The sequence below is a fragment of the Haliotis rubra genome, unplaced genomic scaffold (genome assembly GCF_003918875.1).
Source record: "Haliotis rubra isolate DU_JTF1 unplaced genomic scaffold, ASM391887v1 Scf31, whole genome shotgun sequence".
Taxonomy (NCBI): Eukaryota; Metazoa; Mollusca; class Gastropoda; order Lepetellida; family Haliotidae; genus Haliotis; species Haliotis rubra.
In genome coordinates, this window is record NW_025766980.1 from 1,118,585 (window position 1) to 1,240,480 (window position 121,896).

Genomic DNA, 121,896 nt, shown 5'->3' on the forward strand with positions numbered 1-121,896 from the left:
GAAATTGTCCCATGATAATGGGGGTCTGTCAATTTGTGCACCAAGATGTGTGTCTGTGAAGAAAACAATGTAGTTATCTGAACGAAAAGATAGCCGAGCCTATGTCGCACGCTCGGGTTGTGGCGGAAAGTGCTCATCGATGGGATTACATTATATATAGGTCCAGGCTGAAGTTTAACACCATCACAAAGTATATGTAACAACAGAAATACTAACTGGACATTTGCATTACCTAATGAAGTGGATAAGAGATACAAAGTGATGAACACAAGGCATGTTTTGCACTCTGAGATCAAAATAACCACTGATTCTTCATAAGCGTCAAACTTTACCTTAGATACGTTTTGGCATTTGCTGCTTTCAAGTCAAGTATGTCACGACGTCAGTTTAAGACTACATCATTTCCAAAATGGTTAGAAAAACAGGTACCTGTATGTTTAAGTGAAAAACTGTGTTGAAAGTATGGAAAGGCGCTAATGGATACACACATATTTGTTCAATGAATTCGTTTTGTAGCATACCGTGAAGGACGTACGAAATGTGCCAGCGGATTCAATGTTTCTTCGAAGGAGATGCTACTATTTGCAATGAATCCTTAAAGTCTACGTGAATTTATTAACAGAAAATCTAAATATACCAGATGAGATCAAAGACCATGAATTAATGCATGCATTGTCTGGCCTGATATGTTATGTCACAAGGACTCCATTATACCCTAAGCCACAGCTGTAGCACTGATTGAAAAACACAAAACAGATGTTCCAAACCATAGGAAAGGTTAAATCAAAGAGTTAATCTCACAGACAAAATAACCACCCGGCAAAACAGCGAGTTTTGACAGATTCACGACGTCAACGCCATTGAATAATGAGGCTGGATTATCTTTCGAAAACAGATTCTAGAGTGTAAGCGCGATAACGTAGTGCTAAGGATTATATGAAACATTCAGTGTATTTCTATTCTGGTGTGTTTGCTACTATTGTAATATAGTTGGTATAGGTCTGGTGTCGCTAAACTTTTACCGCTTTCAGTTTCTAACAGCCAATCCGTTGTTTTCAAAGCACACAAAAGGCTATATTTTGCAATACAGAAGTGGTTTGTCATTCAACCGTATGTAACTTCCTCCAATGTTTAGCGAGGCCACATCCTAACACATTACTGCTTTGAAAAGTCCTCTGCTTGACATTACATTCAGACTGCGCAAAGCAATGCGCCATATTTAACCAGAGGAACTCCCAACAAGAATAGGCACTATTTGAAGCGTTGATTTCAAAGGAGAAAGGCACAATATGGTGATTAGAGTGCTATTGAAAAATGTTCGTTCAACAGACCGTTTAGAATCCATAGACACGACAGCGTCAAACAAGCACCAGAACGTTAATTTCTAATGCTTTTCGATCATTCACAGCTTCAAAATGGCGATTCTAAGAGGAATGCAGGGTAAATTAGAACAAAGAGATAGTTAGGGACACGGCTTGTAGTTTTCCAAATCCCTCCGAGATTTCAAATCGTTTTTTTAAGTGTAGATTCAAAGTTGCAATGTGTTTGAAATACTCTTCACACATCAGTATTTCATTGCCTTGTTAATTTCATTAAGTAAACCCAGTGTTCGGCATTTTCTGGCGAAAAACGTTGTGAAAAGCAATTACATACATCTGAGGCACAAATTTGTTATGTGGAGCTGTTTTCAAATTCCCTTTTTAGATGTTAAAGTGAAACAGCTCATATAATTTGAGAACAGTAAATGTTTTAGCTAATAACAAAAAGTGGCTTTGGAAAAGTTAAAAGTAATGTCTTCGAGACAATTGCATATCTATTCGTCTTCTCTTTGTGCATTTCACTGGTTATTGTTTAACAGAAAAGCCGTGCTTTGTTTGCACGTTTTGTATTTCATGCCAACACTTATTTACCAACACCGTTTCATATCTATACCCGGAAACTAACGTCCATTTCTTGTACAAGCATTCCCCCATTCAGATGTTGCTGAAATGTTGCTGAAAAGTCAAGTAAAAACCTTACTCACTTGCTCCTCATTCCTAGTGTAGTGCCGCTAATTACAAATCATGATTGATGTTATATGGACTGGTGGATATATACTCAGCTTCTACATTGTCAAACATCGCCCCACACTATATATAGGACTACTGTGTCCAGGATGCTTTATCGATATGCAGGTGAATATCTAGAATACATGTGACAAAAAGTCCGCAATTCCAGGTCACGCTAATGCCCTGGAAAACACACAACATGTATGTGAGGTAACATAAATGGCAGAATTCGCAACTGAATATAATGATAATCCCCAGAGAACACCTGATCATCAGTCACTTCCATAATATTCGATCGACAAATGTCAACAGCGAGTCAGCCAATTCGTCTCCTAGCGTGACACCTTGAAAAAGCGAAAAAGAACCTTTGACAAACAGACTCTAATAGTCGTCTCAAGAAAAAAAACAGTGATGGTACATCATCGAGGGAAATTAAGGAAAGATATAGTGTGTCGCCGAGAAAGATGCGTCTTTGCTTGGCTTTCTTCCTTTTCGCGTGTGCATGACGCAGAGACAATCATAAATATAAAATTGAGGTCAATAAAATAACGTGTTAAACAAAACAACTGAACGTGAAATATATTCGGTCATATCATGAATATAGGAAAATATTTCATGAATATGTATGTCAATAATGAACTTAAGAGTGTTCAAATAACTTTAAGGTACTGAATCTCTTCAGTTAGAGGTTCTTTGTTCGATAGCCTGTGTCGGTATAATACACGACGCGAATTAGTGTCGTAAAAAGTCATTACGTAATTCCTTATGATGAAACCGAATGCATGGCTTCTAACGTGCAATTTGAAATAAAATTTGAACTGTGGACAAGATGCATCTCACAAGTGTGTGACATTGGATGAAACTGTAAGGAATACAACTCAGGATACATAGCCCACTCAAGATAAGGCATGGTTTATGACGTAAAGGTTCCATGTTATCCACATTCATGTGTAAATGGTCATATGTGTCACGATACTTCCGACATCGATTTTCGAAGTTATGACGGCATAAATGTAAACAATATATTGATGTCAGTTTTTTAAACGAATGCATACATCAACAGTAATAACGCTCACAATATGCGTAAACAAGAATACAGCATTAGTAAGTGCCGTTCTGTTATCAAGCCAAGACACATTTGTCTGGCATTATAGAAACACAAAAGCCAATTCAGTCATGTCAAATACACCTGCAAAGCAATTTAGACCACTTGTTCAATAATACCAAAAAGTGAATAGTTCTGCCATTGTGTAACCCTCTGTTCTCTCAACAAGGAAGACCTCATTTTCATTTTGGTACAGCCTGTTCACCCAAACACAAGAAAGTGTACAGCAACTTTTGTCATTGTGGTCCAAACAGTTCTACCGAATTGACAACATAAAGCGCATGAATAGCGATCATAGTTGTAAATGCAATATATCTGTTTGTCCCGTTATTGGTGCAGCATGTTCGATGTTCTGAGTGTAAATATATGATAGATGGAAGGATGGATACATAAACGCATTTCACAGAATGCATACTATTGCCTGCTGGAGGAAATTGCAACGTTATTGCATAAACATACGTATTTTGGTACGTTTTTACAACACATACATACTGATTATCATGTGTCTGCTTAAGTCATCCGTCATCACGGCATGTGCGAGGTAATGAATGGGGAAACTTCCCTTCTAAAGAAGGGTCATTTACTAAACAAACTAACATTGATTAAACCACACAGATAAGAAAAAAACGTAAGCAGACAATCTGATTGCGAACTCTTGAGCATATTAACATATAAGATATATGCTTTCATACAATGCTGGCAAAGCAAATTACAGTTTCTAGGTCATACTTTAACAATACCGACGCAACCCCGACGCTTGTCCAACTCATAGTGGGGGAAAAACATGTCTCCTCATAATTTTAACGTCTTATTAGCGGTTTACAATGACAGTGGTACCATTGACAACAAATGCAAACATACGTCAACTAATACTATACGAGTTTACGTGTATAGATCTTAAGAAACTGAATCCTAATCATTTAATCTGTTCTACTTTTTTCATCTTACTGCGTTGTCATTCACTGTTTATCATAGTTGCATTAACCATTATTCAATTAATTTCAAAAACAACATTTAAAATGGAACCTGATTCCTGATTCAGCCTGCTGTTTAACGCCAAACAATATTCCAGTTATGTCAGAAATAATCATGTCTGGACCAAACAATTCAGTGGTTAATATAATGAGCATCTATGCAGTTTGGCGTTACTTATGTTCTGAGTTTGTATTTTCACGAGTCTCACTGGCTGGCGCCTTCTTTATACCATCTTCAAGTAGAATCTGTTTACTTAGGATTGCAGATATACGTATAGTTCTGCAAGTGTGTGCTATTTTCAGGTTTATTTGATGCAATCGCATCATATTATACAGAATGATGCTTTATGTAAGACTCGTGTGACAAGATGAAAAAGGATACATATTGTTTATCTGCATCATATGTTTGATAGGCATTTAGAAGTTGGTAGGGTAATGCAAGACACTTGATCCGGATGTGCAATTTCTTTATTATTTACACACGACGTTTCTGGGCTAATACTTGCCGTTTCATCTGCATGTTTGTAGTAATCATCTGCATTTAGATGATTTCCACATAATATTTATAAAAGTCCCCGAAAAATGGAGTTACGGAGATCTAAGGTAAATTCCAAACTTTTGCAGAAAGTGCTATTCGTTGGAGGATCTTGTAAAATATTATTCTGGATATTCGTGTTTTTCACGTGATACAGCTTCAATCACTAGATCCAGAGGAATTCTAGAATATATAGTTATGTCTAAAAACAAATAACGAGTTTTGTTTTGTTTTGAGTTTGTTTCGGAAATCCATCGATGTCTACCACAACTGTGATCTGCAATTATCGGTCTCACTGTCAAGTTTGGGAGGTTTGTTTCAATATGACTCTCAGTGGGATTTTACATGTATCTTCAATAACAGTCCTGGTGATTTTATATAATTACCAAAGCTAGGATCTTCCTACGTAAGTAGAAACCCTCAGAATAATGGTCCAGCTAACGATTTAAACATATTAAAACCGACATTCTTAGCAGCAATTTAAGCCGGTTTGCATTAACTGTCTTCTTTCAATTGTGTATCAATACTTGATCTCTTGACAGATCAGCGTCAATTTTCCAAACATAAATTTCTGGTGTCCATTTATTGACATGTTTTATATATATATATATATGTGATTAAACAGTATTATGCCTTAGTTTTGTTTCAACACACAATGGGCGTGTCTTCATGCCTATTGTTTCAAAGTGCAAAATATTTCTGAAAAGTGAAAATAGAGAATATATTGTTAAAAGTCAATAATTCAAAATTCAGAAGCAACTATACCATGTCCGCCCGTCGCCGATACACACATTCCAGTGATAGTACGGTGTGTCAGCACCAAATGAGTGGCAAGCCCGACGTGATGAAGGTTTGTGACTTCTACCACTTTGGTGAAACCAACTAACTCGAGTATGATTCTGACATACATAGAAATACCCGGGATTCGAACTCACGGTCATTGATATCTGGCTTGACAACACAACGCAACTAGTTGCGGTGCCTTGGACGAATATGCCACCTTTGCCCCTTTAATTCGAGGAAACCTACGACTGGGCTTTCAGAATTAGAATTACAATCTTCAAAGAAGTTTTGTTGGAATGTATAGCGTCAGTATTGTTGATCTATGTCGCATTAGCTTCGGTTATGTCTGAAGAAACATTTTCACAGGAAAAGTAACCGTTTGCAATGTGTCTCCAGTGAATTCTAAATCACATTATTAAGAAAACTAAATAGATCAAATGACATCAAAGACTGTGAGTGTATGTGTAGTTAGAGTAGGATGATATGGGTGTGTTTATCTCTGGTTGATAGCACACATGCCAAGACAAGTGTATCATGCCAATAAACCGGAAAGAAAAGACAGAGGCTCAAGTTATTTAGAATGGTTAATGGACAACAAATTGAGTTAATAGACTGAATCCAACTGGACAGGCCTTACATTAAATCTATCGAGTTACTTCCCTCAGTATTGCTGCTTCTATTGATCAAATAGTCACTATCAGTTAAACTTCCTTTTCCCGTCAGTCAACGTTGTTAATCAATCATAACGTTTAAGATACCAGATGAGATCAAGAGGTGTAGCTCAGATACGTTTGTATATTTTGTGTTGTCGTAGCATGTCCACATTTCTAGTTAAAATCCATGAACTGATGAATCGGAAGTAGTGGTCAGTGACCTAAGACATCTTAAAAGATTGTTTGACAAAGACGTGAACTAACGAGAGTGGAATCATAAAAGCCAAACCTGTATTCATTCTGTACAAGCAGGCAGTACGTATATTTGTACTTTGTCGTGTTGCGCATCAAGCATTTCACATCCATCTATTAATGTTTACATTTACTGAACTTCTATTTTCTATCAACCCTTTTCAATTTTACATAAACCGACACTCAAGTGTCAGCATCAGAGGTTAGCCCTAGAACCAGATCTAACCTGGCTCTGTATAAAGACTCATCAAATGCTAAAACCTCATTGCTACAAAGAGGTATCTGGAGGGACCGTACATTCGGATTGCAAATCGCTTTGTGCCATGTTTAGCTCCAGGAAACCAAACAAGAATAGGCAATATTTGAAGCCTTTTATATGAAAGCACAACGGACCACCAAGTGATTAGAGTGCTATTGAAAAATGTTCGCTCAACAGAGCGTTAACCGTTGTCTAGTACGTTACTTTCTAATGCTGTTTACTCATTCAAACCTCTAAATGTCGATTCTGAGAGGAATGCAGAGTAAATTACAGTAACGAGATAGTTATGATCAACTTGTTGTTTGACCAAATCCATCCTCGATTGCCCATCACGTCTTAAGTAGGATGGAGAGCTGCAGTGAGTTGGACTATAGTTCCTCCATTAGTGTTATATTGTCTTGTTAAGCTGGTTACGTTTTGTCAACAACAACGTTAAATGAAAAACATTTACACATGTAATGTCGTACTCTTTCCATTTGTGAGTTTTCAATGCTTCCCTAGGTTTACTCTGCTACTAATCGCTTACATAGATTACATTTTGTCTAACGTGTATATTTACACGTAATTATGTTATTGTTCTGTTGGGGTTCGGATATTTTGGAAATATATTTAAGATGCCTAAGATGCCGAACTGAATCAAGTTTGTTTCTGGGAATGAAATAGCATACTTTTAAATATATAGTGAGAGCATACTTGACGCTGATACAGACTATGTTATGCAAGGTGCTAGATGCACACTCAGAGAATGGTTTGGCAAGTTGTTCCTCAGACTTATCTAAACTGATTTAAACTGAACTTTATTACACTCCGGTCGCGTTCTGCATTATGTACAACTTATACATTATAAAATAGTATGTGTGATATACAAAATTATAATATATACATATCTGTTTCTTGTTGTAATAAACTATGTGTGTACATGCATTTAACCATTTTTCTTTTGAGGTGTTGCTGAAAATGAGTCATTATCATTTTACATGTGTGGCTATTCGGGGTTTTAAAGTTGTTGATACATTTGTTCCTTTCTAGGACCAAGGTAGGGTAAATATATCTGCAATATCGTTTGCATTACAAAGAGAGCATAATCGATCATGTGGGGGTGTTTACTCCATCGTGCTGTTTCAACTGCAAGGAAATGTTTTGAGGCTCTAAAAAATTGAGTAAAGCCCTCAAATTTATAGTGTAAAAAAGAGTATATTAATTCAGATTTTTTTTAATGTTATAATAACTCCTATTAAGATGTTTCATTGTTTGATATCCAAAGCTGAAGATCAATATTATCATCGTTGTCTTTATTGCTACTTTCAGTGGTTGTGAATTATACTGTCATTGCATTTGTACTACCACTGAATGGCTTGAGTCCCATTCCGATACATTTCCAGAGTGAAGCCCTTTACTAAGAATGTGTTATTCCAAATATAAAATGTGTTGCAGTTGGCCACTTTCTATAAGGCGTATTCATCCATCCTTATTTGCAAAGTGAGAACATTAAACATAGATGTAATCATTCAAATTGTGAAAGTCGTTCATCGATATTTAATGAAAGATAATAACGCGATTGCAAACAAAAATGTCAGCGTGTGTTTTAAATGTTATGTTTGAACTGAAAAAAGGATTTCTATACGAGTACGTCGATAGAGCCAATAAATATTCAACGTATCTGAATCATCGAATAAAGTCAGAAACCGGCATCATGGTAGACTAAGAGAGTTTAAAACGGGGCTGATGAGTGATGTTAAACGTGTGCATTTCGAGTGTTAGTTATATACAAGAAATATCAACCGAATTTTATTAAATTGGTATTTGCGAACCTTTGACAAGAAAAATACTGATTTACAGAATGAAACTGAGGTTTCTCATGTTAAAAAGATACGAGTGTTGACTTCTGGTTTTCATATCCCCTTTAAAGATTTCCAAATTTAGTTTGAAAATACACCGACATTTTTCGAACTTGTGGTTAATTATGTGCTGAGAAATCAGTATTCCTGAGCCATGTGGATCATAAGAAATAGCCCTATAACTGCTGTTGGGATAATCCATTGGCCGAGAAATACGTTCTCGAAACTGTTCAATAAAAATGATTGAACGATCAAGATCTGTTGTAGTTTATTTGACCCTATACGGCGGTTATTTGTCAACAACGATTGCTGTTTGATCATTCGAACCCAGCCGCACTCGCACTTATGCAACGTCAAATTGAGAAGCATGTCACACAAGTACAATTAAGTCGGTGTCAGTGTCATTTTCGAATACAATTAGATGTCGTTTGACAGGGACCAATATAATAAGAGTAATCATTAAGTTTTCGACAGTTACATAACCAGCAAGCGAAGCAGCGATGCCAACGGAACATTAATGATTTGTGATTGCTGGATGTTTTCTGCAGGTGATTTGTCATTACTCATTGCAACACGACAAGAGAACCTCTGGAACAGATCAAGATGGAATGTTACAATATGGAGATAATAACTTCTGGAATTATTGTCAGTGCTGATCATAAAATAATGTTATTATTCAGGGAAGGGTTGTTCTTGTTACCAGCTTGTTGCATCTTTAAATTTGGGGAGCATTGTTGTCATTCAACTTTTGGGCAAGGACGTACACGTTCAGAAACGTTTGTTGGTCGCTGTAACACGAAATCTGGCTTGTGTACACAGTTTCAATGAGTTCCGCTGGTTGGACATTCGCAGTAAAATTCTGATTAATGATTGATTGTAATATTGAAGAATTCAATGTTGGAACGTTGATCAAACAACTTCAGACCAAGAAGCGCATGACTCTCTTCGACATCGTTGTGGAATAAGCATGCTAGTTTATAAATCAGAAGTTGTGATTGTGGACAGGAATACTGCTCGGCGTAAAGAAAAGTTGACTTATAGACTTGTTGACTTGTCGTGCAGTCGTGTGAAAGTTCCTAGAAGAGTTGTTCTCTGAAGATTTTTGCACATGTTGAAATATGAAACAGCTGTCTCGGTTTCATTCGTCTCTCTAGTTCAGGTGGGTAACAGGATGTAAGCTATTTGATTGTTACTGAGCGATATTAGATCATCCATATAAATCAATCTTATATTAATGTTTTTCGCACACTATTAATTTAACAGTAAAGTTTTTTTTGTAAAGCCATCAGTTCATGGACTCGAGAGGTTTACAAGTACGTCAACGTCTTACTATGCACAGCACTATCAAGGACTTCTTTTTCCAATAATTACAGTATACACCAATTTGAGTAAGTATGTGTGGGTGGCTGTGTCTTTGGGCCTGACAAATCATGGAGCATGTATCCAATGAGCTGAGACATGGGTGACAAGGCCAATCCGTAACCACGACCAAGGAATCCCGTTATTTAAAGTGTTACGGTTAATAAATTGCCGTGACAAAAGGTTTAAGAGTCCCCTTTGAACCAGCAAAATAGAACACAGACAAGTTAAAATATTCAATAATATATTGAACAAACAATGAGCAAGCTACAATGGATGACAATACAGATATCTAGTACAAAGCAATTGAGTCACAAATCTAAAATATTGGGTCACAAATATAAAATATTAACTCATCAGAGTCTTGACATTTACAGTGAGAGCAGATATACTGACTGAAGGTTGTTTACAATGACAACAGTTGAATAGGCAAACACGGTCAGTCTTGAAATGTAGGTCAGCTTGACAATGGCAGACAGATGTGTATAACTCCAGTGATGTGATAAGTCCCGTCGCACAACTCAACAACCAGCCTTTATATAGCTCTTACACAGTTCTCGAGTATTCTAGCAAAGCTAGGCTTTCTCATTATTCTCTCAGAACATTAGGCGATTTTCTCGAACATACGACCGGAAGTCAAAACAAAATAAAGCCAGCCAAGGAAGGCAACTCTGAAGTGCTATCCAAAAGGACTACCGCTAAAAATATTATTGCCATTGAACATACATGATGCGAGATGCGAGCCAAAACCCACACTGAAAACTTTAAACCTTGTGACCCATGACAACCATCACTTAATCAATGTGACATTACAAATTACAAATTACAAAAAACACACACTCATAACAGAAGGCACATGATTTCACACTAGCAGTCGCGTACCCCCTCATGTAAGATCAAACAATCAACCTATGAGCCTGCGATGCACTTTAAATTCCCGATTATTTTTATCGATATGAGGTGATGTGTATTTACAAAGGTTCAGTCTAATCCCATTGGCCACATATTATGCTAAGATAAATAGGTTGATGGCAATCAATGTCACACTGTTTTTGTCTCCGAGACGTACTTCTAACAAACCATGTTATTTAACCAAGGTTAACATGTATGATAGCTGCAAACAAAGTTGGCAGGTGTAACCTCCGCGTATCTACACTGATTCCTTGTCAGTGCTTACTACAAGAGGTCTGATTTCATTATTTCACAGGCAGTAGTTAGAGTCATTGTATGTGGATACAATCCAGCGATAAAAGCCATGTGTTTGTGGAAGGTAACAGCAAACCATCCATTGCTCAATAAAGGAAAAATAGAATTGGAAGTTGTTTTACTAGACATCCCTTGTCTCAGTAGTTATCACGTTTATCACTACTTAACAGAATATCCGTTTTATCAACCTGCAGAAAACATAATCATTAATACCAGACCTTGTAAAATCAAGTTAGTCCTTGAGAGATAAACATTGCTAAATGGGAGTTCTTGTCTCAAGTACAGCAAAGATGCACAGCTGTTTGGCATGGTTCATGACTATATCAACAAGACTAAACGACTCTGTATATTCCCTGTGTGTACGTACTCTGGTTTTACACATTTCAATGCAATATTAACGCCAACCGTCTATTATTATGGGACAGAGCGCCGTAAGGTTTGAAAACCTGTTCCCAATACATTCCCTTGTGAATAACATATGAATAACATATGTATATATCAAAATATCTTTTTCCCGTCAACATGTATAATTGCAACCAAATGCGTCTGATATTAAACGAGGTTTGCCAAGGAACCGGATTATGCGGCCAGATCTCTATGCAAGGAATGTTCCTATCTGTAATGTATCGCCAGTTTTGTTGTTGTAATTATTTCATTAACGAAAGCGTTAAAGATAGCAGGTGTACCCAAGAGTTATGAATATATTAATGCTGTACTATTTGTATGTTTGTATTTGCTCGGAATATCAACATGCCCAATTAAAGATATTGAGTTATAGAATCAGAAGTAGTCAATGATTAAAGTCATCGGATAAGTTTGCTCGAAAAAGACCCGATTTGTTATCATGAACAACGTAACTACTATGGCATTACATAAGCAGTACTTGTGTTGAACAGTGACGCAGACAGTCAGTATATTTCTAATCTGTTGATTTGTGTAACGTACAACTAACTTGAATCTACTAATGTTTACTTTCTCTGTATTTCTAATTCCTGCCATCGTAAATAAGGAAATTATCAATCGGGGTTTTAGAAACGATGCACCCAAACATTCCAATGCATGAGAGATTAGTAAAACAACCGCATGCTTCGTGCAGTATTCAGTTTCATCACATGCTACATTAACATTACAAACTCATTGTGCCATGTATAGCTTGGAGCATGCCCAACAGGACTAAGCAATATCTGAAGCCTTTATATGAAAGGGCAGATGGCTATCAAGTGATTAGAGAACTATTGAAAAAAGTGTTCACTCAGCAGACCGTTTAGAATCCACAGACACGACAGCGTCGAGTTTGGATCAGTAAGTTACCTCCTAATGCTGTTCATTCATTCACATTTTCCCAATGGCGATTTAAGGAGGCCTGCTGGGCGGAATACAACAAAGAGTTAGTTAGGGACACAGAGGTAGTTAGGAACACAGCTTGTAGACTTTCCAAGTAACTCATAGCTGGCCATCATTTCGTTTAAGTGTGGATTAGAACTATAGTGTATTTGGGTTTGGCCTACTTCTCATGCATTTCAACTAGAATAATTAACTTTAATAATTATGAAAAGCAATTACGTGCATCTGAAATGGTGCTCTCTTTCCATGTATTGCGGTAACATTTCCGCATGTTTACTTTGTAACAGTTCTTATCATGCCAGTCCGTTTTACGTTTTAGCAAATGCAAAGCTTTAGCTAAGTGATAAATCATGTTTCTTATCACATGTCTGTGAGAACATATATCATTGCCCCCTTTGCGTAAGAATATTTTTGGAATACAGTTAAGATAGTTACACGCATCTCTTTCAATGTAAATTACATGTTAAAACGACAATGTATGCCATCTTCAGAAAAGTTAAAAGGACAATTTTCGCTTTTGAAATCTCTTCCTTGGATGATTCCCATCGATTTTCAACAGTAAAGTTAAAACTTTTTAACAGCAACTCTCACAACGCACATCATGGCAACCATGCACATTGTATTCCTTGTCAGTCTGTATTATATCGTTGACCTCATAAACAGCTAAAAGTCATATTTCCATAAACGTTACACGTGCTAACCATCACAACAATCCAGGTATATTGATGGGATTAGGTAACCATAATCGATCATCACAGATAATATACCCTTTATGTCAACAACATTCGCAATATCGGAAGTCACATGATCTAGTATATGCCCGTTTCATCAGAGTACTCCAAGAGATAAATGTCTAGCTCACTCCCTCTAGCTGCTGTGTCATTGTCTCCAGGTATAGTAATATCCCAATGCCCTAAAATTATTCTCACATAAACACTGAGGTTGTTTCCTATCTCATGATTTCTAATCTGCGGTTACAGAACACATTACTTGAGTGTACATGGCCCTGTGTGAAATACATTATCACTGCACGAAGAACATACAGTGAATATAATAACAGCCACTCAACCTGATAGGTAATCTATTGCTTTCTAAACACCCAGTATTAGCATTTTGTCACCATATTTGTCAACATGCAAGCCTCGCTGAAACAGGTTACAAAGCATCCTGAAACGTAGCAGTGAACCCTATTTACAAATGGAAACCCGGTTCATCAATGCTGACTGAGATAGCCGTACAAAGAACAACAGTCCAGGTTAACCGTTAAGTTATCATTACAATTATTATTGATTATAAAATACCACAAAATAGTTGAAACAGTAGAGTACATTATGCGTAGGGATACATGTATTCTTTTGCAATGTGAAGGACAACAATTATATCTGTATCTGTGTTTTGAAAAATTCCATTTGCCGAATTTAAGTTCCTGGAACTATTCGATTGACTAGGCACGTTGCCGTAGTATAGTCAAATCTATTTGATGGTTCAATGACTGCTGTTGTATTTGATTTCATACATACATGGTTTAACTGCGCAAATTTTGTAATTAGAAACTTGGCCACACTCGTACCTGCGGAACGTCAGCTTGAGTGACTTTTCTTTTGATGAAAGTCATGCTCTGTACCGGATTTGGAAGTATAGCAAATGTTATAGGTATATTTTAAGACAGTTACTTAACCCCAAGAAAACTGAATAACTTGATATTACTGTCTGGTGTCCATAGATGATATGACACAATGACGAAAGTCGACACTTGGCACAAATCAAGCTGAGATGCTATGTCTTCACTGTTTGGTAGAGCGCCGTCTGAACTAATCTTGGATATATCTTTGTTCCGATCAGGATTAATGTGAAAGAACCTATTTATAGAAATGTCATTGCATACAGTTATCGGATGTCTTTTGGATGAATTCAACTGTTGGACAAGGGCTATTTTAAGCGTGTTGACAACTAGATCCAGGCTGCACATATATATTTTAATGAGAGTAGATGTTTGTACACATATAATGAATATGCAAACCCATTGAAAGCTGCAGACAGTGCCGGAATTTCAATCAAATTGTTACTTGGGCATTTCTCACAAGGAGACAAGAATTTTAGAAACAGTGCAAAATTGTGAAAGGCCAAGTTGTAGCTCCTGACCTCATGTTTCATAAAGGTGTTGTTTTTACATTCAGAGACGGGAAAGCTTCCTGCGAAACTATGAGTTGTGCTAAAATACTCGGTTTATGTAATGAAGAGCACTGGGTGCAATGAAGAGTATAACTGACGGACGGGTGACACCTGAAGATGAAGAGTCATCTCTTTCCAATGAATCTCACTAAGTCCACACATTTATATATGTGCCAATAATACAGAACTACATTTTGTCATGTTCCCAGTTTAACCGACATTGAACACGATTGTATGATTGTGTATTTGCCTTGTGTTGTAAGGTCACAATATGCTTGATTGTACTTTGGCGTCAAAATAGCCTTCGCACAAATTATACAATTATGCAAAGTCATAATGGTAAACTGTTCAGAAAAGGATAGAGATAAATATCAACTTGCGACTTTTCTTATCAGTATATGAATGTCGTTATTTTCAAAAATCCAACAAATCCACATGCAGGGGAACAATTTGTACTGGTTTATTTTGTATGAATTATGTTATATTTTCTGTACATTATAATATCTATCTAACATGGTGACGAACATGATTGCGTCGAAAATCCAAGGGATTGGACAACAGTTAATTGTCTTGAAAGGTACATACACATGAACAAATCATCACCATTCCATCAATGTCTGTATTCTACACGCCACTGTAAAAAGTCTTTCTTTTCAATCGTCCAAGTACACATCGCTTCCAGGCTGTCTGTGTGACAGGATATAGGCCGCGGTGTTGTTGTAATAAACGCAAACGGTAAAAATTGGTGGTTTTTCATCACAAGAAAAAACCTGCTGCATGCTTGCAGTGAGATTTGAAATCGGTAACGGTGTCAATTCAATTCTCCGTCATCGTATGGAAAAGCTGAAACACTGATCAGAGATTGGTAATCGATACAAGATCGTGTATGCTTGTTATGGAAATTGGAGTGATATATTGTGTCATATGCAATCGCGATATTTTGAGCCCATAGCTTCAACACTTTTGACCAAAACTGATGATACAAACACAAGAAAGAGGAACGCGCTGACTGAAAACTGATAGTGATTAGTCGTGCCTTGGTAAGTTTGGTTCAAAGGAGATTTTGAAAGGTATATGTTTCATTTTAGACATCGGTGTCAACTGGATGTGAGATAAAAGCGAAAGCGGTGCACGCTGCTGATGACGGTACGTTGGGGTTGACAGATTACTGTCAAGGCAATTCTTTAACCTGAACACATGACCAAAGACATGTCATAGGGTAAACACACGAATGTACACATCCAGTCCATCAAACTATTAACGTGCAAATTCTAGGATGCAGTTGAAAGTCCGGCTAACATATTAACCTTTATCGCGCTTATTCCAAAAGCTTCAAATCAATCCCAATGACCACATTTCATGGGATGATGAAACCGGTTTGTCTAAGCAATGACGTACATGTAACGAAGCATGTTAGTTGGCATGTAAACCCAGGTTAATGGGCATTTCCTCCATTAATGCATAGACTTCTGCAAACAGAACTGGCAGATGCAATCTCTGCATGTTTACACTGGTTCGTGATAAGGGCTTGATACATGAAAGTTTGATTTCATTATTTCACAGACAGTAGTTAGAGTCAATGTATATGTATCAGATCCAGAGATAAAAGCTTTGTGTTTGGAAAGGATGACAGGACCCCAAAGCACACAATCCACAACACAATGAACGAGTCTAATGAACTAGAAATTGTATTCAAGGAACCGGAAAAGACAAATAAGAAATATTAGATCTTATCTCACAAGGAATAAACTAGAAAGACATTTTCAAACTCAATTGAATAATGTAATAGATTCAATGAATTGGTACAATGTTGATTCTGGTTGACAGACATCCCAATGGAATACATCAACACATAACGTCTATGCCATTAAAGCTTTTTCTATTTTACTCAGATATTCAGAAGGGAATAGCTATTAACTGTTTAAGTTCAGTGTAGGCAATTTCATATTTCAAGTTGAATATATTCAGAGAAGAGTACAGTTATAGAGCGCCAGGAATGAGAACTGAAACTGATAGGGAAGATTATTCATGAATTCAAGTGGTAAAAGGAACAACTAAAAAGTGACATTTTGATGATAATAGTGTAAATGGTACGACATTTCGAAAAGAACATTTAGTGTACACAGACAAATAAAGCTAATGCATATTAAGCTATATATTATTAAATATATTCTGACAGCAGTGTACAATTTACGATTCCGGCTATATCGTATAGACTTGTTTATGAATCACTATAAAATAGTGAGTGAGTGAGTTTAGTTTTACGCCGCACTCAGCAATAGTCCAGCTATATGGCGGCAGTCTGTAAATAATCGAGTCTGGACCAGACAAGCCAGTGATCAACAGCATGAACATCGATCCGTGCAATTGGGAACCGATGACAGGTGTCAACCAAGTCAGCGAGCCTGATCATCCGATCCCGTTAGTCGCCTTTTATAACAAGCATGGGTTACTGAAGATTAATATTCTAACCCGGACCTTCACGGGTCACTATCAAATAGTGATGATGTTGGCGAACATGTGAGTGTTTGCGTTCCTACGACTGGGGTAAATTACAATGTTAAGCAATAACTTTGTGAAAATAGCCCCATTGCGGCAAAATTGGTCACGAAAATATGTCACCTCACATGTAACCCCTCATATGTAAATATCAGGATTCAAATTGGTCTTCAGGAACTCATGTTGGGTGTAAGAGGCGTTTACCTTAATGACGTGATCTGGCCCTTTCATATGCTTGATGTCATTCTATCAAAATTGTAAAGATCGATGCTCATGATGTCAATCACTGGATGTCTCGTGCACACTCGATTATTTACAGAACGCTGCCATATAGCTGAAATATTGTTGAGTGCAGCGTAAAACTAAACTCACTCACTCATTCCTTGGGTATCTTGCACGTGCTGCTCTACGATCTTGGCATGAATGGAAATATCCTAAAGTACATCACTACAGAAAGATCTCCTGTCCTTGCCAGGTGTCTTGTCTCATCTCGATTAGATTACTGCAATGAACTGGTTGTAGATCTAAACAAAGCTCAGCTTCACAAACAGCAAAAAGTTCCAAATACAGCTGCTCGCATTGTTTTTTTTAATCCAAGTCTGATCACACGACTCCTATTCTCAATAGGACCCTACATTGGCTTCCTGTTGCATCTAGTATTGACTTTAAGCTCCTCTGGCATTCTCTACAAGTGTTTACACTATCTTGCTCCAGCTTATCTCAATGATTTGATCAATGAATACACCCATGGTGTATATTACCCTCTGATATTTATTGTACCGCCATCAGCATGCGCAAGTGCGTGGATACAGGCGCATCATCAATGTCCATTATTCTTATTTTTTACAGATTAAAACTAGTAAGCAGCAGAGAGGGTTCAGGTGATCCTGGCACAGTCAGGCTGGTAAGGCTCATCATCAGCTCAGGGCCCTTGCCCCATCGAATTTGAATTTGTATTTGTATATATGTTTACAATATATGCTCTTGTACCACCAAGGTGGTTTATGAGAATAAAGAATTGAATTGAATTACACACAGCCCAGACAGCGATTGGGACTTCTCCCAGGAAACGCTGCCTAATATAGTCGAACCCACCAAGGGCTTTCCGGAGAATGTGTAGACTCCCCAACACTGCAGCCTTCAGTATTACCCAGGGTATCAGAAGGGTTGTGCTCCCGGTGGAGAACCCGTGCACTCGCCTGATCTGCGCCAAGAGATCAGGAGGTTCAAAACAACGGCACCAAGAACAATGAGTAGCCTGACGAAAGTGTCCTTGGATGCAAGCGAGACATTTCAAAGGCGATGTCCGCATATTTAGCATGCTTTTCCTGAATCTTGACAATCACGAAGCAGTCAAAAGGGACAGAAAATTCAATGATATAAATAAACTCATTGGCTTTATCAAAAAGGACAAGACCAGGTTTGTTTGCAGGAATTCTTCTGAGGCTGTGTATAGGCCTTTTCCAACGAAGTTTAAAAGCATGATTTTCCATGACGCCCTGGACATGTTCAAGGTCGTACAATGGATGGACCTCAGAGTCAAAGCCACAGGCATGGCGAAGACGGTAGTAGAAGCAACGATTCATGCCATCTTGCCTTTTCAGATATGATGTTTGTGCCAAGGAAGGGCATCCATTGAAAAGGTCTTAGAGAGTCTCTGTAAATTCATTGCAAAGTCGACATTTCATATTGATATTTTCTTTAAGAATCACATTTTGGCGATTGCGAGTGGGAAGTGACTGGTCGTGGGCACCAAAAAGAAAGCCCTCAGTTTCACATTTAAGACCAGCCGACTTTATCCAGGCGAAGGAGTCGGTTGGATTACTGTTCTCTTCCAGACACTGCATGTACACCTTGCAATGGTTTCTCATAAAGTTTCTCCACAAATGGCCGACTCTGGGCAGACCTGATGAATAACTTAACCTGGTTTACTCCAATCGCTGTACCGTCAAGCAGTACATTGCAATAAAAAAAACACTCAAATTTCAGATTCTGTTCAACAACGTTGGCACGCGTACAATAGCTGTGAAATCTATATAGCCTGTATGTACTAAATATAACATCTGCTGTTGTAGGCATCTTAAATGCACTGCTTCAAGATCTATGTAGCTTGTGCGTACTAAAATAACATCAAATCAATATTTTCATCAACATGTGGCAATGTATTTCCTGATACCAGGTGGCATAATGTTTTATCGTAACCACGGAGAAAAACAATGTAAATGGACTATTGTATCAAACGTGACATATGAAGAAGAGAGTCTATTGATGATGAAACCTTGTTTTTCTAATTTTGTGAATGTTAGAGGGAGATAGGACGTTAATGACAAAAACGTGTTCAGCGGTAAAATAATATAACTCTTAATATAGAAATCACAGTGACAATAAAGGACATTAATATGTATATAGAATGAAACGTCCATTCGCAAGGAAAATACAAGCATATTCTCAGTCTTTGACTCAGACTTAAATGGCTTTACCTTACCACAACCAACAAAGATTTGTAATGTATCATTGGTTGTTCAAAATGCCTCATTGGTTGTTCAGGATATTTCACTAGTAGTTCAGAAACAAAAACAACACTATTTATTAAAAAACAGTTTCGTGCATCACAGATACTCGTCCCATCTTGTTTTTAGTCACACGGGCGATACTGGTGATGAGCTCGCAGACTGATAAAAATAAACACGCTGTCAACTCTTCAACAGCCTGACTGAAGAACTGTTGTTAAGGAATGAAAACCAATGTAGTATTAAAGACAGGGAGGATCCTGAACATAATGTCCGTTATCTTCCTATAAAATGCTCATTTTCTTCTACTCATTAACGGCGGCTCCAATGGGGCAGGATACGCTGACTTTATTGCGAACAAAAGGTATATCACTTTTTTAGTTCAACAGAAACATATGCTGGTGATGTAGTCGGAATCTCACAGTCGATGTGTTCTTTCTTTTATTAATATGAGTATGGGGAAAAGTGAGTGAGTGAGTTTAGTTTTACGCCACACTCAGCAATATTCAAGCTATATGGCGGCGGTCTGTAACTATTCGATGCTGGACCAGACAATCCAGTGATCAACAGCATGAGCATCAATCTGCGCAATTGGGAACCGATGACATTTGTCAACCAAGTCAGCGAGCCTGACCATACGTTCCCGTTAGTCGCCGCTTACGACAAGCATGGGTTACTGAAGATCAATATTCTAACCCGGACCTTCACGGGTATATGGGGAAAAGGGTATTCTATTAAATTAAAACTGTGGGAATTTATTTTATGTTTCATCCTGTACATGCACGTGATACGTGTTTTGACTACAATGATATGCACAATACATTTCTGAAAGGATAACACATACATGCATCATTTCAAACATGTTTCTTCAGGAACGCACTGATCCAAGTGGAGAAATGGCTCCGGGTATTCGAACTGATGACACTTTATGTAGTGTACTCAAGTGTCATGTAGTTTCCACACAAACCTATGATTTTTAAGAAGTACATATTGTTAGAATTTACAGATACATAAAACAACTTGGAGATAGACGACTTTTTTGTAATATCGATCATCGCAACAAATCCAAAGCTACGAATTCGGTGCCAGATCTTGTTTTTACTGACATCTGAACGAAACCCAGATGTTTTCATTCCATCGTTTATGTAAATTATCGGTAATTCGACTGTCTTGGGAATATCTGAACGCGAACCATGGAGCTGCATATATGTAATGAAATTGAAGTCTTCCACATATCGATATTCATCCATTATGCATTGAAAACATTATCTTTCTCACTTGATGTTCTGTAAAAACATAGAAATAGGAACTTGAATATATCTTCCCAACCTTTCAAAAACATTATGAGGTGACCATTGTTATACATGTATTATGAAATGTGATATGGCACAGTTTCTTTTCGTTATTTGGTCTATCTTTACGATACTGGCAAACTTTTCCCATTTCCAGAAGTTTTAAACGAACCGTCCTTCAAAGCAGTGCCACACCACGTTTTCAATAATTAACTAAATACGATGATTTAATTCATATACACACATAACTAGTTATACACCAGCACATGCAGCTGATTAATAAGCAAATATAAGAGACAACCCATTTCCATAATCATAACAAAGATCTGCTAAAAGATAAGTCCAGAGAACATCACCCGCTATGTCATATTATGTAAATCTAGACCAACAGCTCCAAGTGAAAGCGTTGTAATAAAATAATTTCCTGCAGCTGTTCTGTTTTGAGACGATTCTGTTCGTCATCAGGTGACTATCTTTCTTAGCGTGTCTTGTAACAGAGGGGCGTGGCAAGCCTTTATTGTGAACTGGAGAAATTTCTTATGTGAGTGCCCAGTGTCCAGCATGTTGAAAACGTGTTTTTGCTACCCTACCTCAATTCGGGCAACTGCTATGCCAAAATCAGTTACTGTATGCCTGTCATTCTACTTTTGAGTTTACATTACATATGAAGATAGGGGACATTAATTCAATACGATTTTCGTTTCACAATCTTTCCCATATTAGTTATACTGCTAGCTCTGTCTGACAAGTATGTTCATAAAAAAAAGCTATCATTCATAAGCCATTCGGAATATTCTTCTAAACTGACCTACAAATGAAAGTACACACTTGGTGCTTTGTGGTCATTTTCCGAATTATAACAACCCATCATAAATATTTGGAAAATGTTTGAATTGTGATTATTGAGGTTGTGGCAACTTGGCAGCTGGTAACGATATTTGTGGTGTTTTGGCAACACGTACACAATGTTTGTGACATGTAAGTCTTAATCAAAATACTTTTCATAAAAATTACTCTTTTTTTAAAAAGAACATGTGTACTTTTTACGACTCCAATTCCTATTCAAACGTCACTTGAGTTTCTGACATACACTCATTTCAGATTTTACTTTCATTTCTATTTAGATGACGTTTCACACTAATCATGGAATAATACGAATAGGTCTTCTGTCGCGACCAAAAAGGCCCTCTATGCCAAAAGATACAACAGTCTATTAAATACATTTCTGTTAATAAGGATTCAAATGCAGATTAAACAATTTTACATGACAAAGTGGCTCAAACTATATGTTCATAATTGTTCATGATTATGTAACAGAAATACATGCAGAGTGTATTTTCACTTCCCCAAAGCAGCCTCCAAAACGCATCCACCAGGACCTTGTTTAACAAACAACGTGATTGATTGTCAATCCACTTAAAACATTTAACAGGCGTGCATCACGTTAAAGTATTCACAACAAATGAGTTGAGAAAACTTACGAAGGTGAAATCGTTGTGAAGCTTTGAGGTGAAAAGCACTTACTTTGATAAGTATTCAGACACTTCTTTGAAACAGGGAGTGTGTGGTAGGGTAAAAACATTGACAAATTGTCGTAAAATGCGACTAACTGGATCGGTTGGTCAGGTTGGCTGACTTGGTTGACACATGTCTTCGTATCCTAAATGCGTAGTTCCATCCTCATGATGTCATGCACTGGATTGTCTGGCCCTAATACGAATATATAAGATTTTCCTTTAGTCAGTGTACATTATTGTGAGGTGTATACGGTAGTCGAGATCTTGGTCGAGATCGTTTTAGACAAAACATGTATTGAAAGAGCTCTGATAAGGGTTATAGCACAAATCTAGTTTGCCCTCACTTTAAGGTCAGACAAACGCACAAGACACTGGTAGTCGATACCAAAAGGATTTTACAGTCTTGTCACAGTGTTGTTAATTGGCATGTTGTAGTGCAGGATACATGCTGAATAGAACGATTATTGTATGTAAGGAAAATACATCATATTAAACCATTGCTAACCTTCATGCCAGTGGACCCAAACGAACCATAATATATGGATGCAAGGTATAACAAGGCGATACATAAAGAATGCATTTCTTCACATTCCTGGCAATAAATATCATTTCGGAAATACCGACCACATCAGAATTTGTGGATATCTTAGGGGTTTATCTTAGTTCTATCCCGCTATGTTCCATGATCGTCGAGTCAGGGCAAACACAAGCAACGCATCATCATAAACTGACTCATCACTGATCTATGTCCTCTATTGAATCTTTGCAACTGTTCCTTTCACCCTGCCCAATCTCCAAGCCGTAGTAATTGTTCAATTGTAGACGATATATGTAGTCACAAAAAGAAAGGTACGTCCGTTTTACAAGTGTACACTTTACTTGGCGTCTATGTCAGCCTAACCCCTTACATTTATGGTGTTTCAGGATGCTGAAATCAATTTGGGAATGTTGCAAATGCCGTCGCGTTATCTTTAGTTAATGGACGGGTAAGCACATGACATCAAGAGCTCTACAAAGGTAATTTCAGAATGTATCCTGTTTCATAAGATAGTCATTGTATGCCCAAGGTTCGACGAACATCATATAATGACGTATCCAGTGGTTGTGTACCTCCAACATACTCAACGTTGAAAATGGTCTAGAAAGCAACACGCAATAAACCAGAGATACTGTCCCGCAGTTGATCATTGAGGATCTCCTTTGTAAGATGCACAAGCTGAGAATGTATGTACATGCATATTCATTTGAAATACAATATCTATGATGAGTACATGAAATCAGAGGATATGACATCGTCTTGTCAGATACAAGAGGAAGACAATTTTACCAATATGGTGAATCTCACAAGCATAGGGAGTGGGTTCACAGACCTTGGCTATGGCGATTCTAGAAGGTACCGTGAAGGTATTTAAAGGCCAGGATATAACTAAGGTTCTAGAATACACTATTTTATCATCTCATTGATATGATCACACAGAGAAATTCCATCAAGATACTCTGTCAACATATTTTAATGGAAATGTAACGGCATGTCCAATGATGTGGAGTTTTCATTGTCAGGCTAATAGACTATCCCCGCATATATATCTAAAGGATACCCGCAGATAATTACTTTGCTTGAGTCATACGTCAGTAATTTAAAAGATACATGTTTCTTGTTCAGACTTTAAAAGCCCAATGTTTGGGATTGGCTAACAGAACCTTTCACACACAAACACATTCCAGACAATGATCAGCTGAATGAATCAGGAATAGGAGACAATGGTCTCAGCCAACTAAAAGTCAAACACATAAAGGCTCCTTATTTTATCGCAAACGTATAGACAGTAAACTCCTTTGAATAACGTAACTCGGTCAATATAAACGTTATTGTCTGTTGGTGTAGTGTGTAAAATATCCTCATGTAATATACATTAGCCTGCAGAGTTATTTTTCAGCTTTTTACTAATATTCAGCCATGCACACCAAATATACATTTACTGTTGGACATGTTTGCCAACGAATCCGATTGAACACAGTTCAATGTGATGCTTTAGCATATCCAAATACTTCAGGAACTAAGAAGTGTTCACAGCAAGGGGCATACAAACACGAGACACCGCCGAAGGTAATAGACAGTAGATGAAGTCTTGTTTGAAAATATAACCGGCACACTTTGGTGATTGACTCTTTTTGACTTGCCAATATCAATTCACGCTTTAGAATACTCAAGAGAACAAGTTAAAATGTCCACATATTTAATATAATCTATCTTCCAATTCATGTACGTTCATCACATATGACTGCATGTTTGTTGTTTATCATCGTATTCAGCAAAATACAAACTATTTGAAGGACGTCGGGAACTCTAGACAAGACGTTAAAGTAATTGACACCATGAGCACCGATCCACGAACAAACATGTACTGAGTCTGACAACCGAATGCATTCAATCTCCTCTCACGACAAACATACGATGCAGGGGAGCCAATATTATTTTCGAAATCCCCGTCATGCTTTAAACGCATGGTATCGCAACTTACATTCTGTGTGAGTGAGTGAGTGAGTGAGTGAGCAGTGAGTGAGTGAGTGAGTGAGTGAGTGAGTGAGTGTTCAACTTACCAGCATGATCACGGCAGCTGACCGCTTTCCATCGGGGAATCAAACTTGGGCTATAAGCGTGACGAGCTAACATGTTAATCACTTGGCGACCCCAACGCCCCTTGTTCCTCCACAGAACATAGAATAGCGACCATAACTTTATAAAGAATGCAATTTGTATAAATACTACTGAGCATGTTTGGCGTTTGAAATGTTGACTTCGTCCGCGAAGCGAAACGTTGTAGTTGTGAATATACATGTGAAGCCCCTGATATATAATGCAATGCGAATATCAGGAGAACGTACTGTAGGTACAAGGCGTTCTAACCAGAATTAAAGAAAACGCCCATTGCAAACTCTCTGTGATGTTTTTTAACGTCGATCACTTTGAAATGAAATAGATTGGGGTATTTTTCTGTTACCGTTTCAGTGGAATGGGGCAGTGTGTAATTGCGATGCCGCTGTTAAAGGATACACCACCTGTGATCCCAGCATTGGTGTAAAAACAAGAATTGATTTACTTACTTTCGAACATCGTTAGTTAAGATAGCTTGGACGTTGGGTATAAGGACGAAGTATTGTTTGATAAATGCTCTCCGTTGGCACATTAGATGCATGATATAAGTATTTATATCCTAAACACATCTCTGGTTCTTAATCACAGCCAATCAAACAATAAAACTCCAGATGGCCAAGCAAATATCAGTCTGTCATGCAAATCAGTTGGCAGAAGCATCATTTTCCGCAAAACACTCGATGCTATGGGTACGAATGTTGATTGATATCAGCTATATACAAGTTTGCTTTCATTTATGTATGTTCTCATTTTTCCAGAGGGAGTCAACGATCATTCTTACGGAGTCACCTATGAAACTATTGATAGCGGGTTCCCTCTAATGCCTCCTGTACAGAGCTCTCTGGGGGCAGATATTACCTCGACTCTGAGGTGGTGAGGTGAGGTATAATGGGTTTAACGTCACGTTCAGGATTATTGCACTTATCGAACCATCGACCTTGCTCTCTCCGGGCAGACGCTGCTTCCACTAGATACCGGAGGCGGTCAACTTAGACCTGAAGTGTTGTACATTGTAAGTAAAAACTGGTCTCTTTACATTCCGTGAAGAGATGTCGATGTCTAGGTTCCACCTGATGTCATATCCTACCGGGTTAGGAAGAACTGAGTTGATTAAAAGTGTACGTGTGCGTGTGCAAATATTACAGTGCGCACCAGATTAATGTTTACGTCATTAGGGCTGTATCTTTTATTCATTCGAATCATATTGTTACATAAGTTCGGAATGGCATCCTACTGTAGAGGACGCTAAAGCTGAAGACGTCTCTCGGCAATTGTGGTTTTGTGAAACGGTGGTCGTGATGTCAGTACTAAGGAAAGCTCAAACAGAATTGAGAATATCACGCTCGTATCTGTGTCATACTGATTTTTCAGAAATCATGTTATAACGAGTAGGCCTCGCTCGGGATATATCATAACTCGTTTCAAACACGTATGGAACACATGCTCTTGTAATAAGCTCAGTTATTGTTTATCTGAGGGTAGCTGCAGATATTCAGTTATCAATTGTAATAGCAACCCGTTTGTTATGCTACTTGACATCATCTGTTTTGATGACAATTAATTTCAATGTTTGAATGCAAAGTCAGTCACAAATGTTTGCATGCATTGTGACAATGTTTTTGCCTGGGACTAGTAGGTTTTTTCAACATTGTTTATGCGGAACCTGTCAATTACGCCTCACGACTCACTAGACTCGCTACTCAAATGTCACCAGTTCTCTTTCTTTCCGGACGTCTGGGCATTACAGCTGCCTATGTCTTGCTGTTGTTAAGGACAGGGTGTATGGTAGACGGCGCACCTGCACATTCAGTTTCCTTTATCGCTGCTATGTTGAAAATACTGTTTGTAATCCTCAAAATACTTGAAACAGAACTATTTCGTGGACAATATCGAATCGGCGTGACAATATGATTGGTCCTACAGATTAATACTATTAAGGCAAGACGTGATCAGCAATTTCATAACTTTAAACGGGTTTTCCTTTGTGTGTTACTTATGGGGACGTGAAACTCCCAAATGGCCATAATGTGATACCGCCTTATTAAAGAACATGAGTGGGTTCATTAATGATCGGTTCGTTAATGAATGACGTAATACCACAATCAGAATCACCGTGACAAGATGAAAGTTGTAAAGTGAGCCGTCAAATAGGTGCAAGTGGCTGATATCGTGAACCACCAGTCACAACACAAAATATGATGATATTTATTACGACCTCTGTATCGTGTTTTGTGTGGCAACAAAGTCTAAGGACAAAAATGGAACACAGAGTATCAGATCTGGGTGTGAGGTACTGGGGAAATAGGATGCTAAGATGAGTTTAGATGCTGTTGTTTATGTGGAAGTTGCTTCTTCCTTCTTCCTTATTTGACAGTAATAGATTGAACACACTTGAACTATTGCGAAATCAAATCAATCTATAGACTGATTTTATTTTATATCGTCTTCTACAGTTAAACTGTTTTAGATTTAATTACTAGTTTTAAATTATAGCTGTGATAGTCTAGTTGTTTTACTGTCCATCGTTGACAGGTGTTAATAATTTAGTTTTAATTGTTAAAAATCTATAAATGATTTAGTCACGATATGGCTGAAATATTGCAGATGTGACTTAAAATCGTAACTCACTCACTCACTCACTCCACAGAATGTCGAAGCCTTAGACATTCCTCTTATATATAAAAGCTTTCAAATATTCTTATAATTATGAAGTAGTAGGAGAATACTATTTAGCGGTCATTTGACTTTCTGTCTAAACCGGCTCTATTTGGAGTGAAAGGCAAAATAATAACATGGAATCAATGGATCATTGTAAACAAGCGTAAGTATGATCGTCGATTCAATTAGTCTTTAAAAGGTGTGTGGTACGAGGGAGTCAAGTCAATGAAAATAGGAGGGTCATTATACCATGATACCGGAGTCTACCTTGTCACTGGTCTATCGCCAATGTGTGTGACAGTGCACTTAGAAGACAGCTGGTTAGTTTGACTAATACATAATATCTTGTGTAATATGCATATAACCAACAATGTACAAACACAGAACTGGAACATATCCCAAAGAAAGGTTTGGTACGAGCAGTATTAATATGAAATGGTTTACCGATCCGATTTCTAGAACAGCGTCAGCATTATGCCAGTCTCTGTACATCGCACCTCCCCGTTTCATTCCCTACACTACATTGCAACTTTACACCACATTGGCGTCACATAATAGACGAGATCTGTCTAGACATAACATAGAACATGCTTGGAATGAGCTTAAGCTGGTATAATGAAACTCCAGTTCTCTCGTACATGTAAGCTCAAATAACGGCTAAAAGCACGGAAGAGAGATGTGGTAATTGATACCTCAAGCTTTATTGCGAGCATGGAACTAGATTCTTTATGCAGCAAACTGCGGTGGATTGAAGCTATTTTACCAATCGGCCATTTGTTAAATATATCCTTTGTAACTCTTGATTCAATGTACGAGGGTCGGTCAAAAAGTACTTGGCCTAAATACATTTTCGATGGCCAATGTTTGAAGGAATCATTCGCAAGGCCATATCCAAATTTCACATATGTGGGTAATATGGTTAACGAGATATTAGTCATCAGAACACATTGGGGTATAATAGTTCTAAAAATATAGCAAAACATGATAAAACAACGATCTGTCATTTGGTACCTCTGGATAATGGTATGCCCTCAGATAATACCATATAAAATATGTTCTGTATAGTATTGGATGACTTCCCGTCATAATCAACAGTCAAATATTTGGACGGCTTGATTTATGTTTAGACAGGGGCTGTTTTTGTAAGGACGCTCCCATTTTACTGTTTCAAAAACATTGTGTCCAGATATTGAAGCTGGCCCTGTTTACAATATATTGACACTCGTATGACCATTCAGTATTTAGTTTGAACTAATGGCATTATGTATGAATAAGTGAAACCATTAGAATAGGCTATGTACTTATAGTTACGTCATCTGAAAGTGGATGTGTAGTGTCTCCAAAACCAGCTCTTACAGTAAACATGAAGGAGGAGTCATTTTCACAAGCGATTGTAGTTTCAAATTGCTTTTTTACTCACTTTAATATCTAAGTTTGATTCTAAAGGACTTCTACCTATCCCACACACACAAAATGTGTGTTGCATATTTTGCTTCCTGAAGTTTGTGATGTAGATTTTGCTTTTTTAGGAATTCAAAAACAAAATGGGGATCGTGAGGCTGGAACACAGCAAAGCCAATTTGCTTGAGATTGACAGACAGCGTGTAGCAAAATAAAAGTGCAAAACAAAAAGAGCTGCATTTGTACCATTTTCTAGGTGAGGCCGAGTACTTTTTGACTGACCCTCGTAATGAATGTGGGACAAAGTCGAGCAGGTCGAATGACGAAGAGCATATTGGTAAAACCTACTAACATGAGCGAGGAGCTGGCAAACTTGAATCTTTACATGGTATTAAAACATCATGAATCTTTACATGGGTGTCGAATCCAGGCTAGAAACATTCTGAACTAGAACAGTTGTGTCATTTCCTTATGAAAGGTCAGCATGTGAAATAAGGTACAGTTCAAGTACTGTACCTAATTACCATCATGAATATAAATTTGTTCGCAAATGTTACATGTAAACCAAGGTTACTGAACTTTTCAGAAATCATTGCATAGGTATAGATGATATAAGTGTCAGCTTCAGTTGCTTGCTAGTCACGGTGTGTGTGTCTCGTAGTTTATTGTGTTTGCAGTGAATGCCGTTAATGCTTCACACGATGATGTCTTATTTCACAGACAGTAGTTAGCTAGAGCAAATGTAAAAATCAATCCGGTCAAGAGATAAAAAGTCCTGTCATAAATAGCCAATTTCCTTCCACCGATTTTTTTAGTAGAACTAGAAAAGTAAGAACCACAGCGTCAACCTTTTTAATAATTATACCTATGTATAAAGATTTAGCGTGACAAGAAGCTATCCAGAAGACTGTATGACAATAGGGATGAACTTTCCTTCTGTGTCGATCAATATTCCAGCAGCTCCTGGCCTTGGTGTCCACATTTCCCAACTTGTGAGGTACAATCAAGCCTGCTCTTTCTACTTCTATTTCAAAACCACTCACGGCATCAGATAAGCGTTCAAAGCATTGTAAGTCAGTTTCCCAAGTTGACACATCAATGACCAAAATGATGTCTTGTTCGAATCCCTTGTTTTGTCTGGTAGCATTTGGGTTTCAGTATATCTTTTATTCATGATAGTGATGAAATCGAAGGCCTTTACCACATAGTCTGGGATGTGTCGCATATTTACATACTTTCTTAGTTTCATAGTTTGGTAAATAAACATGAATATATTATAATTGCATGCTATTAACTTACCAAATCTGTTGACATCTGGTCTGTGGTAGAAAATGCTGAGATGTTTTGCTGTTCAATCCTTACACTCTATGCATATACATAAAGCATTATACCCTAGCACCCGTCTTCATTGTTTCAACAAAGTTCCATGTTCTGATTGTTTCAGTTTGTACTAGTAAATACATCATGAGCAACAGCGAGTTTACTCTTGATTTTGTACATGTAAAAGATCAGGTTCTGCTAGTATCGTAGTCTTAATTAAATAGGGTGTCAGTAGTCATTTGTTTTCATATTTACTGGACTAGGAACTATGTTGTTTATGAAGGCACATATGCTTTAAGACCTATGCAAGGATACATTGTTGTAGCCAAATAGTCCAAATTGCTTTAACCTTTGTTGCACAATATATCTTCCGGTGGCTTTCGTAGAGAATAATTATCTTTTCACATTTCCCATGGTATATTTAGCAGATTTATATGCAAAATTCTCATATAAATGGAAATGTTCCCACGTTCGTCATACGCCTTTCGTTGAGTGTATCAGATTAAAAACCTAAGAACATTTCACAGGTAAGTACCTGTACATGTTTATAAGATAATAAATACTCTGGGCCCAAAGTATCGGACTCACATAACAGAATCTGGTTAATTTTTCTATTCAATATTTCAAAGCAAACATCAAATGCAATATCGTCCAAAACTTATTAATATGCTCACACCGCATTTTCGTGGCTGATATGATGCCTGCACGCACAGACCAAGTTCTTGTTTGTTTGCAGGTCATAGTGCTTCGTTCACACATGCTTCTGAATGTACGCATGAGCATTACTTAAGTATCACCTGAGTCTACGGTAAGTTTAAAAGTTTTGGTCCAAAAAGGCGATTATGCTCTTAGCATAGTCCTATCGAACATGTTTGGGACTGTCATGGACGCGAACTTTGAGCTGGAGATCCTTCTATTCAAAATCAGGCACCGCATGAGGAATGGAAGAATATCCCAATACTGAACATTCAACGGTATTTTGTCAATATGGGATGGAGACTGGCAGATCCTAGGAATGGGTGGCTACACGAAATATGGATGTGGTCACCAGTGGTCGTTTATACAACCACAACAATCGTTATTTGAGGACTCTGTCACACTCAAAGTAACTTGTCATTAAATTGCAGTGTAACAGTTACCATTTTAATACGCGGAATGTGACATCATCGTACAACATAATCATTTTCGTAATCACAAACAAGCGGGTGTTGCTTGATTATTGCTCATGCGTATATGTAGCCGGAAATTGGTTATGGAGAAGGGTTAAGCGTTCTTTTGTGATAGAGACAAAAGCGAAAAGCCGAGAAATCAAAAGTCCCAGAAAGGGTAGACAACAGTATATGTCAACGGAAAATAAAGATTAAAAAAACTAATTGCACATGGAAATACACTAGATTGGCATGTTGTTAACTCCATTGAATCATGGTACTCGGTTAGTCAATACCTTTTACTCTGTTCAGTATCTATGACAGATAGCCTCATGTAACATACATCGACCCAGAACTCCTGGGTGCTCCTAAGCCTCTATTTCCATTTGACATTTTCAATTACATTTAGACATACAAAGCGAATAAATATTAACTGTTGGAAATGTTTGCCAAAGAACCCGATTTAACTTCGTTCGATGTTAAGCTTCGATAAATCCAAACACTTCATTAATTGGGACGTGTTCAGAGAACAGTGCATTTAAACAGCGCCAAGAGAAAGCCGCGAAACTAATGGGAAATACATGAAGTCTTGCTGTAAATGGAAAGGGTACACTTTGATGAAAAAAACACTTATGACACGTTCCCTTCCACAGGATTTTCTGTTCCTATAAGGACGGGGAACAACAATGGCCCAGTCTCCAACAGTCTCGGTACCCAACATCCATGTGCTGCTGTCATCGTTTGTGTTTGTGTTTGATCAAATCTGTGAATATAAATATTGTATGATCCATAATTGTATAACACATGTATGTATATGCTGTCATCGATCGCATGTTTACTGTGATGTCTGCGTGCTTCTTTGTTGCCTATACGTATTCCAGCTGTCCTGACGTGATATTGCGGAAATATTGCTAAAAGCGGCGTAAAACTAAACTCACTCACTCCAGCACTGTGTTACGGCGAGCAGTCAATCAGGAAGTCTCAAACACACCGTCATGTGATTGATATCATTGTTGTTTAACGCCGCTCTCAACAATATGGCAGCTATATGGCGGCGGTCTGTTAATAATCGAGTCTGGACCAGACAATCCAGTGATGAACATGAGTATCGATCTACGCAATTGGGATATGACAACCCAGATCTTCACGGGTGATACCATGAGCATACATAGATCTACGCAACTTGGTTACGATAACATATATCTGACAAATAAACAAGTCTGGCCAACTGGGGTCGCTTTCGTTAAGTACGGATTTTTACGGGGTGCTTACAAAAAGCTTGGTGAAACTAACACTTGACTGCCTTGATTTTAAATATCCTTCCTAATTCTGACTCCGATCAACTTGATTTACTCTCTCCGGGTTTTTTCTTTCAAAGGCGTACATCAGCCGAGTCGCCAAGCCATACCATCCAGTCCCGTGTGTCGCCTCGTGAGACAACCAAGGTGAGCAAAGTTACATCCCAGCCGGACCTTCACGAATATCATAGTAGAGAGTGCACCTGGAAATTAAGGGCACACACTTTTGTAAGAGCAGAATACGCGCGTGAAGGAAACGATTATACTAGGTTCGTTCATTCTGTATATTGTTTGAATGCGCATGTCCAGGCCAACAATACATTCCCTTCTCTACATGATGTTATGCTTTGAGTCAGTCCGGACCGCATGTAACTGCAGTTCCGCTGGAGTGTCTAAGGTCCTAAGCATCTAGAAATATGGTCAGTTTATTCCAGTTTTCAAGCGAAATCTGATTCAAAGTGTTTGTCCAGTGTTGGTCAGTGTCTGGAATTTTGTCTATGTTGCAACAGCAGGACACGGGTATTGAAGTACGGGGTTAATGGAGGTGACCATTTGTGTAAATATAGAACGTCAACGCCAGAGAATCATCCACCTATCTCGGTTCTCAGCCGAGACAAGTATACCGCAGAATCTTGATAGCGGTCAAAATGAATGATAAAATGATCAATGAATTACCGAACAAGTGTTCGGGTAAAGAGCAAGCATGTCCTGCAAATGCCTGTAGCAAACGGGTATTGCACTCACGCCCAAATTACCAAGGTGAACGGTTGCGTCCCAGAAACAGCTGTATCCAGGTTAACTCTATGGTTCTATGTTTACCAGCACTACATTCGTGATCGCAACGGTTAAATTCCCATTTCCCTACCATTACGTTCACAATATATATTATAACCACAAAACTACCTTGAAGCGAAATTACTCCCTCACACATGCAATTATCATCGAAGGCCGTTACACAAATGACTGTCACCTGTCATCTAAATGTGCAAGAAATGAGAGGTGAGGTGAAATGGGGTTTAACGTCGTATTTAAGAATATTTCGCTCATATGACGACGTGCATGCGTGTGTATGTGTGGCTGCTCGTACCAGCCCAGACTTAAGCTGGTTTATAGTGCCAGCCCACTGAGATACCATGCCGCAGTTTAGCATGAATACCCCACTCAGACACATTATACTGTCTCCGAGCCGACCAGTCCTTGTTGTACCCATTAATGCCGAGCACCAGGCAGGACCAACAAGTACCATATTTCAACGTCCTTTGGTATGACGCGGTCGGGGATCGAACCCGCGACCTTCCTCTCTCGGGGCGGACTCTCTAACCACTACACCACGGAGGCGGTGCAAGACTTTAGAGAATAACAAAACCTCTTATAACAGTAGACCAGGCACCTTAACAAGCAAGAATATATACCAAACGTGCAATGAACTGATAAAAACTACGACGACAGTACATGTGGAAAATGATGAAAAGTTCCCATCAGATTCCATAATGTTTACGACTTTCTATTTTTCACATGGGAAAGAATTAATAAGGTGTTGCATGAGGAAAGATAGAAACAGCAACAAGTTCAAAATCTATACTCAAAATATCAAATGGTAAATTAAATCGAAAGTAGTTGCTCCCACACGAACCGATGTATTGGATTACCAGACACACCGACATGCCAATTTTGCAATCAATATTGCTCGGTTTTCTTGATCCATCAGGTGAAATTACATCCAGTCCGTACTATTTTCGAAAGCCAAATCAGGAAATCAGTGCGGTCGACAAAATGTTCGTGTTAACTGTACTGAAGAAGTGAAAATCAACAAAATCGAGCTTGCTTTGATATGTTGTCTGGTACGACTTCAAACGAAGGACAATGTCGCTATCAGAATGAGAAGAGACAAGCTTGGTATACACACAGCGTTTCACCCAAGAGATCAATGCAGATCTCGTTGTACAAATCTAAGATGGGCAACCGAATCAGGCTCACGTCCATTTTCACATGATTTGTAACAGTTTAATTTCAGAGATCTGAGTGTTAAATTCATAAAGAAACACGTTCGAAAACATTGTCACAAAATATCCAACTAGGGGAACACTGAGAAACAGCCGCTAAATTGAGAGTGGAAAGTTTGACATCTGTCCAACTACTTTCAAGTGTCTTCATGTAGCCAATCTGTACATGAATGTAAAATGTCCTTGCAAATACCCAATCTTGACGATCACCAGTGCATGTGGTGTAAAGGGAAACATTGTTCCAACAGCTATATGAATGTACACTAAAATTCAGCAATGAGACCAGATATTTGCAAAAAGGGTAACCCTGTCCAACCGGTAGCTCACCATTCATACAATTTCATGAAGAATCTGGAATTATTCAAAACGTCTGATTGGTAGTTTCGCAAGAGATGTACCTGGTCTGCATGGCCATGGTACTACGTGGTGTAACCGAAGTCAAAGCGACTTTAAACAACATTCATTCTATCATGGTATACCACAGTATACCATGGAGATTCATAGTTGGTGCATCATGAAAAACATGCATCGCTGTATCATACACATTTCCCCTCTCGCTGGGAAGAACACAAAGGCGGTGATAATATATTTTGAGTTTTCAGGCGAGAGGTTTTATAAACATTCAGCCCAAAACTGCATGGCTACCAATGACACCAAAACAAACACCTTCAAGATGCAACACAAATGAACAATCCTTCAAGTACAGGTAACTATGCACAAATGATTCCAAACTTATCAAAATATCATTGTAAGACTATGTCATAGGAATGTGTATGTGAATGATGTGAATGATGTGTAATGATACATAGACCTAGTGCTTGCAACAGAGTGGGCGTAAGCTTTACTATTCCATGAATATTGTCACAGTGATCAAACTAGTCTTGAATATGAGTCGCCCGACACTCTGTGAAATCTGCTTGCTTGATTGTACATCGAACGTTGTGAAAGGCTGGAGTTCCTGAAAGATTGCTCAAAATAAAGGGAATGTCGACTACAAGTAAAACTAGTAGATTGGGTCTAGGGGATAATTATTAAATGACTAGACGAAAGAATAGATATGTCAGCGATGTTTAGCAGATAGTTTCCAATGAATGCTGGCAAACATTAAATTATGTGTTTTCTGAATTCTGCCACAAGAGAGTTAAATTGTCATGAAACTACGAGGGTCAAGCTTTAGAGGTAACTGAGGCTCAGATGAAATGGGTAAATCGACAGATGCTTCAGCCTGTCTAAAACTGCAATCAGAAGTCGACGGTTTCAATTTTGGGATATAATTGATGTCATACTTCTTCTGTTCCGCGCGTCTGCTTTGAAGAACCAGTCATAGACATTACATCATCTGCAGATTTAGTTTAAGATTAACCTCAGCATAATCAACACTTCAGTGATATTTGTATTCTGCAAGTTTCGAAGCTGTGTATCTTTTCGTCCCAACAGTTCAGATTCAATCCTGGTATTCTCTGTACTTGTGTATGTAACCAAAGACGTCAAAGTGCAACCAGGCCAAGGTTGGGCATTAATATAATCACTTCACTGGTAAACATAAATTTATTGACAACTGCAGTCAATGTGACATATCCATCAGTTTGTTGTTGGTACACATTGTGCTGATAATGCTTCACACTGTTATTTCTCAACGATAACGAAGCCGCACACATACAAACCACTAGACAGCGACACATTAATGAACTATAAAGGCTACTCAATAATCTAAGCAACAGGAATAAATGAAAACCGGCGCGATACAATTTCTTAAGCCAATATACTAATATGCCATTTTGTTAGCGCTATTCAATGATTATACAATTAGTGTATAACCTATATATGTTACAGATTAGATGTGTCTGCAAGTCCAGCAATTACGTTAACGTTATACAGACGTTTCATATAACCTTTGCGAATTTTACGATCACTACGAATAATGTACTACTCTTTCATGTACGTGCATAGGCCAATATCACTCTTATGTTAAAGGTAAAATTAAACCTGGAAGGTAAGAATGTATACTGAATGCTGCACTATATCAAAGTAAAAACAGTTAATAAAATGGTCCATTCCAAAGTTTTCGTGTCTGGGGGAACAGCTACTTTCCAAATGCATAATATGTTGATTTCATCTAACTGAGATGGCGTCTGATTGTGATAGTGTTGTATAAAGCGGAAGCTGTTAGTATGTATGTACTAATAAATAAATACCATTTTGGAAACATAGTCTTTTTAATCCATCTTCGCATGCCCAATGCTCACTTGGTATGCACATGTATGATTTCACTATCATGATTCTTATCACATATCATCTTCTGAAAGCTTGGACCCTGTTCACCACAGAGATCTCAGCGCTACGGTGAGCTTAATCCCCATAATTTAAACATACGCTTACGATCGTCGTAGCGGGAACAACCAACATGGCCCTGACCAGCAAGATCCACGTGGATTGCAACAGAAACATATCAATCAAACATACTCGAGGAGTCATGAATTTCCACAGGGAAATTTCTGTCCGAAACATGCGATGTTTTCAAAATGGAGCTTTAATAACTTCATATGTATATGCTTTTACTGATATCAGATATTTCCCAAATGACCCAAAACGCATGGACGTGATTCCGAACTTGCATCGTTGTGTGGTATTGCATGTAAGGCATCGTAAATATGCTACATCTTTTCCTTGAAGTCTTGCTTATGTAAAGGCATGACCTTGTACTGGACAGGATTGATGGTCTGCTGAAGCTCCATTTGGGACTCGATATTTGTTTTGTTCTTTACGAAATGTTACACGGTCATAAAGTGTCAGTAAACAGTTTAAACTATTTTCCAGAAACTTGCAATTTGATCATGCTACATCAGCGTTCGAAATACCCGCCTGCCCGACCGCCCGGGATGGGTTATTTTCAACACGGACTGCCAGATTTTCAAATTCACCTGCCCGACGGTCGGGTTAAAGTTTAGACATGTACTGGTATCTGAAGATATTTTGTGGGCAGGTAAGTTTTGGTCAGGGCTGGCAAGTTTTATATCTAACCAGCCCTGTGGTCTGGCTGAAATTTTTGGAGTTTCATACCCTGGCTACAGGCGCCTTTCATGTGATTTCGTTTACCGGTAAGTGTCGGGCTACGGCTGTGTTCCGCCGATTCTGTAATACAATACACATTAACTGAGCTGTGTTATGCAGTGTTGCCCTGCATGCAACTATTCAAGCTATTACATTGGGACACATACGTTTTCCCGTGGTTGATGACATGAGCAACGCGTAACGACATGGAATCAGTCAGATGAAATAAGTATGACATTTATCCCAATATCATTTTGACGGCAAGCACAAAAATGGTCACTATGGTACCACAAATAGCATAAGAGTGGTAATGACAAACCAGGCGATCGTGACTTCTTCCTTTCTCGGTCTTCACCAAGGAAGGCGATGGTAGGATGTGTAAGGTGTGTTTTCGGCTGTAGGTGTGTGAGGGTAAGGGTTTATGCATTCAGTCAGGGGCTGTGGGTGTGAGTGTCAGCGTGGACTGGGATGCAGTCTACATGTTTGTTGTCAGTTTGGTGTGTGAGTATGAGCGTTTTCCCTTTCCCGTTTCCGTCAGTTATATTTTGTTTCCATTTCATTAAAACAATTATGTAATACTGCGTTGTGTATAATCAAACATACTGCCTTGGATGCAATACAAACAATTGTTACCCTTTGAAATGCTAAATAAATACACATTATCTGATAAGGCGACTCCACTGGGCACAGAGACGCCCCCTCTCAGTGGAGTCTTTCAATCAGCGTTTCTAATGTATATTCCATCGCACTTTTATAGTCTCCATAGTAGATTGATAATATCTTCATTTCCAGAATAATGCCGTCGTATGTGCAATCTAGTGAGTGGAAAAGCAATTTGTGACACTTTTCATTTGTAAAAGTGGAACGAAAACATCTTCATTATCTACGTGCCAAGTATAAATCAATAGTTTCAGTAAAATTGGTAATGGGTAGTTATTGTATATTCCCAGACCACAAGAAACAGGTACCAGAGACCATACCAGATTCTGTAACAGCAAATGTTATGAGCACAGAAGTCTCAAAGTGGGACTAAAACATCACATATTCAAAAGTATTTGAATAGTTCAGTGTTTTTGCTTTTTGTGTATGATGGATGAGGCTGCATATTGTAATAATTTCAGCGAATGAACACACTGCCCCATTGTAGGCTGTGATCCTGGATTCATATTTATTGTCCTGAAACTATCACCTTCGGACGTTTGCCTCTCATTAGCACCTGCATTGTTTCAGATCACGACTGGATAACCTTGAAAACCGTTATTCCCACATGCTGATCTCGCACAAGGACAATTATGTCTGAAGAAAAAAACTTTTCCAAGTCTACAAGAAGCCTTTGCCAAGAGCAGAGTCATTTGTGCGATTTCGAATACATCATGAGCATATGTGCATGCAGTTTTGCATCAAAGTAGAAAAATATCAAGTCTACTTACAATCATCACTACTATCATCTGTTCTGAAATATAACTTTGTTTACTCACCATAAACGAATCACTGTAACGGAAATAGCACAAACAGTCATGAACCCGTTCATCCATATGTAACGATGTTGTAAAGGAATCATCAATATAGATGCAGTGAAACCTCACAAAGAGTCATCGACAAAAACTACCATGGCATTGTTTGCTCCAAATGATGCTCAACAAATACATGTGCAAATACTTCAACTATAGATATTGTTCGAAACCATGGAAGCGAACTCTCTGCCATCATATATTTTGTTTAAGCTCCATGGGAAAGGCCAAGATGTGCATGTCAACTGGGAGATATATTGCTCACTCCGGTTACTCAATAAATGCATAGAAGCTGCCAACGACCTCTCATGCAAATTGATACAAACAACTGTCAACAGTAAAACTGCTCGGGAACCGACATACGGAATGCAAATGAGTAAATTAGTTTCACAGACTGAATTAAATACCTGATGCATTTTCTGTGGAATATTAACTACAAGTGTTGTTTTAATCAGATGTGTACAAGAAAAATAATATACTCACAAGCCTTGAAAACGCACCAGTCTAAAATTGTCCATATGTTCATCAACATGGATTTCACCATGACAATTATCAATGAATAAGGCTAACATGAAGTCGCAGGGCATGTCTAGTTGAAAAAATGTTTTAGAAAAAAGTTCCTGTTCACAGTATGAATCTTAAATCCAAAACACAACAACATGCATCTGAGCCATGGAAAAAACCGAATATCATTCTGAAATCATGCTCACTGTGACCTCACAAGCAGGTGTATTAGAAACGATTTTCATTGCTTCACTGACGATTGTGAAACGAGGACAGAGCTGTCCAGGTTAACACCTCAGGAAAGAGAACGCGCACTAGGCACGATTCAGGTTGGCACCAGCAGTAGGGATCTTGCTCGACGACTTGGATATAGCCACTCAACCATCGTTAGGCTTCACAGACGACATCAGCACCCGTGACTTTCCACAACCTGGCAACAACGTTTCACGACGCCACGTCAGGATCGCCACATTGTCCGTGACCATATCCGTGATCGAACTCTGCCGACTGCCAGGACTGCTACACTAGTTCAAGGTCGACGTGGGGTTAACAGCGCCGACACAGTGCGACGCCGTCTACATGCTGCAGGGCTCCATGCTCGACGTCCTTACATTGACCAATTCGGACTGACAGACACCGTATTGGGCGTACACAATGGGCTAACAGGCATGTTCAATGGAGGGTACAACTGGCATGGTGTGATATTAACTAACGAGTCATGTTTTCCCCGAAGTAATGCTGACGACCTATTACGTGTTTGACGTAGACGTGGTGAACGTTATGCTGATGAGTGTGTAGTTCAGACAGACCGTTGGGGTGGCTGGAGATTCATGGTCTGGGGTGGAATATGTTACAGTCACGGGACTGCCCCTCATGTCTGTCAAGGGAGAGTTAATACCCTTTACTACCGTGACCAGATTCTTCAGAATCACGTCGAACCATTCTTCAATAAGCACCAAGATGTTCATACGTTTCAACAGGACAACCCACGGGCACACACAGCTAGACTTTCCATGCAGTATCTTGCCCAGTAATTCATTGGCCAGCACTGTCGCCAGAGTTATATCCTATTGAACACTTGTGGGACGAAATTGGTCAACCTCTTTCTTGGCGACAACAGATGCGACACATCCGGGAACTTGAGGCTCCACTACTGCAGAAATGGAATGCTATCCCGCAGAACACTATTCGGGCGTTTATTGACTCAATGAGGAGACGTTGCACTGCATGTGTTAATACACATGGTGTCACACGAGATATTGACATGTGTTTAATCCTTTCTGACTGTGAAGAAATTAACTGAATGAGCGTCTTTTCTTTGTTGTTTTTGTCTGTCGTCCATCTGTTATTATCCACACAAAAATAGCAATTGTTTCTATGTGCTTTTAGTAATCTCAACATTTGTAAGTGGTGCGTTTTCAATGCTGGTGAGTATATCTTTGCAATAGGAACGCTAAGTCTACACAAGTACTATCGAGTGAAAACATATTGCGTAACGCCGCAATTTTACTGCTGCTCACAATAACTTACGTACTAAAATAGACTTTAAACGTGTACATACATATACATACATATATAAACCATTGTTTTACTTCAGTTCAAATGACAACTGTTAATTCTTCAAAGATATATGAGTGGTTGATGGGCGTCACGTAATGCCACTTCAGTGATTATTTGAACCGTATCACTGATGGAGAAACCACGCTATGGCTGCAAACATTCAAACTATGTTAATAATCGAATCCAGAGCTTTACAAGCCATAACGTTCACCACCAGACTACCACACCATAAGAGGTACATTTAGTTAATGAATGCGTCAATATAACACACTTTAGTATTCAAGGATTCTTCATGACATGTATACACTATATTTCATAAGTGACTTCACCCAGTTTTCCTCGCGGAAGTTCTTCAACAGTTTCAGGTACATCCTATTGATAATTACTGGATTTTCTGAGCAGATTCGATTATATATATACATCCGTCATATAGTTGAGATATTGCAAACAAACAAACACCTGATGTCTTTCTCGTCAATCTGGTATGAAACTAACATAGTGTTCAAAAGGACATTCCCGTGGTATAGCCGGAATCGTACAATCGATTCTGCTTTCAGCAGAAATGGCTTATGAATATGGAAGGGGTAGGTCGCTTTATTTCCACTAATAACTGCAATCACGGTATGATCGTGTTGCTGTTGAGGCATAAACGAGAGATTAATACGCCATTTTCGAGACACTTTCACGACGACAGAATTTTAGACGAATGCAACACTTTGGAACCACATGCACCACATGCTGAGATACTTCGAGTCATCTCTGCGGCACTTGTTCACTCCTCCAAGGAACTTCCGCAATGTTAACATAACGACACCGTATCGAGAGACACCTGCAGCACAGACGGGGGTATGGAGGACAGGTGTGTGCAAAGTACATCTGAGCTGCAAAACATACCCTGCGCCGATTTACCTCCTATCGTGCATAACGCACTGCAGTTAACCTCGGATCAAGTATATGGAAGGCTTTTAGGTACCCATCATTGTATATTTGTGGATTTTGTTTTGTTTTGGTGGTTGTTTCTCTCGCGTGTTTTTCTATTTTTAATTCTTTAAAAGCAGGATTTTTGTCACTGCTTCCAAACTGTTCCATATTGTTTTGTGTTGTGTTCTTCACATCACATTTTGTTCTAAATAGATTAAGTATGGTCAAAGATCACCTTATTTGGGGAACACAATTGTGTGGTAAGACTAATCTATTCCAGTATTTTCGAGAACAACATATATTTACTTCTTTTTCTAAATATCAGTCACACTTGCACAAATGGCCGGCCACTTAAATCTTATCTGTTAAGATCTGGCATTGATGAATCCGTATTTTTATACTGTCTTATTGTATCCAGGGGTTTGCATCATTTGGGACAATTGAGAAAACACAATGCATATCAGAATTATCTTCATATGAAGTTTCAAAAAGTACCTAAATTGATTTGACGTCTGATTTCAACAGGCAGCATATTGTTCATGCAAAATATTGTTTTTTACCTGATTGCTATTGCAAAATGGAACAGCAATACTTATTGTCAACGACAATACATTTATATGATGAAATTGAAGTGTTTGCTCTTCCAGTACCAAAGAAACCCATCCTGATTCCTCTTGAAGCAGGTCTAGAAATAGACATCGCTCACTCTTGTTACATTGTTCGTGTTAGAAACATGTAAACTAATCTGAGTGAGTGGAATTGTCTCTATAGGTGTTTTTGCAAAATGGCACATCCTAGAGCGATAGGGACACATACGCTAACAGACCTCTCAGGAATGATTGTGTGACAACTATGTGTATTATCAACGTCTGAGACAAACATCGCTTTTACTCTCATTTAGCTTTCGTTGTGTGGTCTTTTCCGATATTGGTATTATTACGAGGAGGGATATGTCCACACATTATACATAGTGTGTTGGTAGTCAAAGGCGTCATTAGTCGAGACAGAGCTACATTGTGTATTATTTGTTGTACAAAGATTCAGATGCCACGTGGTTAGGATTCCGTCAGAACCACCTCGGTGTTGTTTCGTTTTACAAACGCAACATTTTAACCATCTTTAGCCATTGAATTGACACACAATCTGTCATACCTTCAATACAACGAAAAGCAGCTGGGACGTTTTGGGGAAATGTTAATAAATTTTCTACTTAGATCTAGTTTCTAATTAGTAATTAAAAATCAAATATGAATGCGTTATTGATAAGCCAGGTTCCACAGTCAGTCAATAATCATATACTGTGTAAGCAGCTTGTAAAATAAGCACTGATGCAACAATAAGTCTAACTAAGTTCTCTAAGTTCGTATCCAAATCCATATTTAGATTTTGACACGCTCACACATTTTCAATTGTTTTTGCAGTGTGTAGTCACAGAAAACCTTCCCAAATTCACAATATGAGTTATAACTAAGATCAAGGGCTGACACAGAGATCCGCACAACAGGTTCAATTCAGATGTGTGAAATAATAGCTTACTAACTGTCTGCTTTATATCAAATATTAATGTTGGCAACTTTGACGTATTCTGTTGTCACTTAAAAGAAAGACCTAAAAGCACCAAGCCTATTAGAGCAGCGAGAGTCGCATGTAATGTAAGTGTCAGTTATCTTTAGGGTACATATTTAGGTATTATTCAGTACCTGTGAAAATAAACAACTTACTTTGCCTCTGCATGTGTTTATGAACATTGCCAACGTGGGGCAAACATCTGATATCTGGCATCATCACAATTTGATAGTGATTCACAGACACATCCTGATGCTATTGCCAGAATCGTTAAATCGAGTGCTTTAGCAGAGATATCTTATGAATATGGAAAGGGGTTTGTTGCTTTTATGTATTTTGTCGCACTGGCTGTACGATATCTAAAGACGTTAAATATGTACTTGGTACACCCGGAATGAGGAAGACAAAACAAAGACTGGTTGGCTTGAAACATAACGTGCCTGTGTAGGATATCCATTTTAAACTGTGACATGATTTCAATATGAAAAAGGCTTTGTCGTTTTCATTTAATATTGTGCCCAAATAGTTGAACAAGTTTAACACATCGGAGGTTGCAGCTGTTGCGTAAATGAGTATAGTTTGTACAACGATTCATGTGCCAGGGAGTTATTGAAAAAGATCATCGGCAACATACACATGCATATATCTGACACTATCAATAATACAAAAAGGTGAATGAATATAAATAAATGTTAGACATACTTTGAGCTAGAATCCTTGAAACCTACGTAGAGCATGTACACCTACACATGAGGACAGCAGCTCTGGTCGACATAGATCAAACGATGACCATTCGGAAGTTGAAGTTATCCCTTTGTTCTTATGCAGAAAATGCCACAGATGGTAAATGGGCACTCTTCTAAATATTAGCCGGGATCATGTTCTTTAGTCTTTGGTGTTACACCATTTGGAACTGTTGAAGTAACAGTTATATTGCGTGTCACTTTGATGTGTGAGAACTTCACTACGTCATGCAAGTCGTTGTTGAAATCCAAGAGCACGGGAATGCAGCTGACAACCCAAGAAACATATTCGGTGCGAACGGGATGCATAGGATCCTGGCACTACAAAGGGACGGAACTCGTTTGAGTCGACTCTGCTGCCCATGTGTCTTTCGTACCGTACAACTCAACTCTCCTCATTTTCTATTACAGTTAAGCTTTGAATGGTCCATAGAAAGACCGGTAGTTTAATCATTTTTATTGTTCTTATATTCCATATGTCTAATTTGAACTTAACCTTGCAATTGTCATGTTCTTCGCATGTCCCTATGTAGCATAATTATACACAAGTTAGACGCATTCGGAGAGTCGTCCCAAGAGGGCATTAATGTTTAACACGACATCGATCTACCTTGGTCTGCTTTGACAAGCCTTTTATTGTGTAAACACACACTGTAGATTGATCATTGTGAGAGGAAGCGGTTACAATCATGCATCATTTGGAGTGTGTTGTGAAAGCAGCTTTGAACAGTATTGAACAGTTATGTCACAGCGTGTCAGGTTCATATAAGACAAAAACCCGACCTTACTATCTTATTACCTTTTAATGAATATCACCAAAGCTTATTTTAGTTTTTTTGGAGGGATCATATAATATGCATGTTCGCAGAAAGTATATTTTTCCATACAGATAAGATACAATTTCTATGAACATGGACCCTGATGTCCTTCGTGATTTCTTGGACAAGTATTAATGGTGTACTAAGGTAAATGCATTCTACAGTGTGTAGCTATGCCAACAGTTTCGTGGCGGATCTCCACTAATCATGTTTGGGGAAAACGGAATTTAAATACTTCAATGTTTTTCAACATCTTAAAAACTCGCTCTAAACTGCGCCAAATGAAACAACGGACTTCGCTTTCTTCTCATGTGTGATGATATGCAATATTCATACGGGCTGATATTGACGAACGCTGAGGTGTGGTATTGACTGAACTCACAGGCGTGATACTTGACTCTGTGTTATAGCCATAGGTGAAGGAAACCACGCGTGTTCCAGCGACATGTTCATAGCTTGCAGTTTTTTTGTTTATCAGATGTGACAACTTTACAGCAGCAGAATCACAGCTTGTAATAGAACATTTTAGCTTCGTGAGCAGACAGAATGGCTACGGGAGCTGAATGCGAAATGCTGACACATTTTCCAGAAGCCCGGCGACATCTGGAAACCCTGGCGCTATGTAGCTTCTCCGTGAATAGTGTTGACAATTATGATAGTTTGTCAGAGACAGCAGTTGCTTCCCGGTCACTTAGATGTAATATATTGTGTCAGGAGCATCTGTAACATGTCGGAAACACGTGAATTATTCAAGTGTTTATTACCTTGTCCTGAACATATGGCAGCAGCCATTATTCCAACAGCAAACCAATGACTGAAATATACTGACACTGTTCCAAGTAGCTTCAGTTTCATGTTCATCATGGAAACTAATGTACAAGACACACGTATGCAAGAACAATGGTTGGGAATGTCCGACAGTGTCCCCGAAGGCTGCATGTATTGCCAGGTTTTTAGTACGTCGAAATTGGCTTAGTTTCGCCCTACAAGCCTTTTTTTTAAACATGTCCTGTTCGTCCTGGTGTTGTTAGGATCCTATTTGAGCTTGTTTGTTTCACCACAGTAATCCAGTTAAAGTCCTGTGTCACATAGGACACATAGTCCTGTGTCACATAGGACGTTGCTCCCATCTCGAGCTGACTAGCCGTGATGCAACGACATGCCTCATGCAAGTATCATCGACCACGAGGGCATTGGAGCAACGCAGCTGCCAGCATCAGAATACCAAATCTCCATGAAAGTGTGTCATGTGTACGCAGAACAATGTTTATTGTGAATGGGTTAGAAACAACTGAGTTCATAAAATAGTATGTGTAATTGTGAAGATACCGAACATTGCTGACCTCTTTTGAAATATTGAAGTCAGAATGACATCACAGCTGAAGATGGTTGACGTTATTCGACAATTATGGTATTTCGAAGACGGCTGTCGTGATCAGTGCATTTCTCTGAACGGGTGCCCTAGGCTAAATAAAACTTGGTATATCGACATATTAGCCCTCGCCTTTGACTTACACTGATTTAATGTCGTTTAAGAATTCATATATTTCCCTGGCTCTTAATACAAAATACACAACTTCCAAAATTCGCTTTGTAAAATCGGTTTGACACATATGCTGATATGATGAGTCCAAAAATGTTCAAGATTGACGCGTTGTGCGAGGATCTCACAACGTACAGGACTGACCGGGTGTGTATAATTGACACGTTGTGGTCGGAATCTAGACCTTTGACTATTTGAAGTGAAGACAGATGCATATTTGCAGTTACAAAAACGGCATCATGTATTATCCCAACAATGGCGTTGTAATTATAAGAGTTTTACTGATTGAGATACCTGTAAAGGTTCGGGTTAGAATTGATCTTCAGTAACCCACGCTTGTCGTAAGAGGCAACTAACGGGATCTGGTGGTCCAGCTCGCTGACTTGGTTCATACATGTCATCAGTTCCTAATTGCGCAGATCGATGATCATGCTGTTGATCACTGGATTGTCTGGTCCAGACTCGATTATTTACAAACCACCGCCATATAGCTGAAATATTGCTGAGTGAATGAGAAACGACAAAACTCTTTCGACATCCGTAAGAAATCTCTGCTAAACGCAGAGTCGATTATACCGTTCTAACTTTATCACGAGTGTATTCAGCAGTATTACAGCTGCACGGCGCGGTCTGTAAACAAGTCGGAAGCAATTTAACAGAGTAACTTTGATAGGAAATAGCAATAAAACAGATTGCGTCTGAAACATGTAATTTTTAATTACACATGGGTGTCTCCATCAGGTGCGTAGGGTGGTTCTTTGATACTATTTTTGTCAATATATTTTATATTCAATTTTCAATTGATTCACTTTCTAAATGTCAGTATCATTATTTCGAAATATCACGAATCTGCTACGTGCAAGCTCGCATTCTGCAATCACATGATCTTCACAAATATTTGAAGGTCAGTAGAAATACATCTGTATGGGAATCGGCGTCAAGTAAACAAGAATTAGAACCAGAGCGGTATTTTATTTTAGGCTGTTGGTTTCGTTTTTATCCACCTTAGTGTCGTAAAATGTTTCAATTATACCTTTAGACTTTCCCAGTGACGCACAAAGGTGCAGCCACTCAATAACCCGAAAGAGCACCAACAACTCACGGTGCCATTAATGCTTCTTTCAAATCAATATCCAAGGGATTTCAGTAATCCGTGCTTAAAATGGTGATAAAATCATCTGAGCAGCAGACAGGTCTTGCCATCATAATACAGTGTTGCCCTTTACATGAAGAGATGTCAACCTGTTTTGCTGTATTCTCTCCGGTATCGTAAGTCCTCTAAACATTTAAACGTTGCTGAAATCTACAGTAAATGTACATCATTTGTATTGACACAGGGCAATCTGCGACTACCCGAGGAGAGTGTTAATTTCACTGAGCGCGGTCAGCCTATATCACATAACTCCATCAAAGACCTAGCTGTCTGGCACCTCCATTGAGACCAAATCCCCATCCGGAAACTCACAGACAGATACTCCATTTCCGGGTTGAGTGTCTATTTCCGGAAACCTTCCACCATCCCCACGCACACTTCTCCCCATATCGGCGACATGTACCAGATATCCTGCTATGTCCGGCGAGCACTGACATTTTGCAGTACCAGAACATTTGTCCTACGGTGACAAGTCAGATAGGCACAATCATAGTAGACATCATCTGGTGAGCAAAGTTGTTTGTCAGTGACACCACTGTCGAGCCTAATGGCAATGCAAGAACCAAAGTTAACCATTATTATTTAATAATAAACTGTTTATTGATGTTGCAATATTTGGATGTTTTTATGGAATCTGGGTTGCATTACACTAGATGGCGCGATGAACAAAAAGTGAGTTCATGAAAAGTATTCGCAGCGAAATTAAAAGAACGGTTATTGTACATGTAAAAAATGGTAAAATCGCTTGGTAAAATATGATAACTTGTTTTTCTTGTTTGTTTTTTATTTCACAATACTTTACGCGTGTTTTGCCAGGATCCTACGATTGTTATTGCAAACCCCTGAGCACCATGAGTTCCAGTGACAAATGCCAAAGGTTTTCATTACTTTAGACATTCTCCCATAACCGGTTCAAACGTCCTTGTGTAACCCAATAACAGCTGAACCTAACGTTGAACTAACTCACATATCATATGTGAATACAAATCAGCCAAATACGCACAGTGCCCTGTGTCTGGACCGTGTTGTTGTAGAGAATCTTGTAACAGACGGATGTAGATGAAGGAAACAAGCTAGCTTCATGTTTTTCTTTTTAATTATGCTGAGATTACGATGGATGGGTGCAATGGTATCACGTTGCTTTTCTCTATTGACATATGTATGCTTCGGAAAGAATGTCATTAAATCATGTTGATGGATTTGTTGAAAAAAAATGAGTTTGATTTGGTAGACGTGTTCTATCTAGTTGTAATACATTTTCAGTATATTAATAGACGTACACCCTTTTTTCCGAATTGTCACTGGTGTTAAGCTGACCGGGATTCGCAACTGATGATGATTGGGGCCAGGCATAAACAAACTGATGAAAAACATCACGGTGTCGTTGACATCAAACAAAAAGGTCATTTGGTCGTTGAGTCATAGAACAAATTCAACACACATTGAAATTGAATTTTTTGTCTGTAAGGCAATACATTAAACGTCGGATTGCCACGAAATCTACAAGAATATCTCCTATAAATTTCGAGCTCCTAATTACCTCGAGCCAGTGATCAGTTTACACTGTTACCATGTGTCGAAGCACGAGCGACTGGGCGGTGTCAACTTCTTCCAAATCTGACTTCAATCAAGGGATTTCGTTTTGATAATTGCTATTGATTTTTAGGTCATTTGAGAATGGCTGAAACCCGAAAGCATCTTTCACCGCGGTTTTTTTGCAAAACAGATGACTCTAATCACAAACAGTCTGGACCAAATCTATAATCAAACAAACACCAAAGGTTTTGGAGATCCAGTTGTGAAAATATTGGTTATCTGATTTCATGTTTAATGGAGACAATGGTGCCTTGTTCAATATGGAACAACAAAACATGGATCACAAAGTAAACATGTCTCCCTTTAATCTTCAGCATTACGCAAACCTGAGATGAATAGACTAATAGAACTAAACCTTACATAAATCCCTTACACGACACCGATAGGACCAGATGTTCTCGACATGTGTACACATAATTGATTCGACGATGTGTTGTCCTGTGTGTGACTTCGTGTCAGCGGAAATACAAAACAAGTACTTTGAGTTTGTGGCAGTCCAGTTGACTTGTGAAAAGAGTACTAAAGCAAAGTGAGAGACAGTCAATGCGTGTGTCACAAAGTAGGTACAACCATACAGAAAAGTAGGTGAAACTCAATTCTAAAATACTGTTTATCCTAGTACAATTATAATAATGCACATTTAATGGGGGTGGCTGGGTAGCCTTGTGGTTAAAGTTTTCGTGCGTCACGCTGAAGACCCGGTTTCAATTTCCCACATGGGTACAATGTGTGAAGACCATTGCTGGTGTCCCCCGCCTTGATATTGATGGAATATTGCTAAAAGCGGCGTAAAACCAAACTTACTCACTCACGTGTTATACATTTCTTCCAAACGAAAGTTAGATAAAGGAAAGTTCACTTGAAACTTTCCAGTTCTATATAGTGTAGTTGATTATGGGAGCAGTTGACTCGTGTTATAATTAAGTATGTATTCAGATATAAGAAATACTACCTCAACTAGAATCAGGTAAAATTTACAACATTCAAACCAACACGACGTCCGTATGGTCGATTGAAGAGGGAGAAGTCCATCACTGGTCTCACGTGTAACAATTAGCAGCTGCAGAATGTGTTCCGCCATCTTGAGAGGGAACTGATGTGTCATCCTTATCAAGATCGCCCGATCCCAGGACAGTAGTGTTAGTGGGGCAAAGGCCTCGAGTTGAACTTCATGTTATAGTAGTAGTGGTAGTAGTAGCAGTAGCAGTCGTAGTCTTAGTCTTAGTAGTCGTCGTAGTTTTAGTGGTGGTTGTAGTAGTCGTAGTGGTATTCGTTGTAGTAGCAGTAGTAATAGCAGTAACAGTAGCAGAAGTAGGCGTAGGCGTAGGAGTCGTAGCCGTAATCGTAGCCGTCGTTGTCGTCGTAGTAGTGGTCGTAGTAGTGGTAGTCGCAGTAGTAGTAGTAGTAGTAGTAGTAGTAGTAGTAGTAGTAGTAGTAGTAGTAGTAGTAGTAGTAGCAGCAGCAACAGCAGCAGCAGTTTTGCTATTGCAAGTTGTGTTTTTGTTTTGGGGTTTTTTTGGTTTTGTATCATTAAGTTTGTATAATCAAGCGGGGCGGTGGGGTAGCCTAGTGGTTAAAGCATTGGCTCGTCACGCCGAAGACCCGGGTTCGAATCCCTACATGGGTATATTGTGTGAAGCCCATTGCTGGTGTCCCCCGCCGTGATGTTGCTGGAATATTGCTAAAAGCGGCGTAAAACCATACTCAGTCAGTCAGTCAGTCAGTAATATCAAGCGTTTGATTCGTGACATATCCCACGTCAGCTTCCAATTTTATTAGAAGGAAAAACACATCAGCTAATATCATTTGTTCATTGATTTTTAGATCTTTACATATTACAATGGGCGTGAAAACCTTTTAACGCAGGTTATAGTGGTTTCATTACATATTCAGCAGATGACAGGGAAATGGCTGTTTGATTCAATTAACTTTGGATTTTGTTCTCACAATGCCATTCCTAATGACGACAAGGAGCCAGGCAAATGTCACCACTCGAAAATACACGTGCTGAATCATTGCTGCCACACTCTACATCTCTTGCTTAGAAGGGATGGTTATCTCCGCCTGGAACTTATTCAATTATTCCCTTTACTTCGAAATCTATTCCAAATTATTCCCGTTATTCAACTGAGCTGAAAACATAACAGGTTGGCAATACTAAACATAAATATCTTAAAGGCGTTAAAAGCCTAGCTGGAGTAATGATGTTTTCATAAAATGGACCCACAATTGCCAATCAATCATCCACTTCTTCAATACAGTCATAGACAAATATTGCACAATCCACTGTAACAACATCATATGCCTGGTCATGCCTGGACTCTATAGTTTCCGTTTAACATTGCGTGATCGATGTATTTTGTAACGGTAGACTTAAATGCAGTTGCTCGATGATCAGGTTGTTCCAATTCAAGAGCTTTATAAACCGAATGGGCGTTGATTTTAGTTCTGAAGAACATCAATATATTCGTCGGTGCGTCATTGTAAATCACAAACGTTCTCATAGAACATGTTTAAACTAATACATAACGAAACCAGTGACGCATAAGTATACGCGTAAATGTAGCTTTATGAATTTCGTGTTTGTGTAAAGGAGTGAGCGAGTATGGTTTTACGCCGCTTTTAGCAACATCACGGCGATGGACACCAGAAATGGGTTTCACAAACTGTACCCACGTGTGGAATCGAACCCGGGCCTTCGGCGTGACGAGCGAACGCTTTAACCACTAGGCTACTCCACCGCCTCTTAAAGGAGTATAGCGGGCCTAATGACTTGGCATTTAACATGATATATCCCAAACTGATTGTACCAAAACACCTTAAAAACAAGTGTAATCCGATATATGTACTCTGTGGCTTGTGGAACTGAGCACGTATGTTGCTGCTGGAATGTATACACAGAAATATATATTTGATTTCCCTGCTCCTGAAATACATAACAGATAATACATATATATGTCAGCTTTTGTCATGAAATGATTTGATTGTTTTGTGACGCCACACTCAGCAATATTCAAGTTATATGAGAAAAGACAAGCCAGTGATTAACAGCACGACCATCGATCTCTGCAATTGTGATACAATGACACGTATAAGCCGTATAAAGGAGCCTGGACAACCGACCCAACAAGCCGCCTCCCACGACAAGCACGTTGTGCTTAACTCCAATCCGGATTCTCACGACGGTTTTCAAAAGATGTGAAGCGACCATCTCTGTGAAATCACCCTGGTCAAGTCAATGTCACAGCAAAGCATTCATCAGATCTAAAGCCCACACTTTATAACTGTCTTGATTTTCAAAGTCCTACCCAACTCTCACAGCGCCCAGCCTGATTTGCTTTCTCCCCGGTCTGAAGGAAACTATGACGTCTTTAAAATGAAATCTGATCAAGCCTTAACTTTTGACAGTAATGCCCTTTCTTATGTGGCAGCAGCTTTATTTTGGGAATGTTATGGGACAAATAGAGTACTGTCTATCCCTGGGAGACAACCGGTAAAATGAGACTGTGATCGATCGGGAAAAGAAGAAACATGGTAGAGAAACTTTTGAAGCGACTGTCATAAGTCAGAAATTGGATTTGCTCCCTTGCTAATCCAGCTCCCGTGATAGAGACCTTGACGGATAGATGGTGAAACCACAAATAGATTATTAAGAAATCCCGGCAACGTGTTGAATACCTTTATATTTCAGACGAGGAAGCTGGCTAACAAGACGCGCGAGGCTTTGCGGTTGCCAATCATCTGAAACATTGTAGGATACCTAATCATCTAAGACAACGCCAAGCCTAATCATCCAAGATATGATTGTGAACAAGGTTTCTTCATTGGACTCACGACATGTCAAGGCTTCAGTGATCAGTCGTATTCATGGATAGAATGTCATTCGATATGCTTGGGCCAGGCTGATATTGTTGAGAGTTGGATTTAACGCCGCCATAACTTTATGAAAGCAATATCACCGTGACGTCTTTTCTGCTGAATATGAGGTGGTCGGTCCGAATGTTGTAGACGTTTATGATCGAACCAACCCACAAACGGGGCTGATCTTGGATGTGACCCCATGACCGGATACTAGTTGATACCTGGTGTATAGAGCTAACCACCTTCGTGTTGTTACAAAGACGTCAAAGAACCACAATCCGCATTTTCGCAATACTCCTACCTGCGACTCCACAGTACCCTAATCCATGCTGTGAAAATGCTCATATTTAAGACGTCACTTAAATCATAATACTCTCATTTATGACGCGTCAGTACTTTATTCCATGTTGAGACATGGAACCTAAGTACGACATCACGGTACCGAAGTCCGGGCTGTCACATTACTGGATTCTTCTCTGTGACGTCACAATCTCCTAATCCATGTTATGGCGATTGTCATGCTATGACGTCATCTCACCGTACACGTATCAATGTTGGAACAGTAACTAATCTATTACGCGTTAAAAATCGACACATGTTGTCTCAGTCCCCGTAAGAAACTGTAATCAACACTATACATTAATCTATGCAGATAGATCGGTATATGATGAAACCGCGTGACCGCAATAATGAAAAAGACTGAGACAAGATGTCTGTTTTGTTTACAAAACTAATATTAACTTTTCCCACTCATCAAATACAAAGAGAGATTAAATACCAATATTAAACTCTAGCACGCATGAAATGAATTCCCTATATTTCACTCACCTCTACAAGATGGGAAACACTGTGAAAATGGAGAGGTAATATCTTAGATTAGGCCATTAAAATAGCAGGGTTAAAACAAGCATTATAACTTCGAGCAAAACTGACGGCAAATGTGAGCATTAATTTCCACTCGAACAGGTACTCCCGCGATTGCCTAAGCAACGGAGCGTTCGGTAAATAACTCTATTCGATTAAAGGCATACATCTCCTTCTGCAGGGATATAAATTGTTGAATTATTGTTTAGTTAGGGTTATGATGAAGAGACCTTTTCCTTGTTCTGACAAGACATCCATCAAGATGAAAATAGGATCATACCTACAGATCTCCAGTCCAGGCACTGATATGGGTTTTGAATGTTCCAGAATGCACAAAAGCATGCAATTTAGCTACGAGGTGATGCGCACATTTAGAATACACGTTTAAGGGTGTCAAAAAGTTTGATTTCTCATTATGCCTAGCAATTTAGTTATTAAGCATTAATGTGAAGAAAAAAACAATTTAAAGGAGCAGCAAGTGAGACGTTTTATGCTGCTTTTAGCTATAATGCTGTCGTATCACTCTAAGGGACGCGAAGTATTGGCTCCATTCAGCCGAACAAATATGGACTGAAGGAAATTAAGTAGAATACAGGCATTCACTTTAAAACACAGTGTTTGTTCGGAAACGTGTATAAGGTGTTCACATTTGTTAACATGTTTCTACTAACTTGGTATGGTGTGATATGAGTGATACGTCGCCAGTGATAAACACTTTGTTCACACGAGCCTGGAACCAGTGCAGATCCCAACCCCGACCCCAACCCCAACCCCAAACCCAAGCCCGCAACCCGCAACCCGCAACCCCCAACCCCAACCCCACCTTTCCTACCCCAACAGTAGGAGTACCATTATGAAATGCATAAGTATGATCATTAGGGCAGGTTCTGTGTCTCTGTCTGGTTTCTTTGACTGCGCGTTATTAATAAATATGCATTTTATCCTATTCAACACAGTACTCATTACTATTACTGTTATTCCACTATTTCCTTTTCCTTTAACCAGCACCTGCTGATCCCTATTCGTGATTTACGATTCCTAGTTAACGACTAGTGGTGGTCCGATTAATTGAAATAATCGAAGATTGGTCGAAGTGACTAAACGACCAAGCAATCGATCATTTTTTCTCATAATCGAAACAAACAATTCTGGAACACCTTTTGCATTAACAATTTTTGTCACAAGGTTGGTTTTGTCTGTTACATTTTATGAGCACTACAAGCTTGGTACAAGTCATGATTGAATTTATCTTAAAGACCCCAAGAAATTTATGTTCGTAATATACTAGTCATCCTTTAAAGATGTGAAATTTGCGGAAAAAACAACCAAAGAACTACAAGTTTTTTCTTTATGTTTTTGTGCAAACAGGAAAATTTCATAAATGACGCTAACCAATTATTTTAGATGATTGAACGGTTGTAATGAACCAATCATCAATTATGAGATTTTAACCAATTCCCAACACTATTAACGACCCACTTTCCGTAGGTCACTATCCATCGAGTACCGGCTATTCACTACCCGTTATCCGCTGTCCAAAATCCATTGCATATAATCCAGTATCTACCATAAACTATGCACTAACATTATCCAGTTCATCATCCACTATCATCTATCCATATTTAAAGTTTGACTATAGATAGATGCTACCTTCTACCATTGATTACCCATCTATTACCCATAATCCACCACCCAGTCCATAATTTACTATCTATCATCCACTATCCATTTCACTAACTTGTATCTACCAACCATCATCAACTATCGGCTATCCACTCCACCACATCTGCAGCCCTGTCTAACATCAGCTATCCAGTCTACCATCTATCCACAATCTACAATCAACGTTGGACAAGATTCTTAGAATTTCGCTCCCTAATTTAGCGTCTTTTGACCCATCAGGATCGAGATGGGATCGATCCTTGAGTCCCCACGGGAAGGATGGTACATGGTATGTGTAACATGCTTGTGCCACAGTCTGTGGTCTTGAATACACATGGTTAGTCAGTAAGTACTTCAGAGATCTCATGACGTGTTTACAGCGTTGGGATCACGGCAAAACCGGTCACCCAGGAAAACTTTCAGTAATTGCCTGGAGTTATTATTAACATATCATCAACCTTAAAGAAGTCGTCTATCCATAAAAGTGTTCTACTTCATGTCATCAGAGCCATAGAGAATAAAGTGATAACAAACACTGACGTGTTGATGTGTGTGGTGGGTAGGTTGGGTAGCCACGTGGTTAAAGTGTTCACTCACATTACACTGGCGACCGATGTTTGATTGCCCGCATGGATGCATTGTGTGTACAAGCCTTCTTGGGTGTACTGACAGGCTTTCCATGAATGATTTCGTGTAGGGGTGAATCAGGATACATACAAAAATATGCAGATGTTTTCTTAGGAATGTGTAACATTTGTACCATAAATAGTAGTAAAATACAATTCAACATTATTCATCTTGTTTAAGGGTCATCTGGACGGTTTCAATCATTTGTTAAGAAAAAACGGGAGCAATAAAAGTATCCTCAGTGGTGAAATAAACAACGATCTGTAACCTGCGCCGTGATATATTCGTTCGGAACTAGGCCAATTGCAACCCACATTTAGTTGCTCTTGTACGCGACGGCAATAAAGTCAAAATTTTAATCACAAATCGATTTCTCTGCTCATATTACTTTCCAAGTATGGAAACACCTTTGCTCATTTCCATCTCACTTGAACCCATTATCTGAAATCTGCCACATACATTCCGTCTATTAACATACATAAACACGATCTTAGATTTTGTGAAATATACAATGTTGTATTGATTATTATTCTTGACCCAATTCTGTACTCGGTTTCAAGATTACAAGCTGTTTGATTGAAATGTGAGACCACCACGGGCTGTAAAACGGATGATTTTCCACCAGCAACAGTCATTTGTTTTAATACCACGATGTGTTGACGAGGCCGCATGGCGTCACTTACACGTGTTGCTATTGTAAAGAGTTTGCCTTTTCTGCCTTCGTGGTCGTCGATGATCAAAATTTTCATAAATCAAATCTCCTTCGGCGACTCTTCAACAGTTGAATTAAAAAGCTGCCATCAGAGTGATGCATTGGACCTGGCATGTCACGAAAGAAAACGGAAGAAATAGAGAGTCATCATTGCAGAAATGTCAACCAATCTTGAAATTCTAAGCCTCCAATTTGTTAACTGTGTCGAAGCAGTTGTCATTTTTTTTTTAAAAACTAAAACCAACTTTATATGCCACCACTGGATTGATTTTCCATTTTTCACGAAGAAACCGCTGAAAACGAAACAGCTAGAATTAGTCTTTTCTCAAACAGCACCTTCGAACAACGCATTGGTATTGACTGGAGTTGATCATCTTCTCAATTCAACGGTTGTGTTCGGAAGGCATCAGATTCGGTTTTAGATCACTACTTTCAGTGACATTTGGATTCCAGAGTCAGCGGGGTGAGAGAATCTATTGGCGAACAATCATCAGATGAGAGATTAAGCGAGAAAACGGCTCCAAAAACATCAACAACTCGGCGTGAAATTAACATGACATAGGATCTCAAATACCGTCATACAATATTTATGTCTAAAAGCAAGGATCCGCCAGGCTGTGAAATTCCCAAGCATTCACACGTTCTCGCCTCCCAGCTTGACGCGAAATTACCTTGCATGGAACCAAACATCAGATTAATTGTGTTATTTTCCTCTTAATCGTACCGGCCGCACAAAAAGAGCCACTGCGAATCGAGATACAATCCCAGCGCTTTATATAAGTTGGCTGAGAGTCTTCGACCACTCATCGTGTTCTCGACTGCGTCCTGAGTGACTGAATATCGCTGCTCAAAACCTGCCCAGACTCACTACACCACTCGCCGATCATGACGCTAGAGGATAGAGGATATTACTGGGAGCCCGAGAGGAAACGAGAGCAAACACTGTTATCGTAGACTCTCTTAATTCCATTACTTGCCTCTACCCGTGGATTTCGACCAGGAATCGCATGACATAACAGGCAGGGAACACGCATGCGCGTGGAGGACTTCCAGATTTCACACGAGCACGTTGGTTTGTTTTCTGTGACACGAATTTGACCACTGAGTCGCCATTAGAGCGTCACGATCCCTTGAACGATGAAGTTCCGGACATTTGGATTTACCTGGTGTGTGATATTTCTTCTTCGAGCATGTATTGCGACAGAAAATATGGAAATACATATCGGTAAGTAAATAACTTTACTATCTATTTGAGTTAACCCTTTTGGTCCTAAAAGGAAGGGAATGATATTGATGATCATTTAATGCCCGTGTCTATATTTCTGTGATATTTTGTCATTCATTTAGCTGGTCACACTGACGCAAACCCTCCAATCAGCTATAATAATGTTTTAACAGTACGTCCCGGACGCTGGATTTGAAACAGCCTGTCGATTAAGATTTAATACCACATCAATAGTATTATAATACTTAGGTGAAATTACCCAAACACATACATTGATCGACATCGGTTACGAATGTTGTCCAAATGGGTTTCTTGTTTCCTTCCACAATCAACAATGTTTGATAAATCACTTGTGGAATATTAGAGCATAATCAATACTGCTATACGTTTACCAATGATGATGCTATTAATTGCCCATTTGTTTGCTAGACACCAAAGCCTAAGCATATGGTAAACACAGATTGTGATGGGGAGAGAGAACATCAGACTCGATCATGGGTCGACTGACTCCCTGGTGGACGCAGTTGCTCCATCATCAGCACACCCTGCTGGAATTATTGACCTTTGACATTGGCTTCCTGTCCTATCATTCTTAATTACACATGCTGTGTGCATCCCCCCTGTTTTCACACTGACGTTCTTTCGTTACAGGTCTCTTGCTTGACGAGAAAACCATCGATTTAGCGACTATAGTTGAGAAGGCTATACAGAGATATAACAATAGAAGTGATTCTCGTATACTTCTAAAAAGCCATACCCTGGCTGTGAACGTTAAAGACAGTTTCAACTTCACCAAAGCCGGTAAGTATCCTCACCCCTCTCTGGACACACATTCCAACATGACGTGAGGCCCACACTAGTACAGGTACCTCCTCGTGTGTCTATAGATACCATAGAAATCTAGTCCGTTACAAACGCTTTGTAATTAAGTTACTATCGACAGTGGTTCAGCCTCCACCAATAATGTTTTATCACCGTTGAGATTAATATAAATTTTTGATGATATCGGAACCTCCCTGAAGGCATTTAAGATGTGTGAAAATGACTAGCTGCGGAATTACTGCAGCGGCCCTTACACTGGGAGATCAGAATTTCAATCCTCTTTCGCCAATGACGCTAATGAAAAGCATTAAAATCATCTGGGTTTCACGTTTCAGAGGGGACCGAATTCTATTGTCCTGTACTGGGAAGGCAACTATCATCCCAGACAAGGCATTAAAGAGCTGTTACTCTGATTGTAACCGTAACAATGACAAGGAATCGTGTTACCTTTAAACCTTCAAATAAATGTTGCTATTGAAAAACGTACCGATAAGACGAAACTAAGTGTACTTTGGGCCCAAAGCCCATAATTGGACAAAAATCGTATTCACTGCCTTTTGGTCTTTCTGATAGGTTTGGTTTACGCTTCCTTTATGCGGCGCATTCATTTAGTTTCGATTTTCTCAGTAGTCTGACACAGCCTGAAGTGCCTTGTTCACAATTGATCTACTAACTGTTCTGGGTTTTTGTGTTGATGCCAACTGCCTTTTAATTTTACTCGACGTGGGCTACATTGGTTTCTCCAGCCCTGGTGGTTTAAGTAAGAAGACACCTGACACGGCCGTGTTAGAAATAGATCAATTACTATCATTATAACATCTCGGCCAAATCTCTGAAATTCATCATTATGTTAGGTTTACGTCCCCCTTTGACCTGACAAGGTGTTTTGATTCCTACTAAACCATATTTCGCTGTTTAATGTGGAAAGCAGGTTCCGTGCTTTCTGTGTTAGAATTTATTGAATGGTGCATTTGATAATTTTGTTGCAATAGTTTATCAGTACTCCACAAAGTGATTAACTTCACCGTGTGTGTTGTTTTCCATCATTATATTGTTTTTGAGAATTTTTGTAATTATCAAAGGCTTTCTTAAATCACATTACTTTATCACAAATTCAACCCGGGTACGGTCATTTCACCAAACGTAATGGCACTTCAACTCGAATGTAACATTAATTCACTTTAGCTTGATTTTATTAAAGTGATTCATAAACCAAACTAATTCATTTAAAGCTGTTTTGCAATGATCAAGGACTTTGGAATCTTTATCGCACATTTCCATTCACAACGTTTACATTGATTAATCAATTCTACATTCAAAAAATGCGGTCTTATTGCCCATGCCTCAACCAAACACTATTTGAGTCTGACCCAATCACCAAATTCCTCTATATCAGCAACTCACATTATATAATTCACATGGCAATTATCCCACCCAGATCAATATCGACTTTTAACAGCCAATAGGTAGTCAAGTACGCATTTATCAATTAGAGGCCGATCCTAGAGCTGAAAAGTCTCATATTTGGAGCGTTTCTGGTTCATTTCTTTGAGTTCAAAATTAAATATTGACAACAAAACATCAAACACGAAATATTTTACAGTCAATTTATCACATATTCTCTGCTCCATCGAATAATATTGTATCGAAGTAAAGACTGACTGACTGAGTTTGGTTTTACGCCGCTTTTAGCAATATTCCAGCAACATCACGGCGGGGGACACCAGAAATGGGCTTCACACATTGTGCCCATGTGGGGATTTGAGCCCGGGGCTTCGGCGTGACGAGCCAACGCTTTAACCATTAGGCTACCCCACCGCCCCTTCGAAGTAAAGAAAGAATAGACATACATGCTAGACCTTGTGAATTGCCTTCCGCTGTGGGGTTAACTCCTCCGTTGTTTAGTAGTTTCTTTTATGGTTAATTATTTTCTTAGGTTTTATATCTAAATTGACATAAACATTGTCTGATAAAAAAATGGAATAATATGTATTAAGGTACATTACGGTTTCATGTCAGCTTAGTTTGAGCTGTTTGGATGTTTGTACATTCACTGGAAGGGATGAGCACGGGTGCGGTGCTGATCAGCTCGGCTAGACAGTCTGGGATTCGAACCCAGGATAATAGGTTTTGGACGCACCTCAGCGCTGAATACAGCTGTGTCTCAGATGACTTGGCCATAGTCAAAGAGTGGAATCGATTGAGATTGCATTGTTTATTGGCGTTTGTGGTCATGGAATTCGTCGATAAGTATACTTAAACTTGAAATATTTTACCATTGATAAAATACAATATATCTATATCAACTGACAATGAGTGTATTTAAGGTATTTTCGTATTGAGTTAACAAATCAAAAGAAACCACAATAAATGCAACTTGTACCGTAGTATTGACATTCCGGTACACATCAAGTGATTCTGTTTTAGGTATTTGGTTGAAAGTAATGCGTGTAATGATTCAAATTCACTCCACTCTAACAGTGTGGTTGAACGTACATGTTATCTGTTTGACTATACATAAAGGATAGAGTAGAGTAAGCTTGTTACTGCAGATCTGATTTTTGTCCATATATAAGATTGTAATGGATGTCACTACGTGGGCATTGCAATGGTATTGACTTTCTGCTTGTTCCTTCACTGGTACGTATAGGATTGTTCTCAAACAAATGAACATCTCCTCTTATTTATGTGAACTGGCGTTACCACATAGCGATTGTTGTTGATACTTTACACAGAACCTGCTCCTGATGTATAGCACCATAGCATTGTATCTCACTTAGAGGTATTGACGTCACCGCTATTGACCGTTACAACTGAAATGATACCACGTTTATCAGGACGGTGTCAGTCCGGATTAGAGAGTTCCTTGATTAATGGTTCATTGAGTATCGAGTCAAATGTTTTTCACAATCGGTAAATCGTTCGAAGGAGGGAATAAGATTCCTTTTAATAGCATCAGATAATGCGCGAAGCATCTGTTATACGGAGGATAGAGACACTGTAGAATCTGAGCAATATATTGAGCACCTCTTTCGAACTGGTATCGCTATGTCGACAGTTTAGTTTAAGATCATGTAGTAATTTAGGATTAAGCTTATAATGTTATTTTTTATAACTTTCTTGTGTATGGGTTAAGTAGCACTTTAAGTTGTTGGATATAATGTTTGCAATTTATCGCTGCGATTTGGGAGTTGCCTCCCTTGGGTATGTGCGGATCTAATGGTCGTTGGTCCAAATATCAGTCGCACTCTTTGGGATCCTTAGTGTATAGTTTTCAAAGTGTTTATCGTTCGAGACCTGCACCTTTTTACGTTTTCCTCGTCGGCTGTGAAAAACATGAGGTACTTTTACAAAAAGCATTAGGAGGTAAAATCATCGTTAAACCCAACTAACTCACTCACTCCAACAGCGATGAACCCAAGCATGCCTCAAAGAAAGCACACATTGAGATACCGCAAAGCATTCACTGAACGTATTTCAACGTGTCTGTTTCACTTGGAAAAAGCTTCAAATGTCAATATGTGCTTGAGAACTTCCAACAACGTCATAAGGTTCAAATTCAGTGAATAAAGACGTTCGAAGTGACGTCAAGTCGGGCAATAAAACTAATGTAATGGAGAAACGGGTTATAAACTCCATAAATTCCCTTTCGTTTTAAAAAAAATCATATTAACCTAGAATTTAATGAATATCTGAATGTTTAAACAGTTGCACAGTTACTAGGGGTGGTTTGTGTGTTCAACTGCTTTTAGGTCATTTAAAAGGGATTAGAGAACGCGTTTGCTCAAGACGTTAACAGAGCCTCTCCCCGGTGTATATTTATTTGAGACCCTATGAACTCGTTTTATTCTTTTGTCAAATAAAGCTGAAATGATTTTATGATTGTCAGTGGGTCAGTAGATGCACTTAGCTTTCGACTGACATATCATTACTTCTAGATCCGTAATCCAAACACAGTCCTTCTGAATTATTTCTCTGTGAAATGTTATGTAAATGTATTGCTCCCAATAGTTCGGAATCTGTCGCCATGATCTGTGTTAATGTGGGCATGGATGCGCACGTACGAGGCAGCAAATCTCATCGGTAGAGTCCAAAGAGGTTTTTCTGTTACAAGATCCGTGTAACAGCAAATCAATTTGGTTTGAAGTGTTGCTTTGCCTCGATGTCACAAAACACACTCTCTTCAGTAGCATTAACATTCTGGTTATAAGAGGAAATAATGAACTTTGAAGATTTCACGGATGATCAAGACATGCAGAACCAATGTTTTGTATCAATATAATGTTTACACTGATTGTTGAAATCTGTTAGATGTACGGACGTTGGAAATGGATACTTTCATATCGCATATGGAACTTCAGAATAACTGTGTTATAAACTTTGATGGATCTGAAACATGCATACATAATCGTAATGATTCTGTGAAACTAGCCCCTAACAATGCTGCCAGGTTAAATGTCACAGAACACAGTAGCAACCCAAGGGCAAGCGACAAATATAGTTAATATTCTGTTGAGCTGTATAAAACATTTCAGACATACGGTTGTCTGAAGTTACACTCTGTATTTGTTGAGGTTTTCCCATTTTGTATGATGATGTTTATCGAATATATTTGACAGAAAGTAATTGTACATTTTCTGGGAACCATGTGAAGCTTAACACACGCAATGGTGTGTGTTCGTTCCTCTCATGCATGGTCCTTTCTTGACTGTGACCATCACTATTTCTTGATACATTAGTGTGTTCAGAATCGTAATCAAAGGCCCGGTTCTCATAACGAAAACAAAATGCATTGTAGATACGCTGGCGTTTGTTCACACCCCTAATGCATGGATCTGTGAACCATCATGTCTCGCCTAGATACACTGGTGTGTTCACATCCGTAATGCATGGATGTGTTCTCTCACTGTGAACGATGTCTTGGCTAGATACACTAATGTGTGTTCACATCCCTAATGCATGGATCTGTTCTCTCACTGTGAACCATGTCCCGGCTAGATACACTAATGTGTGTTCACATCCCTAATGCATGATCTGTTCTCTCACTGTGAACCATGTCCCGGCTAGATACACTCATGTGTGTTCACATCCCTAATGCATGGATCTGTTCTCTCACTGTGAACCATGTCCCGGCTAGATACACTAATGTGTGTTCATCCCTAATGCATCTGTTCTCTCATTGTGAACGTGTTCTCACTGATACCATGTCCCGGCTAGATACACTAATGTGTGTTCACATCCCTAATGCATGGATCTGTTCTCTCACTGTGAACCATGTCCCGGCTAGATACACTAATGTGTGTTCACATCCCTAATGCATGGTTCTCTATCTGTCTGTTTGTTCACATCCCTAATGTGAACCATGTCCCGGCTAGATACACTAATGTGTGTTCACATCCCTAATGCATGGATCTGTTCTCTCACTGTGAACCATGTCCCGGCTAGATACACTAATGTGTGTTCACATCCCTAATGCATGGATCTGTTCTCTCTGTTCTCTCATTGTGAACCATGTCCCGGCTAGATACACTGTGTGTTCACCCCTAATGCATGGATCTGTTCTCATTGTGAACCATGTCCCGGCTAGATACACTAATGTGTGTTCACATCCCTAATGCATGGATCTAATGTCCCGGCTAGATACACTAATGTGTGTGTTCTCTCATCCCTAATGCATGTTTCACATCCCTAATGCATGGACTGTTCTCTCATTGTGTTCTCTCATGGATCTGTTCTCTCACTGTGAACCATGTCCCGGCTAGATACACTGGTGTGTGTTCACATCCCTAATGCATGGATCTGTTCTCTCACTGTGAACCATGTCCCGGCTAGATACACTAATGTGTGTTCACATCCCTAATGTGTGTGAACCATGTCCCGGCTAGATACACTAATGTGTGTTCACATGTCCCGGCTAGATACACTAATGTGTGTTCATATCCCTAATGCATGGATCTGTTCTCTCACTGTGAACCATGTCCCGGCTAGATACACTAATGTGTGTTCACATCCCTAATGCATGGATCTGTTCTCTCACTGTGAACCATGTCCCGGCTAGATACACTAATGTGTGTTCACATCCCTAATGCATGGATCTGTTCTCTCACTGTCAACCATGTCCCGACTAGATACACTAATGTGTGTTCACATCCCTAATGCATGGATCTGTTCTCTCACTGCGATAGACACACTGCTGCCCACATTCTTGATTCTCAAGCTAAGGCCTTACTGCACCATCATAACAGACCTACAGACCTTATTAATTCACTCCTGATAATGGTCAATTCTCGTTTTGCCTCTTCTATTCATACCGTTGAAACGACGTGGAACACCTCCCACTCTTGCGGTCATTCAGTATGAATGGGAACATTCTGTTCCTTGGTTCGTTTGAGGAGACTCCAGAGTGCCTTTCCAGGACAGATCTAATCAAGTGTTAAAGATCTGTGTCTGAGCTAGAACGCGAGCGTTCCCGAGTAATTATTAACAACTATCAGTTACCTCCTACTGCCTAACCTAGTAATATCACTTTATAGCTGCAACCTGGCTTTGTCCAAGACAATCTAAGACATGATGTTATTGATATGAGAACAAATGATCATATGGATCACGTGCTTTCAGCTCATACCTCATCTACATGTATAAGCAGTGTATATGCTTCAGTCAAACGATAGATAGTTAGTGTAGCTCCAAAGTGAGGATCAGAGCGTCTTGCCATACGATCTTTCATCGTGGAAGGCTAACTCGATAAATTTTCTGTTTTCAAAGCTGTGGCATCCTCCGCCCCCGCCATAGTCGCTGACAGACATTTGTCTTCGGGCGAAATTTAAAAAGCGGCCAACTGACAATAAGCAGGCAGGAATCGAACAATTAGGTTTCTATTCGAAGTATCCATACGTCGTTGAGAGTGGCATCACCACATCGTTCCCTCTACGCCTCCGGATTGTACCTAGGGTTTTTTTCGAACATGTATCACTTTTGATAACTAAAGTATTTTGAAGAAGAAACAACAATTTGTTGTTTTACGTAATCCTTCAAAATAATTAGCAGGGATTGACACATTCGTAGAATGGCGTTAACCCTTTCATCACATTTCAAATGGATCCGTTGTTTGGTGTTGGTTGCAAGTATTCCTGTTCCCACTGGCGCCTGCTTCTACAATATCGGGGCGCATGAATGCACGAATGCAAGATGAGTGTCTCTAAATTAGCGTCGGAATTTATGCGTAAACGATCAATTCCACATGGCATTTGCCAGTGTCAGTTCATGTCGCCCCTCTCCTAGTCAAATTTAACACGTGCATGTGGAACAAATTCTCAGTGATTCCAGGAAATCATCTTCCATATCAAAAGTCCGGATAATTGCGTTTATTCAGCAGGGTGTTTGAGGGTTAGGGTTAAGAAACATTTTCAGAAGGAAACTTATACTGGACGAAAAGCACATGGAGAAATATGGGGGAACAAAATCCCCAATTCCACCTAAACCCTGGTCAATGGGAAGTATTCCCTAAAGAAATTAGTGCAAAGCAACATTTTCACTGCACGATAACATACAGTTTGCCATGGATCTGTCTCTAACAACATCGGGTTGCTTGTGTGGGTGTATACCTGTCGCTAAAATATCGTTTTACGTGAAGGCGAGTACAACCGTCTCTACACTACCAAATTATAACCTCGACCACAGCCGGTATCGATATGTATTGTCGCATCTCGTTGTTTAGAAGCCGGATGACAAGAAACGTAACGGACAAGCAGATTCTTGAGCCTGCATTCTTATTCATTCATGATCTTATGAAGCCAACGATAACGAGAATCGTAGAGCACTGCGTGTACAGGAATTATAGGCAGAGTTGGACTTAAATGATTTTATCCCAAATACTCTCTGGTTTATGTCTGCTTACAGAAACTGATCATTTCATGCATACATTCGAGACACCGTATAATATATTTCGCTGACAATGGCATTTCCCGTTCGCACGCAATATTTCTTATCAAGTAAAAACAACGCAATCATCAGATAGGATCTAGGTGAGGTTTACCAGAAACAAGTGATAAACAGATGGACACTCCCTTGTGGTGGCGTCAAAGTAGATATGTGTGACTGAGGTCTTTGATTTGCAACTGAACGAGAGCTGTGGGATCAGGGCCACAAATAAATGCGACTTGCTATGAAATAGCAGATTGGACGTGAAGTAACATCTACTAACATCCCTAACGCTTCAAAGATATTGACAATATATGTTTTGACTGCAACATAATAATAAGTCCCCAGTTGTGGTATTGCTTGAAATTTTGCTAAACAAGCCGTCCATCAATACTCACTACTATGTACATATTCCTAGTTCTAAGTATTAATTTATTGTTTGACCAACATTATTTTCAACATAACATAGTACTAAGTCGTTCTTATTAGGATAAAACGATGTTAATAAGACGATGCTTTGCCATGCAAAGATTAATAAAAACAATATATGGCACGGTCCTTTTACATGTTGCAGTAAGTGCTAAGTAGAAGGCTTAAGCTGAGTAAGTAGAAGGTTTAAATCTGAAATTAGTCCCGATTTTGAACTTGATCTATCAGTACCACAGACCTGCTGGAGAGATTCATGATAGTGACTTAAGGGTTACCAAGGGCACTAGAAGAGTATTTCGTCCTGATTTTGAGAACGCTATTTCACATCAGAAACCTATGATCATGGGTTTGGATACTGGTTTGACTCGATTGTGTGTCTACGTTTGACAGCACCATGCCCTTGCTTGACGGTTTCATCAAAATGGTAAAATTCACAGACCCGTAGCGATTCAGGCTTTCCTCCCACATTGAAGGAACACACTGATATAAGTGTCCCTTACAGACCAACTCACTCTCACTCTGTATCTGCTGGTCTGAAACAACGACTCAGTACTTGTCCCCGATTCCTTTTTATGTCAGGAAATACCCTCTCGCAAGTCTTTCATCGGACGTACATCACTCCTGTACGTCCTGTATCACTGTACGCTTTCCGTCCACGTTAACACTGACAGTGTTCAATGCAGCGTCAACGCTTCAGCCTCACACTCACTCACAACGGATGGAGATACGAAGTCTGGGTTAATAACCGATCGACACTCCGCGTAAAGGTCCAAGTTCGAGTCCACCGCGGAATTGCTGCTAATTAAAATGTTAAAATCACTCAGCTTCCACCCACGTCTGGTCGAAAGCATTGATCATTGCATGTACGGCTCCTTGAGCTTAAAGTAAAAACACGTCGATGCTAACATAACTCCTTCTGCTTACAATGTCAATAATTGTCATTGCTTATATCACTTGATTGTCTGGTTTGGAATTGGTTTCAGGGGATAATTGAAACTGGTTATCCTTGCATTTTATATTATGGGGTTCTCTGTGTTTGCAAGATAAAATGACATTGATTTAGAGAATTCAGAGACTGATCGGTAACATAAATATTATATTCATCGGTTGCGCAGCCACGAATGAAAATATTTTACTTTCCTGATTAAACGATATTAACATGGAACAGAGCAAGTACTGACAGCCATGTCACTCATTTCCGATAACATCTTTCACCATATTCGAGTCAGTAAATGTTGCTTTAAGTGTCCCTTTCTTTCATAATGACGTCCACATGGGGACAGTGTGTGAAGCCCATGCCTGGTGTCCCTCGCCGTGATATTGCTGGAATATTGCTAAACGCGGCGTAAAAAAACTCAATCACCAATCAGAATGACGTCAGTGTATCGCGTTATGACGACATGGCCTCCACGAATTGATGTAATCTCAATAACAAGATGCGGGCCAGTGTATCAAATTGAGATTAATACAAATGCTTTGTGATTTGTTTCCCTTAACTCATGGCCTAGCGTGAAGGATCTACACTCATAACATTTCCACAGTACAGTGTCGTGGCTGTAGATCATGACTCACACGCGATGGAATTCATAACAACAGAAATATATTGCAATATTATATTTAGCAAGACATTAACCACAAATACCAAAACCCAGTGGTATGTTCACCAAATGATGGCAGAGACAGTATGCTGATTATACATATTGAGTTGTAGCTGCATCTCTACTACGGTATTAGATGTCACTACAGTGATTCGTCATGTCCGTTAACGACAACGCAGACTTGCGGACTGTCACTTTGTAATTTGATATAACCAAAGATTATCTTCGAAAGCGTTTCGTTAACTAAGCATCATGTTGACAGCATGCGATTTCTTTTCTTGGCATCACGTTCCTATTACTCGGTTTCAAATATTGTACTTACGCTCATTATTTAAGCCTTAAGCCTTCTGTGAATGTCAAAGTATCGCTGATTGTTATCGACCATGAGTATCTTTCGGAAACATATTTACCAATGTGTTTAATGTATGTTGAAAGTACGATGTTCTGTCCTAAAACCTTATGTTCATTTCCTTTTTGCCACTTGAAACATGACCTGGTTCAGTGGTAATAAAACAACCGTCATGATTCACATAATAATAACTAAATAAATTTCTATGTATTTCTGTAGGGCTAGTATCCAGTGTTAGTAACTGCTCAGAAGCGGATTTTGGAGCCTGCACAAAACTGCAAATAACTAACAATATACATGCACGTGTGGATGTCACCACGATTCCAGATTTTGCACCTGTTGTACAGGACCTAAGGGCATAAAGTGATCTCAGCTCAAGAGCTATTGCAATACAATGATAAAACTGAAGACAGCTAGTATTGGTGGTATTTCACTACCGTGATTGATAGCGGTGTTAGAATGTTAGGCGAAACGTTGCTACACGTTCATTATAAAAATCGATCATTGATATTATATTGTCATCCATTTGTTTACGATAACCCACTGGTAATATCATTTTCATTACGTACATACCCAAATGACACTCGAACATATTCCAGATAATAACCTACCAGCCTCAAGGAATTACTGAGATTTCTGACACACCATGTTATTTTTCGGATTACGCTTTCTGAAGAAATACAAATTCTAATACATTTTAGGGTAGATTCCCATGAGGGACTGTGGTTATGACCCGCACTCTCAGGGTAAGGCGCCTTACCGTTACCACAGTCATCGACCAACCCACACACTCACCGAGACTTCCACAGAAATGGCAGCCAGACAACAGGTAGTCACGTAACCTGTGTATGCCATCGATAAGTGTAAATTTGCTCGGCTTCAATGGCTGAAAGCTATGAACAGGCAGCGTCATTAAAAATATGTAATCAGAACCAACGAAGTACGACTAGCCACGGTTTTCCTCTTGTCCATGTACTCCTCTGTGTACGCGGTTCTGCTTCAACCATATGGATTAATAGTAGGTACACTGTTTATGTACAGACAAACGTATCTACAAACTCAAATAAACGTAAAAGGACATACAGTGACACAATCATTTGAATATATTAGTGATGACGAGGGGTGTTCTCTAACTCCCACCTCTACCACAGTTTGTCAGTGAAAAGACATGTTAACTCCCCTGAATGTCATGCCATCAAATAGGATGGTGCATCAAGCTGACAAGGTACGAATCAAGTTTAGTAAATTCTTTCGAATGTCAACGAAACATTTTCTGGAATGGCTTAACCTTTGATGGAGGAACCTTTACTGAAAAGCTTAGTTGCAAGTATAATGTGACCTTTAAATAAGATGGACATGTTCCAAAGTACTTAAGCCACTGGGAAACCTAGACGCCATAAGCTGGAGCTGATAGTGTATTACTTGAGATGAAAGGGGACATTTGGATAATCGAAATCTTCCATGTTGTACAGTTAGGCGGCCATCAGTACGGTTTTAGATAAGATTCAGGATGTGATTACTAGCAAAGACTTATCAAATCCAACCTTTGTTGGAGTTTTACTATGTTGACAAAGTCTTGTGTTGACTTCAGATGTCGAGTATCGGTTAGATCTATTGAGCTAGTGGTGTCACAATGTGGCTGGTGTAATGGGAATAAATGTGATACAGTCGCGACGTGTGGATTAAAGATCATATCGTAAAACATAGGTGAAATATGTTCAATGGACTGCCTTTTATGACCAGCTGAATGGTTCACTCCCATTATTTCACTGGGTTCACTCCCATTAGTAAGATGTCCCATTAGTGAGACATCCCAATTGTCAGAAACTGGACTAGGGATTAATAAGGGCAACCCCCATATATAAATGGGAATGTCCCAGTTGGATATTTCAAAATGTTAGTTGAACCTCAGGAAAACTGTTATTATGTATAAATATCTTGGATTTATTTTTGATAGTAAGTGTTCTTTCAAGTGATCTTAATCAAATCTCTGTCAATAAGCTACTAAAGCCATGTATTTTGTTTTACACAGAAGTCGAATGTTAAATTTATCAATACAATGTCAACTATATCTTTTTGATTCAATGGTGAAACCAATCTTGCTGTACGGTCGTGAAATGTGGGGATAAGTTAACTTAAAACAAATTGAAAATGTACATATAATATGTTTTATGAGAAAAATATTACCTGTAAAGAAATGTACCCCACTGTATATGCTTTATGGTGAATTAGGTAGAGTCCGACTTTCTGCTGACGTTAAAACTCGTATGTTAACTTTTTGGTCTAAATTGTTTCCAAACAGTTCATCTAAGTTGTCTTCAACCTTTTTTCCATTGTATCTGATCTTCATACTCAGAGGCTCAGAGGTGGAAAATTCCATTCTCTTTTGAAATCTCAATTTGAATTTGAAAATTATCTAACGTCCCGGCCGTTTAACAAAGTCTCCGCCTTACTCCATTTTCGTACTTCATCCCACCATTTAACAGTTGAAGGTGGAAGATGGAATACCATACCAATAAATGAAAGAAAATGTAAATTATGTTGTATGAATGATGTGAGTGATAAGTATCATTATATTCTTAAATTCAAATATTTTAGAAAAGAAAGATCAATGCATACACCAGCTTCCTTTATAATCATACCAAATATGTTGAAATGTAAATCACTCTTTACATGTAAGAATATATCTCTTATAAAAACTCATCTCATCATATCATGCAAATTGTAAAGTCTTCCGGCTAACTACTATTCCGAAACAATATTTATTGTCATTTGTACCTCGTATCCGATGATATCGGCCTGAGAGTAATAATGTTCTGTTCTATTATTTATTTTATGGGCCATTCATATTTTATTACGAGGTAACAGGCAGGGGATTAGCTATGCACTCAACCAGATGGTTTGTTGTTTTAACCTGTCTGACTATTGGGATGTCTGACAAGTGGGAGGATACCAGCCCAATGTGGCCCACATTGGGAAGTTTACCATATGCCACGCATCGGTGTACACAAGTCTGTCTCTCTCTTTCTTATCACTATATTTCCCATATTACAACAGACGTTTTACTTCCTGTGTAACTTGATCATTTATTTCAAAAGTCATTTATTTATTTATGCGTACGCTTCGTGTCACAACATATCCAATATATTGACACCGCGTGCCTAAAGTTGGAAACGATTCTGTGAGTTAGGACGAAAGTGTTTTCGGTCACAGATACACTCGTATGTTTTGCAAATGTGCTGAAATGTGTTCAAACGCTGCATTTATTAATGTTCACTTTCATGGCGAAATATATACACGCATGTGTGTGGATGATGTCGCTCGTCCGGAGCAAGTATCAGTGGGTACCAAGTGTACGTGCAATAGCGAGCGCTTCCTGTCCCGCCCGAGCTTTCCTCAATATCTCGGAGGCTGTCGAAGTACAAAATGGCATCGTAATTTCGATAGTCGAGGGAGATCGGACATCAGTTATATGGTGGTAAATTCACTTCGCACGTTAGTGGGGCAGCGGGGTAGCCTGGCACGTAGTTAAAGCGTTGGCTCGTCACGCTGAAGACCCGGGTTCGATTCCGCACATGGGTACAATGTGTGAAGTCCATTTCCTGAGCTGTATTATTGCTGGAATATTGCTAAAGATGGCGTACAACCATACTCAGCTCACTCGCACGTTAGTGTGTGAATGCGATATAAATTTGAATGGCAGTTTACGTGTAGTTACACCATAGTGTGTCATCTTAATGTGGAAGCAAAGTGACACTAATTGTCGTAAATATCCGCCATTCCACCTTAATGAAACCCAGGGTGTTGCGTTGACAAACCTATAAACACAATCAGGGGAATCGTTCCTTGGACCTTATGTCAAAGGTATCGGCACACTAAAAGGTGGCAATTCGCACAGCAAATGATAGCACCTTGGGCCACCCACAGTGAAACGTCTGTTGTCTGGTTATGCGTTTATGTTGACAAAGCGATCATACGGTCTGATATATAGCCAAACCTAGACTCACTGGAGGTTGTAAATGGAATTTGAGCCACGCTGTTGTCTCTTTGACGTAACGTCAACGGTCAATAGTGTCTGGTTTTCCCACGTACGTCTGTGTATAACTTGCCCCTCTTGTGTCCAACCACACTATACTAATAACATAGAAGTATAAAATATTAACGTTGTAAACCATCACACTGTTGATCGTCAATATCAGCTGAGTCGTAATACCCTCGTTGCATTTTTGTTTCATCACATTTTTACACTGATGTTTACCGTTAGGTTCGCCATTATTGTATTGCACACATCAGGCGAATTTAAGCAACACTGATCGCGGAGAGTAGGCAGATAATTGTGAGTAAGTTGAGACTCAGTCGACAAGATATCAGATCAGTTTTTCAGCTCAATAGAACAAAAGCAATGAATATGTTTGTCCAAACGCAATTTTTAGGTGATTGGTATTTGCAATTCTGACCTTTTTATCAAAGGGCCATGTTATTGACTTACTAACATAACATGATTGCATTCATACCAAGAATTATTTGGCAGAAACTATAAACTCCCGAGAATAAGTATTTGCAACGTCATTAAATCCCCTTTGAAACTCATCTTCAATAAGAACTTTTCAATAAATGTTGGCACCGCCATACACTGTTCACAGTCACCCATTTGAAACGAACATGAATCCAGTGAGTGCATTGCTTTCATGTCCCTTGTAGTCTGAACCGGGACGTGTGGAGACATATACATAAGTATTTAACAAAAAGGCATTAGCCAGCCAGTGGATTGCAAAGTGGCAATATAAAGATTGATGTACACTTTCTCAATGGTTGTGCATATACAGATCCGCTCTGACGATGCCAGCATCCGTTGTGTGATGTCTGCATAGTAAACTACTCGTTATGACATGTTACAGTATGTTACGTATATATGAACAAGTAATGACACAAATGTTAACATGTTAGAAGGAAAGTAATATGAAATAAATATAACATGTTACAGTGCAAGTGTTTTGACAGTCAAATTAAGATGTAACGGCTCCGGGATCCGGTGTTTTGACAGTCACATTAAGATGTAACGGCTCATGTGTTATGACAGGCACATTTAGATGTAACAGCTCAGGTGATATGACAGTTACGTTACGATTTCTCAGCTCAGGTGATATGAACGTCACATTAAGATGTTTCATCTCAGGTGATATGACCGTCACATTAAGATGTTTCAGCTCAGGTGATATGACAGTCACATTAAGATGTTTCAGCTCAGGTGATATGACAGTCACATTAAGAAGTTTCAGCTCAGGTGATATGACAGTCACATTAAGATGTTTCAGCTCAGGTGATATGACAGTCACATTAAGAAGTTTCAGCTCAGGTGATATGACAGTCAGATTAAGATGTTTCAGCTCAGGTGATACGGCAGCTACTCTAACATGTTTCAGTGCATGTGTTCTGACAGTTACATTAAGATGTTTCAGTGCATGTGTTATGACAGTTATTTTAAAATGTTTCAGTGCATGTGTTATGACAGTTAACTCGACATATTACAATGCAAGTACTATGACATATTTGTTGATATGTGACGATACACTTGAAATCAGCTACTGCAATTACTTCTAACAAGTAAGGGACGGTGGGGTAGCCTAGTGGTTAAGACGTTCGATTCCCCACATGGGCACATTGTGTGAAGCCCATTTTTGGTGTCCCCCGCCGTGATATTGCTGGAATATTGCTAAAAGCGGCGTCAAACTAAACTCACTCACTAACAAATAATGCAATTATATAGCTGTAACACGAAACTAATATGACCTGAAGCCAGTCTTCTACTATTCCAGTATTCACTTCTGATATATCTTTGCCGTGTGACTGCTACTTCTTTCTTTCTCCAGAGACCAAGCAGTCTTGATGAACCACCAAAACAGGTAACATTGAGCCTATTTAGGTGGCTAATGTTACCTGTTTCTTTGGCAGTGGTTTCTAATGAATCTTAAAAGAATTTATCCCTTGTGGCAATCTCATACTTCAGACAAAATTATTCTTTGTTCAAATTGGATCATGATGTGTTCCTATTAAGGAATAGGATGAGTTGCGCATGCATTATACTCCGAAAATAACCCTCTTCCAGCCACAAACATATATTCCTTGAGCGGACGCGAACCTTGGTCCTCATGTTTCCCATGTGCCGTATATTACACTACCGCCTTGTTAATTACACGTCACTGCAGGATTTCTCGACAGCATTGATGTGACACTTTGGGGGCTTTTTTTTACACGAACATTTAACCACTGACATATCAAAGAAACTCAGTTGATTTAGGGAATTAGGTACCAATCGGTATGTAAGAATTGTAAGATATGTAAGAAGAACCAAATATCATGGATAGTTAGTTTCTAATCATCATCACATTAAATATGAAAGGAACAAAAATGACTAGGTCTTTCGCAAGCAGCCCGTGATGCTAACAATTATCACATTAATCATATCATTTACACAATGAAGCAAAACTGTGTATTGACTAAAAAACGAAAACTTAATTCTCCACAAATTTCAATGTCTACTAACAAATATTTAATTTGTCTCGAAACGAAGTGATTCACGCAGCTGTCACTTAACACTCGCTGGTTTGGTCTCCCATGCTCGGTCCAGGCTTCCCTAGACACATCACGTACAGATGGCCCGAGGATTCAGTGTCTGTTGACTGATCAACGTCTGGTAGATACAAGGTGTGATACTTCACACATAGAGAATGTTGTCCAATGTTCTTAAAGTATTAGTATTTATACATTCAGAACATGTTCTTACTTAATATTTGGATTTTAAATAGAATTTTCGTAAAATAGCTTTTTTATTTCTCACTACTCATTTGTTATTATTCACAAAAGACATAGGACTACTGAAATACAGACGTTGAAATCGATTATGAAATGACAGCATTTTGCAACAATTCCATGGCAACGTACAATTTGATCCCAAGCAACCTATGCTGTTATTAAGCAATGAAGGGATTGAGTGGAGAGACATTAGAGGTATTTACTTACTGCGTATCTTTACGTCAATGCCTAGGTTTTGTTTGTTTGATATTTAACGACGTACTCGGCAATACTCCAGTTGTACGGCGGTAATCTGAAATCGAGTATGAACCGGAGAGAGCATAAGCAGGTATATAAAAGAATACACAGTTTTCATATTCCAACTTTTCATTACGTATCAGATGACTAGAATATTTGACATTTGGTGCTGGTTTTTTGGTAAGGTGCAAATACACTAGGTGTAATATTACAAATAAACCATTTGATACATTGCTGAAATCGTTTTTGAATATGACCATGAAAAAGATGCTAGACCTTTTCACAAAACCAAAAAGTTCTTGTAAAACTATGCTAGTTGCATTTATTTCGACTCTGTTGTTTTTTATCTTTGGATGTCATAAGAAAAACTTGTTCAAAGTTTCAACCCGCCAACCGTGTAATCTCAAACACTCATTACTCTCTCCCTTGACAAAACAGCAATGCAATATTAACTGATGTTGAAGGAATATTGCATAATCTGGCTGAGCCACGCATTTCCTATACGTGAGTCTGAGACAACAACTGTGTCATATCTGTCACAGACAAAGTGGCCTCTCACTGTTTACTCTGCATATGCGATTCTTCATCTTGCAGACCTCATCTTGTCTAAATCACATCCCATACTGTTGAGTACACAATGATTTGGTAGCAGGTCACGCTTCGGGTCATTATTCTGCTCAAAACACTATTAAAGAAACATCATGGTTAGCATCCCAACTCCAATCATCTTAGTTTATGTGATAGAAGCTATCGCTGTGGCGTGTAATTAGGACATACGTTTCTCTCTCGGTGTTTCTATATGAACTGTGCGGCCAATTGGATTCCGCTTATATTGTTCCCCTGCTATTTTCAGCAGATATTCCTGAATTTGGAATTTAATACAACCTGTTCTACATATAATTCAAACATTTTTCATTTTAGGTGTTGCAACAGATGATCAGTGGGAGTTTCCTTGCGTATTCAATTAACTTGTTAATGCACAAAGTGGTCACTCACTTATACGTGATTGATTGATACATACATTCCTTTTATTAGTATATCATTTGGATTTCTTATCAAATCTGGCACAGCAAATTTTGCATTCGGTGTCTTTTACATGCCGCTACTGATTTGTCAGGTGTAACAGTGTTATTCGTGAAGCAAGGTTGATGTGACATGTCCCGTGTTCATGAGGTCACAATAGGCTTATGTATACCAGTCACACAAAAAACCTGTCCACTGTTAAAATTCTCTCTAAATTTGAAAATATGACAATGGGAAGTTTCCATGTAAACTACGAATACAGCAGGACAACATGTTTCATGTCCATGACATTAACGTTACGAGTCCAATTGCGGAACAGGGTCGCGGAACAATGTCACCAATTCAATAACAGGTTTGCCGACCTTGGGTAGCGAAAATAGCATTGTGTCGCCGACGCATTGAGTTTATCAAATGATTTTTTTGGAATGGCTTGCCATATTATCTACAGCCAAATCACGAACGCTATTTAGCAGATTTGGTATATTGTGCAGACGTATTTCATTCCACATTTTAGTCGCTCCATGTCTTCCCACACAGGCTCTGTTGGTGTGAGATTCGAAGAATTGACAAGGACAATGCAGTACTTGAACATTGTGTGGATGGAAAAAACATTAGCCTGGAGGTACTATCCTGTCACAATGGGTCATGACTCGGGCCTTAGCAAAACGTTCCCCAAGTCTGTAGACGTCCGTCACTGTGTCAAATCTAGACTCGACTAAAAGAACAACATTCCTCCGCCACAGGCGATGACAAGCGGAACTTTGACTTTTTTCCTTGACGTTGTGTCAGGATAGATCGTGGTCATAATGTTCTGACTGTATTGGTGGATTCTGACTGTATTGGGATGGATATGGTCTGGGCAGTAGTCACTCCGGTCAGGATCCTGTGCTGGAGATGGAGAATCCACAAGTCGTGTCCTGTCGTTGTTACGCAAAGATGTCCTGCATGTGGACGATAGGCAACTTTATTATTGTTTTGATAATGTCTCAATATTGCTGAAATGGTGTTTCACTGGCAATGGAAATGTGCAGCCACCTGAGGTTGAGACGTTCCACCAAGGACCGTCCCAATAGCCTCGTGACTTTGAGCCGTCGTGAATCCTGGCATGATGCGCGGTTCATAAGCCAGTAACTTTTATGAACGACCAATCAACAAACTATTTAGTTCGAAAATCCACAGTAGTTTTTGACAATTATGTTCCATGCAGTTTAACAAGTAGTTTTGTACATGGAAACGTGTAGCACCCCACTGACGTGACGAACCGTAGCACATGCATACCCCTTCAATTCAAGTGTTGCTCTCTAAATTTGAGTACATGTGCATGTACTTCCAACATGTATTTTATTCCCTGTGCACGCAGTTTCTTTGTGGTTAGTATACATAGATTACGTCATGTCAGGGAATAACACGTTGACGTGCATAGTCTATATTTTTCAAAATGATTTTCCCAAGGTTCCATTCCATCTCTGTTAAAACTAACACAAGACACTTGTGTGAATGCCCAGCTTCTTTATTATTTACACAGTTGTGTTAATTAATAAAGAAGTTGCACATCCCTATCAAGTGTCTTGTATTACCTTACCAACTTCTAAATATATATTTGCGGTATCAAAGCGTTACAGTCAGATTTTGTCAACTTCTGATAAAATATAGAATAAGCTTTTGTTTCAAGAATGCGTAGGATAAATTGTAAAGTGCATGATTACCAACAGAAAACAACCGGTTATATTTTAATAATTGCGTCAGCTCAGTAAAGAATCCCAAATTACTGGCATCAACTACAAGTTAGGAAGATGTATTTAGTTTCGCTATCAGACAAAACAAAGATTGTCGGAAAATACTTATGTTCAAAGAAACTAAAACAGTAATATCAGTTTCTAAACATATACCAGCCGTGTAGATAAAGAGTAAGAATCTCACTGACGACCAAGTGAGGCTCCGAGATTAGGCTTGGTGTCATGTCAACGTATACAGATGAATGGATGTCAATCTCAAGATTTCCCGGCCCGAACCTAGTTAGTGATAGGCTGTGTGGATACAATAAGAATCAGGAGTTCTCCTTTAATCAAATAACAAGAGACACGATCGACATTGCCGTACACAGTATAACCCAAGAATAACCTGTAATATTCGGCCCTGTAATTTTCGTTGGTGTGGATATCGCCAAATGTTTCTTCTTCAATGATGCTATTCTTAAAGGACCACGGCAAACCGCGTGAGCAACATTTGGACGGGAGTTTGATTATCCAGTTATCCTAGCCGTCATGGTAACACGTATATGATGGGTTTCAAACGACAAGCTCTGTGTGGAGACGTTAATGAATGCTGTATACGGTACAGGCTGGTTTCAGATTGGAAACCTTCATACTGTTTCGTTACTTGTGATTCTAACATCAGCGATCACCATGACCTTCAGACTGAAATATTAGTTTGTAAACCTGCATCCGATTCTTCAAGGTTAAAATTAAAACTAAACCCAATGAGGAGCCAACAGTTTTAACAAAATGCTGTAAAAATATCTACTGTAATATAACAGCAAGGAAAAAGTCGTGTCTTACAGATATCTTCGACCTTTGATGAAGGCATTAAATGGAAGTAGTACAAATGGTAATACATACATATATGTTGTGACTTTCACTTTAATGCATTCCATGACGTTTTCATCGTCTTGTAAAAGAACTATTAATATTTTCCAACACGTATGAGTTGTTATACCAAATTGTTTTACTGGTTTTAACGAGAATTTGACTTCAAGATATCACGTAACTTAGACCCAGCTTCAGAAAGTGATGAAATTGTAGCTCGACCATTCGCCGTTGCCGTAATACAAATCTGCAATTCTTTTCTGCAATGCCGAATTTAAAAGTGTTAGAATTCAAAAGGGTATTTGTACTTAAAATACTCCTCATCATACTGACAATCGAAAAAGAACACACGCTGCTAACTCATTTAGCTGTTATTCCAAGGCTCGCGGCTGTCAAACCAACTCAGCCATAGCAAAGCCAGATCCGAAACATAAATGGCTAATGCCAGATAGTTCACCTAGCAGGGTATAGTTCACTTTGATCCTGTTTTCATAAAGGTCATCCATGGACGTAAAATATGTCTATTGGCAAAGGCTTTCTGCAGTTGATAGCATTTATACAGGTAATGCCTGTCATCGATTTCTTTTGACTTAAGGATTTCTTACCGTTTGAATTCAAGACAGAATTAAAAAAACAGAACCCTGTTTGTGAATACGGCACCAGCCGTTTACTTTTGGACGACGATAATCATTACAATATCATTTAACGTTCCGTCACCATAAAGATTCTTTTTGCGAGTTACTCAACACTCCAAGGAAATGGCGAAAAAGGGCAGTCGGTTTAAATTAGAGCCGTGTGGGGTATGGTAAGTCACGATTCGGAATTGAAGAAGAGCAGTCTCAAATTAAAGACGACAGTGAAACTACAGTCGTTCTATGGACATTCCGTTAGACTGAGAAGTTGCGAGCCATTCCCTCGACACTTAATTAGACTTTTAAATGAGCTTCATTTCTATTGCTGCTTGAAAAAGAGGTCACCTTTCTGCTCCCAAGCAAAGGGATGCCATTTTGGGAATATCTGAAGAAATGTATTTGATGGACATGCGAGATGTATTTGATAAGATGCTTACAGGTTATTGATACATCTTCTTACTTAGTGTTATATACTAAATTAATATACTTAGTATATTATACACATTCTGGGCAACCTTTCCGACTTCACTGTGAAATCAAACACCTGTTATCTGTTGTTTATTGTTCACAGCAGTAGCTATATTCATCCTATATTACAGACACCTGACAATCCTGAACCAGACAATCCAGTGATTGAGATTGTCCATGCCGATAGGGTACGACAACTTGGCACACAGTCTCACCACTCGATTCATATCGTTGCTTTTAAGTACAAGCAAAGCTTACTTGGACGCAACCAAAATCATCGGATGACTATCTGTGCGAGGGCATTTCAGTCGCATGGTAGATTGTTAATTAGTTTGTAAAATGTACTACATATTTCTTAAATATATTCAGTTAGTTTGGAATAATGTGCCATGTGGAATACCCAAGTTTAAATTTCGGGACAGAATAGTCATACTGTCCCCAAAACCCGGCATCTGTGCTATGTGGCTGATAATGTCGGTGTAATGACTCGTGCTATCATTCATTAGACAGCCCAGTTAAAAGTCCCTTTAGTTGTAGGAGGCTTGTATATAGTTCAATGGAATACGGTTTCATCATTATAAATAACATTACAAACTGGATTTAACCCAAACATTACACTCGAAACACTGCCAACTTACATGTAGTCTGCCTTACAGTCCTTGAACCACGTTATGTTCCCTTCTGCCTGGCCCTCCCTGCAATGCTAAAGCCCTAAATGAAGCAAGTCTAGATTTCCCCAGCTTCTGAATCTCCCAACCCACGGGGGCTCCTTTTCAATTTTAAATGGGTTTATTTTTTACTAACAAAAGTATATGTATTCAGGGACTCAGCAGCGTCCAGACGACACCTATGACACCTTAACCAGATCACCAACAGATAACCATTTCGTTATTTTCTAGCCAACATCAAACACGAGAGTGGACTTCATTTTGCCTGTTAGAGTATTATCAAATCAAGTGTAGATATCATATGTTTGATGTATTATGAAACATGATATGATAATTGAATAAAAACTGAAAACATTTGATAAAATAAATAAAGTCGTGCAATATATTGTTGTTACCCACCCGCCACTAGATAGTAACTAAATAAAAAAGAGAACCCGTCGGCTCCGAGTCACAACAATCATTGTGCTAGACACTGTATAACACTGCTACATAGTATGTATTAGAGGGTAAATATATGTGTATCCATGTGGAGAATCGAACTTCCAGTGCACAGTTTAACCACGAGGCTACCATATAGCCCTCCCTAGTATGAATCTGAACCTCGGTGTTAAATACCATATATCACCAGTGAACAAAATCTATTTTAAAGATACACGTATTTGACTAGATCAGTTGAGGTTATGTATCGAAACAGGAAACCCTGTTCAATGAATGAAACCTTGAATACACTTCACAGGCCAAAGGAATTTCTGTATATATGCCTACCTACATATTACAGAAACATTCATCTTGTACAGGGATTTATTGATATACAGGACGACACTGCATACGTCATATTGTCGCGTTACATATGCTACTCAATGCCTCTCAGACAAGGTGGCTCAGCATAACCGAATTCTACTAAGACAGAAAACATATTACCGTTTTAAGCTAGAAGCCTACTTGTCTACCTTATCAATTCATAAATCAGTCTGTGGTTTGACACTTGCTTGTCCAGCTGCATCCAAAACAGACAAGCAGAATGATAGGGAGGTTGTTGGCGAGTGAGCGAGTTAGTAAGCTGCTCTGTTGTACCTCTATATCTGATAGGTCTTTTTATAACTGCAATATTTTCCAAACTGACGTTAACTCATTCACTTACCACTAGTTTATGCAACCGCAATATCTACATGACCATGTACGGAAACGTAAACTATCCAGATTCAACATTGGTGTGCAAGGTTCCGTCCCTTATTCTGGACACAGATCTTTGATCTTGGGTTTGAACTCGTCGGAGATAACAGTAGCTATCGTAGCTAAGATGATCGTAACTCACAGACTTTAACATACATGTAGAATTACCACTGTCGTAGCTAAGATGATCGTAACTCACAGACTTTAACATACATGTAGAATTACCACTGTCGTAGCGCTACGATCGCTTTGTGGAACGGGGCCCAGATCTGCACAACTTTCCTCCCGATACCCGCCAAAAATATTTGTTCAAAGCAGCGTTTAACCAAACTCACGTACACAAAACAGATTATATTTTGATTATTGATGTTGATTGTCATATGTAAGTTTAAGCGAAATATGTTGCATATGCACAGTACTCCTGTCATGATAATATCTTGCTTGGTGTTAAATACCAGCCTCAGGAATATTGAGGACGTAATAACGACGATATAACAAATCTAGGCCAGACAAACCAGTGGTTAACAAAATGAGCATCCAAGGGCGTTATCTGGATACGATGACACGTAATCAACCTTCTTGTGTCCACTTAAGCCACGCACAGGTTGCTGGGGACATAACATGTATGTTTGCCGGAAACATCTTACAGGTACATCTGTGCACACGTCACGGAAATCTGCTACGAGGAATCGAAGGCAATCATAATAACTAATAACTTCAGAATCCGCGATTTATTAACGAAACCATACCAGTGACATCTTTGAAAAATACTGAAACAGAACAAGTATCCAACTAGTGGTCATGGACTAAGCTGTTTGTGTTTATAGAAACACTCACATAAATAAATAGATCTCTTAGCCAATCACATGCAAATAAAATGACTTGCCACGTATTTATATCAATACATCCTGATATTAGAGTGAGGTAACACGGTCGTTTCGACATCCCTATTGTATTTGTGCCTTCTGTTTCAGTGTGTAGTGTGCTAGGCGACGGAGCTGTGGCGCTGTTGGGAGTTTCAAGTCGAGCAGTTCATCACACTATACAAGATTACGCTGCCAATCTCCGTGCACCGTTCATCGTGCTCAATAACCCAGCAGATGTCAAATCCAAGCATCACTCCAAATATCAAATATATATACAACCAACTGCCATACGTGCCATGGTCGACGTCATCAAAACCTACGACTGGGAAGAAGTCATCTATATTTATGAAGTTGACGAAGGTGATGCTGAGGATGTTTTGGCTATATAGCGACATTGAAGTGCTTCTTAAAATAGTTCAAATCATTTCTGTAAATGTACAAATAGTGAAGAACACATCTCCATGTCAACCATATCAATTACATTAATGGCAAGTTGACACACGGGATATAATTTGTATGAATGAATTTTACGTGTTAGGAATATATAGTTCTGAAACGACACACTCAGTCATATTCCAGCAATATGTAAATAATCAAGTCTGGCCCCGACAATCTAGTGATCAACATCATGAGCATCTATCTACGCAATTTCTATACGATGACGTGTGTTAAGCATGTCAGCGAGCCTGACCACCCGATGTTACGTTGCTTTTTTACCATGTCATAATCGATGGTGAATGGAAACTACATGTTACCATAGCATAGACTCTGATTTCCATATTTCACTGTGAAGGGAGTATGTTTTTACAATGACGGAGTTAAACAAAATACATTACCTTCACGCACACAAGATCTCGATTAACTTACAAGACAAGTGGGCTCAGTCGTAAAATATTAGCAACACACGTATGTCGAGTCCACTCTTCAGTGATTTCATGCCTCCAGCTCTGATCAGCAATTAAATTGGGTAGACACAAACCCGACGTCAATGCAATCGGGACCCGCAGTGAGTACCCAATGGGAGATGAATCCAGTCTAGATTAGACAAACTGCTAGCATTACTCGATAACCGCACAACCCGTAAAGAACCACCGGGCTAGAATTGGACTTCATCAGCCTATGCGTAAGAGGCGACTGACGGGATCGGGTGCTCAGGCTTGCTGACTTGGTTGACACATTGCGCAGATCGATGCTCATGATGTTGATCACTGGATTGTCGGGTCCAGACGCGATTATTTACAGACCGCCACGTACGCTGTAGAATCCCGAACTACACAGTACTCGTAAGTCCAAATGAACAGCTGGATTTTCTGGTTCATCGATCACTTGATTGTCTGGTTGGTTACAGGCTGGCGTTGCATGGTAGGAACACTGGTGTGCAGCCTCGGGCTGTAAATACTTATATTTGTTGACACATTATGTGCACAGCGGGTCTTAATAGAACAACATGCTTAACCTTCTGGTGATATCACTGATATAGAGTGGTCCTATTATATTTTATCACGGTTATTTTGTCATTTACACCAGAATTCTGAGAATAGTCGAGAGTGGGTATGCCTTTGTACTGACGTACTATATTTACTGACGTTTAGTCAGAGCAAGATATATATATCTTGGTTTGGAAAAGATACTTCAGAAATATCTTATAAATCCCACTTCCAAGTTTCATGTCCCAAGAGGCTGTATTTCAAGACCTGATCACTTCTGTCAATGCTGCCGTGCAAATATGTTATTCTGTAAGTTCACGTTATGCCGACATTATTGACTGTGGTACATCTATACAGAATATATGTCATTGATTCATCTCCGATAGTGTATTCTGTCCATGGTCCCAGGCTTCCCACACAAATAACGCTGATCTCCCATGGGTAACAAGCATCCAGCCCACCACTACATGGCTCAAAGAGTATTTGGCGTGTTAAGTGCAATTTATTCGGTGCTAGCGACTTTTCTCAAGTGACTTCCAGTCATTTCCATCGAGATGACGAAATTACGGTGGACTTACTATTGAGCATGAACCGTAATGAATTCTGGTTCGGATATAATCTCTTCGTCCAAAAAGCTTAAATGGAAATTTGGAATGATAAACCCAAAACTGAATGAAGATCGATAGAACATTACACTTCATATTGTGGTATTATGAAAAAGGCAGTTATCCTTAATTGGCTAAGAGGGAATCTTTGATTTAAACGGCTAGACGAATAATTGCTTTTTGACAGGGAAGAGTGTTTGGTGTTTACTGGTCTCATACCCAAGTAAGTGACAAAACCTTCCATACTATTACCAAGGTTCCGAGCTATAGACACGTGTCTGTGATCTTAACGGCCCATTATTCATTCTCAAAGCGTACCCTACGCTTTTGTTTACGTACATGAACTACTCGCAAAAAGTAGATCTGAGAAAATTTGTCCAACTTTGCAAACCTCGCAGTGAGTTTGTCAGCTTTTGTAAACGGCAATCTAAAATTGCGGTGTTTAAAAGGCTCTTTTGCTTGTGTCTATCTGGTGTGTTGTAGGAGTGGGGTGAGGGGGGACTTCTTATCACGCAAAACGGGACGTGATAAAAATGGCTTGCCATCCTTACCACATTTGTTTGGTGCCAGAGTCTCATGGGGGTTGTGACTATGCTTGAATGTAAAGTTGGTGGCTGAGGAATAAAGTAGCGATAAAGTCTAAAAGCATTGGTCCACTGGGTTTAACTATATATTTAATATGTCCCCCTGGAAAGGATTTGCATACGTATGAGTAACTAACATGTAAATGCCATATATGACTGCCGAGTTTCTGGTTTTCTTTGGTCCATATCGTATTTTACTGCTTTGATAAGGATTTACGATAGCGTATACACTATGGTATTTCCTACTGTGGTTGATTCCGTCCTTTAATCAGACTGCAATATGGTATTTTATGGTTGGGTTATCTGTTGGATTTGATCAAACAACTGTTTACTTCGGTACATTAACTGCGTTTTTAATCAGTGTCGCTTGTACCTTACAACCATCCCTTCGTAACTTTGACGACTATGTAATTGTATTGTGCATGGTGTTCCGCACTCAGATAAACCATCCCATCCCAGGCAAATGAACAAATGCCAGTATTTATTAAAGACATGTTTCTTAAAATGTCTCACCATTCGATAATACTGTAACAATTATCTACATCTGACCAAAATACTTATCCCCCATTATGTTGTTACAACTGTCTTAAATGGATTATTTTAATTTAACTATTGAAAACTATGATCTGCCATATTGACAAAGTAATACATTGATATGACCTTTGATTTCAGCTTTAGCTCACATAGAGCAATTACACGAATTTGGGCACATGGCTAAACACGTCGTCAACATTGACGTCCGTCACGTGAAAAGTGTGGACGATTGCTACAAACTTCTTGCCGACATGCACCGTATAAACATCGGCCGGACCATCAGAGTTGTCCTCGACCTTTTACCTTTCAAATCAACTCGAATAATTAATAGGATTGTGAGTATGCTATTCCATAACATGAGATTAAGTTTGTTCAACCCATCGTCAATTTTTTTGAAGCAGCAGGTTTTTACAGGTATCTAAATGCATTTTCACTGTAACCGTCCATTATACGATCAAGGTCATTCTTTTTCTGGTATCTGTTGTCACCTGTTTGGAATCCAGGTCAGAACATTGTCCACTGCACAACGCTTGGTGTAAGAGCCGACAGAACTGTGGAACTCATGGACTGGTTCCGTGATTGGGCTTATTGTCACCATGCCCTCAAACAATGGATCATTGCCCATGAGTATCTACTAGTCTGCCAAGCCTTGACTTGATTGTATGTTTTACACCGTCGTGATATAGTGATATGACGTAACATAAAGCCTACTGTTAGACAACCCTTACTCATTGTTTGAATATTCTTTTTGCAGATGGACACACAGGACATTTTGAAAATGATGTTTCATTTTATAGTTCCTCATTTAGTAAGTTTTCTTATAATTGTTTCAAATTATACATCCTCTAAACAGCAACCGCTGAAACATCCTATTGTCACTCTTAACCAATTCTGTATATACAATACATCCGTTTTTGTGGATCACGAATGGTCAAAAATGAAAAACATCAGCTTGAAGATCGTAGTGCTGCCAAGAACATAGTGCTGCCAAGAACATAGTGCTGCCAAGAACACAGTCGAAATGGTAGACGTTGCTAAACACTCCGTCCACAGTATACCGCTATCTAGTCACGAGGCAGTTCGTTCTGTATGGTTACGTCCTTAATATCTTGGCATGAAGCGTCCCGATTTTGTTGATTGGTTTGTCAACATCCACACACTGGTTTCAGTATGACATAAGAGGTAAACACGTGTGACCTTTGCTGGCTTTGTCTTCTGCGCTATACACTTATATAAATACATCATCCAGGTTGAATTACGCACCCTCTTCTTAAACGTCTATTACACTTTATGTCAATTCCTTAATATGTTTCCTCACAAGCTTATTCAAACTTTTGAATTACGATTCCGAACTACACTGAAACTCTTTTTTGTGACACCTAGATAGATATATCTCGAACAAAATGCAACGAATTCAAACTTTTCATTCCCTTGTAAACATGAATGACTTCGTTGTACTTCCAATACACTACTCAGCTATTGGAACTTGTGCTGGGCAGTAGAGGTATACAACTGATACATGTGCTGGTGTTTCCTCCTCGCAACATGGCCTATTGGTGGTCGATAGCTGGAATCGTGCCTTCACCCTTGTGAACTTGTCCCTTTCCCGGATTACATGACGCCGAGATGGAACACATTGCATTAATGCTAATAGCAATCACCCACTCCAAATGAACTTGGTGTCAACCGCACATTGATCCTTACGTACCTAATACACGTCCTTCACGCCAATTGCACTCACAAGGCTTGTCTCACAAGAAGCTTGAAAAGTTAAGTGTACGTGTGTTGATAATCTGAACCAGAGCTAAACATCAGAGCTAAAAAGTGTCAGCTCCAGATCAGCTCAGTGTACTGCACAAATTGTTGGAAACTTTACACTCCATTTCAACAGAGTTTGCGAGTAGGTGATATTCCGCTCTTCTGTGTCAGGATGTACATAGGATGTATATTAAGAACGGTATGTATGGCACTTATCCTTTGAAATCCAAGACACCACAACTACTTCAACTAAGTCGTGTAAGATTGAGTTCGACATAATGATTACACGTTTGTACAAAACCGTTCTCCGATAAAGCATACAATCATCCACCTCGTTTGTATTATATTTGACTCGTGAAGGACCGGGTTAGAATTGGCCTTCAGTAACCCATGCTTGTCAAAGAGGCGACTAACGGGATCGGGTGATCAGGCTCGCTGACTTGGCTGACACATGTCCTCGGTTCCCAATTGTGCAGATCGATGCTCATGCTGTTGATCACTGGATTGTTTGGTCCAGACTCGATTACTTACAGACCGCCGCCATATAGCTGGAATATAGCTGTGTGTGGCGTAAAACTAAACTCACTCACTTACTGTATTTATATTTACATATGTACTGTACACATACGTATCCTGTAGCTCTATCTATATTGTGCAGATATGCGAATTATCATGAATAATATTAACATAAGATTTGCCTGATAAAGTGTATTTAGTTTAAATCATTACAGAAAGCGAAAACATCGAAGCATAATCAGTATGTGTATATATTTTAGGAATTAAAGGAACTAAATCTGACGATGTTCAAGATTGGTGGAGTAAATATAACCGGATTTGAGCTCAACAGAGATATTGAAATCAGGCATACGCCGGTAGGTATATATGCGGTATTGTATCGATATTTAAGGTCTTTTCTTTGTAGTATCCGACTTTTGTGCGATATTCAGAAACAGTGAATCATGGAATGTGTCATGAGTATCAACTTAAATATTACTTACTGCTTTTAACTTTTTTTCCACTGAGCGTTGTGAAAGCAATGTCTGTGTATCGAACTGTTGGTTACATGTACACGTTACGGTTATAGTAACACAGATATGTTTATCTTCGCTATTCAATTATTTAGTGATATATTGAGATCAATTATTACTAATATTATACAATAATGAACAATGAAGTTCAACGTTTCGTGAGACGTACACATTTTCGTGTCCCGTGTACACATATGATATTGAGAATAAATAGTAGATCCAGACATATTGAATATCTGGACAGTTTCACGTTGGACGAGGACCCTCCAGATCAACTGAGTGTCAGTGTCATTTTTGTGTTTTCCTCAGGCCCGGGAAGCGTATGCTATAGACGCCGTGACGCTGCTGACGTTGTCGTTGAAAGATTTACTGAAGCCGCAAAATGGAATAATGAACACTTTCGGAAACATGAATATGAGAAAGGGGGATGAAAAACACGTCGACTGTATGCAAAGACATATATGGTCGTATGGCGAAAAGCTTACGACACAGCTGTATGAGGTAAGTCACCGCTCGGGTAGCTTAGCATTGTCAAACGCCTTAAGAACTACCGTACATAATTCAATACGCGTCAATAGGTGATTAATGGGATGTATATATACTGGGTATTTTATCAAACAAGATACCAGTTTTGGAGGAATATCCATAATGTCACAAACCCATGCACAGGCAAGTGAATAGTTCACATCGAAATGTGTAACAGACAAATCTTTGCGGTCTGGAACCATTATCTGTCAGCAATGGGGTTTCAGCAATTTTGTAAATGTAATGCTTAAAAATGGAAAAGGGGGTAATTGTTTTTGTACATGACATGCAGGGGATCACATACTTTGCTCCAGCTTAGCTGAAATCTTGCTTTAACTGGCCAAATTAAATATACAATTATCAGGCGAATACAAAATGTCCCCCATTCGCCCCAGACTGCAAGAGCATATTTTATTTTTCAGCAACGTTTCCGTGGCAACAGCGGCAATGTTGCGTTTGGATCGAATGGTCAAAGAAAGGGGTATCAGATCCAGGTGCTGGAGGTGTCAATGTACAGAGGGAAAGCTAACGTATGTTAGAAGCAGGCCCTTAGTCCAATATGAACTGGGAAATTAACACTGATATCCGAGATATATATTTTTTCCTTTTTCCTGGTTTGTTCTGAATGCACAAATCCCTCATCAATGGATGGCTTTTTCAAACTGTACTGTTGTTGAAATTTGAGCTTGAATAATATGGGGGTCTGCTCCGGCCTACTCAAATGGGGCCTTGCATGGGGCGCCTTATAGCTTCAATTTACAATGTTAATTTAATAACAACTGTGTTATCAGATATCTCCAACATGTCCCTTTACAGCAAGATGTAAGAATCTCGGATGTTTTGTACTCTCCAAGGAGTGTTTTAACGTTATTTGTAAATATATAATGCAAAACGAGTTGAATAAGAGATGGCCCTGTGCGCGAAAACAATCGCAGTTGTACTTTTTTCATTCTGATTCTCTTTGTCAAATCTTGCAAACCCTTTGTATTTATGAAGATGTAGAAATAGCAAGACCGACTGAGTTGGCTATCTAATATTTGTCTGCTTCAGGCAGGAATGTGGAATGAGAGCGGATTCCACGCTCAGACCCCCACTCTTATGATTGACAAGGCGAACAAGTCTATTGACAACATCACACAAGTTGTCGTCACGATCAAAGTAAGTTGCAGCGTGTACTGGTGTGTGCAGACGATACATGATATTGATCCAGGGAACCTTTATATAGTTGGCTGGTTGGCTAACTGCCTGGTTTGTTTGTTTGTTTGTTTGTTTGTTTGTTTGTTTGTTTGTTGGTTGGTTGGTTGGTTGGTTGGTTGGCTGGTTGATTTGTCTCTTGCTTTGTTGGCAACATTTTGTAATGTACTAATAGGGTCTTGCCAGACAAACCAGAAGTTGATATTTCCAGCAACGTCACACGCCGTTTGAGGTCCCGTGACTTGTGATATCCCCAGTCAGCCAGCCTAACCACCCAACCCCAAACCCCCAATCCATTCTTTACGTAGCGGTAGCTGGCAACCTGTTCTCACACGCCAGGCCCGCATGTTTTGTTGTTATTGTCATTGCTAGCCAGATATATATGGCCCATTCATGTGAGGAGTCGGCTTTCGATGTGTAGGGTTGTGTCCCTTATGCGTGCCAGGAACCTATTAACGTCGGATCGCTGGAATAACGTTTCTAGGTTTGTTGTAGACGTCCTAAACCTGCACCATTAATTCATTTTGTTCATCAAGCCGATATAAATGAAAAGCTGTTCAAAGCTACACTAACTCCAATTCACTTATATTTTTATAAAGGGCACAACTACTTCAAATTACGAATATCTCTAAATTTCGAAAACATGTCAATCAGTCTGGCAAAAAACAACTCAGGAATATTGAACAAGATATCAAATGAGTTGTGGAAGTATCCTGCAAATACAAATGTCGATGTGAATTCCCTTGGCCGAAATTTGACTCTGGTTATGGAAACATGACGTTGATTCAGAGACCATTGAATCGGATATTTTCAGTGCAAGTATTTCTATTTCTAATCAATACTAAACTCTTTATTTGTTCTAAAAATCTGTTTGGCTACTCTCAATTGCAATAAAGTACGGTCAATCTGAAGTATTGAGTCCGGCCACGGGCTATTAACGTTTTTGATGGGAAGCCATTATCCTGATTCATCACCTGTTTTTATAAGTCGAAAATGAAAATTGGAGTTGGCTTGAAAAACAGCAGTTGCATTTTTATTTAACTCTGTGACACTCGATATCTCAGTTCTTCCTTTATATATAAATGGACTTCAAATGAGTCGTTGATTACATTCGGACAAAAACATCCTAAGCGGAATTCAATTGGAATTTGATGATAGACGTTTATTACAATTTTGAGTAATGTATTCCCTACTTGATTGCTGTAATGATCGAAATTCGTCACTGTACAAATACACCACTGGACAGCCACACAAATAGCATGTGAGAGTTCATTTGGATATACTCCTAGTCTATGAATGAGTACGTGTCATTTGACGTTAACATAGTCAAATGAACATTCGTTAAGGAATTGCTTGTAAAATTGAAATCAAGCTGTCTCAACGCATTTTCCCAATTTAGATTATGAACTAATGTAAAGCGGTACTTGGGATATCGTCTTGGAATATATTTATTCTGCTGTTCATTTTACATAGCTTTTAAGTAGGAATCCATATGTGGTCTGATCCATTTCCTTTGCAGCTGAATGTTGCAGTTGGGTGGTCACAGAGTGTCTGTTCTTTGGAGGGCATTGGTGCTGTTCGGAGTTGTGTCCCTTAGCTTTGCCAGAAACCTGTTATAGTTGGTTCGTTGTTAGCCATCACCGGAAGCGGATTTCGACATAATGTCACACGTCAGAAAACTAAATACTTGTCGTTCAAAATTTACTCTACCTGGTATAACGTTACACAAGAAACCAGCGTGTGGGAAGGAGCATTCTATGCCAGCACCATACACGATTGCGGGTTTCATGTGGAATATGTCTAAAACATACATAGCTACAGGAATTCCACCTACATTATCATGAGGAATTCCGATGAAACTGAAACACTGTTCAACGCGACACTGAACCCAGCACATCCACTCACTCACTCAAAATGTATTACGGTTACATCACAAATAACAATTCTCTGATTTTTACTGTTCTATAATTTTCCCCACCTTAGTGTTAATTACATATACGACCACTAGAATCAATTCGACAAGTCGAGACTGGTTATTCTGTGGCGTTGACGTAGTAGTACTAGTTGAACTAGACCTAACTCCGGATGAATCATGACAGGCTCAGCCTGAATTACAAATATGAACATATGTCCCTAAAACAAGACCAATTGTTCTTACAGGATCCACCGTATTTGATGTTCAAGCGTGGCCCAGAACAAGGAATCCCCATGATCACCATTGAAAGGTTTGAAGGCTTTTGTGTGGACCTGGCAGAGATGGTAGCCCGTAACCTTGGCTACGACTACTTCCTCAGACTTGTGAAAGATGGGAATTACGGCTCCAAGAACGATTCCGGTATATGGAATGGCATCATCGGAGAGTTGATACGACACGTATGTAGGACTCTCTGGTAGACAGAGATCAGTGTTGGGTTTCTCAGTCGGGCGTTCTCCCGTGGTGTTGATTCCATCAGAGGGGCATCTGAATTATTCTGTTGCGGTTTAAATGGAACCGTGACTTTCTCTGTGTCTGCATTATTTGGTATACATGTTTGGACGACTGTGTGTCTCATCCTGGGCCCAGTCGGATACTTCAATATGTACTCATGAAGATCATGCAGCCTTTTTCAGCATCTCCTCGTTCCAACTATTCTGGAAAACTCTAAAAGATTATTATTCCTTTTTATATCTACTAACTGTAGATATTGGTTAATAATTTCATACTTGAAAATATTAATCCAGTCCACTATTTTGTATATATGTATGTAAATTGCGTAATTTCTATGTGTGTATTTGTGTTTCTTGTGTTTACATTCTCTAGTTCAATGACATTTTATTCATATAGTATGATCAGAAATTATTGAGAATTTTAGGAATATGTTTAATTGGATTTCTAGTATAAACAACCTTGACCAGCTATCAAGCGCATGGTTTCATAAAAGAGAGACAACTCCGTTAATCCTTTTTCATTAGTTTGTGAAGAGTTATCCCGCTTTGTTTACTTGCTAGCAGACGACATTTTCAGTGATCCTCAGTATGGATGATTTACAGAAGAGGAAGTTGATGTTAGAATATTATAACAAGGACATCATATCTGCTAAAGTCATTTCAAGTAGAACAGGCATCCCTTTGTCCACTGTTTATCGTGTTTTGAAAAATATTGCAAATGGATATGGCATTGAGCACCAGGGAGGCGCAGTTAGGACCATAAAATTGACTGTTGGTGACAGGAGGCGGCTTGGTATTTTTGTTTCTAAAAAACAAACGAAGGAGTTTAGAAAACTTAAGGCTGGATATGATTGATAGAGGAACTGTGGCTGTCTGTAAGGAGATAATTAGAACTGAGCTGCATGCAATGGGTTGGCAGAAAAGTCGAGGAATTCCAAAATATGGCATTATTAGATTGGCCAAGCTATAGCCCTGACCTGAAAATGAAAGAAGAGGTGGTCCGATATTGGGACAGCATGGACCACGACTTTCTAACTTCTTTGATCAGTAGTATGCCCCGCCGCATTGAAGCGCATTGCTGCCCATGGCGACTTGACAAAATAAAATTCTCAATAATTTCTGGTTGTACTGTATATATGTGTGTTCTGTTGACACTGCACATTTCGTTTGTACATTAATGCTATATGACCAAAACTAGCAAAATGTCAATAACAGGAAATCAGTCATTATAACATTTGTCCACACAAAAGTAAGGTAGAATTGAAAGCATTACGGCGTCTTTGAACATCATTTTAACAGTAACTATACTTTATTCATCTTTCTTACTTTAAGCGAGCTTTGTTAATACAAACACAACAGTAAGATAAGGAGAAAGACATTAAACGTATTGCATGTTGTGTTCTACGACCAGCATGAACATAACCCAATTTGCCCCAGGATAAAACCTTGTTGTAACCGGCTTTGTTGAAAAATGAAGAATTGGGAGCGAAGCTGATGCGTACAAAATGCCAATGACTGAAGGGCGCATGAATATTTATGAGATGACTTGCAGTATACTTGTTCTCTATTTTCACCCAGCCTTTCATTTAAATATTTTCGTCATGTTTTCAAGGGTCCAGCCTATGAAAACAATTTATCACAATCGGGAGCATTTACCAGGGCAAACGTCTATATGTAATGTCCCCGTGTCTGTAGATAACGAGTAATTCTAAACGTAGACGCAGGACACAAACTGAATTAAGACTGTGTTTTACATTTCAGGATATATGCGGATGTTGCTGATTTAGAACATTCCTATAAATACTTCAACTCAGATCCCAATTACAATATGAGAATGTTATATTTTCTGAATTAAAAGTAGAACGGCATGTCATTTTAAATTGTGGTGAATCAACTAGTTTAAGACTCAAAAGTTAGTTCTTTGTATTCAGTTATCTTAAAGTGAGTGAGTTGGGTTTAACGCCACTTAATCATTAATTACGGTTACTTGTAAATCTGTTACCTTAATGTGCAAGGAGAGTGGTGGGGGTATAATTCTGCTAAAGGAGCAGGGTCCTCAAGTCGAAGACCCGGGTTCTCATCCACACGTTGTTAAAATGTGTGAATGCCAGCTGACTTCTTGTCTCTGTGACTTCTCCGACTTGACTTTTCTTGTCCCCAGTTCCCGGCTTGTTCGTCACGGTGTGGACCACGTCTTATTCTTTACATGCCTACAATATATGAAAATTATTATTATTTTCCCCTGTATATTTGGGGAAGGTGGCTAAACCCTACTCGCTCACTCTTTTTCATATCAATATTACCAGCATGTTTAATCAATGTTGTAGCATACATGTACGCTGTATGTCATTTATCAATCTTGCATAGGGTGGAGGTTTCTATTGTGTATACAGACCTTTGGATCATGTCATGACTAAGGGACGTAACTCGGCATATTTGTTATTTCCAGGGGAGGCCTACTGACACGTCAACCTATACACGACAATGACGGCGTATTATCATTGAAATTAACTTTATAACCTGACGTTTGTCAGTAGTGTTGATTATCATCATGTTCAGTAGTGTCCATTATCCCCATGTTATGTAGTGTACATTATCCCCATGTTTAGTTGTGTTCACTATCCCTGTGTTTAGTTGTGTTCATTATCCCCATGTTATGTAGTGTTCATTATCCCCATGTTTAGTGGTGTTCATTATCCCTATGTCTATATAGTGTTCATTACAACCATGTTCAGTCGTGTTCATTATCCCCATGTTATGTAGTGTACATTATCCCCATGTTTAGTTGTGTTCATTATCCCTGTGTTTAGTTGTGTTCATTATCCCCATGTTATGTAGTGTTCATTATCCCCATGTTTAGTGGTGTTCATTATCCCTATGTTTATATAGTGTTCATTACAACCATGTTCAGTCGTGTTCATTATCCCCATGTTTTGTAGTGTTCATTATCCCTATGTCAGCAGTGTTCATTAACCTCACGTTCTGTAGTGTTCATTGTCCCTATTTTAGTAGTGTTCACTATCCCTATGTTTAGTAGTGTTCACTATCCCCATGTTTAGTATTGTTCATTATCCCCATGTTCAGTATTGTTTATTATCGTCATGTTAAGTAATCTGTGTATTTGTAATGCCGCTACAACACAACTAATGTACTATGGATATCCCTGTTTCAGGAAGCGGACATAGCCATAGCCCCGTTAACAATAACATCAGAGAGGGAGAAGGTTCTGGACTTTACCAAGCCGTATATGAGCCTGGGTATCAGCATCATGATCAAGAAGCCTGAGAACAAGCCTCCACACGTCTTCTCATTCATGGAACCTCTCTCTCAAGAGATCTGGTTGTGCACTGCATTTGCCTTCATCGGAGTCAGCGTGGTCCTCTTCCTCGTCAGCAGGTTCAGCACGGTTGAGTGGCAAGTCGACGGTGACGACCACAAGCTCACCAACGACTTCACCATTGGCAACAGTCTTTGGTTCTCCCTTGGGGCATTCATGCAGCAAGGATGTGATGTATTACCCAAGTGAGTATTGACGTTGATGTCATTTTCCATTTTGGACGATTTTAATTATGGCTTATTTCATGCGCGTGGGCGGAGTGATGTTTGATCTTCATGGTACAAACTCCGATTTCGTTATGGAGTATGTTAGTCAGAGATGGAGATAGCGGTGCCACACTGTCTCGTTGACAGACCGATAATGTGATATTCCTTTCCAGTTTGAGATGACTTAAAAGACATCTAAGCACATATGAGCTGTTTCATGTTTGACCTTCATGGTGCGAACTGCAATTTGGTTTCAGATTATTGTTTCTGAGAAGGAGCAAGCAGTGTGACTTTGTCTCCTTGAAATAACCATAGGGTCATTAGGTAGTGTCGTGCGGAAACGGTTTGATGAAAATTAGTGTTATAACTGTGACGGTATTTCTCATGGGAAATGATCGTAAAACATCGGAAGCTCGTACTGGCCATTTTATAATATGACATGTGCCATGTGTTATTGAGGAAGACACGTGATAACTGACGTCACGATACGTGCAAGCGCAACATCGTCATTTGTGTCCGGCAAGATGATATATCGCTGATGTCGTTTACAACATTGACCCCTGGAATAGGGGTTTACGGGTCGTGAACTGTATCTCACTATAGCTGATAATAGTTTTGCTGTGCAAAATTTGCCAGCTTCTTTCGCTACAGAAATGCTATCCATGAAATTTACCTTAATTAAAATATATTTCTGATTTCGGTAGTAAACATCTACTTAAGCTGCCTGACAAATGTAGATGCTACAATATAATTGGCTTCGCTGAAAATATATATGTGTTATCAAACTATTGCGCGGCTGAAAACAGTAGTTGGCACATCGCAAGTGGTCAGGCCCAAAACACAGCTAAGACACCCGGAGAAACTATATTACCATCGCGTAACCATTGCTTTATGTTGTCCAGCAGTGTGCACTGTGCTTCTTGAAGTGTGTACACCACGTTGTGAATGTTACATCATGTCATCCTCCAGGACTCGCAGTTTGGTAAAGTTCACACGCCCTCGATTCATTTGTGTGCTTCTCAAGATCTGACACAAACACTGAGTGCTCGTCATCTCATCCTTCTGCGTTTAGACAACAGTCACTGGAATGTCTGGTTCAGACTTACGGCATTTACCACAATTCATTTCATTTTCGAAAATCAATCGAAAAAAGAACCGTATAAAGCAGTTCTTTATGATAATAGACAACACCTGATCGCTGTAACAGGAATCGAATGTTACTCCCGAATGGGTCTTCAGAGGGGAATTATACGTGAGACAGAACATTCATTTACCTAATGGTGACCAGTTGATCTAATAAGACTGTGCTGGGCTTTGTGGGGCGATACGTCAGTCAATATACAACAGAAAAAAGAAAAAGCGGAAGAGTAATTGATTCTAAGCTTGTTGTTCCTGACCAAACGACCCCAGGGCGCTCTGGGCATTTCATTAATAGAAAACATGGTGTAAAATCTAAAAACCAGACAATTAGTTCTTAGTCCAAATAGAAATCACTCAACCCCAATAAATATATAAATATGCTTACAAATATGAATTGTTAGTGTAATATGGATCGTTCATAAAAACGAATGTTGGCAGTAGATGTACAGCTTTGAGTTTTCACTGTTTATATCATATATCAAAAAGAGTATGACCTCTTTCATTCGAAAGTTCCCTTCCGCATAAATGAATGTCCAAACACGCATTTGGAATAATGCAGCAAATGTAAGATGATTTAAGAAAGTGTTCATTTTCCATTATTCGTTGTTAACATGTGTTGGTTAACCAGAGAAGACGTTTCAATGTGAGAATGCACATGCACTCGTGTCTAATACACATCCACCATCGGTTCAAGAGTAACACTACAAACTCCGGTGGAATCATTCGTTCCTGTCCCCTTGCAACAAGTTACTCCTACCCAAGGTGTCATCAACGCTTTTGTGTAATTCGTAATTAAAAAGAAGCATAGATTCTGGAAAAGCATGAGAATCCTATTATACTCATACCTACAACATTAAGATTAAAGCAAGTATTACGGCGCTGTAAAATTCGTCACAGTTGATATGTCAAATTATGATGTAACACAACCAAGAAAAGGTCTGTGTTGAGCAATATTTATATGACTAACCCATGATTAATTATAAAGCCATCATCAATCCCAACCGCAATACCGATTCAGTTATTATCAACACCTGTTAATGAAAATGTGAGAAAGAAATACTTGAATGCATCAGTTTTAACATTGAACCTTAGGAACAGAATTAAATATCGTTACGTACGTCAGGAACTAAATATCGGGTACAACAGCTGCTTGTATAAATGGACAAATATTTGTGTGGATACGTAGACCTTGTTTGTTTGTGAAAGTATGCGATTGAGAAAAAATGTATGTGTGTTGTATATGTATTGCAAAACAACTTGAAAGAATACTGTGTGACATTATCCGTGATTGATATCATTTTCCTGGCACGGTTACTATATCAATAGTATCAATACTGATGTACATATCAATATGGGTTTATACATTAATGAGACTTGATTTGACCCTTTTTACATTTTAGATGAAGAAAACTGGAATACGCATAGACTTATGTATTGACCGCACACATATTGATCCAAACCACATGCACGGGAAACATTAAGATCATTTATCAACAATTACTTAAGAAATACCTTCCGCTCACGCGATATTGAGTAAACATTTTGTAAACTGAATAAACACATTTTCTTGTGTCTTCACGACGCTTTCAAATTGAACTAACAATTACAGCGCATCAAGAAGCAATGATGTCATACGTTAATAAACCCAGTCAATAGTTTTGCAGTAACACGCATCCCCGTTGCTTGTGTATATCAATGCACACCACATAGCGTTTTTTAATCAATCAAGAGACTGACACTGCACTAATAATCATACTATAAACGTAAATGAAATGTTGTTTTATGTGAATAAATGCAACAAAATCATAACCACAACGCACATATGATAAAAACAGTCCCCTATACGTCTCCAACATGTGTGACGTGTTGATCGTTGTAAGATACAAATATTACGTCGAAAAAGGGTATCTTTTAGATACAAATTAAACATTTTAAGTTACATGGATTTTTATATTTCATAAAAGCTGTTAATAGGCATCTCCTGACACTCTGAATTTGTATTTCCACGACAGGGTAATTTTCTTTAACAACTAATGCACTAAGTTCACGCAATGCTTGTACAGGTCTACTCATCTTTAATCATCAATTGCTTCATGTAAAACCATCTGCTCGCTTTTCTGTTTAATTCTATAGAATCCAACATGGAACGAGTGGCAGTGATAGATCTTGAACCTTATCACTGAAACCAAATAGCTTCGTTTCCTCGCCACTAAGTTGACATACAGTCATACTTGTTGTTAGCATTATCCAAGGACATTTCATCAGGGCCATGTTTGAAAGGGATGAAGATTGAAAATGTCACTCACTACATCCTATTTCCTCCAGCCCCACAGAATGGTGAATTGACAACACAGGAAGTAATGTAATGGGGGCATCTTGTTTAAAGGTTACACGTGCAATTTGTTAATTACATACGCACGATTGCGTTTATTCATTTGGAGTGCTTTCGCCGAGGGTAATGAGGTGGTCTGTTATCTGTTCGAAAGCTTTTAGCAGATGCATTATGACAATCGGATACCTGCCAAGGGTTAATCTGTGCATGATCAGTTTGAAGTTTCAATTTAAATAGTCCGTTGAATTTTATAGGATAGTTGTGTGCATTATTTTCAGCAGCATTCAGTATCTAAAGAAGAGCTTTGATACACCTTATTTTCTACAATAATGTGAAGTTCTATTGTCTGTTGTTGATACTGCAGTCTGCAGTATTACGCCATATCACAAATGAACTCGAAAAACATTTTCATATCTTCAACGCCATTCGATCCACACTGAAGTACGATCTTACAGAGATGAGGTGCTATATAACCTTGATTTGTTCTGATCCGGGTGATGTCATATCATGATAACAATTACGACAATTGGTAATTTAACAATAAATATTACTTAAGGAAACGTTGACCTAAAGCAAATTCCATTGTGTGATTCCGACTTCATCAATGTGTTCATTAATCAGCCGATGGGCGTATCCTCTCACTGGTGATATATGTCACAAATACTTGCACAGGTAAGCCAAGTGTGGAAACATACGGCACAAGTCAAATGTATGTGACACCGGTTTTGTCATCCATGGCTTCAAAAAGTGGACCTGTCCTCCGCATATCTACCATGCAGCCTCGAAAAACCCGGCCTTGAACCTTTTAACCTTGATTCAGCAAAACTCGTGTGGCGCCTTTAGAAATCATTGTCCAAAGAACATGCTCGATTGTACGCCAAAACTTGTGTACGTGGACACCAAAGACTCGATCTGCCATGATATTCGCAACATAAAAGGACTATTAGAAAGCTAATTTAAAAGTATGCCCTCTTGCAATTGGCATGCCGTCATATGGATGGCTCTTGCCACTGAAGTTTCATTCACTTATCTCCATATGAACGTGATAAGGCTGTTGCTCCGATCCCTTCAGTTTTAGGCAAGTTAATGTAAGGAAGCTGGCTGTTTTACCATCACGTGACGATAGTTTGAACAAACAATAAAACTGCTAATTCGTACATATACTGGTTATGTTTTTCAAGTCCTTGTCAGTGTGGGCAACTACACACTTCTCATGTACTGCAGCCATACTTTAAATGGCAGCTGGATGGGACAGAATGGGTTTATTCCAATTTCATTATTTTTTCATTTTGTGCATTCTAATTTATAAATCAAGTTCTGACGTAAGCCATTGTCCACACAAGGGACGCCACCTGCCATTACACGTCCGTTACAGGGGATTATGGTGAGTCTTGCAGCCTCAAGTAGTGGAATCATCATGTGTTGCCAAGTTCTGCAACACGTTCCTTTAACAGCAAACTGAAACTGAGGGCTATATTGATGTGCTTTATGCGCATGCATGCGTCATTACAATTGAAGAAGCTACAAAGAGAGGCATATTATTGGCTATGTATTATTTGCAATATATGGCTTTGGTATTGACATCGTAAAAACCTCTGATACGACTGCAGAAAATGCAAATTTTAAGCATTCTGGATTTTACTCATGCACGTATCACTTCTTACTCCGAGGATCCTAGACGTGGGGGTGATTATAACAAGTTCCCAACATATCACCATTTTCACGTTCTGGCATTGCCATAGCATTAAATGAAATCAGCACCACGGTGATACATCTCCACAAAATGCCACTATTAATCACCAGTGTTAACGGCAGAACACTGTGTTTGTCAATGAAAGTGTATAGGGCATGAATAAAATGTTCATCTTAACTGCTTGGATTAATGGTGAGGGAGTGGTATGATCCATAGGGAATGAAATGTTTAAAGTGGATATGAACAGAGACAGGAGAATTAAAATCTATACATGTACATTAATTTTCATTTTCATTTCGGCGCAAATGTTTCTTAAAGAATCAATATTGGCAAACGTATGTTATTGAAGCTTATGAAGCTTGCAATTCATTACAAGCATTCAGTTTGATGACAATGTCCATAAATTACCCTTCCAGCAGGGGGATGCCAATGGAAAGAATGTGATAGGCCCGTGTATATCTAGGGAAAGTTGGCGTCATATCTCACGCTCCCTTTTTCGTACGTTATTGGTTGCTTTGCTTGTACTCTATTGTATTTTTTTTATGTTTTCATTTTTCACATTATTTTTTATTCACATTTTTTGTCGTGTTTGGATTTTGTTGTTTATGCTGTTCTTCTTTATGGTTTTGGTTGTTTTAAGTTTTTTTATATTTTTTTCTATGTTTTCTTTGGTTTTTATTATTGCTTTTGCTTTTTTTTTGCTTTTTGTGGGGTTGTTTTGTTGGGAGTGACATTTTAAATGTAAGGTTAGACTTCTGTAGGGAGCGAACGCTCTTGTACGTGTTCATAGCTGGACTAGATTCTGTTGAATTAATCCAATTTCTACAAATTTCGATCATAGGTCTTAGACAGCCTTACACGTGGTGTTGGAGTTCATCAAATCGGTAAATATCTAACTCTGAACAACTCTGAACTCCACTCCCAAATCACCGAGACGCCATGATGTAACCGAAGTACTCTTCAAAGCGAGTGTCAATCACGTCGTTCACTTTTCCCTTCCAAGTAAATTGTCATGTTGGTGAAGGATGAATTTGTGTTACCACTACCACATACATTACCCAGCTAAAAAGAGCTGAGAACCAATTCATAATTTTATTCTGACATCCCATGAGACATCCCATCCGAACAAGTGTGTAAATAACATCGACACTTAAAGTATTAGTATGTTACTTTACATCTTTTGTTTGTTGTTTAACGCCGCACTCAGCTATATGACGACGGTCTGTTAATAACAGAGGCTGGATGGGACAATCAAGTGGTCAACAGCATGAGCATCGATGACGTGTGCCAACCAAGTCTGTGAGCCTGACCACCCGATCCCATTAGTCGCCTCTTACGACAAGCATGGGTTGAAGACTAATTCTTACCCGGACTTTCACGGATGTGTTTTACATCTACAATGGGGCATTGCTGGCACAGTCCCTTTGCAGAGTTGCGTCCCTTTGGCACGCAAGCATCATGATTGTTGGTTCGAATCCCTAATCTCACAAATGATGTTTCTAAGTTGGTCAGCACCATACCCGTCCTCGTGGGTTTCACCACAGTGAGAGATATGCATCACTTCGGGCTTTCTTTCACCATTAAGCTGACAAGCCGAGATATAGTTGAAATACTGTTAAATCTGATATGAAATCCTGCCTGGTCAATCTAGATATATAGAAATATTGGTTAAGTCCAAACGGCCAGGGCGAGCAAAAATGAAAGTGTACTCGTTAAAATACAGTAAGCATTGTATACATTTTTGTTGTAGGTGCAAACTGTAAACCATATTCAGGTGTCTGTTGTCAACATCAAAATGTGCAGAAAAGTGCTCAACGTTAGTTGGGTGTCATTTGTCATTTCTGTACATGAAAATGATCACCGGATTGTCTGGTGACACTGTGGGCGTTAGACACCACACGTGTACCGTTTCATGAAACAAGTGGCGGGTGTACCGATATAGAATGACAAACTTACTTTTTTTACCGGGATTTGTCAGTGATAGTCTGTTATTAATTCTCTATATAGCTATTTATCTTGCATGAAATCTGGCTTGGGTAGATTAAGGTTACGTTAGCATTTTGAATTTATTTTCTTATTTTTCTAAAGCTACACATGATTGCTAGGAAACATGCATTCTGTATGTGTCATTCTGTGCAAAGCGTTAAGTATTGATATACAAAAGAGCATGAAGCAGATAATCATTTACACACCCACAGCATATTAAACTCGTATGTTTTATGGCGACGCGATCCGTGAAAACAAATTACATTAATATTTTTGCACCAGGGAGATTTCAAACGTTTTTAATAATCCGCCTACATCAATAGTTAAATGCACATAATGTTAAATCTATTTTGCTCTTTTTGAGAAATATTATCAGGCTTTCCTCTCCCACCACAACATCTGAATGTATGTATGCGATATCTATTCGAGCGCTTACATGTAGCAACATACATGCACGCATAAGTATGATGAAGAATGGTGAGATTACTGACACACACTGTTGTGAAGCCTAGTCTCTGTCGTAAATGCACAATAACCATTCCGTTGGGATCCACAACATGGACAATACAAACCATCCTCTCATAAAGGGTATCTGACAGAGCCTGTGTCTCCGTTGCCAGTACACTGTAGTCATCTATGACCTTCTGTGAAAACCCTCCCCTGTCTCCCTGCTAGACGTCCGGATAACTGACTTGGCACACAAGCAGACAAAAAATCGAAACGGTGTTTGCCCAAGGGTTCTAAATAACCATCTTCTCCACGGAGGTTAGGTTTAGTTGGGAAGTTAGGGTACTGCTATTTGGCTCTCAATCTATATTTGAACATACATCAGCTGGCTTTGGACGTAAATTGCTCGGGCGTGTCTGAAGTTAAACAGCGGCTGGTCTGTTTCGCTGGATGGGACTCCCAAGGCGGAAGGCTCAACAGTTTCAAATAATACTGGGTTTAGGAAATTACTTTGTGTAATCTTCTTAATTACATTTGTATTCATGACTGGTTTCGTTGTCTATAGTTGACGCGCGGTCGCCTAGTTAAGACGAATCAAACTTGATTGATCAAGCGCCTTCATTCTTCGTTCAATCAGTTTCACTGAAAGATAGAAAGAGAAAGATGACAAAATAACCCCAGAGATAAGGACCAATTTGGAATTACGTTGATCTTTATTGAATGAATATTCACAGCCCAAACATCAAAGTGGAATTAGGAAATAGTAATCAGCTAATTGTACAGATTAAGTGGTAATTGTGGTATTCCCCTCTTATTTCTACATATATCACAATTACCTTTGAAACAACAAAGAGATTTTAACCCCGATGAATACAACCAGTCTATTCTAATTGCACACACGTCTGTTGTAATTACAGATTACAGTTACGTTCTCAATTATGTGCAGTTAATGTAACACGGGTAGGGATTAAGTGTGATGCAACATGTGTATATGTTATTGAAACTGAGAAATACTATTAAGTGTCACTCCGCTTTGTAGTTTTTCTCGTGTGTTCCGTCTGGAGATTTAAGCACGGGTCGCCTAATCATGTACAATTGGCTATGCAGATGTGTGTCCCTTAGGTACGCAAGGCTTCTTACTTCGCAATATGTACATAAAATATGTACCCCGATTATGATTTAGTTAGCTGAACGTCATGAACTTCAGCAAAATGAGGCATGCACTACTTCGGGATTCCCCCCTCATTAAGCTGACACGACAGGATGCAACTGGAACTCTGTTCAGAGCGGCGTAAAACCAAACTCACTCACTATCTCCATTCGGAAGTCGTAATAGGGACAAATCGATTCGCTGCATTTTCAGCTTGTCCTTTCCATTTCTCCATGGGTACATGTCGGTCTGCTTGAGTGTTGGGTGTACATTTTGGTTGACATTCAAACAGATGAATTGTTTGTTTGTTTTATGTCCAGACGTGTTGCTGTTCGTTTATATGAAAACAAACCCGGATATTCCTGTCATCCAAACTTAAGCGTTATTTGAAATCAGGCTTTTTCACATCCCGCATCATCGAATTTCATAGTTACTTTTAAAATGAAAATATCGAAAGCCCACGCGCATCCTGACACTGTATAGCTCCTTATGATAACGTACTGTGCCAGTTTGTACATACCATAGCTGTTGCTGAACGGCAGGAGACTTTAACACTACTACACTTTCCCAACACATGTCTTTCCATTCTAATGGACAACCGCTTATGAAAAGTCTTATTCAGGAAAGCCAGCGGTTAAACGAAACCACTTTTAAGGATACCTTTTTCGACCAGGGAAGTATCATACATAAGTTGGTTATGTGCATGTTTCAAGAACTTCTCCACAATTGACAATGGCTTTCCCTTCCATCCACTATGTTATTCTCATTGTGTTGTATTGAGCTGGCTTGCTGACTTGGTTGACACATGTCCTCGGTTCCCACTTGCGCAGATCGATGCTCATGCTGTTGCTCACTGGATTGTCTGGACCAGACACGAATATTTGCAGACCGCCTCCATATAGCTGGAATATTTCTATATGGAAGACTGCGGCGTAAAACTAAACTCACTCGCTCACTCACTATTATTGAGCTGGACAGCGTCGATTGAAACAACTTGTCCATGTTCCAGAGTATTTTTCCTTGGCCTTACGGCTTTAATATACAAATGTAAAATAATGGTATAGCTGGATCACCGATAAATCCTAAAAAGGCACGTGTACACACAGACATGTGTAAGTTTGTTTTTGTCTGAGATCATGTGTTATTTCAATTATTAAGTTAGATGTGTTAATGATGAGAAAAACGCCAGTGCAAAGCTGGCTTGAAATAGTAAACGATACCAGACTTTAAGTATATTATTGTAAAACATAATCGAGAAGATCTGAGGGAAATCAATATCCACAGCATGATGATTTTTATTATTACGTTTGTAATACCAGATGTAAGTGTTTCTGATGTTCCTCACCGATCCCAAATGTGAGATCGGATAAATGTATATTAAAATGCAAGAGGTTGCTCTCACTCCAATTCCTCTAGTTCTGTTTCAAGATAATCAGGCTTCATCGTTTTGCGAAACCACCCCTGCCACCGAGGAGCAATGTGGCACATCTGTAATTTTGATAGATGATACATTTAGGACAATAGCAGACGTGTGGCTTGTCTGCTTACAGTCAGCCTCGACGTGGAGAGCGACACATTGTCACTTTGACCTAGGATGTGGATTTTAAGATTATAATCTTTTGTGACGTATCTGTATGTTAATCTTAAGGTGCATGGTGGCTCATTCTTTCAATTATTGAACACGTAGCGTCTTTCGTCAGCACAGTCTCCAGAGGCACTGTGACGCAAATAGAGTATACAGTATCTCAGTGCACTGTTATTCATAACCATTTTCTTCAGACCAGTCCCAGGACACGCATAGTGTCACATATTCCATCTGCAGTATCTCAACTGCTTAATCCTTTACTTCAGGTCAGTTTTGTGTGTCATCTTCCACCTGCAGTAGCTCGACTGCTTAATCCTTTTACTTGAGGCGACTTTTGTATCTCATGTTCCATCTGCAGTATCTCAACTGCTTAATCCTTTAATCAAAGTCAGTCTTGTGTCTCATGTTCTATCTGCAATATCTCAACTGCTTAATCCTTTACTTCAGGTCAGTCTTGTGTCTCATGTTCTATCTGCAGTATCTCAACTGCGAAATCCTTTAATCAAAGTCAGTCTTGTGTCTCATGTACTATCTGCAGTATCTCAACTGCTTAATCCTTTAATCAAAGTCAGTCTTGTGTCTCATGTTCTATCTGCAGTATCCTAACTGCTTAATCCTTTACTTCAGGTCAGTCTTGTGTCTCATGTTCTATCTGCAGTATCTCAACTGCTTAATCCTTTACTTCAGGTCAGTCTTGTGTCTCATGTTCTATCTGCAGTATCTCAACTGCTTAATCCTTTACTTCAGGTCAGTCTTGTGTCTCATGTTCTATTTCCAATAGAGCATACACTATCTCAACTGTTTAATCCTTTACGTCAGGTCAGTCAAAGGACGCACGATAGTTCATCTGTTGTTTGAAATGTAGTACACAATATCTCAAGGGTATATACATACATAATCCTTTCCTCCAGGTCTGTTTCAGGACGCATTGTGACTCATTGATTTGAACTAAAATATGCAGTATCTGACTGATTTAATTCTTCTTTTTTCAGGTCAGTCTCGGGACGAATGGTGACCAGCGTGTGGTGGTTTTTCACACTCATCGTTATCTCCTCCTACACTGCCAACCTGGCTGCATACCTCACAGCAATGAGGATGAGCACGCCAATCTCTTCCGCCGAGGACCTCGCTAAACAGACGGAGATCAAGTACGGCACGACAAAATCCGGGAGCACGTGGTCTTTCTTCAATGTAAGCAACATCATCCGGTGCACGTGCTGAAACATAGTGGATGACACGCGCATCTTGTAGAAATCGATGATGAACCTTATCTGCACCAATGTTGAGCTTGCATTACAAAAGTGGCTGAAATTAGGTTTTCAGTTGTGGGATTTAGTTGTCAGTTGATATTTCTTCATGTAAAATTGATTTGACTGCAACTGTGTTTGAACATGTTCTTTGAATACATAAAAATTTATAACAGTGACCTACATACATCTACTATCAGTCTTTCTCTGGCAGGCAGCTTGCAAAAACGTAGGTTTTATGTCTGAACAAGTCCTTGTATCAAATCAATTTTCATGATTCTCATGTTTCCCCTACTCAGAATTGCCAGAGATATTGGCCGATATACAAGCTGAAAGTCTGCCCTGGGGTATCAGTCATAGAAATATATTATTGCTCATGACCTTGTTCATGTTGTACAAAATAACGCGTTTATAGATACATTCCAGTTATGGTCATGTAATTTCATATAGTAATTTGCAATGTCCTGTGAGTTCTCTGCTTCATCTCCAGCATGTGAAGCCGATGTTACTTTGTCATTATCATGAGTACGACTGATGCACCACTATCTTATAACTAGTTCACTAAAAGTCATTTTAACCAGATGTTTGGTGCATTAAAAGTTAACATTCATGTGTGAGAAGGATATTTTTTGATATTTCGAAAGTACCAACGATCTCTCCCATGTACTGAAATCTCTTGAGATAATTTTTATGCTAAATTTACAATAAGTACAGTTTCAGCTTACGGATATACGGGCTTGTCAAACATTGTTTTGGAACATCTCTTCTGTCTTCAGGGATCGATCTGTCATTTTAGTTGACGTATTCGTAGTAGTCTTTTTCACGATGAAAGGCTACTCCCGCTAATAGAGCTCGGAGACTTGCCACACTTGAAAATGTCACATTCACTAATTACTTCAGAGAGCGCCAATCCTCAAACCAGTTGGTGGTCTAAATGTTTCTGTAGTCAACTGAATAGTTATTTTGACCTTTAAGTATGAGTGCGACTGGTAACACTGGAAATACTCAGTCGTTACCAACCACCTGGTGTCATCTTGCAAGCACACGTTGTTCTCTGTGTCTGCCTTATTTTTGTTTGGATTTTTGTCTTGGAGACTCAGAATAAATACCCCAAATCCATTAACGAAATTAATTGTCTTCACGACGAGAATTTTATTTCTGGGTAGGTGCAAGGGAGTTGCGTCCCTTTGGCGTTCCAGAAACGTATGATCGTGGGTTTTAATCTCGTTTCTCCCTTTCTATGTTCTTAACTCAAAAACTAAAAGTTTCACCAGGGTGGCAAAACATCTAAGACAGTCATCTCCTTGGGCTTTTCCATCACTCGAAGCTAACACGAAGCAGCATTACTGAAATACTATTACTAAAACTTCTTGCACTCATTTCAGGGATCCACAGTCTCCTTGTACCAGCGGATGTGGTCTTTCATGACCTCCCAACCGGATGTGTTTGTCAGCCAAAATAGCGAGGGAATAGCAAAAGTACGGCAGGAGAATGGCAAGTACGCCTTTCTCATTGAATCCACTACTAACGACTACCACAACCAAAGGGAACCATGTGACACCATGCAAGTCGGCACCAACCTCGACTCTAAGGGATATGGCATTGCAACACCGATGGGTTCAGATATTAGGTAAGTGAGAGGGTAAGTGAACAGGATTACAGCTCCTCAACTTTTGTAACCATCTAGCGCTCAGTACAAACTCTACTTGATGTCTAAAGAAATGTTACACTGGCGTGCCAACGCATAACGACATTCTGTATTTTACCTTAAGTGGAAAGTGGTACCCTTAGGACTGTGTGTGAAAGGGATTCTTTAATGCTATATTTATATCAAGTGCTACTTATGGTCAGAATCTCTGCAGTTTCCATAACAGTTTCCATTAAAACCGTATGTGAATTATTCCACGCTGTGTCAGGAAGACCTCGAAGTAGGACAAGCATGTGTTGACTACCTTGGCGAGCACTTGCATGCGATTCTGACAAAGTAGGGATCATTTTAAAACCCAGTTTGAACCCAGGATCAGCAGATCATGGTATGGAAAAGGGGCGCAACTCTGTATAGCTATTTACAGCTCCATAGACTATAGGTCCTTCCATGTATATTATATTGATAAACCATCAGTTGACAGAAGAGAAGTAGTAGCAAAGTTCGCATATCTATGCAGTATTTACAACATCTGAACATACGAATACTTACATGTACAGCTACGCATCATAATTTTTGATATAGGACTGGGGAAATATCAGCAATACCAATTACTTACCATCAGGGTATATTTATCAACGATGCATTTCTGCCAATATGCATACATTTACCGTTACATTATAAGTGCACGTAGCTCTGTTGTATCCTTGGCCCACTAACTGAAAATCTACATTCATCATCATCCCACACCAGTGTCGGTATACGGGAATAGAAGACGCCCACGCGAATGATCTTCATTGTCATTACTTGGATATGATCATATGTCACTCTCAAACTATAAACATTATATATTGTAGTCGGAAAATGTGGGTAGCTTCTTTAAGGGGCATTTAGAAGCTGGTATGATGAAGAGGAACACTTTTTATGGATGGACAACTTCTTTAATTGCAATAGATGCGACGTTTCGGTGTAGATCTGAACACCATATATAAAGCAGCTGATTTGTAAACAACGTGTCAGGTATTCCTGGCTAGCTGCTTTCTGTACATTATGATGTCGATGTGGAGCTCTGTGAATACGAAGAATGTCTCCAATAGTTATGAATTTCTTAAGTACACTCGATACTAAGGATAAATGCGAATTGTATAATATTCATGAAGCATTTATATCGAAGTTTGAATCCGATCTGTTGTTTACTCGTTACTTTGACGTGCTAGAACTGAGACAATATATAGACACATTTACCAACAGGAGTTTTAGTTTCAAAGTATTTTATATCTAATCCCCAATAACGATATACTGAATAATAAAAATAAATTCAATACATGTGGGTTTGCATACATAATGTAATGGTGTTATAATATGCAATTATTTTCATCAGGTAACATCCATCAACATGTGTTATAATTAGAAATATTATTCAGTGACATATTATAAAACGCGCCCATCCTCACATGCACCGCATTCGGATTACAGAGTGTTTTTTGTGAGGACCCAAAAGCAGTGTGCAAAATAGCCACTGGCCCGCTAGCCCATGGCTAGTAAAACTCCAGTCGGGCCAGTAAATCTCCATAGTCACTAGCCCGTCTGGTTAGTGAATTATCACTTGGTCATTTCGTAAATCACTCTCTCCGACTTGTTAAGTTATAATACATTTTTAAATCATGCAAGATTATGGCCTGATAAAATGTTCATATTATCAGCTTAATGAAAAAACACTTGTCTACATTCACATTTCGGGATAGTGAATTATTGTGTGGGCTAGTAACTTTCAAGCATAGCTAGCCTGATTGGCTAGCAAATTTGGAAGCTATTTCGCACACTGTCCAAAAGGTATGACAGTGGGTTCAAACTCGGTTTGAGCCGATAATGTCTCTGGCTTTGTCTGTCAGCCTCATATACATGCTTGTGGTGAGCAGCAACCTGCAGCATTTATATGTTTGGTACACTGTTCAACGGGAGTTAAAGTTAATCAATCGTATATTAACTATCCAGTTATCTGTCATATGTAGCACATATCCTATTCACTTCCATTTCTAATCTCCATCATATATATATAAGGGAACAGCTATTGTTACAGTATATACCGCTATTCTGTTCACCCCTCATATATAACGCTATCCCATTATTTCTCACACCGCTGGTCTATTCACTGCTATTCTTTTCATTGTCACATGTAACATATAATATATTACTATCTGCCATTTATACCGCAATTTTATTCACTCTCACATATTTATGACGTCGTATTATCTGTCATATATGCCGTTATTCTATTCACTGCTATTCTGTTCATAGTGACATGTAACAATATATTATCATCTGTCATTGATACCTCTATTCTATTCACAGTCACATTTAACAATATATTATTATCTGTCATTTATACCGTTATTATAATGACAGTCACATGTCACAATATCATTATCGTCATTTATACCGCTGTTCTATTCAGTCACATGTAACAATATATTATTATCTGTCATTTATACCGTTATTCTAGTGACAGTCACATGTAACAATATCATTATCTGTCATTTATACCGCTATTCTATTCACAGTCACATGTAACAATATATTATAATCTGTCATTTATACCGTTATTCTAATGACAGTCACATGTAACAATATCATTATTGTCATTTATACCGCTATTCTATTCACAGTCACATGTAACAATATATTATTATCTCTCATTTATACCGTTATTCTAGTGACAGTCACATGTAACAATATCATTATCTGTCATTTATACCGCTATTCTAGTCACAGTCAAATGTAACAATATATTATTATCTCTCATTTATTCCGCTATTCTATTCACCGTCACATGTAACAATATATTATCATCTGTCATTGATACCTCTATTCTATTCACAGTCACATGTAACAATATATTATTATCTCTCATTTATACCGCTATTCTATTCACCGTCACATGTAACAATATATTATCATCTGTCATTGATACCTCTATTCTATTCACAGTCACATGTAACACTGTTCTGTTGTCTGTCTCAGGGATGTCTTAACACTGGCGATCCTGGAACTGCGTGAACAGAGTAAACTTGACGAAATCAAGAAACACTGGTGGTATGCGAGAAGTGAGTGCCCATCCGAGAAGGCGTCGCCTGTGAGTAAGGTGATCATTTTTTTCTTGCCTCTCACTGTCTTCACCACCAGTTACAGACTCACCTCTCATACTTCGCAGAATACTGGTCCAAACGGCGTCAAACCCAGCTCGCTCAAACATCGCCATGTCGCCAAGGACAGTCCAGCAGTGTACTTTTGACAATGACCACAACAAGTTCATAATATATCTAACAGAATGACCATAGTCTTTAATTCGCTTGAGTATATCAAGCATACAAAATGAGTACAGTTTCTTTGTATCAATAAAAGTAACGTCATTAACTACCTTGATCATTTCAGAATATTTATATAATTAGGTTTCAACTCCCGGGTATGTATTTATTATGTCATTTATTCAATGGGTATATACTGGGATGATCATTTGAAAAGTGATCATATCTTTTGATGCTAAGCAGAAGATTTTATGGAAAACGATAGCCTACAGTAGTGGACCCCTGGTATGATGGTACAGGCCAATAGCTATACGTTGAGAGGTATGTCTGTGATAGATCTGCTTTATAAGTTGTTGGCTGCGATGCATGGACTCTGAAGGGAGTGTCCTTCAATGAACATGGGCTTTATATAAGGTTTGTACTCTCATATTGGTAAGACTTTATTCCAGTAATTTTATCAGCACATCCTCCTATGTCTACTATGAACACAAGTTATGCTTGCTTTCGCCAACTTGAATCTTTTCTGTATTTTAAAATATTATAACAAAATGCACCGTGCCAGCGGAGCTTGACCTCTATACTTCTTAGTAATCGGCTACATATTAATAATGTCAGTATGCATATACCAAAGTATCTTCGTGTTTTGGCTTGCCTCAAACTCTTCCATTTTTCCATTTTTGCATAAAGTAAGCTTTTTGCAACGAATATCGATATCGTGCACTTTGATATATGTCTCTTCTTCATAAATATTTCTTCTTATACATTCTACGAGCACATTTTAGCCTTTATATCGAAACGTATTGTCTGTTCACAATACAAAAGAAACTAATTCCCTGACATAATTCACTGAAACTAGCAATGATAAAGATAAACAAAAAATATTTACCGTGCTTAGCTTCACGGATCAATGTTCATTCAAACACACCATTTGAATATATAGGAGAATAATGTTGTTTATTCATTACCGTCTGACGAATGAGTTTCAAATATGATAAAGCAGGTGATAAAATATTTACTTTGGGAGGAGCCATGCCACATCAAAGGGAGATAATTCATCAGCGGCATCGTCTCCTCAAAGCACAACTGTCAATTTGATCACAATTGGATGAATGTTAACCTTTGAAAAAAGTGCCGAATCCTTCCGAGGTCATATCAATCTTTTCACAACTGGAAGGCATTTCTCTATCTTAGCTCCCAATAAATGTACAAAGTTTTGTCAATGACACAACTTAAGCAATGTGATGTATTTGAAGCAGTGTATTGACATATTTGGACATGAACTCACCCAAATGAATTAAATGGACTTCTGTAATCGTGCACGATAAACCATGTAATGTTACTTATATGACTTATATGTGATATTCAACAGAAATTATCCATTCTGTGATAACGAGACAAAGCTATAATGGCGAATGGGTTCAGGAACATAAATGACGATATGATACCCTGGAAAATCAAGAATATTTCCACATCACCTGTTTTGTTTTGACACTTAGGATAGTAAAGACAACGCCTTGACACTGACCAAAGTGGCTGGGATCTTCTACATACTAATCGTCGGTTTGGGTATGTCTGTACTATCGGCCATATTCGAATTCTTATACAAGACAAAGGTGGATTCAAAAAAGCAGAACGTAAGTATCTGATACTTTAAAACATTGGTATTGTCGCTGCTTAGACCAAGGGTACCATCAGATTATTTTGTAATCCGCCTGACCATCAATACAGAAATATAAAAATACCAAACGTGATCGATGAAAATGGCATGTACAAGCCAACCCATGGTCACAGCTATTGTGATTTTAATGCCCGCAACATCTATTTCTTATGGCATATTACATGAACATGATTAGAAAATGAAACAAAATATAATTATAAACGTCAATGTATGTGTGTTGTTCACTTGATATTGTAATGCAGTATAATGCGCGAATAACCTTCTTGCCCCCAGAGTGTAAATTAATACCAATTATAGCATATTAAGCTAGAATCATAATTCTACATCAAATACTAAATAAATCAGCGAAGAATGGGTCTTCAGCAACCCATGTTCGTCGTAAGAGGCGACTAACGGGATCGGTTGGTCCGGTTCGCTGACCCCGCATGTCATCGAATCCCGATGCTCATGATGTCGGTCACTGGATTGTCTGATCCAGACTCGATTATTTACAGACCGCCGTCATATAGCTGTAATTATGCGGAGTGAGTGAGTGAGTGAGTTATTATTTAACGTCACATCATGCGGAATGCGGCTTTGAACAAGAAACGAGACAAAACCAAACAATACTAAACAATCTGTAAATGTAGATGACTGATGGGTACAATCCACAAATGTGAACTGCGAATTAATCTAATTATGTTTGGCATACATCTGAGTGATAGCGCATAGATCAATGGACTTGAAAGACACGAACATATTAAATATATAACCTATATATTTGAAATGACATACATCAGGATGAAAAACTGGGATGTCGACAGCGGCATTTTATAACCAAACAGTAATGTATAAATTATGAGCGGAGTCTCATAACCTACATCCAAATCAGCCAATAATGACACATGAAGTATAGACGGCATCTAGGGAACAGCACACAATCAACCAGCATCACCTAGCCTGGACGACTGGGAAAGCGTCCTGGAGACCTATTCTACACCATAACGCTCAAGGGGGAGCACCACAACACTTATATAATTATGCCACAGAAAGACTAAGAGCATTTACAAGGCTTATATTGACAGGGGACATGTGTGGCTCAAACACTGATAATACCATTTCAAGACTTATACAATTCGTAAAGAAAAGGCCCTTTGTAATAGTCTGTTGACGAGCAGTACACGCGAATGTCCAAATGAGACATTTAATTCACAGTCATTGAGTCTGTCCGTTGTTACCAGGTTTCATTTGGATCGGAGGCTCGTTCCAAGTTTCGACTGTCAATCAGCGGTCATTCGGACGACGAATCTGTTGGTGTGAGGACCCCACTGAGATCCACCGGCGGGACGGTGAGTCGCCCTGCCAATATAAGGACACAATGCTGTCCACTATACTTCCTATGTACAACTTCAGCGGTCATTCCACAGACAGTCCGACAGTCCAATATATTTCTGGGTCCTCTATGGCTTCTGCAACGCTTTCCTCACTTAGCAAGCTGACATGTCGTGACAGGAATGGAATACAGTTCAAAACTAGCATTCACATAAACTGTTTAAGAAGTATACATCGCAAGAATTCAGTTGACAGTTGAACCAGTCCCTAGCTTTCGAAAGCGCAGAGAAATTTATGTATACTAGTTCGTAACGCGTTTGTTTATCAAACCCAATTGTGCAATGAGTGGAAGACATTTCACATTTCCCGTATATTGCTAGAATGTTGAAAGCGACGTAAAATCCAAGTCACTCACTACAAAGTACATCTAAACAGGCCACATCGGACATACTTTTCTCACTAGACCATCGAAGTAGTTGGTAATACCCGAAAATTGTCATATATACATGAATATCGTTTATTGTCATTCCTTCATTTAACGCATTTCCTGAAATTCCACCGTTCGTTATTATCGAATTTGTTTTAAATTACCTCGTGTTTTACCCAAATAAGTGTAATGACTGTGACGACACCGTCCGGGTGTGCAAAGCAGCTCGTCAACACCAACATTGATTTGAGAACAGTGTTCATATTACCTGGTGCTGTGCAAGACTCACATATTCATGGAAATGATAACAATTGATGTCTCTAATGTGACACAGGCCAAAACTCACTCACTTGGGGAAACGTCATTCAGTGTACATTGGATTGTCATAATCTAGGTGAAGGCGGTACATTGGCTGTCGGTATGTGGTCAGTGTTCGCATATTCGACATATCTGGATCAATTTTGAAAAATTAATAGCTCAAAAACATATTCTTATACCAGCCACAGTGGTAGCGATGATGGCTGTTGCACTTATCTGTGGTAATGTGGATTGAAGTAGACACTTTCCATTGAGTGTGTGGTAACAATTTGGTAAATGGTTGCAAAGAGAATTTATTCTGTGTTTCCACTTCAAGCCCTAAACTGCTTCTTGACCAGCACTCTGTATTTATGCCAAAATTTCCCGATTCAGAGATTTCCTATTATCTGTATTTTCTATATGTCAAGTGGCATTACCCTCGTATTCAATTCTATATAATTCCATTTGTGCTTTGGGATCCGGGCAATAAACATGAATTACTTTTGGCGATTTTAGATGAGAATCCCACCAGTAAATTAGCCAACATGAAAGGCCCCACGTACGATGATCATCTCAGTGCGTTTACCGTGCTTTTAACACATTAACCTTCCCCAAACGATCAGGTAGTTGAATATCACTTTCAAAGGTATAAGAACATATCATGCTTCTGGAACGATCAAGAGGACTTTTTCCAATCAAGCTCACTATTATGATGGAAAGTGAGAGCGTGAACGACAAGGGAGAGTTCAGAAAATGACATGTCATCCAGTTTATTGTGGCGGGCAGAAAAGCAAATAATCTCATAAAACCGTACCATTTCCAGTGATTGCTGCTTTTTAGGCTGGATATTCTTCGACAAAGCTAAGTTCTTTCAAAGCATGCACGGGTCATGCTGAGGAAAGTGCCATTTAAAACCAATCATTAACAACGGGACTAAGAATAAATTTATTGAAAGATTAGTATCGATTTCAGGCGCGTGTGTGAGCATTTTGTATTCCCCTGACTCTTGCGGCCTCAATCCCGCCTTCACAATTACTGCTCTGAGTTTGAAAACAGCTCCCAGCGGGCCCACAGAACATGGCTCTGCCCCATAACTCTGGATTTTAATAGAAATTATCCATTATCAAGAAAGATCATACTGTAACACTCAGTGGGTCGGAATATTCTACCTAGAGAGGGCTCTGTCCCTCGAGGTTTTTACAAAAGTATGCCCACATATAAAACGAAACTCGGCTTCTCCTTTTTTGAAGCACTGTAAGTACAGACAACGAAATGCGTATTATATATGCGTTGAAGCTACAAAGTAGAGCATGTTCTATATTAGTACATTTATGTATGGATATGCTGCCCTGAGACACTTAAATGATGTGTAACACAAGGAAACGGCGTGTTATCATTAATGCCAGTTGTGCACACATTTCTGACTGTTCCAGTTTCATCTGATTGCAAGGCCATGCTAACATCCTTCTCGCCACGTTATACGCACTTCATAGTTGTAAACTTGCAAATTATCTGTAGTAGTGGATCTACGGCTCTCGTTAAGTATATGAATGGCTGATGAGTGGGATGATGCCGAATATATGTATTTCCGAGTTTATTTGTGAATAGCGCCATCTATATTGCTTGATGAATGAAGGGCTAGAGGATGGTAAGGGTGACAGGAGTTTTTCCCCTTGCTTCTGTTGATCTAAATCCGCAGTACTTTCAGTTATCTTTGCATTGTCTTTATGAATCATATCAAACATCTCAGAATCAAATTAAGGAAGTGTGTAGATAATGTTTTAATTAGGAGCTTCATTTTTCCTCGCGTATCCTTTATTAAAATTCTGCCCCTTGTATGCGTATTAGGTAATGGATTGGAATATTATGAAATCAAATATATGATTTAGAATACGTCTTTACGCGAGCTCAGACAATATACATGTAAATAATACTCTCGCGCACTGTTGGAAAATCAAAATATAATTGTGTGTATTTTGCATTGGGTATGCATTACATTTGATATGCATAATGAAGAATGCTGCAAAATGGAACAAATCACAGCTGAATTATTTTTAAATTGAAATGTTATTTGTTTCAGTTTACATATACAGGACCGGATAACGTTAGAAAGACACAAACTATAGTGTGAGAACAAATTGCTCGGATAAAAAGAGATGCAGCTGGAACCCGCAAAAAGGAATCTGTTTAAAAATACCATGACAACGGCCGATTCCTTCACACAAGACTCCATCCCGGTTTGAAGTCTTGACGCTGATGCAACCATTGGACTGAATACCAAATGACCACAGTACACATTGTGATATCAGTAATTACATGCTTCATTTTAAGATATAGATGACGTTATTCTATTCAGGAAAGCACGTGAGTAAATGTTTTATTGTTTGAATCTTGAATTTTATTGTAAAATACCATTTCAGTGTGTTTGAAAACATGTGATGGTATCATTTAGATGGAAGCTGTGTCAGTGTTCCATGAGTTAAACAGAAAATGTTAAATGTACCGGTATATTTAGGAATTGATTCCACTTTAATTCATTTATGTGTGCATTTTGTAGTTTTAGTGTTGTACATGGTATCCATATGCAAACTCTAGCTCTAATTAGAGACATACTGGTAGCTATGCGGTAAGATTCCCTTAACTCTTGTAAATAGCAACAAACTATTGTTGACATATCTTTTACACACATTCATTGTTACTTTCCAAGCTGTTTGTGCACTTCTAGCGATAGTTAAAAGTTGTTGAATAGGTTTTTTCAAACTGTTACAATTATTGATTTGTGTCAAAAGCACAGCTGATACCTTAGGAAATGTCGTATTTTCTCATTGTTAGAACATGTTCAGGATGTCATAAATCATGCTTTTGTTAACATTCCTTCGGTAGTTATATGACCACGTTTGTCCATTGCCCTATGAAGTGTCTGCAAGCTTATAGCTAATTAGTTTTAGATCCTATAGTATTCCTTTGTCAATCCGTATACGTTACTATGATGTTGGCAACTGCGAGTGAAGACAATTAAACCTTGGAGCCAGAATAACTGACAAGCAATGTTATATACGAGTATCTTGTTGAATGACGATATGTGTACTTTAATGACATGTTAAATGCTCTCGTTTAAGCTTAGTTGTGTATATATGTGTATATAGTATGACATTCTGAATGCACAAGCATGATATTCCTATTTTTATACTTTTCCGTGTAATATTTGAATGCATGACTCCATAAAACGCCTCACTATTCCCACGAGGGGTTCATGTGTACAGCTGTTCCTCACACACATTTTCTAATAAAATCACTCTTTTGTAGTATTGTTTTCGTTGTTTCTATAACTCTTGTCTTCACAATCCAAGTGTAGAATGCACGGAGATGTGATGTAACCACATACACGAAACCTCGGTTGTCCGGAAGCCGTCAGTGTGGAACACTAGTAGATTGGAAACTGTTACGTGGAATACCACATGTGACAATACTCCATCGAAACAAACTGTACATATTTAAGGAGGGTCCACTTTACCGAAGACGATTCAGGCCGGATAAACGGGGGATTAAAATTATGAAAGTTTAATTACTAAAAGGACTGAATGTGTTCATTATGTCAATATACGAACCATATTCAAACTGGATCTAAAACATTTATCACTCATTCATTCGATTAAGAGACATACTGAATGTGTCTCATCTCTATCTTACTTACATTC

At 38.9% G+C, this 121,896-nt stretch overlaps 1 protein-coding gene across 2 annotated transcripts; it reads left to right on the top strand.

Annotated features, from left to right (window-relative positions):
• The first annotated feature begins 57,998 nt into the window (after positions 1-57,998).
• Positions 57,999-121,503, top strand: LOC124283077 (glutamate receptor-like). 2 transcript variants are annotated; one of them, XM_046719098.1, is made up of 17 exons: positions 57,999-58,747; positions 59,399-59,548; positions 84,439-84,690; positions 87,619-87,815; positions 88,235-88,288; positions 90,015-90,110; positions 90,576-90,767; positions 91,214-91,321; positions 91,842-91,949; positions 94,146-94,358; positions 97,585-97,934; positions 109,281-109,479; positions 110,921-111,165; positions 114,202-114,322; positions 115,982-116,119; positions 117,384-117,491; positions 120,279-121,503. In XM_046719098.1, the coding sequence occupies exons 1-17, from the start codon at positions 58,660-58,662 to the stop codon at positions 120,327-120,329; spliced, it is 2,670 nt and encodes an 889-aa protein (XP_046575054.1). In that variant the 5' UTR covers positions 57,999-58,659; the 3' UTR covers positions 120,330-121,503. The 2 variants fall into 2 exon arrangements, with proteins under 2 accessions (XP_046575054.1, XP_046575055.1); XM_046719099.1 differs by having other exon boundaries at positions 114,202-114,313.
• The last annotated feature ends 393 nt before the right edge of the window (positions 121,504-121,896 follow it).

Coding starts and splice junctions, on each gene's coding strand:
- LOC124283077 (XM_046719098.1), top strand. CDS start 58,660: ATGAAGTTCCGGACATTTGGATTTACCTGGTGTGTGATATTTCTTCTT. Junction 84,691..87,618: donor TATTTATGAAGTTGACGAAG/GTGATGCTGAGG, acceptor CTTTGATTTCAG/CTTTAGCTCACATAGAGCAA. Junction 94,359..97,584: donor TCGGAGAGTTGATACGACAC/GTATGTAGGACT, acceptor TCCCTGTTTCAG/GAAGCGGACATAGCCATAGC.